Genomic DNA, 127,180 nt, shown 5'->3' with positions numbered 1-127,180 from the left:
CATGCAGCAGGGGAATCAGTGATTTTGTTGTGCCCTCTCTAGGAGACTGAAGATATTTTTCAGGGTGGGGAAGATTAAAATTAGTTTTCATAAAGAAATAAAAATATAAAAAAAGTTAAATGACTCAGAGCTTGTATGTGTCAAATACTGCACATTTCATAGAATCATCAATATTATGCAATTGTGCAACCTGTCAAAGCTGCAAGACTAGACAAAATCAGACAATATTACACAGACATAACATGTTAGGATTGGGGCAACAATTACAACAAAAAGATATTTTTTTCAGGATAATTTCAGACAAAATGGTTCAGCTTGTTCCAAAAAGAAGGCTAAGGAAAAGTATGTTCTGCCCCTGTTAAATTGTTGGTGACATTTTCTTTGAAGAGCTCTAGTGCCTCTACACATCCATGCTTTGGAGGTGGGACTTGAAATTAGCAGTGGATGGCCTTTGCATCAAAGATGTATCTTTGCTATCCCCATTTGGACAAGTTATTAGCCCCTTGGAAAAAAAATCAGTTTGCACATGCTCAGTAGAGATTTTACCAGCTAAATTCTATAAATATTTCATCCACAGTGGGTATGTGCCAGTCCAGGGGTAGGTAGATTCTCTTTAATTGCAACTCTGGGCTGCTGCAGCTGTGATGGGTCCAGACACCTGTACTGAGAGCAGGGAGCTTGTCTCTCCTGTGCTTCCAATGACTGCCCCCTGCTGGGCCCAGGCAGTGTAGAGGAAGAAGCTCTAATGGGGTCTGAGCTGGACCCTGGACGGGTGCTGGCAGAGGGGGAGGAGAAGATTGGAAAAGGGCCTGCGGGTGGAAACTGGGACTGGAGACTGGCAGGGAGAGTGAAAGGAAAACTGTGACTGAGTTGGGATGAAGGAGAGACAGGGACACTGACATTGGATGAGGTGACCAGCGCAGGAGATTGGAACTAGGAATCTGAGGGGATGAGGAATGTGGAAAGGAAGAAGAAGTGACTGGAGGCCTAGGTGGGGGAAAAGAGACAGATCATCTGAGGTGTAAAGCAGGGAGGGGGACTGGCATTGGCCAGGAAAGGAGACTAGGGACAAGGAGCTGGGGAGGCGATTGGGGAAGAAAGTCCAGCTGATTGACCCTGGGATGTGCTGGGCAAGGAAACTGGGACTGATAATGAAAAGCCTCAGGAGTAGAGACTGGGAAGGGTTGGTGAGAAGTATAGGACTGGGATGAGGAGCAGACAGAACTGGGACAGACTGGAGGAGATGGGGCAGAAGGAGTCACACATGGTGGGTACAGGCTCTCTGCCCACTCCCCTAGAGCATTCTCCTCTCCAGAGCATGGAATGGAATCCAAGATTCCCGAGTCTCACCATTCCTCCTCTGCTATCAGCAACTATCTGTGAAACCTGTTGGCAAAGTGTCCTAACCCCCTCCAGTGCAGGTCTAGATAGACGATGACAACCTACTACTGCTATCAGTTACTCCAATTGCTCAAGTGCAAGAAGACCGTGTGGTTGATGAAAAGGTTTGAACACTGGTGATGATCCATGTGGGTGTTGATATAATGCCACCTGATGAAATCTTTTTTCAGTTTGCTTTTTTAAGCAAGACGACATCCCCACCTACAATCATAAGAAAAAATAATCCAAATGGACACCCCCCAGCAAACAAAACCACAAACTGGATCATTACATCAATTGCTTTGGAAAAAAAAAAAGAAGAGATTACTTCCATCACAATCTCTCTACCATTGAGAGGATAGTCCTTGAAATCTAACCACCAGATAGTGATCAAATCTGCAAACAAAGGGGGCACTATTGTAGTCCTTAATTATGATGACCATGTTAATAAGGCCAATGGACAACTCTGACACCGTCATACAGAATCTAAAGACGACCCCATACCACAAATTCACACAGGCATTAGGGATACCATCAAATCCTCCCTATATAACCCCAAGAAACATACTACAAACTCATGCCCCATGAACCCTTTCAAAGGACTGTCTATATTCCCCCCACCCCCCAAGATACAAAAAAACAAGGGAACTTAGGCCTACCCATCGTATATGGGCACAGCACTCGTACTGATGAAATATCAGGACTCATAGAAACAATTCACTATAAGAGGGCCAGTTTCCTCCAAGCACTTTGGGACAGGGACATTAAACAACTTCCACCAGAACACCATCCTTGCCACCATGGGTCTCACCTCCCTACACAGCAACAACCCCTACCATGATGGCATCACTGCCTACTCAAATACCTACAAGATAATGTACAATACTCAGAAATCCATCCTAAACATATTGCCAAACTTATCTGTGTCATCCTCACCCACAGCAACTTCACATTTAGCAACAAACACTTTATCCAAACCATGGGAACAGCCAAGGGTTTTAGGATGGCTCCACAAAATGCCAACCTCTTCATGGGCCACCTTGAGAAAAATTTATGAAAAATGCACCATGAAACTAATGCTATACCAGACATACTTCAATGATATTTTCATCCTCTGGACAGATGACCTAAATTCCCTCAAATTTCCACCACAGCTTCAACCACCACCATCCATCTCTCAGATTCTCTCTCTAACACTCCCACACCAGCATCAACTTCCTGGACATCAGGATCAGCTTCAATAAGGGAACTCTACAAATGACTATCTCCACAGTTATTCCCACAGATCCAGCAACCACCCCAGATAGACCCCAAAATATGGTATCTACAGCCTGGCACTCAAATACCACAGAATTTGCTCTGAAGAGAAAGGCCAGGATACATACCTAAACACACTTAAAACTGCCTTCACTAAAAAAGGCATTCCCCAGAGAATTAGGGCACATCATGGAAAGTGCCACACCAATACCTAGGGAGAACATGCTTCAATACAGAAAAAACCCACTGACTGCACACTCCTATTTTTCAACTACCACTCCACCCAAACAGTTCCACTCATATTTGTTGGAAACCTCATCCTGAAAGAACTCTCTCGAATCCCTTCTTCTGACCTTCAAATAACCCTGCAGCCTCACCCAGCTCATCATCAGAAACAAGCTCCCAACAGACCAAGAGATACCAACTCAAAGTGGCACCAGAGCAACAGATGCAAAACCTGTACACATATCTCCTCTGCTATGATGATCAATACCCTCCACAACACACCTTTCAAGATTCCTGGGACATACACGTGCCTATCAAATATATGGTGTTCCACATCCATTGCATCAAGTGCCCCAACAGCAACTATAAAAGCAGCAAAGAGTCCTGTGGCATCTTATAGGCTAATGGACATATTGGAGCATGAGCTTTCATGGGATGCAGTTGACCCATGGGATTTACCCACGAAAGCTCATGCTCCCAATACGCCCGTTAGCCTATAAGATGCCACAGGACACTTTGCTGCCTTTACAGATCCAGACTAACACAGCTACCCCTCTGAAACTTAACAACAACTATGTTGGTGAAACTAGACAGTCACTACACTCTCAAATGAACTCACACAGAAAGATGATAAAAGACAAAAACACCCTACCACCTGTGGGTGAACACTTTTCACAAAGTGATCATGCCATATGTGACTTCTCATTCCTTGTCCTTAAAGGAAACCTGCACAACAAGGTCAAAAGGCAAGCCTGGGAGCTTACATTCATAACTCTGCTGGACACTAAAAGCCATGGACTCAACAAAAACACTGGTTTTATGGCTCATTAGAACAGTTTGTAATATACCCTGCTGCCTGCTAACCCTTAACTGCCCACTCATTTTTAGTGGTCTCCCACAACATGTGCAAACCCCTTAACTATCTGTCTCAACTTGTATTTAGCTTAGACAGTCTTGTTACCTCCCCCAGACCTGAAGAAGAGGTGTGTAAAAGTTCAAAAGCTTGTATTTTCCACCAACAGAATTTGATCCAGTAAGAGACATCACCTCATCTTCCTTGTCTCTGTCATATCCTGGGACCAACATGGCTACAACACTGCAAACATAGGAAATTACACACTCTAGACACATGAACTCACCGCTGCAATGCCTCCTGCTGGTTGTCCTCAGGAATTAGCTCACTGCCAGCCCTCTGCAGACCAATGATCCACCTGTTCTCTTGGCCCCTGTGTCCCTTCCTGGACCTTGGTGCCCTTTCAACTGGGGTGCTGCCCCCTGGCAGCCCCCCACCAATCTGGGTCTCCCCTCCCTGGGGAACCCCCAACCCACTGTCCCCACTTCGCCTCAGTTTTGGCTACTACCCAGTCTCCATCTAGCCCCCATTCACTGGGGCAGACTGCAGGATCAGTCACTCATCATAGGCAAAGGGGTTTGGACCTGCTGCCTTTGCTTACCCATGGGCTGCCCCTGCAACCCCTAGTACCTCTGGGCCTTATGCTAGGCCACAGTCTGGGGCTTTCCAGGCAGAAGCTCCCCAGTTCCTCTACCTTTCCCCAGCACTGCTCCACTCAGGTACACTGGGTTTAGCTTCCTATAGCCAGACCCTTCTCCTTCTACAAGCAGAAGAAGACTGTCTGAGCCCCTGGCTCACTGCCTCTTACAGGGCCCAGCTGGGCCTGATTGGGACCTGGCCACAGCTGAGCCTACTTTCTCCTAATCAGCCCAGGCTTCTTGCCACAGCCACAGCCCTCTCCTGGGCTGTTTTAAGCCCCGAAGGGCAGGAGCAGGCATACACATACACATACACACACACACTCTCTCTCTCTCTCTCAAAGAACATTATTAGATTCAAAGTCAAGCACTCAAAAGTTATGAAATGCCAGAATTAAGATCTCCTGTGTAAACTTAATTTGGCCTCCTTGTTCATCTGCATTATGAAACAGTTTTTAATTACATGATCATGTTGTTTTCCACAGGATCCCTGCCTCATTCAGTGCACAGAATGGACCACGCTCTAAGAAAAGAATCAGGGTTGTATAGTGAAGACGACTTGTCTGTAGGATCCTTGCCTCATTTGTTGCAGTAGTGGGAAGGTGTATAATGAATGAGGCAGCAGATTGCAGGAAGAGAAAGGATGGTCTCATGGTTAAGGCCCTGGGGTGCTTCCCTGGAGAATAGGATTTGAGCCCTGCCTCTGCCACAGAATTCCCATGTGATTCTGGGCAAGTCACTCAACCCACACTTTGCACAGATGGTCACTAATTGCACGCTCCTCATTTTCTGCATGCCAGACTTGAGATGTGCTGCAGATGTTCTGAGCATTCACAGCTGAACTGAAGTCAGTGGGAGCTGTGCTTTGGACATATAAAGTACTATATAATGGCAAGTACTCTGAAAAAAGAAGGCCCTAAGCATATTAAATTGGGCACTCAAAATTAGTGGATATCTTTGATTTTAATCTCTCTGTGCTGGTTCCCCATCTTAAAATGGGGATAATAATACCCCTCACTTCACAGGAGAGTTGTGAAAATAAATTGATTCATTTTTATGAAGCACTCACATACTCTAGTAATGAGCGCAATAGAAAAGCCCACTAAGAAATTACTAATTCTCTCTTCAGAGCAGGGTTTGAGCAGTGTGCAGTAAATAAGGCCTGTGGCCACACATTGAACAATGAGGAGAAAATAAAATATTGAATAGCTGCTCATTAAGTGAGCATCTCTATTCTGTACACTGACTAAAGCAGGGATCCTTTGGAAAAAATAGTAAGTGATCATGTAATTAAAGACTGTATTATGATGCATAAGCACATAAGGGCCAAATTAGATTGCACAACAACCTTAGTCCTGGCATTTCCCAACATTGGAGTGATTGACTTTGCAACTTAATATTTTTTTAGTATAGTTTTTTTGTGTGTAATAGATGTATAGATTAGTTCTAGGATTGAACTGCAAGGGCCTGATTTGTGGGAGCAATCGGGGAGTTAGATACCAGTTACTAACAGCTATAATGTGGCCCAGAAATTCACCATGCCTGAGAAAAACTGCTCCTGCAATTATCTGTGGACAGGAAATGGAAGGCTGGTTTTAAAAACACAGCCCTAAGAATTATGCATGTATCCAACTTATAACAATACTGAGAAGAAATGTGCTGAGGCACTTAAGGCAAATTTAATTTGCTGACTGGCTGAATCTCCGTTGGCACCATAACAGTGAGCCAATGAGATAGTGAGTGCTATATTCCTCAGGATATCAAGGAGGGGATGTTTTTATGCACAGTAGACCAAATTCTCCTCTGTGTTATACTGTATATATACTGACTTCATTAGTATCACCAGATTTCCATTGGTGTAATTAAGAGCAGAATTTCCCCCAGTGAGTATAATGGAGTGTGTTTTCTTTTTGTCAAGGGGCAGAGTTTTGGAACGAAACCCTCTCCTATAGTTTTGTCTAAAGTAAAACTGATAAGTTTGTGCTGGCAGATTATTAAGGGAAAACAATTTGTTTTAACTGGAAATCCTGTACAATGAAAAGGGCTGAAACAAAAAGGAGAGAAAGCCTAAGTTCAGGAATACTCCTCCATCAAATAAGTTGTGACTGAGAGTTTGCTTTTAATTAAACTAGTAAGAGCCCTGTAAAAAGCAGTTCACAAAGGGGTTAAGGCTCTGCCAGATGGAAAAGGAAAGGGAAAAGTTTGAGTTAAATATATTGGTCCAGCTTGTGTTTATTAATTTATAGACAGGGAAGGTGGACTGACTTAGGCCACTGCCATGAGTCCATTATACCCACTAAGGGGAGGCAATGTGGTCTAGTGGCTAAAGAACCAGACTCAGCCTCTGCAGATCTGGGCACGTTGCCCAGCTCTGCTTCTGGGCAAGTCATTTGCCTCTCTGTGTGTTTCTATCCCCCCACCCACCATTTAGATTGCAAGCTCTTTGGGACAGAGACTACACAGTGCCTAACACCACAGGATCTCAATCATGTTTGGGGCCTTAAGGTACTACTGAAATATGAATAATAATTACCTGAGGACCAAGCACCCTCTTTCTGCTCCCACTGAAGTCAACTCGCTGGAAGAGGCTCCAACAACAGGAACAGGAGACCTTTAAAGAATCCAGAGATCTAACAGGGTGAGTGAAGACGAGTAGCTACTAGCAATCTTAGCAAAAGTGCGGCACATAGTCCCACATAGTTTACTTTCACGATCCGGAGCTGAGATCTAATCCATGCTGGGTTTTTATTTGCACAAAGCTAAAGGCTCTCAGTTTATGAGGCAGCTCAGACACTGTAACTTTTATGAAGTTTGGTATGAAGCTTTAACGTAATTTAGAAGTGCAGGTGGTGGTGCTCTGTATGCGCTGCTAACTCAGAAGGAGAGAATAAGCAAAAGAAACAAAAACTGAATATTAATAGATAGGGCTATTTATTTTAAAATAGATTATTTGTTAAATGATAACTAAATATAACGTTCGCTCAGGTTGGTTAGGTAGTTTTGGGAAGTCTCCAGGCAAATAAATCAGTGCAGCTGTGAAATGTGGAGGGAGGTTATGTAGCCATTCTCCTGCCCCACACATAGGAGCAAATCTAGCCCTCCAGTTCAGTCCTTACTCATCCCCTCTCCATCTGTGATGAGCTCCTTGGAAGTGAAACCGCTTCCAGTTCCAGTTTGGGGGAGTGCAGGATGCGTGCATCCCTAGCACACTGGAGAACTCTGCTCTGTACAAATTCACTGTATGGCCACATGCAGTACATGAATGAATCTTATCTCACCCCCACAGTGGGTAAGGCTCATTGGCTCAAGAGTGGCAATGAATGGGGGTAAGATGGTTATTTTCCCAGCGCATTTCGTCAGCTCCTGTAGTAACCTACATTATGTAATTTGGACTTAGGTGCACATGTTGCAGGAGGGAAGAGTCTGAAGGAGTCACTTATAAGTTAGTCTGTGTGTACATGGCTTGAATGCTAGAAGCAGTTGCAGCATCTCTGTAAATAGTTCTCTTAATAAACAACTAATTTGATTTTACAAGCATGGAGTCCTTTCATGTTATTCTCCAACACCTGGTACATGAATCAGCACCCACTCTAGCTATTCAAACTCTGGATTTGGGCCCAGTTTACCTCATACTACTGGCATCTGTGCAGTTAACATTGGGAGAAGAGTGCTTCTCACCCTATCAAAGTTCATCTTTTAAGACAGTTGCCTTTATTATTTATGCCTAATGCCAACCCCATCTCTGCTGGGAACTAACCGGAAAGTAGCATACAACTTTTACCTTTTTATAATAGGGCTCATTTTTAAAGTTGGAAGTCAGGAGAAATAGAACTGGCCTTGCACTAAAATTTCTTAGAAGTAATTTTCATAGGCTATTCTCTAATTATATTATGTTTGGAGGGATCTTCATATTTCATTTGGGTCAGATGTTTTGGCTGATGTGTTCTGCTGTGGAAAGATTTAACATCCATTGGCTTAGCTGCAGATCAACAGTGCCATCTGGTGGTCGTTCAGATTTGTCTCTTTTTGTTTTCCTCAAAGATTTCCATATTTTTTTTTCCTCAAACCACTAACTGCTATAGCTAAAGTGACATTAAAAAAAATGGAATGCATTATTGTAAATACATGAGTTCAGAATTGCCTGAAATTTACACTAAGTGACAATAAAAACGCAATGAATTACTTTTTCTTGAAACAATACTGTACTATTAAGTGTGGCAGATCCTTGAAAAATCTTTTAATTTCACTAATGGAGCATTCACAGAGTGATAAATACTGTGTGCAAGAATAATGTCTGTGGTGAATTATTCTAAGCCACACTTTTTCTTTTATTGGATTCCACTCAGTTGAAGCAATTTCATAGTAAAAATGGGATTAGACATACGATTGTCCATGTTTAACGGGCCCAATGAAGCCTCACCATGATGGTAGAAGGTTCCATATTCATACTTTTTGTACTCTTGACTCTTAGTGATCCTCAAGTGCTTTATGAACTATATGTGCATTAGAGTTGGAAGAGCACTAGAAAAAAAAGCCTTTAAATAATTAGCTCAATAACGTCATTATTCAACAAGTAACATTCAGATAGCTTGCAACAGAGTTCAGGGCCACTACGAGGTCCTTAGGACATGAGGAGTTATTAATTTTTCCATTACCTAGGTGTTCGGTGAAGGTCTATAGAAAGGTACTAAAGGAATACCTATTGGAAAGCAGTTACTAAAGTAATACCTACCAACTGAGTGAACCACAAACTGGGGAATCTTTATATCATGTTTGTTTTGCTTATGGTAATGTGGTTTTGATTTGTGGTGATAAAGATTTGCCCCCCTACTTGGTAAGGCAACTCCCATCTTTTTATGTACTGTGTATTTATACCTGCCTACTGTATTTTCCACTCCATGCATCTGATGAAGTGGGTTCTAGCCCACGAAAGCTTATGCCCAAATAAATGTGTTTTTTCTATGGTGCCACAAGTACTCCTCCTCTTTTTCAGTTTCCCTTTAATTCCCTTTAAAATGATGAAGTAAGTTACCCATCTTCAGCCTTTTGCCTCTGTGCACTGGATTGCAACCATAAAGTCAGTTTGGAAAATGTATCCTATTAAAAATTCTTGTCCACCCAGCAGAGGAGCAGTTAGTGGGGGGCATGTTGTAGTTAAGACAGTTGACCAGAACTGGGTTCAGTTCCCATCTCCATCACAGACTTCCTGTGTGACTGGGAAAGTCAATCTGTGCCTCAGTTTCCCATCTGTAAAATGAAGATAAAAATCCCTCTGTCTATTTAGACTGCAAGCTCTTGGGGGCTGAGATAATGGGGCACCTGTTTTAGGTGAGGCCCTCTGGCCTGTAATGGAGCAATACCTCATTAAGAGTGAGGTTTGGGGTAGTGCAACGTTTTCCAAACTGTGGATTGCTACCGTAAGTGGAGTCGCTTCATCAACAGATAGGGTTGCAGTAATCTCGTGTGTGTGTGTAGGATGCCAAAATGGCATCCTCCACACAGCATGACCTCACACACTGTACATGTGAGATCATGCTGCATGGAGGATGCTATTTTGCTCTACAAAATGACTCCTATGTGGCATGACCTTGCACACACCGTATGTGTGTGAGGTCATGCCAGTGCAGAGGACTACATTTTTAAAGCAAAATGGCATCCTTCATGGAGTCTGACCTTGCATGTACAGTGTGCATGAAGTCACGCCACAGGGAGCAGGCCATTTTTAAATGGCATCCTTTAGATTGTCTGGGGGTGCGGAAAGCAATACAGCTGAAAATGGGGTCATGCAGGGAAAATGTTTGGGAACTGCTGCGAAGAGAAAGCTGAAGGATTCTTTAGCACAGCAAATTCCATTTTTCAAGATCATCAGGTTGTGAAGGAGTTTTCCATAGTGATGGATGAGCTGCAAAAAATGGCAGAATCTATAGGACTTAAGATCAATAGTGATAAACCCAAAGTTATACATGATTCCTATAAAATGGAAATGAATGACCTGCTGATGCTGCATGTAGATGGAAATGACATTGAATGGTTGAATAGTTTTATCTATCTGGGTAGTTGGCTGTTAGCAGAAGGTTCTATTTCTGAAGAAGTCACACATTGGATCGGTCTTGTGTCAATGACATTTCAACATTGTCAAATGTCTCTGTTTGGGCAGTGGGCTGTCTGTGTGACACTTAAGATATGAGTGTTCAGCATGGCAATGATGACAACCCGGTTATACGGAGCACAAATATGGCTGTTAAAAACCGCTGAGGAGAGGAAACTAAATAGTTTTCAGTGTCAAAAGTTACAGCGTATTCTTAACATCCATTGGTTTTATATTGTCACAAAAGAGGAGATACTTAGACAACCTTGGCAATTTGAGAACAAATGGACTGTAGCATGGGTCATGTCCAGAGTGCAGAAGAAAGTGTGCAAATATTGCCTCCCTTCCCCCAAGTGTGCTTTCACAGAAGGCTGATAGATCTGAGGTTGAAGGAAGTTGGAAAGAGGTTGGAAGATGCAGTTTTGACAAATTTAAGAAGCCTAAATCCTCCCATACTGGCTCTTGCCAAAGGAAGAAGACTTGCAAGGGACCCGTTCAAGATGGAAGTGCATCTACATGCCACCACAGCTACAACATGGGTCTGTGAATATGCTGCTATTGCTGCTTCCCTGATTGATGCTGCAGTTTGCTGCTAATGACATTTTCCCCAGACAATGAAGACAGGGCTGTGCAAGCCTTCAGTGAGGCACCAGCAGGTGCCTGTATGGTTACAGGACCATGTATTAGTACGTGCCCCTAATACGTGTAGAAATAGCTCCAAAGAACAGTTGCCCCTTCACACTTCCGTAGGAGGACACTTTCAAGAACATTTTAACATGTCATAGACCATGGAATAAGATGTCCTTAAGCCTATAGTATCCTGCTACAGCAACCCCACCTCTGTTGACTTTCTATCCTCTCCTGCCTGCTCAGTTCTGAGTTTTGCTGTCCCTGTCTCCTAATGCTCCTGCTTGCAACCACATAAACCCAGTACTTTTGTATATTTATGGAGGGAGTGGCAGCACTTTTGGAGCCAATTCCCATAATGGTGTGCAAATACATGTAATCACGAAAAGACACAGGAATACTCATTTGCCTGACTAAAATCCTTCTTCCCAAACTAGAGCTGAGCAAGCAGTAGAAAATTGTTCTATGACAATTTGTATTTGACCATGTTCATTACCTTCTCCTTTCTGCTTGCTATGAAACAGTTGAGCTTTATTAACACAAATCCTTCCAAAAAGAGATTTCATCTCCCATTCTTGATAATTCAAAAATAAATTTTACATTTTGAAAAAGGAATTTTGCATATTTAACTGTAATATTCAAAAGCTAACATTCCAGCTGTATTGACTAATGATCCAATAAAGGAATAGAAACAATATCATGTGACTTCTATTACTAATCAACATGCCACAAACTTAAAGGGTGAATATTTACAATTAATTTTATGACAGATTTTCATACAGGAGAAAACACTTTGCAAAGGTTTGGAGAGAATTTTAAACAATGAATATACCTGAGAATTTCACAGCATGCTACACACATTGAGAGATGATAGCCATGTGATAAATTGCATATCCGCATAATAAATCCCGTTTATTATGCACTTCTCACAACTTGCTCTCTGCTCAGTAATCTATTCTGCATTTTGGAGCAGCTTCCAAAGGTTGCCATTAAAAAAGATAATATCAAACTGCCAGCAAAGCATTTTCTCCCCCCCCCCCCACCCAACAGAATTTCTTCCTAGAATTACCCTGGCCTGAGGCCCATGATGATTCACAATCCTGGACTAGTGACAAGTTTAAGATCTCATGAGCCAACAGGATTTTATACCACTGAAAGGTGTGATTCCCAGCTTTCCATGGGGGGATACAACACTTGATTCTACCTCTGGAAGATCATGAGATGTTGGATCCTCACAATGGACTATTGGACTTTAACAATGGGAAAGCTATTTTGGATAATTTTTAGAGGTTTCTAAAATGCAGTAATTGTAATCTATTTATAATATTATGTTATTATATTATATATTTTATGGTTTTAATTTTTAACATCTGGCCCAGAGCTCTACAAATGGACTCCTGGGGCCTGCTCCTGCCCCATTGAAGTCTATGGGAAATTTGTCATTGAATTCAGCAGATGGTGATGAAAGCTCTTAGTTTGTAGGAAGAGACAGATGACACTAATACTTTGTAAAACTCTAAAATATTTGTGTTTAATATAGTTTATGTAGCATGCACAGGACACATGATGGTGAGGGATAAAGTTTTTTTAATCAGTCATCCGAATCTAATGCTGATAAAGCCTTCACACAACACCATTGACATCATATAGTTTTTGAATACAAATCGAGCCCTTGGAAGAAGAGATTAAGAGGTGGGAGAATGCAAGGGAATGGTTCAGAGTGCATAGAGGAGGAGATCCTGAGCAGCTAAGAAACCAAAGGAAGAGGCAATGTAACAAATGGGGGTAGATGGGCAATATTTGCATTGTGGTAGAACAGTAAAATTGACTTAGAAAACCTTTAGTTATGGAGTACTGTTGTCGATTTAATCCAGTGTGATTTATTGGTCTATATCTTCATGTATAATTGTGATGATCTCTAGGTAGTTAACTGCACTACCTTACGACTGATTTAGCCAATCACAGCCATTTTATAATGCTAATTAACTGCCTAAACAGAGAAGTTCCAAGCTGTGACTAATCAGCATGGTTCACAACTCAGAACCTATAAAACTCAGGGAGGTGAACTATACTGCTTAGAGTCATGGCTTGGAATTACCATTACTCATCCGAATCTCTCAGATGCTCAGCTCATTTGCTTTAGACATATGCATATCGTATGGCATCCACGTTAATGCTTAGGGGCCAGATGCACCCAGGCTGCAGCAGGGAAATGTAGCTTACATCTTCCTGCACCCCTTTCAGTCAGAGTGAATGTCACGCCACCGAATAAAGCCTGAGTGTTCAGGCTCTACATGGGTGAAGTACATAGAGGTAGGGGCAGTCAAGCCCATCTCCCAATTCAGGGCCAGAGTGCAGGCCTCCTCTCTCACCAGGATCTGCTACGCCAATCTACGGACTGGAATGGAGGCCACAGCACCTCCATGCTAGTGGAGAACTGCAATCTCTGGATGTGCGTAAACATAGATCTTCAGCTCCTTCCCGTAGCCTGCTCCTTTACCATCTCTAGCCCATCCCAAGGTGGCCTTCTGTGTTGCCCTGGCATACACGTGCGTGGAGATCATTTCCATGGCACATGAGATATGTTGACACCACTCCTTATATACCCAGTCAGCTAGCCAATCTCCCACACAGCCCCTACATTGGAGCTTGAATGGTGTAAAGGGCTTTTTATTGGCCCTCTGCACCAAGGATGAATCTCATCTAAAGTGTACAGGCCGGACAGAGGGCAGTGCATACAGTAGGAATGTGCTCACTGAACAGCAAGGACAAGAGTCACTCATTAAAATAGGTAACACCAAAAAAAGATTATTTTGATTGCTTTCAAATATTTAGTTTGATTTAGTTTCCATAGAGAAATTAGGTTTGGCTGACAGTAGCTGTTTCAGTGTGTGCCCCCACACTTCTGTTCCAATAAGTTATTGTGCAATGTGTACAAGGGGGCAAAGTTAAACTGCACACATAATCTTCATGTTGACATTTCCTGACTTTCTGATTGCTCTATTTTGCAACCTGAATGCACTTTTAATATATGTTGGGATTTTAAAAGGGGCCAAAAAGAGTTAGGCAGTCGCATAGTTTTACAAACTCTTTTTTCTTAGTGTGCAAGCACTTTTTGGTCTTTGAAAAAAATGCTGTACTGCTGTTTTTGTGATGGCCATTCTTTTCTGGGAGAGCTCTTGCAAGTAGACTGCCTCACTTTGCCACAAGAATTGACTCTAGTTAGAGGGAGTTGCTTTCTTAGAACCAGGCGTTGGTGTTTTGGTTGATTTCAAAAAGAAGATTTTCCTGCATGTTGTTTGACCACTCCTGTTTGAGGACTAATGTATATGCAGCTAACCTGAGTTCTCTAGCCCCCCAAGCTTCTGCCTCTAGGCATGCACACTGCTGCCTCATCCTAGGTGCCTATCTCCCACCTAAGCCCCAGCGTGACCTACGAACAAGGGGAACATAGGTGTGTTCAGTCTAACAAATCCCATTCAAAATGCACCCATCTTCCTGCTGTCTTGGCCCAGGGGCTCTGCTCCACCAGGTTAGGACTGCAGCCTCTCCTGCAACTTGTGCCTGGGTGTCTTTGCCCTCGATCACACAAGGAGGTCAGAACTGCCCTAACCCAACCCCCCCGCATTAATTTCCCACAACTATAGGCTAGGGTTAGGACAGTGCTGACCCTTTGTCTGGTGGAGAAGAGACCCCCGGCCAGGGACACAAGGAGGAGGATGAGCTACTGGCCACTGAAGAGGTTTCCCCTACTGCTTAATATCTCATGCTTGGGGATGGCCCCTGGCTGGTGAGTGAGTGTGTGGGACCATGCCACAGGGGTTGCAGAGGCCTTCTGAAGAGCCGTGGGGCCAGCGACACTGAATCTCTGCAGGTGCCAGGTGCAGTGGAGGAGTTACACTTGCTGACTGTTATCAAGGGATATTTTTCGTCAATCTGTGTGTTCAGTGAAATGAAGTTAAATCTAATCCTGCCAAGCCTCTGTATGGTGGACCATGCTGCCTCCACTAATGTGAATATTTCCTGGGTCAAACAGCATTTGATCCATAAACTGGGTCTTTATTCTTTTGTTCTTGTTTGCTTTAACTTTGCACACTATAGACCTTTAGACACACAGAAAACAATCTTTATTTCCATATAGTGTCACTGTTTCTTTGCTTTAACGCCTAGGAATGTACCTGTTGGACAATCAAAACTAAACATCTTGGGTAACATTTTAGACTTCTAGGTCCCATTTTCAAAAGTGACTTAGGTTCCTAAGTGCCAAAGAGCCAGATTTGCAAAGGTATTTAGTAGGGATGTCAATTCATCGCAGTTAACTCACACAATTAAACTAAAAAAAATAAATCACACTTATAACAATAGAATACCAGTTGAAATTTATTAAATATTTTTGGATGTTTTCCTACATTTTCAATATTAATTTCAATTAACACACCGAATACAAAGTGCACAGTGCTCACTTTATATTATTATTTTTTATTACAAATATATGCACTGTAAACAAAAGAAATAGTATTTTTCAATTCACCTCATACAAGTAGTGAAGTGCAATCTCTTTATCATGAAAGTGTACTTAAAAATGCAGATTTTTTTGGTTACATAACTGCATTCAAAACCAAAACAGTGTAAAACTCTAGAGCCTACAAGTCCATTCAGTCCTACTTCTTATTCTGCCAATCGCTAAGACAAACAAGTTGGTTTACATTGATGGGAGATACTGCTGCCTGCTTCCTGTTTACAATGTCACCTGAAAGTGAGTACAGGCATTCGCATGGCACTTTTGTAGCTGGCATTGCAGGGTATTTACATGCCAGAAATGCTAAACATTTGTATGCCCCTTCTATGCTTCAGCCACCAATCCAGAGGACATGCTTCCATGCTGATGATGCTCATTAAAAAAATAATGCGTCAATTAAATTTGTGACTGAACATTTTGGGGGAGAATTGTATGTCTCCTGCTCTGTTTTACCTGCATTCTGCATATATTTCATGTTATTGCAGTCTTGGATAATGACCCAGCATATCTTCATTTTAAGAACTCTTTCACAGCAGCTTTGACAAAACGCAAAGAAAGTACTGCTGTGAGACTTCTAGAAATAGCTACAGCTCTCGACCCAAAGTATAAGAACCTAAAGTGCTGTCCAAAATTTGAGAGGGATGAGGTGTGGCACATGCTTTTAGAAGTCTTAAAAGAGCAATACCAGGCCAAGTTTAAAAACATACACCAGCTGAGAATCAGGACTTGTACATCAGTGTAGCTTTGACTTCAGTATTACCTAGCAGTTAGCCCACTGGACTCAAGACGCAAAAGATTTGGGTTCTAACCCTGGTTCTACCATTGGCCTGTTGTGTGTGATGGCCCCTCTCTGTGCCTCATTTTTCCCCATGTGCAAAATGGGGGGCTAATGATGCTGTCATCCTTCATAAATACCTTGAGTTCTATGGGTGACAAGTACTAAATAAGATCTAGGTTTTAGTATTATTGTTTATTACACAGTTCCTGTTATTGTGGACAAACTTTTTGAAAAAGTTTGGGGTTTGCACTGGGCTCTGAAAGTATGACAGCAGAGCATATTCTTACCTCTTCTGCAAGGTGTTCCACCACCATCGTCCCAAGGTACTAACAATGTCTTTCCTTCAGTGGGTGTGGCAGATGCTCAGCCCCTCACAGGAGGTGCTCAGGATCTTGTACCTCAATACTTCTAATACTACTTTTCCAAACACAGCAGCCATAAGGTATATAATGTGAAGACCTCTGATTGCCAGTGTTGTAGAAAGAAAGGCCACTGGATAGCTGTTAGTGCCACCTAACCCTACCAGCGAAACTATTTCTGGCCTTCAAACAACTCCCCAAGCTCATCATCAGAAGCAAGCTCCCCACAGATCAGGGCACATTAACTCAAAGCAGCACCAGACCCTGCCAGAATGACAGATGTAAAACCAGTAGACAGATCTACAATGATCAATACCCTCCATAACATACAAGATTCATTGTTGTACCAATTATATTAGACCAGTAAAAACCAGCAGGATCTTATTAAAGGGGACAAGGCAAAGATGCCACATTTATTATGATAACAATTTATGACTAATAACTAATATCTTAATTCTTATACACACACATTATACCTATTATCTATACACACACACACACACACACACACACACACATTCACATTATACCTAATACCTATATACACACACATTCACACACACACATCCACATTCATCAGGTGTTCTGCAGCTGCTGCATAGTTACCAGTCCTGAAGATAGCTTAAGTTCATGGCTTGATTTTGCAGCTTGGGTTCGTAGCTTGTGGCAGCTAACTGGCCAGGAAAGCTGGGCACAAGGCTGAGCTGGATCTCTGTTGGGCAGGCACCGATGTTCTTCCATGTTGGCAGCAGAATGTTACCCAGAGTTTCTCATCTCACCCTTCTTTTTTATAGGCTTTTAGTTTGGATTCAAAGTCTATAGGTTTTGCTGTGTCACGCTGCCTCTAGGTTTAGATTGATCACCCATCAATTGCAGGCGTGACTTTCAGTCTTGGACCTGGCTTTGATCTTCCTTCTGTTGTCCTTTTCTTTTTAGGGTGGATGCTTCTTACTTTGTTTAGGGCTGTTGTCTAGGTCTTCAGCCGTTGGTATTTGAACTTTATCTCATCAGGACAGGCTGGGGCTGGAGGTTGATTCCATCATTCATACATACCTCATTCACACATCTAAACTAAACTAATAAGATTACAGCAGGGTTTGCAAAGATGAAGGTTGGAGGAAGCTTTTACAAAATGGAGTGAGTGTTTTAAAATGGGGTTTGAATTACAATATGGAACAGAAGTTACAGTATAGGCAAGTGTAGTGAATGGTGAACAGAAGTTACATTAATTAAGTGAACAATTGAAAACAATTTCATTTATCAGTCCTACATCATGGGCCCTACATATGTCTATCACAATGTGTGGTGTATCTCATCCTGTGCATCAAGTGCCCCAATAACCACTTTGTGGGTAAAACCAGACAATCATGACACTCTCAAATAAACTCACACAGACAAGTGATAAAAGACAAAAACACTCTATCACCTATGGGCAAACAATTTTCACAAAGCAATCACTCCATATTTGACATCTCAGTCCATGTCATCATAGGAAACCTGCACAACACTATCAAAAGTTGAGCCTGGGAAGATAAATTCATAGCTCTGCTAGACACTAAAAACCATGGGCTCAACAGAAACACCATTTTTTGGGCACATTACCACAATTTGTAACACACTCCACTGCCTCCTAGACCTTAACTGCCCACTTCATTTTACTAGTCTCCTACAGCATGTGTAACCCCTTATGCTTAACGGTCTAGACTTGAATTGTCTACTTCATTTTAAGTGGTCCCACACAACGTATTAAACCCTTATGCTTAAGAGTGTATTTCAACTTGTATTTAGCTCAGACACTCTGGTTTCCTTCCCCAGAAGTGCAAAAGCTTGTACCTTCCACCAACAGAAGTTTGTCCAATAAAAGATTGTCTCTCTCATACCATGGGACCAATATGGCTATAAGAACACTAAAAACAACTTAGCAGCTTTGAGAAATGCTGCTCATTCTGATGGTTTTGAAAGGACAAAAAAGGAGCCCTGTCAAAATTTAGCAGCTGATAACTTATTGACTAACATGAAGTATGAAACATTCTAAACACTTACCAAAGTCAGCAGAGCTTTTACAAGGCCTGTCTGTGCAACTCACAGATGGACATTTGTATCAAAACAGAGGCTGTGATCAGATAGAGTGGCCAATTTGCTTTGGGCTAGGGATTTAAGATGAGACTTGGTCTTTGTTGAAAACACTCTTCAAGCTTCAGCTCTGCTAGAAGCATTTGCAAGTGATGTTAAAATTCCAGTTAGGCCTAAGTGGAACCAAATGAACTGATGATTTCCCAACTTCAAACAGTTAGTTAGTTCCTTGAGGGAAAAACTGGGAGGAGACAGGAACAGAGGCCAAAAAAGGTCACAGTTGAACCGCTGTCAGTAAGAGAAAATAAGGGCTTCTTGATATGGAGAGAATGTCTCCATTTATACGCCTCAGACCAGTCCTGTTAAAAGAGAATCCTAGTATAAAGCATGTCTTTGAACCAAAAGCATGTCTCAGTACAACAAAGTGTAATAGTAATTGATACCTAATCTTGTAACGGCTCCTTAGATTACATGCCCATTAACTACAGGGTATTTCACTGGCTATCAGATTCCTGCTTGTGCTTTGGTCAAGCTCCAATGCACAAGCCTTATATGTCCAGGCAATGCCAAACTCACTTATTTTATGACACCGTGTCAGACTTGGCTGCTTCTCTGAAATGTTCAGTCAGTTTAATACCCTGCAGGGTCAATTAAATATATATTTGGCAATATCATTAGCTAAAAAAAAACAAAAACAAAAAACCACAACTTAAAAACCGTTAGGGCACAAATGCATGAAAGTGCAGAGCTATAATTGCTGATATAAAAGGCTGCTGGATGTTTTCCAGAAGACTTAGTGAAATGAAAATGTTTGATCTTCTGCTAACATGGAACGCTCTTTTATACTTTTAACAGCTTTTCTTTTGTTTGTTGAATTCTATTTTCCTGCTCTGAGCAACTGCTATAGCGAAATCTAGGACGTTGGAGAGAGCTCTTTGGGTTATTTCAGAGACTATTTCAGCAGCAAACAGAGTTCAGTGTCAAGTCTCAATACATTCTTCCTTCGTCTCTTGTTGGTCTGAAAGACCAGCTCTGTCCAGACTTTGGCCTTATTACAGCAGCAGATTCTGCACTTCAGCTTTGCCATAGGTACCAAGGGTCCATCTACATAGCTCTCTTTCTTCTTCTTTAGAGCTTGTGAAAGGGGCCAAATAACAATGGTAGCAGGTGAAGTTCTATTATATATCCAAAGACCAGGACAATGGGAATGCAAGTTCCCCACTCTGCCCTACTATTGTGCCTCTGCACTGACCTGGTGGGATCATCTCTAGGGCTGAAGGCAGTTCACTCTCCATCAATGTTCCCTCTAATTTTTTATGTCCATGTGCAGAATTAACTTTGTTATGTGCACCAATATGGAGGTGATGTGTAGCAAGGGTGGAGCCGAGAGGTTCAGAGTCTGGGAGGGGGCTCAGGGCTGGGGCAGAGGGTTGGGGGGGGATGAGAGGGATGAGGGCTCTGGTTGGGGGTGTAGGCTCTGGGGTGGGACCAGGGATGAGGGGTTTGGGCTGCAGTGGGGAGAGAGGACTCTCCCCAGCCCTCTCCCACTGAAGCAGCCTGGGGCTGGGCACCTTTTCCGGGCCATGGCAGCTCTGCGGCCAGGGCCGGGGGAGAGGCTCCTCTCCTCGCTTGCATGGCCCTTGATAACCTGCTGCATGGCCGCACAGCTTACAGGGAACTTAGCTCTCCAAGCCTGTCTTCATTTTCTCTTATGATGGTGGTTTTCTAATGTGGACAACTGTTCACATTAGAAACCTAGGAAATGGGCTGGGACCACCAAATCATTTGACATAGCCCCATGAATAGCCATCATGCAGGCGTTACAACAGTGAGAATGCACTTATAAAGGTAGAGGCTTGTGTAGTTAGAAGATGAATACATTGTTGCTCTTTGTCAGGAGGTTGCAGATGTCAGAGCTTTGCAGATTGATTTCCTGTTGGAGGGAAAATCAGTGATGCGAAGTCTGGGTATTTTCTTAGTCTATCGTCTTAGTGTAACTTGTTTTGTAAATCTGCGGTTAGGCACTTAAATCCCTTTGTGAATCTGGCCCATTACTAACACCAGTGGCAAATACACCTATTGTTTCGGACCCAAGCACTCTACAAGGAGCATGGAAAGTCACCTCCACCTCCTGGAAGACACTTTAATTGGAGCACTTTAATGCAGGGCGGAGCTTGCACATTGCAGGCATACTGTAAATCTCAGCTTCCTGCAGCAGTGGGTATTGAGATGCTCTTCATTGAAAATGCATATACCAACATAAACAAGCTTGGCAGCTGCTTTCTGCCTCATATCTGGGGTCTCTGAAGAGCTTTTTAGCCTTATTGGAATCCAGTGACAGGCCAAACTGGTGCTTTTCAGAGCTCTGCCCCCAGTTCATTGCTGTGGAATTTTCCTCAGGAGGCTGCTCCCATTACAACAGGATGTTTGCCTAATTGAAGAGTGCAGGTTGTAGCAGTCATCATAAGCCACCTTACACATTTAACTTAAATTGTGTTGATTAAAAACAACATCATGGAGTGGGAGCAATGTCTGCATCAATCATGTTGCAAATGCCCAGACAATTCAAGAAAAGTTAAACATTGAAAAATTCATCTTAAAATCAGAGAGGAAAGCCAACTTGATATTCACTGTGTGTTATTGGCTTGGTGCAAAGACAGGCTGATTACTACCAGGAACTTTAGGAATCAGTTCAAAAGCAAAAAAGCTCCTCTTCAAAAAAGGTGAGTAAATTAGAATGAAAGAAACCTCTCTTAAAAAATCCCCTTCCACTTATTTGTGGTCCAAATGGAGAAGGATCTACAAAAGGGCAGTATAACAGTTATTGTGACTAGACTCAAATGAAAATTAGGCTATTAAGAGCAAGATTCAGCTTGGAAGTTGGCCTTTCTGTTTGTGCACAGTCAGGGGGAAGAGAGAGTTAAGAGCCATCAGATGCTTCCTTTCAGAAGAATTCTGGGGGGAGGGGGAAAGTTATGTCAGCATGTAGAGCATGATATGGGATTATATTCTATCCTTCAAAGACTGGGCGTGGCTAATAATGGAGGGCATAGACCTATGAAAAGCCTGGGGATGCAACTGTTCCCTTTGTCCCATAGCAAATGATGCGCTTGATAGGGGCTCCCACGCACATACAGAGTAGGCAAGCGCTGGCCAAAACCGCTTTCCTTGTGCTCAGGGAATCATAGGTTCATTCTCTAATTACTTCCTTGGGGAACTCATAGGGGAAGATGTTCAAAGGCATTTGTGCATCTAAAGTTCCAGGTAGCAACTAGTGGGATTTTCCAAAGCACTTAAGTACTAGTCAAAGTTAGGCACTTAACCTACTTACATTGGATTGGGAGTTTGGCATCTAACCAATTTCGGCACTTTTGAAAATCCTGGTAGGGCCCAGATCCTCCAAGGTACCTAACGTAATACTTTGAGTCTCTGGGCCTAGATGCCTATCTATCTGCATAGTTAGGCACCTAAATACCTTTGAGAATTTGACCCTGGACTCCTTAAATGGCTGAGAATAGATGAAAACATGGCTCTGCTTCCCTCCCCTGCACTGTTCCCACCTACTGGCCAGCAGATTTGTGGGCTGACTCTTGTAAAGAAGGGTAGTAATTGGTGTCCTCCCTTGCACGCCTCTTAGAGGCAGAATGGGGCAGTGCAGGTCCACACCATCTCCTACACCTGGCACAATCTAGCACTAGACACTGATAGTGTTATTTGTATCAGACCAACTCTTGAAGTGTTCTCTCAAGGGCCAGCTCTGCCAACCACACTCCCATTGTGCAGTAAATTCCTCTACAGCAACGCCTTTGAAATTCATGGCACTACTTGAGGAGTGAGCATGTACTTCATGTAAGAAAGGGGGGGTAGACTTGGGCCCCGGTTTTGTTCAGTCCTTAGGCCAAACTTTCATTGAAAAATTGATGGAAATCTGGTTGAAGGAGGAGTGAGTAAGCATTTCAGGTTTCAGTCTATTTTAGGGTTACCATATGTGTGGGTTTTCCTGGACATTTCCTCTTTTTTGATCGTCTGCCCTCTGTCCGGGTGGATTTTTCAAATAAGAGGACATGTTTGGGATTTTTGCAGAGCACAAAGTTGCAGCTCAGAAAGAGCCATCTCTGTGCCCCGAATGGTTGCTTCCCTGCATCTGCTGGATCCTGCCCACCAAGGCCCCTGCTCCTGCTCCTGGGGAGTGGGAGAGGCAGAGAGACACTGATGGATGGGTTGGTGCTGTGTCCTGGGCCTGCACCAGCCACCATGACAGGGAGCGACTGTCATAACTGTCCTACTCAGATCTGAACCTTAGAGTTCAGAACATGAGAAGCTAGCATGAAACCTCCAAACTTAATTACCAGCTTGGGTATGATATCGCTGCCACCAGCCAGAATTCCAGTGTCTGGCTCACTCTGGTCTCCCCAAAACCTTCCCTGGGGAACCCCCAAGACTCAGATGCTCTGAGTCTCACCACAAAGGGAAATAACCCATTTCCCTTCTCCCTCTTCCCCTCCAGGTGTTCCCTCCCTGGGTTCCTGGAGAGATATACAGATTCAAGCTCCTTGAATCTAAACAAAGGGATTCCACCCTCTTTACCTCCTCCCAGATTTCCCCGCCCTGGGTACTCTTGGAGATTCCCTGCTTCAAGTCCTTGAAACACACGTACCGAGAGATCTAATCTCTCTCCCCCCTCACCCAGATGGTATGCAAAGTCAGGCTTAGTAAATCTAACACAAAGAGATTTTTCCCCTCCCTTTGTTTCTTAGCCTTAACCAGTGAAAAACACTCAAACAGGTCTTAAAAAGAAAGCTTTATATAAAAAGAAAGAAAAAGGACATAAAATGGTCTCTGTATCAAGGTGACAATATACAGGGTCAATTGCTTAAAGGAAAAAAATGAATAAACAGCCTTATCCAAAAAGAATACAATTTAACACATTCCAGCAACTACACACATGTAAATACCAAAAAAAACAATATAAACCTATTGTCTTACTATCCTTGTACTTACAACTTGGAAACAGAAGATTAGAAAATCTGGAGACAGAAAGATCACTCTCAGAGCCGAGAGGGTCCGAACCAAGACAAAGAACAAAAAACTCACACCCAAAACTTCCCTCCACCCAGATTTGAAAAAGTCTTGTTTCCTGATTGGTCCTCTGGTCAGGTGTTTGGTTCCCTTTGTTAACCCTTTACAGGTAAAAGAACATTAACCCTTAGCTATCTGTTTTTGACAGTGACACTGCCTCCCACCTCGAGAGTGAGACTGGAGAGTATCTCCTCCAGCACCCCCCAAATACTCCTCCCAGTACAGACACTCCTCCAGCACCCCATAAATACCCCACCGCACAAATACTCCTTCCCCTCCCTTCCTGGCAGTGTCCTCTTTTGGGAACCTGAAAGATGGTAACCCTATGATTAATCCTGTTCTTGATCATTCTGGCTCAAATAATACTTCACACAATAGCTGGTAGAAAAACACTGTAGTTTAGTCTATTGTATACTATTTCTCTCTCTCTCTATGTGTATATATATATATATATATCTGGAAAGCACTCAGATCCCACAATGATGAATGGCAGTATAAACCCCTAACAGCCATATAGTCACCTATATTTTACTCATTTTTCCATCAAGCTCTTTTTTCCAATTGCATGGATAGCCCATAACTTAGCATACCATTCTGGGCTAACTGGGCATTTCTAGTGAATAGCTACTGTGTTTGTTGCTGGGACTGTGAAGCATCCTTATGCTGTTGGCCAATCACAGTTTGTAATTAACAGGCTAAAATTTCCAGGTGAAGGATCCATGTACGCTTTACAGTGCACATCCCAGGAAAAGTCTTGGAAGTACCTGCTGGAGCAGGATTTCATTAACTTATCAGGTAACCATAGGAGAGGGCTCATAGGCATTTCCATAAGTAGTTAATGAGCACATGTGCAGTTAAGGTGAGTTACAATGCCTCAGTTACAATTTTGAGATACTGCTAAACTAACCTCTGTGTGTGTGTGTGTGTGTGTGTGTGTGTGTGCGCGCGTGTGCGCACGTGCACACACTTGGGGTGAAATCCTGGCCCCACTGAAGTCAAAAGGAAGTTTTGTCATTGACTTCATTGGGCCAGGATTTCACCAAGGCAGTAGATCTGCTGGTGCCACATCTACACAGTCAATTTCCACTGTAGAAATGCAATTTAAATATGCATATTTAGCATATAGTATGTGAAGGTAGGCAAATGAATTACATATGATTCACATTGTTTGGGTCTGATATTAAGTGATTTGAAATTCAGGAATTTTTAAATTTTATTCTGTGAATTTTAAGAACTCTAAAACATGAATGAATAAATTATTGGATCAGCACCCACCTCCTGTTAAACAAATAGCTCAGAAATGTCCCAGCTGAACTGCACACTGCCAACAGGCATGGCAGATGGTGAATCATCTGTTCCCATATGAATATTTTTCAATGGCTACTTGACACTTGATAGGCGCCTTCTCTTTGTGCTAGAGCTAAATTTCTGTTTGTAATGGCCTCCTCATTCCCTACTTTGATGCCATTTCCCTCTCACAATCTGGAAAACTCAAAAGAGCAAAATGACAAGCTAGAAAAGAATTAAAAAGGACTGTTAGTTTTAAGAGAGACAAGGTAGGTGAGGTAATATCTTTAATTGGACCAACTTCTCTTGGTAAAAGAGACAAGTTTTTGAGTCACACAGAGCTCTTCTTCAGGTCTGGGCATCACCATCTATTATTTTTAACACTGTTTTGGGCACAGATTGTTTTAGAACAGCACCTGCTATTATAGGGTCCTGGTGTACTACTTGGGCTTCTAGGTCCACCACAACACAAATAACTACTACTACTAAAAGTACTGATGACCCTGTAGTCGTTTTCAGATTTACTTGAACTAAAGCTGTCACTTCATCATATGCACCAGTAGGTGACAGGATAATGCTGTCAATGCAGCTGCTGCAGCTATGACTGGTAGGTATCTATCCTATGCCGTTTAAGGACCAGATTTTCAAAGTTCTCCCAGGAATTACTGTAGCATGTTCAGAAGACATGCGCCTATGGCAGGCATTCATGAGAAAAATAAATTGAAAGAGCATATAAGGCACCATCACTCTTGACTAGAGATTGACCTGTACCAAATTCTCCAATTGCAAATACCCTTAAGCATTGGAAAAGTTCATATTCAGGTCATGATTTTCAGCTCAGGCTACATCTATTCTCCTGACTGTGCAGTTGCTAGCTCCTTAAGAAGCTAGGACATTCTTGTGCAGTCCCCATACACCATGCTAACCTACCTACCACCTGACCCTTGTTTTATCAACGCTGCTGTGCCAAAGAAGGTTGTTAGGATCCCTTTGTTAAAATTCTGCCACTGAATTTCAGAGAAGAGTGGGAAAAATGTGTGTCCTTTTGGACAAAATCATCTCTAGTGGAGAAAACAAATCCTCCTAGCTCAAAATATTTTGAAGTACAAATGTTTTGCCTTTGGAATGCACCAGATTGCATCATATAGGAAGTATTTAAAAAAAGATCCCAGAAAAGGATACTACAGATTCTCAAGATCTACACCTCCTGCCTCCCCCTACATGGTAGTGAGACAAGCTGAATACTGTTAGGGTATGTCTTCACTACCTGCCGTATAGGCGGGTAGCAATCGATTGCTCGGGGATCGATATATGGTGTCTCATCTAGACTTGATATATTGATCCCTGAACGCACTTATATCGATTCCATAACTCCACCAACCCGAACGGAGTTGCGGAATCAACAGGGGGAGCCGCGGACATCGATCCCACGCCGTGAGGATGGTGAGTAATTCGATCTTAGATACTTTGACTTCAGCTACGTAATTCACATAGCTGAAGTTGCGTATCTAAGATCGATTTTCCCTCTTAGTGTAGACCAGCCCTTAGACTATCAACAGTCTTAGTTTTCAGAAACAAAGCATAAACATTTCCCACTGAGAGCAGTTTAATATATGTTTGCCACATGGTGTTGTTTCTCTCCTTAGTTATGGTTACCAGAGAACATACTTTGTTTAAATGGAGAAACAATTAGATGGTTTTCCTATTCCCTAACCCCCTTTTCTCCTTTAGTCACTCTTGTTATATGAGGCTCATCACGTTACCGGGATTCCTTTCCTGACCCCAGAAAGCCCTTGTTAAAATATTGGCAGAACATCATTGTTGAGCAATGTCTAGTATATGTAGTTATTTTCCATCTTCTATTAAAGTTCTTCATAAAATCAATTCAGTCACAGAACTCTTACATTGTCTTGTTTTCCATCCCACCATCTGAGGTAAATCCTTTCCAGGTGAATATAGAAAGTTCTGGTTCTATTCTTTCTTTCTTTAAAAATATGGTTTGATTGTCTTTACAGTTTATGAAAGGGAAAAATGTGACTCACTGTTTGGCACGAGGCACAGTGTGGCAGGCACTCTGTGAGCCCCCTCCTCACAGGTAAATCATGACACTACATACGGACCCACAACACCTTCTGATACTTCAGATTTCTTCAGCACAGACTGCCAGTCCTTTTGAACTTTGCCAGATCTTTGGGTCTGTGGACAAACAGCACTAGAATTCATAGATTCCAAGTCCAGAAGGGACCATTGTGATAATCTAATCTGACCTCCTGACTAACACTGGCCATAGAACTTCCCCAAAATAATTCCTAGGCATATCTTTTAGAAAAACATCCAGTCCTGAGACTAATATAATTCTGCAGTTTATAAAGAGGCGTGTTGCATGCAAGACATGGGGGCTACTTGTCGCACTGTACTCCAGCCCTCAGCTGGAGTATTGTGTCCAATTCTGGGCATCACCACACTTTAGGAAAGGTGTGGACAAACTGGAGAGTCCAAAGGAGAGTAACAAAAATGGTATAAGTTTTTAAGAACCTGAACTATGAAGAAAGGTTAAAAAATGGGTATGTATGTGTGTGTGGGGGGCTTTTTTTTAAACTCAGTAACAATCTTCAGATATATTAATGTGATAAAGAAAATGGTCATCAATTGTTCTTAATGTCCAGTGAAGGTAGGACAAGTAGTAATGGGCTTAATCTGCAATATGGGAGATTTAGATTAGATGTTCTAACTATAGGGATAGGTTGGAATAGGCTTCCAGGGGAGGTTGTGGCATCCTCTCATTGGAAGTTTTTAAGAACAGGTTGGACAAGCATCTGTCAGAGATGGCTAAGGTTTATTTGTCTTGCCTCAGCACAGGGGGCTGGACTTGATAATCTCTAAAGGTCTCTTCCAGTCTTACATTTCTATGGTTCTGTGATTGATTTAAAAATTGCTGGTGATGGAGACTCCACCATGACACCAGTAAATTGTTCCTATGGTTAGTTACTCTCTTGGATAAAATTTGTATCTTATTTCCAGTCTGAATCTGTATAGGTTCAACTTCCAGTCATTGGATTGCATTATGCCTGTCTCTGCTAGATTCAAGAGCCCATTAGCAAATATTCGTTTCCCATGTAGGTACTTACAGAGTCACTGTAATCAGTTCATCCCTTACACTACTCTTTGTTAGACTTGAGGAGCTCAATATATTTAGTTTATCACTGTAAGGCTGGTTTTCTAATCTTTTAATCATTCTCATGGCTTTTCTCTGACCCCTGTCCAGTTTATCAGTATCCAACATGAACCGTGGACACCAGAACTGCACACAGCATTCCAGCAGCAGTCACACTAGTCTCAAGCTCCTACTTGAGATTCTCCTGTTTATGCATCCCAGGATAGCATTAGCCCTTTTGGGGTCATTTTTCAGCTGATTATCCACCACGATCCCCAATGACACCCATCAAATTCACTTCTACCTATGATTCAAGTAAGGCTATGGTAACCTCAAGTCTCTGGAAGTCAAAGGGAAATGCAGTAGCCCACTACTCCCCAGTACTGCTTCTTTTTATTTGCTGCAAAATTTCCTGTTCAGTTAGCATAGACTTGCAAGCTGAAATGTTTCATCTGAGTGTTATGGATTTTTGTGCTTATCTGAGAAACATTCTGGATGTGCAACACTTCCTATTTTATCTGCTGAAACCCACATCTCAAGAGGGTTTGGTCTTCGGTGAATAGGCTGTCCAGTGTCCCACTCGGGGGAAGAAGGGTTAATTCACCTACTTTTTAAACGGGCTCTTGTAGAGCAGGCCTTTTCTAATTGCAGATGCAGCGGGATGTCTTGCTTTCTCTCTTATGCTCCAGATGTTCAAACCTCTTAGTCTTCTTTGGCTCTTTTTGTTTTTTAAATGGCTCTAGAGCTCATGAAAAGACTGACAGGGCAGGGATAACACAAGCATCTTCCCATCATTCCACTGATCTGCTTTAGAAATGATCTTTGGAGGCATAAGGATAAGACTGAAAAGTATAATGTAGACAAGGATGTACCCACTGGCTGGGCATTTACTGGGTTATGTACAAAACAGCAGATGATCCCTCTCAAGCAGAAAGGATGGTCTGTGGGTTAGGATATTAGCCTGGGCCACCAAAGACCTAGGTTTAAATCTTTTATTGGTGTAAGAGGAGGAGGTGCTGACTCAGGGGCACTGCTCCCCCTTCACACTATGGAAGGCCCTCCCTGGGACTCCATTGGATTTAGTGGATAAGGAGGTGGAGACTGAACTCCATGGCATTCTTCCTTGCAAAGCCCCTTGATTTCTATGCAGAAATCCATATCGGAGCTAGTGCAACTTCACTGAACCATCCATCTTTCTTTGGGTCCTCTCTGTGGCTGCTAATGGGGCACCTGGACGGGGACCCAGCCAGTGACAGGATGATTTGATTGGAGGGGCGGGGCGAGAAGAAGAGGACCATGTTGACAGGGGCTTTTATAGCAGATCAAGGAGCTCCTTCCCTGACCCAGTATCTGTGGAGTTGGGGGACTTCCCATTAGAAATTCTCCTTTTTGCAAGGAGATTTTACAGGAAATCCAGTGCAGGGAGGCTGATGGAGTTTCCCTGCTGGTCCACAGTTTTATCTGGATGTAAAGCAGCTATTTGGATGACCTTATGTTGCCAGGACAATAACAATGATTATATGACAAAGAAGGATTTATTGTCTAAGGCACTTGCTGGTATTACAGTACACACTCTGATACTTGCAAGAGTTATGCTAAGACACAAGCTGTACATTTAGTTCCCAAGCACTGCACATGTTTATAGCTGCCACTTTATATTACCCTCCTGCCAGAGAGTCAGCACACAAAACTGCTCCTAAGCTCAGCATTCAGGCACGGATGATTATATTCAACTGAGTGGAGAGCACAGCTAAACTGCTCTGCTGAAGGACAGGCACCAATAAAAGGTAATAGAGTCGCCAGCCTGTCAACTTGCTTTAAATAGCTCAATTTACCAAATAGCCATAGTCTGGCAGTAACAAAGGTAACCCCAAGGTGAGGAATACAGAGATTGGGACATGGGTAGAAACGGTATTTCCTGTCCCCAAATAAAAGATCTCTGAAAAGACGCTCACATAAAATGGTTCTTCGGTTACACAAGTCAGCTGAAGTTAAATTGCCAGTAGTTATTGGAAAGACTTGTTCGGTCCCTTAATTGCTGGGACCCAGTGGTATTTACACTGTACTAGGGACCCCAACTTAACTGTATTCCTATTTTGCTCTTGCACACAGACAGATTCAGGAAAAGGGAGAGGCTGTAAGAGTCAATTAGGAGGGCTCCTTCTGCCAGTACATAATGAAGGAGGCTGTATTCCACACAGGCCCTGGAAATTAGTTCATTAGCATGATCTCTGAGTGTTGCCTCAGCAGCAGTGTCTTTTGTTCCACTGCAGTTCTCTTTTGGTAAGCTTGCTCTTACTTCATTCAGAGGAATAGCAGTGTGTGCCTCTAAAAAGCGTGCAACGTTATTTGAGAGTAATTGCCCAAAGCATGCTAGCATACAAGTGATATTGCTCTGTTTTGGGCAATGAGTGGATTGAATACTAGAATTTGTTTCAAAAGATAAACTTGGGGAATTTCAGGAAAACTGTCAGTTGGGGAGCCAGCTCACAAAGGTCATAAAAATTTGACTTACTGGCAGGGCCAGCTCCAGGCACTAGCGCAGCAAGCGGGTGCTTGGGGCGGCCAACGGAAAGGGGTGGCACGTCCAGCTCTTAGGCAGCAATTCAGCAGCAGGTCCCTCAGTCCCTCTCGGAGGGAAGGACCTGCCGCTGAATTGCTGCCGAAGAGTGAAGCGGCGGCGGCAGAGCTGCTGCTGATTGCAGCTTTTAAAAAATTTTTTTGGTGGCTGTGGGTGCTTGAGGCGGTAAAAATGCTGGAGCCAGCCCTGCTTCCTGGTCATTTTTAAAGTACCAGAAAGTCAAGTCAGTCAGTGGGTAGGAGAAGGAACCACTTAAATGTGGGGTTTTGAATAGATCAAAGTAACTAACCCAAGAATTGCACCTCTCATTAACATTCACCCATATCTTATGGCTAGATTCAGTACTGCCAACCGCAAGCATTCAGAAATCCATGATTCTAACATCCAAAATCCTGAGACTGACTTAAAAAACACAAGATTCTTTTCAATTAAAAATAACTTTTTGGGTATTTTTATTTGGTGTCATAGCCTTTAGAAGTTACATTTTCAAGCTTTTCTCTGCAACAGTGAGGGCTAGAAATCTGCATTCTTATGTAATCACATGAATCCTGGGATTGTGAGCTTTAAGAAAAGTACAATATATCACAAACGACGGAAAAACTGTGTATTAGAATACAGAGGAACTCATTACTAGGGCCTATGCCTAATCCACTAGATGTAAACAGTCCCACCCAAGGCAGGTAATTTTTTCTTTCAGCCTGTTTTCCCAGCTGTAAACAGGGACAATAATATTTACCACTGGTAAATTCTTGAATGGACACAGTATTTAGCTACCTAATAATGACAGAAGATCAATGTGGCTGCCATGAAAAACCCCAGCAAACAAGCAAAGTTTGTAGACACATTGGAGACCAAATTACCTGACATCCTAGAAAACTCCAGATATTGAGGCAACCTGGCAGAAGTTCAGAGATGTGACATATAACACAGCATCCAAAGTTTGTGACTTTATAAGGTGGAAACACCAAGATGGTTTAGATGAGAATGATCCTGAGACAGACCAGCTATAGGAGACCATACACGCCGCACAAGTTCTACTCCTTGGACAAGAAATCAGCAATGAAGGAGGCCAGGTACCATTGGCCAAACATACACTACAAATCTTATTAAGGCTAATGAAGAATCAATGGTGGGAGCAGAAGGCTGCAGGAAGCCATTGACAAGTATGACATGAAAGCCTTCTACGAATGTCTCCGTGCTGCTTATGACCCCAAGTCAAGTGGTACAGCCTCTGTCCTCACAGCAGATGGTAACCAGCTGCTCACAGACAAAAGTGCTATTCTCTTTCGCTGGGTGGAGCACTTTGAAAGTCTCTTGGACTGTCAGTCCACTATATATGACGAAGCCATGAATGCATTATCCTATCCTAGAGGAGTTGTCCATCCTTCTTTAGATGAGGTTATTAAGGCCATCAAGCCCCTGTCCACGGACATGTCTCCAGGCCCTGATGGCATTCCATCTGAAGTGTACAATGTGGAGGTATCCATGTGGTCAGGAAACTCACCAGCCTTTTCAAGACTATATGGGAACATGATATCAAGCCCCAGGAGTATAAGGATGCCTTCCTAATCCTGCTATACAAAAGGAAGGGAAGCATATCTAGCTGTTACAACCATTGCAGAATCTCACTGCTGCCTATAGCGGGGAAGATACATGCATGGGTTGTCCTCCAGAGGCTTGTCTCTCACCTAGTGGACTTGGTGTATCCAGAGTCACAGTATGGCTTTCATGCTGGCCATGGCACCACGCACATGATTATTGCAGCCTGACAAATACAACAGAAGGCTCGTAAGCAGAACAAGGATCTGTACATGGTATTTGTTGACCTGTCCAAGGCCTTCGACATGATGAATCACAAGGGCCTATGGAAACTCCATAAATTAGGTTGCCCAGAGATGACAATTGCTGTCATTCCCTCATTTCACAATAGCATGATGGAGTGTGGTGACTCATCAGAAATCTTCCCTGTCACCAACAGTGCCAAACTAGAATAGGTAATGGCTATGGTCCTCTTTGCCGTTGTCTGTCTTTTCAGCCATGCTCTTGTTCTCATTCTAAGATTTTGATCGAGGTACACCCATCCAATTTAGATTAGATGGGGGCCTATTCAATCTACAGCAACTCAGGGCCCATATCAAGGTAAATGAACAGCTATTAAGAGAACTTCTGTTTACTGAGGACTGTGCCCTCATTGTGCACACACACTCAAGGACATTCAGCTTTCATGGACTGCTTTACCTATGCCTCACAATGCTTTATTTTCACAATCAGCCTGGAAAATATGGAGATCATGTAGCAGCCAGTAACAGAGCACCACCATAACTAGCATCATGATCCCATTGTGACAATTGACAATACACCTCTCAACTCAATCATGAAATTTTGCTACTCAGGTAGCATACTTTCCAGCAACACCATATTGGATGGTGAGATCATTCTGTGCCTGGCAAAGGCCAATTTAGCATTTGGCAGGCTCACCACAGGCTCTGGAGGGAGCATGGAATTTGCCTCAGAACCAAGATAAAAATCTACCATATTGTTGTTCTCACCTTACTCCTCTATGCCTGTGAGATACGGATGCTCTACCAATGTCACATCAAACAGCTGGAGAACTTCCACCTTTGTTGCCTAAGATCCATCTACATCATCAAGTGGCAGGACAAGATTCCCAATACTGAAGTCCTTGAGGGGTGCCAAATTCCTGGTATTGAAAGCATGATGATCAGGACTCAACTTCACTGATCCTTCACTGGGTCAGACAAAGTCTGCATGGAGGCTTCACATATACCAAAAGTGGTGCTTTACAGCCAGCTGAGCATGGGAAGCTGCACTAAAGGCTGACAAATCCTCATATACAAAGATACCCTGAAGGTCAAGCTCAAAGCATGCATGATATTTGTTAAAACCTGGGAACTCATTTTACTGGACAGACCCAGATAGAGAGGAATGTGCCATGAGGCTGTGTCCGCTTTTGAGAAGTGGCATGTGAGGTCTTTGCAGGAGAAGAGAGCACACTGTAAGGCCAACACCTTAAACCCACCCCTCAACAATGACTACACTTGCAAGACATGCAACTGCATTTGCAAATCCAGGGTTGGACTCGCTTCCCAGGTGAGAAACCATAAAAACAAATAAACCAACAACTTAAGTCAATACTATCTGAACACCCATCCATCAAAGTGATGGGAGAATCCATCATCTTCAATGCCAGCCTCAAGTGTCCACTTCTTTGACAAGCACTTTCACACTGTCTCCCGGGCCACCCATTATAATTGGGGGGGAAAAAAATCCCAGTTCAAGTCCACCAAGACACCAAACTTATACTCCTTCAAGTCCTTCTGCAAAAATGCATACGATAAACTACAACTTGATAACAGCTAGGCAGATGGCAAATTGTGATTATTGCTCTTGATTGGCTAAGAATTGTACACGGTTTATTATTTGTTACTCTGTCTGTCCATTGTGCCCCAACCCCTTCTTCATCTCATCCACTTGTTATGGCTAGTCTTTTAGACGGTACAATATATAGGGCTTGGAGTGTAACATAAGAACATAGCAATTGTCAGACCGGATCAAACCCAAGGTCCATCTACCCAGTAGCCTGTCTCTGACAGTGGACAGTACTAGGTGTATTAGAGGAAGATTTTCATAGATTCCAAGGCTAGAAAGGACCATGGCGATCATCTAGTCTGACTTCCTGTATAACACAGGCCATAGAACTTCCCCCAATAATTTCTAGAGCAAATCTTTTAGAAACACGTCCAATCTTATTTTAAAAATTGCCTATGATGGAGAATACATTATGACTGTGGGTAAATTGTTCCAATGGTTAATTACCCTCACCATGAAAAATTTAATCCTTATTTCTGGTCTGAATTTGTCAGCTTCAGCTGCCAGCCATTGGCTCTTGTTCTACTTTCCTCTGCCAGATTGAAGAGCCTATTATCAAATATTTGTCCCCCATGTAGGCACTTATAGACTCTAATCAAGCCAATATATTAACATTCTTTTTGAATCAGTGACACCAGAACTGAAACACAGATTTCAGCAGCGGTTGCACCAGTGCCAGATGAAATAATCTATATATGCCTATGCCAGATTCCTTGGATTTGTAATCCAAGGATCTCATTAGCTCTCTTGGCCACAGCGTCACACTGGGAACTTATTACCACTTGATTATCCACCACAACCTCCAAATTTTTTTCAGAGTCACTGCTTCCGAGGATAGACTCCCCCTTTCACTAGAAACACACCTGCCCAGTGATGATTCCCCATTTCAATTATATGTTGAGACCTATCAGTTAGTCAGTTTTTAATCCACTTAATGTGTGCTACGTTATTTTTATACTGCTCTAGATTTTTTAAAAATCAAAACGTCACATGGTTGCAAGTCAAATACCTTACAGAAGTCTAAGTGTATTACATCAACACTCTTATCTTTATCAACCAAACTTGTAATCTCACACGCGCAAAATCCCATATCAAGAAACCCTACTGCAGGCAGATGTGGTTTAATCTGTCCCCCTGTGAAGGTCTCTTCCTAATTTCTAATTGCTAGAGATTGGTTTAAAGCCTGAAGCAGGAGGTTTTAGATTCCTTCCAAAATTTGTGACTGTGTTGGAAGCCTTGTGGAGAGGTGTGTGTGTGTGGTTTTTGTTTGTTTGTTTGTTTTTGTTTTTAAGGCACATAACAGCTATTGCATAAGCATTGGGCTTTTCCTCACACAGCTTTTCTTTAGAGGTGGTCACACCTGATACTGCTAACAAGCAGTTTAGTTAGTTCCATTTGTAAGGGTAGTTTTTTGCAGTGTGTATACCTGTGCCTCGTAGTCCAGTTTCCAATGGAATCATCTAATTTCACACAAGATATCAAACAATGTAAGATTAGATGATTTTTGGTTTCTACTGATCTGTGCTGGATGTGAACAGGATACGCAGAAATAAAATACTATTCTCTTACTGACTTCAACACATTCTGTAATAATTTCAACTGTTTTGTTCACTGAAACTGTAATGCATGTCCATGCAGTAAGTTTTTCTAGGCTGTTGATCGGTTATTGCTGAAAATGCTTTGCATGAAGATCTCCATTCTACTCCCATATCAAGGCTTCTGCTGCCTGTGTAACTTTTATTGGCCACCCAGCTGCTCTCAAAATATGTAACATTCTGCTGGGTATAAAAGGCAAGCTTAGCAGATGTGAAAGAATGTTATAAGCCATATTCACTGAAGCCTTTACAAAGGTTCTCCCCCTTCACACACTATTTTTTTCATTTCTGTTTACAAACGACCAGGGCCGTCCTTAGGATTTATGGTGCCCTATGCGGGATTATTAAACTGGTGCCCCTGTGCCTGTCTTGCTCTTAGCAACACAAACATAAACTTACAGAATTGGAAAACTTGCCACATGCATGTTATTAAAACCAGTTTAATTTAATTAAGCACACTGTAGTGCTGATGGACTAGCACTAAAGAAGTAGCACTATAGAAAAAAATTCTGATTTGACAGAATGATGCAAATAATATATTTTTTAAATTTGTCAACAACATTTTATTGGAAATTTATATGAAGAGGTATTGAAACAAGGATTAGTTTTTAATTAAAAGCAATCTTTCTGGCTTTTTTGGCTGCAAAATCAGTAATAATGTCATCGTATGACAAAGACAAAGTGATGTCTTGTTTGATTGCAAGAATAGCAAGACCAGTCAAGTGTTCCTGACTCCTTGTAGAGCGGAGATAGTTTTTAATGAGCTTTAGTTTTGAGTAACTCTGTTCTCCTGATGCTACTGTTACAGGAATTGTCAGTAGAATACAAGTGGCAATGTACACATTAGGATATCTGTCAACAAGTTTGCTGGTATGAGTAAACTGTACAATGTCCATCATCGATTTTGCATGTGGCAACATTGATGACAGTGTACTCAATTCTTCATATAGTTCAAGTCCATTTAAATCACAACGATCGCCATGCTTCAGGAGGCTCTCTAGGTCAGGGGTCCACAACACAGTGCTTGCAGGTGCCATGGCACGTGCAGGGGCCTCTCAGTGCACCTGCGTACTGGCTGACGGACAAGCAGCTGCTGAAATACCACCAAAATTCGGTGGCATTTTGGTGGTGACGCCTCTGGATGACGCTGCTTGCCGCCGATAAGTAGTGTCATCCAGAGAAGTCGCTGCTGAAACGCCGCTGAATTTCAGCAGCATTTTGGTGGATGCTTGTCCACTACCATGGTCCTTTGTCTGGCACTCACCAAACAAAAAAGGTTGGGGACACTGTTCTTGTACTTTGTCATTAGTTGCTCTTGTTTTCCTATTTCGTTGAATTTAGTCCTGCTCAGCCCGCTACCAGCTGAGTGAATGGAACTCGAGGCCGACAGCGGGTTGAGTGGCTCAGCCAGGGTATCAGCCGCTAGCCTGCTCAGCCCGCTGCCAGCCTGGGGTTCCTTGGGGGTCCCCAGGCCAGCAGTGGGTGCTGAGTGGGGTCAGCAGCCGAGACCCCGGGTGGCAATGGGGCAGCAGCTGGAACCCCAGAGCAGCGGCTGGCTGAGACGCTCAGCCCACTGCTCCGTGCCATCGAAAATCAGCTCGCGTGCCACCTTTGGCACGTGTGCTGTAGGTTGCTGACCCCTGCTCTATACATTAGTAAGGAGATGAGCATATTACAGTTGTTGGAGGACTCTATTTAGCAGTAACAGGGCTATAAGAAAGTCAGTCAACATTTTTTGTTTCTCTGATGAAAACTGGCCCACTCCCTTCCCCATACCAAACTTGTCACAAATAATTGTCAACAACTTAATTTTCTGTTTTTGGCTAAGATATTGATTTTTTTTTTTTAAAATATTGAAATTGAATTCAGGATTGTTAGCAAGCTCTTTTGGCAAACAAAGTTGTCAAATGACAATCTAAATGGCAACACAGTACTGCTTTCACGCTTGGCTCACCCCCCAGCCTGCTGGTCCAACAGCTGCAGTAGAGGAGGAGATAGGTGGAAAACTGCAGGACCCCAAAATCCACCTCTTGGGGTGCAGAGTGGCAACAGCAGCAGTAAACCCTCAGGTCTGATCACACACTGGGCACCACCGCCAGCCCAACGGACCATGGTGAAGTTAGCACAGCATCTGATCTCAGGAACGGGGCACCCATGGAGCCACAGCAGCTCATCCTGCCCTGTGCAGCTCCCCCCGGATGAGATAGATCACTGCCAGCCTGCGGGAGAGACGCGCTCCCCAGTTAGGGTGACTGGATCCAGATATCCTAATTTTATAGGGCCAGTCCCAAAATTTGGGGCTTTGTCTTATATAGGTACCAATTACCCCGACCTAGGGTGACCAGACAGCAAATGTGAAAAATCGGGATGGGGTGAATAGGAGTCTATATAAGAAAAAGACCCAAAAATCAGGACTGTCCGTATAAAATCAGGACATTTGGTCACCCTACAGGTGAGTTCCTTCCCCCACCCCTTCCCAGAGACCCCAGTAGCCCATCTCCTCCCTCAAACTGTGCTGCATTCAGCTCTCTCTAGGACCCAGAAGCCCTGCTCTTACATGCTTCACTGCTTCCCATCTGTCCAGGCTCACAGCAGAGCGGTGCCCCCAGACCTAGTGGTGCCCTAGGCGGCTGCCTGTTCTGCCTATGGCTAAGGATGGCCTTGCAACCGACTCATCTTCCTTAGAATCATTTAACAAAATGTTAGCATTGTGTTAAACTCATCAGTGCCAACTACCAGATTTTAAAAGCTGCTCCCTCTAAATCTTTTCCCCCTCTATCTGAAAAGAGTCAGTTCAACAGTGCAAAATCCCCTGCCTTCCCAAGAAGCTTAGAAATCAATACAAACACAGAGATGCCAATAGTGCAGCCCACACGCAGAGTGTATCCTGCAGGGTTCCAAAATTTGGACTGCAGTTGTCCTTTACAAGTGACTGAAGACAAATCTGATGAAACTCAGGGCCGGCGCTACCATTTAGGCAGCCTAGACAATCGCCTAGGGTGCCAGGATTATTGAGGAGGTGGCATTTTTGCTGGGCGGGGGGGGGGGCGGTAGGCGGCTCCGGTTGACCTGCCTCAGGCATGCCTGTGGAGGGTCCGGTGGTCCACGGCTCTGGTGGAGCTGCCGCAGGCATGCCTGCGGATGGCCAGCTGCTCCCACGGCTCCAGTGGACCTCCCGCAGGCATGCCTGCGGCAGCTGCACCAGAGCCGCGGACCAACGGACCCTCCGCAGGAATGCCTGCGGCAGCTCCACCGGAGTTGCGGGATCAGTGCGGGGGGCGGCAAAATGGCTGTGCACCTAGGGCACGAGAAACCCTGGCACTGGTCCTGATGAAACTGCATATTTTATTACTAGGGAATTCAAACAAGAACATCTCTTCATTTTGTAGATGAAGATAGAAATACCAAGAAAATATGGCTGCCTATATTTAATTTTGATTAAAAATGTTAAAGTTAGATACAAAGTTGTTTCAGCGCTTGGGTACCTGGCAAATTGGTTGCTCCACATATATTACAGTAGAGTGGGAAAAGCACCATAGGTAAGGTTGCAACAGACTCAATTTTTTTCATCCAAAATACTCATTTTCAGTGATGTCTCCCTCCTTATTTTTTCAATAAAAAGCCTTTCCTATTGTTTTAATTTAATCAGATTTCCTTAAGAATGCGATTTAGAAATGATATTTTGGTTTGTTGTGTTGCCAGCTGCAAGCAGTTAGAAATCATGAGTCAGGCCTCAAAAACCATAAGACTTTAAAAGATAATAAAATGTGGGTTCTTTTTATTTGCCTTCTGGTTTTTGAGCCATTAGGTGATGAGTATGGCATAAAAACCTATATAGAATAAATATTCAGGTTACATTTTCAAGTTTTTCTCCATAAGCAGGTGGGCACAAAATATAGTTTAAAAGAAAATGAAAGCTAGTATCTTCAACTGATCACCCAGCTCCAGGAGCAGGGGCTTTAAGAAAAAACATCTAGTTTCATGAACTGGCAACACTGCGTTGTTTGATATTATTAGCTATCTTGCCACCTCGCCAACAGGTACAATTTCATAAGGTCCTTGACATTTAGTCTTTTTAGAGGATGTTTCCAAATGTTGGGGTTTCCCTGATGAGTCAAGGCTATAAGGCTCCAAACTTGCAAATATATACATACATTTGTACACCTCTGTGCTGTCTGACCAGGATCAATGCCAACCCAGAGTCTATTTCAGGCCTTTGCCTCAGGGAACAATTTATTCAACAGAAACTTGGGCAAAATACCAACAAGGGCAACAGTTCCCAGAGGCTTCCCCCTCACTGCTCTTAGTCAGTGTCCTGACCCATGGATTCCTACTAATTCTCACTCCCTGGGAGCCTCACAACAGAACACACACATCTAGCCCTCTCTTCCAGGCTTCTATAAGGACAGGTGCTCTTCAGGATTTTATCTGACCCCTAAGCCAACAGCCTCAGCTCGGAGGCAGATGATCATGGGTGGTGGTAATGGAGGTTTGGGGAGCTAATGTTCTCTGCCATGGCCTTGGGGCCAGGCTGTAGTGGGGCTTAGGCCTTCGCTGGGGCTCAAGGCAGTGCAGATGGGTGGGCCAGGGCTCGGGGTGACTCAGGTGGGTAGGCTGGGGGCAGCTCATGTAAGTGGGCTGGGGCTCTGGGCAGCTTGGCCAGGCCAGCTGGGGCTCCTCTGTCCATGGTGAGGGGGCTCAGGGCTCCTCTGGCCCTGGTGGGTGGGTGGGTAGGTAGGGGAGAGGAGGGCAGAAGGGCAGGAGTGAGGGCAGAGCCTTGGGTGAAAGGGGCGAGGAAGGTAGCTAGACTCCCTGAATGGGGGTTCACGTGCCGCCCATGTAGCAGATAACTCACAAGGTGAAATGAGCCCTGTCATGGTATATTTCCCCAATCTGAACCTTGGAGTCTAAAAGTTGGGGTACCAGCATCAATTCCTCTAAGCTTAATTACCAGCTTAGATCTGATAAGCTGCCACCAATCAGGACTTGGAGTGCCTGATACACTCTGGTCCCCCCAAAACCTTCCCTGGGGACCCCCAAGACCCAAATTCCTTGAGTCTTACAACAAAGGGGAATAAACCATTTCCCCCCCCCCTTCTCCTTTCTTCCTCCCAGATCTTTCCCGCCCTGGGTACACTAGGAGATCACTGTGATTCAAGCTCCTTGAATCACAACACAGAGAAATTAGGTTTTCCCCCCACTTCTCTCTCCCTCCCTGGGCTATCCTGGAGAGATAGACAGATTCAAGCTCCGTGAATCTAAAACAAAGGGATTCCACCCTTCCCCCTTCCCTTCTTTCACCAATTCCCTGGTAAGTACAGACTCAATTCCCTTGAGCCTCAACAAGGGGAAAAAAAATCAACCAGGTCTTAAAAAGCAAAACTTTTAATAAAAAGAAAGAAAAAAGTAAAAGTTGTCTCTGTAATTGAGATGGTAAAAGTTACAGGGTTTTTCAGCTTATAGACACTAGAGAGAAGCCCCTCCCCCAGCAAAATACAATTTAAAATACTTCCAGCAAACTACACATTTGCAAATACAGAAAACAATCAAAAGACTATAACCGTCTTTCTACTTAATACTCACTATTCTGAATATATAAGAGATTGTAGCAGGGAGATTGGCAAGAAACCTGGTTGCGCATCTAGTCCCTTTCAGGACCCAGCGAGAACAAAGCAAAACCCAAAAACACAAACAAAGGCTTCCCTCCACCGAGATTTTAAAGTATCTTGTTTCCTGATTGGTCCTCTGGTCAGGTGTTTTTGGTTCCCTGTTTGTTAACCCTTTACAGGTAAGAGAGACATTAACCCTTAACTATCTGTTTATGACAAGCCCATTTCCCTTTAAAGGGGCCAGTCACTCTGTGAACAGCACTTAACGTTGAAACAAGAGTTGCCCCAATGAAGCCAATGGGGCTATTCAGTCACATGCAAAATTAAGCACATGTGTAAATATTTGCAGGGCCTAAGAATACTGAGGGTGTGCACAAGTATATTCCATCCCACTATAGGGAACATGACAGACCAGATTTAAAAAATAAGTTATAGCTCATTTAATAAGGTTGGGACTTCCAGTTGCTCTCAGGGTTTTAGTTGCCATGTGGACACTGAAGTCCAGTGAGTTTGATGCCTAATCCCCTAAAGTGTCTTTGAAAATCCCACCAAAAAAATTTACTGAAAGACACAAACACACAGAAAAAAAAGTGGAGAGGAAGGGGGCAAATCACCCAGAACACTGAGCAACAGCCAAATGTATTTTCATTGTCATTCTTTATGCTTAACTTGTTGTTGCAGTTTGATACAAGTTCTTGTTCATTTCACACAATCCTACAGTCTTTGATCCCACTCTCACCCCAAACTCCCACTGACTAGTGTAGGAGTTTTGGATGCATAAGGACTATGATTAGGCCTATTGTAGCAATTGTTTGATGATTCTTTTAATGAAAGGATCATTGTTTCTCATTACTATTATATGGGCCTCAATTCAGAAAAACACCCCCATTCATGGAAGTACTTAAGCACAAGCACAAGATTATCAAAAGCATCTAAGTGATTTAGGAACACATATCTGTGTGCTCCTAAATCACTTATGTGCTTTTGAAAATCATACACGTGCTTAAAATGAAGCATATGCTGAAGTCCCTTTGAAGTCAATACGAATTAAGTGCTTTCCTGAACTAGGGCTGTGCTATCTTACTTAATATTACTATCATGTGTCTATTACCTCGAGTTAACACGATCAAGTTTACTTTGCAAGCCTTACACGGTGTTTGAATTACTTAGTTATTGTACATTAGAACAACTGTTCATATCTTTTATAATTTGCATATTGAAACTGTCTTTTCTGGGAGAAGATTCAAATCAAATAACTGGTGGTGACTGAGAAAATTGGGATAAATAGTCCAACCCATTGTTGGCAAAGATAATTTCTGCAAATGAAAGAGTGTATTAAATGTATTACAAAAAGCAAAAACAACAAATGTGGAACATTAAACTAAACATCACATGTTTTATGGCCTGAAAGGTACTCCTCATCACTAAGTGATGCCTAGGGCTCTGTTTGCACTTGAAGTTACACATTTAATTGTGCGGTTCTACACCTGGATAACCCATTTGGCTGAAAGTTGGCAGCATCAAATGCTTGTTCCTGCCCATTTAGTTCTACTGAGACCCAAAGGGATGGGAGCATGACTAATCCAGAATGCTTTAACCAGTCTCTTCACCATGAGAGTCTTAAAGCTGGATCCCTTTGTTGCTTGTTGGTTTTTGTGTTGATTTTAAGAAGTTAACCTAGCCTAGAGCACATCCTTCTTAAACAAAGAAAAGTCCGGTTTATATACCAGGGTTCTCAACATCCTTTTCTTGGAGGTTAACAGCAGGTGGTTCGAAGGAGGGTTTATCACCTGAAGCAGTTATTTATTAATGAGAACCTGAAGACAATCAGTTGCAAAAGCACAAATCTTATAAACAGAGCTAGGTGGGAAACAGTTTCCCATCCTGCAAAAATGTAGGGTTTTTGTTGTTGTTTCACAGCTGGATAAAATGAAGACCTTTTGCAGTTCTTCACAAAAACCTAGAGCGGGGACCTGACCCCCATGCAGAACATCCCAGGGGCTAGAGCACTCATTTGGAGTGTGGGAGAACTAGATTACACTCCCTGCTCTGCCTGATTCAGAGCAGGAGCTTGAAGCTGGGTCTCCCACATCTCAGATGAGTGCTCTTACCACCAGGTGGGTATTGTCTCTCTCTTCGGCTTTGACCAATAATTTCCTCCTGCACATTAAAAACCTTCCCAATGAAAGTTGTTTAGAAATTGATACGTTTCCGCAAAAAAAAAAATTAATTTAGATGAAAAACCATTTGGTTGGAAAATTCCCAGCCAGCTCTGGTCATAAACAGTTTTAAATACTTTCAGTTGAGGCTATTTGAATATATTAACAGTGGTTAGCTCTGGTGTCAAGAACCACCTTCTCTTCTGGAGATTAAATTAAAGAATCTGAGGACTAGTATCGGTCACATTAAAGAAAATAAAGAGATTCAAATACTCTTGTGAATAAAAGCACCAAATCCAATTAATTAGGATTCTAATAATCAAGTTAATTCATTTTTGAGTATTCAGCCAAGTGCTGAATAGTTGTGAAAATGTTTGTGAATCCCAAACATTCACGGATTTTAGCAGGAACAATTATTCTTCTGATTGTTTGTGCTGAGAGTGCATTATTAAGCAAGCCACCCATTGAAGGCTCTGATCACTTGTATTAGGGAAATCTGTTACCAGTGTAACATCTGGTACCTGACTCAATTTAAGTCAATTGTGTTTCTTGTAATAGTTTTAAGTAGGTGACCAGACTCATAAACTTTATAGAGAGCACTCATATCTCCCCTCAGCCTTCTTTTGGTTAAGCTAAACCAGTCAACCTCTTTGAGTCTCCTCTCAGAAGGTAGGTTTTCCATTCTTAGGATCATCCTAGTAGCCATTCTCTGCACCTTTTCCAGTTTGAATTGATCTTTCTTAAACATGGGAGACCAGAACTGCACACAGTATTCCAGATGAGGTCTCACTCATACCTTGTATAATGATACTAACACTTCCTTGTCTCCACTGGAAATAGCTTGCCTGATGCATTATAGGACTGCATTAGCCTTTTTAACAGCCCCATCACATTGAAGGCTCATAGTTGTCTTGTGACCAACCAATACACCCAGGTCTTTCTCCTCCTCTGTCCCTTCCAACTGATAAATCCCCAGCTTATATTAACATTTTTTGTTGTTAGTCCCTAAATGCATGAGCTTCCACTTTGCACTGTTAAATTTCATCCCATTTCTATTACTCCAGTTTACAAGGTCATCCAGATTTTCTTGTAGGATATTCCGGTTCTCCTCTGTATTGGTAATACCTCCCAACTCTGTGCCATCCTCTGCAAATTTTATTAGGGCACTGTGACAATGCGGTTCTGGCGGGACCCAACTGAGAGTGCCAATTCAGGATCAATTGCTTAAACAGGGCAGTCACAGCCCAAGGCTGGGGTTTTTCCACTCCTAAGGCAAACCAAACCAGCTAGACAAAGAGGACTTTGGTCTCACCCCACTGGCTAATCACAAGTCACACAAGCAATTCCCTTAGACACTCCAGTTTCCCAGTATCACCACCAGTCCCACTTGTCCTGGGGATGAATGGTTATGAAAACCAATATCCCAGTAAAAGAAAAAGGTTCTCTCAATCTCAAAGAATCAAGCCCCAGACCCAGGTCAATATACAAATCAGATCTTACCCACAAATCACGCTGTTGCCATTCCTTTAGAATCTAAAGGTTTATTCATAAAAGGAAAAAGATAGAGATGAGAGCTAGAATTGGTTCAATGGAATCAATTACATACAGTAATTGCAAAGTTCTTGGTTCAGACTTGTAGCAGTGACAGAATAACTGCAGATTCAAATCAAGTCTCTGGAGTACATCCACAGCTGGGATGGGTCATTCAGTCCTTTGTCCAGAGCTTCAGTTTGTAGCAAAGTCCCTCCAGAGGTATGAAGCAGGATTGAAGACAAGATGAAGATGAGGAATCAGCCTTTTATAGTCTTTTCCAGGTGTAAGAACACCTCTTTGTTCTTACTGTGGAAAATTACAGCAAAACGGAGTCTGGAGTCACATGGACAAGTTCCTGCATACTTTGCTGAGTCACAAGGCGTATCTGCCTTCTCTCAATGGGTCAATTGTATAGCTGATGGTCCTTAATGGGCCATTAAACAGGTTAGGCAGAGCTAACACCAACTTGCTTGGGATGTCACCCAAAAGCATAGCATTAATCTGAAGTACAGACAGTATAGAGCCAATATTCGTAACTTCAACTAAAAAATGACATATGCATACAGACAGCATAATCATAACCAGCAACCCATAACGTGGTCTTAGATACCTTATATGACTCCCTTTACATAAGATTTTGTGCCACTACAGAACTTTGGTTGCAACCATGTTCTATATGGTCCCAGATTATATCAATAACGTCACAGGCACACTCACTTTTTGTGCCAAGGTCAGTAGTGAAAATGTTAAATAAGATTGGTCCCAAGACCGATCCCAGAGGAACTCCACTAGTAACCTCCCTCCAGCCTGACAGTTCACCTATTAGTATGACCTGTTGTAGTCTCTTCTTTAACCAGTTCTCTACCTACCTTTTAATTCTCATATTAACCCCCATCTTCTCCAATTAACTAATAATTTCCCATGTGGAACTGTATCAAATGCCTTACTGAAATCCAGGTAGATTAGATCTGCTGTATTTCCTTTGTTTAAAAAAATCAGTTATCTTCTGAAAGAAGGCGATCAGGTTGGTCTGGCATGATCTATCTTTTGTAAAACCATGTTGTATTTTATCCCAATTACCATTTACCACTCTGTCCTTAACTACTTTCTTTTTCAAAATTTGTTCCAACACCTTGTAAGCAAGTGAAATCAAACTAACAGGCCTGTAGCTGCCTGGATCACTTCCCCACCCTTTCTTAAAAATAGAAAGTATATTAGCAAATCTTTAGTCATATGGTATGACTTCTGAGTTTAAAGATTCATTAAAAATCCCTGCCATTGTGCTTCCAATTTCATGTGCCAGTTCTTTTAATATTCTTGGATGGATATTTTTCTAGGCCCCTAATATAGTCCCATTAAGATGTTTGAGTTTGACTTCCACCCTGGATGTGTCAACTTCAACTTTTCATATGTTCATGCAATTAGCCACCCTGCCAGTACCCTTAGTCTCATTAAAAAGAGAGGCAAAGTATTTGTTTAGGTGTTGGGCCATGCCTAGATAATCTTTAATCTCAACCCCATTTTCAGTGCTCAGCAGTCCTACTTCTTTCCTTCTTATTTGTATGGCTATAGAACCTTTTACTGTTAGTTTTAATTCCCTTTGCAAGGTCCAACTCTGCTTGGCTGTTGGCAGTTCTCACTTTATACCTACATTTTCTGACCTCCATGAGGTAGCTTTCCTCACTGAGCCATCCCTTCTTCCATTCTATGTAGGCTTTCTGCTTTCTGTTAATCACCTGTTTAAGATGCTTGCTCATTCAGTTTGATCTGCATAACTTCCCTACAGTTTTTCCCCTTGCTTGGGACGCAGGCTCCAGATGGCTTCTGCAACCCTTACATAACAGTAACTCCAAGCCTCCTCCAAGTTCAGATCCTTGAATTCTTTGGTCTAGTCCACTTCCCAAATGAATTCCCTTAATTTATTAAAGTTATCTTTTTTAAAATCAAGGACCTTTATCATAGATCTATTTTTGTTTATCCTTCCATTTAGTTTAAATCGAATTAGCTCACGATCACTTGAATTAAGATTGTCCTCTACGACCAGTTCTTCTGTGAGGTCCTCGCTATTCACCAATACCAAATCTAAAATGGCATCACCTCTCGTTGGTTCAGAGACTATTTGGCAAATAAACCGGTGAGTTGTCATATCCAGGAAAATCTTGGCCCTACTGTTATTAGTAGCACTTGTCTTTCAATGTATATCTGGGAAGTTAAAGTCTCCCATAATCACACAATTCCCAGTAGTATTTATTTCAGTAAAAACATTAAAGAGATCTATATCCATATCCAAATCAGATCCCGGTGATCTGTAACACAACCCAAGCAGTATTCCTGAGCAATCTTTCGCAGCTTTCTGCCCCAAAGTGATTTTGGCCCAAATAGACTCTGTCTTATCTATTCAATCACTTCTAATTTCTTTGTGGTCTACCTCCATCATTAATACACAATGCTACTCCACCACGTTTGGCTTTATTTCGATCTTTCATAAAGAGCACATACCCTTCAATACCTGTACTCCAGTCACGAATACTATTCCAATCACTTTTCTGTTACCCCTATAATATATGTTTTCACTTCCTGAACCAGTAGTTCTAATTCCTCCATTTTGTTACCCAGGCTCCTTGCATAGGTGTACAAACATCTGAACTATTCCTTTTGTCTTCACCCACATTCCTCACCTGACTGGGTACAGTCAGTCATTCTCCTGGCAGAGCTGAAGATCTGATAGTGCCGATACCAGTGAAGCTAATCATCTTTTCTCTTAATGTCCATTCTCCTACTCACTGCTGTTCCATTCTCCCAGTGGTCGGACATCCCAAAGCCCTGCTTATAGCAAGACTGCCTGAGCCATCTGTTGATTATCATCATCTTGTCTCACCTTCGTTCTCCTTTTCCAAGGACAGGTAGAATCCCACTGAAGATCACCCGAGCCTCCATTTCCTTAAGCTTTTTCCCTAGCCTGTCAAGTCTTCTTTGATGTGTTCCAGCGAGAATCTAGCTGTGTCATTTGTTCCCATGTGGATGACAATCAGTGGATTCTATCCTGCTGCCATTAGGATCCTCTTCAGCCTCAGGTTCACATCCCATAACTTAGCTCCTGGAAGACAACACACCCTTCTGTTCTCCAGATCAGCTCTGGTAACAGGCCTGTCTGTTCTTCTTAGTAGGGAGTCTCCAGTCATGTAGACCTGCCTTTTCCTGGTGGCTCTATGGCCTTCCACCTGTTCTTTCTGGCTGTGAGTCCTCTTGTCTTTTATTCTCTCTTGGAATCTTCTGTGAGTCATCCTGTGTCCTCCTGGGGCTCTGAACTTTGGGGGTGGTGGGTTCCCCCCAGCAGTGCCACCTGGAACTGGGGTACCACTGAGCTCTTTAACCCACCAGCCTTGGCTACATTTCACACTGTACTGCTGTGACAAGCTGCAAAGCCCTCCAGCCTGCACTTCCACCGGCATTCATACAGGTAGGGACACATCCAGCTGCAGTTATATGCAGGCTTTCTGATCAGCTCCTGCAATGAACCAACAATGGAAAGGCTGCAGCTAGGGCAACTCCCAACTCCCCAGGCATGCACCCCTTCTGGAGTATAAACCCAAAATAATACCATCTTGCACTGCACAGGGAGCTATACAGTGTAAGCTCATAAAATTCGCCCCCTCCCTCAATGTGGAGAGGAGTATGCAACAGCCTTTTGCCTCTGAGCTAAGATTCCCATACACTTCAAACCAACTCTCTGGTTTAGATAAAGCAAATACAAGTTTATTGACTACAAAAGAGGTGTTACAAGCAGGCTGCAGATTCTTAAGGGGCAAGCTGCACTTGATTTACATCTTGGGATCCCCAACCCCAGGTGTTTCATTCACAGGCTAGAAATCCCTTTAGTCTGGGTCAAGCATTTCCCCCAGTTCAGTCTTTGTTCCTCAGGTGTTTCCAGAAGTCCTCTTGGGTGGGGAGTGAAGAACCCTGGATGATGTCATTCCCTGCTTATATAGCTTTTGCATAGGGCGGGAACTCTTTGATCCCAAAGCTTGGTTCTCAGACCAGTCTGTGGAAAAATACTGACATCACAAGAGAGAGTCCAGAGACATATGGTCTCATCACATGTCCTTGTAGATTCATAACAGCCATTACTTGGAGGCAGTCTGTAGAGTTTTCAGGAGGGCTCTGCTGGTGGGAGATAAGCTTCTCCTAAGACTTACTGTTTTTCCCTAATGGCCCATTACCCTGAACAGGCATCCCCCCTCAAACTATCTATATTGAAAGTATTTTGTCTAGTGGGTGTTACTGAGGTGTAACTACATTTGAAATATAGATACATAGACAATATTCATAGTTCCAGATACAAAAATGATACATGCATACAAATAGGATAATCATATTCAGCAAATCATAACTTTTTCAATGCTACCTTACATGATTTATCTTGCATAAAATATATTATAATTATGTCATAATCACATCAAAATAATGTCACTGGGAAGAATATGGGGTGCAGTGTCACACTGGGTATCTCCATTAGGTCTTCCCTTCTTCTTATAGAAGATGCTCTTCTCTTCTTCTGTGCTCTTCCACCTTCAGTTATGGTCCGCTGTGCCCCCTCTTCTTCATTTTCCAGCTCAGCAAATCTATACCTGAGTTGCATTTCTCATTCACTAGTCTGTCTTTTCCTCAGCCTGCTTCTCATAGACACATGCTTCCATGGATCACTTTCCTGCCCAAGCACACTCCCCATCCCAAGTCCAGCTTGCATCTGTGAGTCTTGACTTCTCCCTTGCTCCTCCTCTTGCCTTTCCTACATTAACTGCTCAAACCCACTTTGAAACTGAGCCATAGTTTCTACCTGCATCTCTGAACCTCAGATCTTCTCTTCTATTGTAGGCTGAAAGCCTAATGGGAAGGAATTGTCTCGGGTAAAGTATACTCCATTTTGCTTATTTTGTGAGCCTTCAGTGAGTAAGAAGAAAATGTTTTGGTTTTATTCTTTGCTCTGTGTGTTAATTATTGCTTTTAGAAGGATAAAAGAGTCCTGGAAGCAATTCCTGCTTTGGAAATCATTTACTGTTTTGCGTGGGAGTGCAGAATGTATGGCATGCTAACAGACACCAGCACAGATGGGCTGGATGGTTGAGAGGGGAGTGGAGAAACTGAGAGGCACTGATCTTATTACAAGAATCACCCAGATATGAGGTTCATGACCCTAAAGAAAAGGTATACGCACGAAGGACAAAGGAAAGAGTGGAGCCAGAAGGGTGAGATAAGAAACAGCTGCAGGTACTCCCAGGAACAACCCACAGTAATGCTGATTGGGAGCAATCCAGACTAACAGCTCTGGTGTACCACAGCAAGGGCCATACACTTGTATGAGAACTTAATACACCCTCCTTCCGCAGTGATGTCATGGGCCATTGGGTTTGCTCTGCATCACCATTAGAGCTTCTTATAAGCGTAACGGCCAGAGTTCTTTGGGGGGGTGCTGCACACAAACAAACCTGCTCTACGACCATATACTTGAGCTGCTTCCACATCTGGCCATCTACGCTGCTTGGTTGCCATCACTGCTGCCTGTATGGTGGCCAGGGCCCTTGCAACCATGCTCCTGGCATGGCCTGTCCTCGGTGCATGTAGGCCTCCGTTCTCTGTGCTCTCCTTCCAAACTCCCATTCAAACTCCCCTGTTTACAGCTCTGTTTGCTGGATCCTGTGCCGCTGCATCTGTGCCGCTGCCTGAACAAGTTGCTGTTTAAATAGGCCCCCTCATCAGGGAAGCTCAAGCCTTCAAAAACAGTCCTGTTCCACTCACAGCACAATAAAACAGGCACGAACAACTAGAAAGTGTGAAAGGTAGGGGAACTTGTAGCGCTGCAAACTTCACTGCTTGTATAATAAAAAGCCTATACAGAGATAAATGGACTCTGACAGTTGTATGAAAGATCATTCAGTATATGAAGGACCCAATAAAACTCCCATTGAAATCAGCTGATGATGAGCCAAGCACACCAAAAGAGCCGGGGCCCCCGGCAAGAGAGGCGCTGCATTGGCCGTGAATCGAACACGGGCCTCCCGCGTGGCGGGCGAGAATTCTACCACTGAACCACCAATGCCTTGCTGCCTTGCATCTGCCTGCGGAGCCAGTGCTTTTCGCCAAGGGCGTCGGGCAACGCCAGCCTGGCTCCGTCCGCCTCTTGCTGGGGCCGGAGGCGGCCTTCGGGCCAGCCAAAGGGGGTCGCTCCGGCCTCCTTACCCAGTGCTGGCCGGCTCTCGGTTTCTGTAGTGTAGTGGTTATCACGTTCGCCTCACACGCGAAAGGTCCCTGCTTCGAAACCAGGCAGAAACAGCCTTTGCCTCCGCTTTTGCTCCCAACAAAGCGGAGAAAAACAGGCTTTCACAAGGTGCGCGGGCGGGTGCTCGGCACTCAGACGTGGCGTTGCGTCCCCTCCGTTGGTGGTCTGTGCCCGCCGCTGCCTTTCCTCTTGCATTCGCTCCTGCGCTGGTGGGAGAGGAAAGCGGGGCTGAGACAGAGAGGGTCTTCCCTCCCGCTACCGTTCCGCCTCAGTCCGGCAGCCCGGCCACGCCAGGCAAAAAAGCCATGCCCCGGGGGCCAGTGGCGCAACGGATAACGCGCCTGACTACGGATCAGGAGATTGCAGGTTCGACTCCTGCCTGGCTTGTGGCGTGGTGGCCCTGCTTTTGCGCCTCCCTTTGACCTCTTCCAAAGCAAAAGCAAAAGCAAAAGCAAGCTCCAAGGGGGGATGAGCCAGGGCCTGGCCCTGGCCCTTTCAGGAGGGATGCACACCAAGACAAAGAAAGGCCCGACAGTCACCTGCCTGACCCCGATGTGATTTGAACACACAACCTTCTGATCTGGAGTCAGATGCGCTACCGTTGCGCCACGAGGCCAGCTGGCAGCAAGGCGAGCTTCTGGGGGCTGGGAGCGTGGGGGGTGGAAGGGTAGAATGCCTGTCCTCCGTGCTGCGTGGGCCAGGACTTACCAGGCCCACCATCCAAGCAAGCCGCCGGGAGGGGACCCGCACCCACAGGCCTGAGAAGTGACCCGTCGGGCCCTTCCCTCACAGGGAAGCAGGCTCCTGAGCCGTATGCGGCTTGACCTGGTGGCCGGAGTTCTCCCAGCCCACGCGTGCGCACATGCTGCAGCCCCTGGCTGAAGAGCGGGACAGGGCTGAATACTCTACCCGAAACTGCAGGCTTCTCAGCAAGCTGCTCTTGGCCCCATGGCAGGACTCCTCGAAAAGAAAGGAAAGGGCAAAGAGCAGCAGCGCCCCTGCCAAGAGGCCCCTTGGAGAACCTCAGCACATAAAGCGCACCTTGACGCTCAGAGGCTTCGGGCGGGGAGCCGCTGGCAAGCCAAGCACACCAAAAGAGCCGGGGCCCCCGGCAAGAGAGGCGCTGCATTGGCCGTGAATCGAACACGGGCCTCCCGCGTGGCGGGCGAGAATTCTACCACTGAACCACCAATGCCTTGCTGCCTTGCATCTGCCTGCGGAGCCAGTGCTTTTCGCCAAGGGCGTCGGGCAACGCCAGCCTGGCTCCGTCCGCCTCTTGCTGGGGCCGGAGGCGGCCTTCGGGCCAGCCAAAGGGGGTCGCTCCGGCCTCCTTACCCAGTGCTGGCCGGCTCTCGGTTTCTGTAGTGTAGTGGTTATCACGTTCGCCTCACACGCGAAAGGTCCCTGGTTCGAAACCAGGCAGAAACAGCCTTTGCCTCCGCTTTTGCTCCCAACAAAGCGGAGAAAAACAGGCTTTCACAAGGTGCGCGGGCGGGTGCTCGGCACTCAGACGTGGCGTTGCGTCCCCTCCGTTGGTGGTCTGTGCCCGCCGCTGCCTTTCCTCTTGCATTCGCTCCTGCGCTGGTGGGAGAGGAAAGCGGGGCTGAGACAGAGAGGGTCTTCCCTCCCGCTACCGTTCCGCCTCAGTCCGGCAGCCCGGCCACGCCAGGCAAAAAAGCCATGCCCCGGGGGCCAGTGGCGCAACGGATAACGCGCCTGACTACGGATCAGGAGATTGCAGGTTCGACTCCTGCCTGGCTTGTGGCGTGGTGGCCCTGCTTTTGCGCCTCCCTTTGACCTCTTCCAAAGCAAAAGCAAAAGCAAAAGCAAAAGCAAGCTCCAAGGGGGGATGAGCCAGGGCCTGGCCCTGGCCCTTTCAGGAGGGATGCACACCAAGACAAAGAAAGGCCCGACAGTCACCTGCCTGACCCCGATGTGATTTGAACACACAACCTTCTGATCTGGAGTCAGATGCGCTACCGTTGCGCCACGAGGCCAGCTGGCAGCAAGGCGAGCTTCTGGGGGCTGGGAGCGTGGGGGGTGGAAGGGTAGAATGCCTGTCCTCCGTGCTGCGTGGGCCAGGACTTACCAGGCCCACCATCCAAGCAAGCCGCCGGGAGGGGACCCGCACCCACAGGCCTGAGAAGTGACCCGTCGGGCCCTTCCCTCACAGGGAAGCAGGCTCCTGAGCCGTATGCGGCTTGACCTGGTGGCCGGAGTTCTCCCAGCCCACGCGTGCGCACATGCTGCAGCCCCTGGCTGAAGAGCGGGACAGGGCTGAATACTCTACCCGAAACTGCAGGCTTCTCAGCAAGCTGCTCTTGGCCCCATGGCAGGACTCCTCGAAAAGAAAGGAAAGGGCAAAGAGCAGCAGCGCCCCTGCCAAGAGGCCCCTTGGAGAACCTCAGCACATAAAGCGCACCTTGACGCTCAGAGGCTTCGGGCGGGGAGCCGCTGGCAAGCCAAGCACACCAAAAGAGCCGGGGCCCCCGGCAAGAGAGGCGCTGCATTGGCCGTGAATCGAACACGGGCCTCCCGCGTGGCGGGCGAGAATTCTACCACTGAACCACCAATGCCTTGCTGCCTTGCATCTGCCTGCGGAGCCAGTGCTTTTCGCCAAGGGCGTCGGGCAACGCCAGCCTGGCTCCGTCCGCCTCTTGCTGGGGCCGGAGGCGGCCTTCGGGCCAGCCAAAGGGGGTCGCTCCGGCCTCCTTACCCAGTGCTGGCCGGCTCTCGGTTTCTGTAGTGTAGTGGTTATCACGTTCGCCTCACACGCGAAAGGTCCCTGGTTCGAAACCAGGCAGAAACAGCCTTTGCCTCCGCTTTTGCTCCCAACAAAGCGGAGAAAAACAGGCTTTCACAAGGTGCGCGGGCGGGTGCTCGGCACTCAGACGTGGCGTTGCGTCCCCTCCGTTGGTGGTCTGTGCCCGCCGCTGCCTTTCCTCTTGCATTCGCTCCTGCGCTGGTGGGAGAGGAAAGCGGGGCTGAGACAGAGAGGGTCTTCCCTCCCGCTACCGTTCCGCCTCAGTCCGGCAGCCCGGCCACGCCAGGCAAAAAAGCCATGCCCCGGGGGCCAGTGGCGCAACGGATAACGCGCCTGACTACGGATCAGGAGATTGCAGGTTCGACTCCTGCCTGGCTTGTGGCGTGGTGGCCCTGCTTTTGCGCCTCCCTTTGACCTCTTCCAAAGCAAAAGCAAAAGCAAAGCAAAGCAAGCTCCAAGGGGGGATGAGCCAGGGCCTGGCCCTGGCCCTTTCAGGAGGGATGCACACCAAGACAAAGAAAGGCCCGACAGTCACCTGCCTGACCCCGATGTGATTTGAACACACAACCTTCTGATCTGGAGTCAGATGTGCTACCGTTGCGCCACGAGGCCAGCTGGCAGCAAGGCGAGCTTCTGGGGGCTGGGAGCGTGGGGGGTGGAAGGGTAGAATGCCTGTCCTCCGTGCTGCGTGGGCCAGGACTTACCAGGCCCACCATCCAAGCAAGCCGCCGGGAGGGGACCCGCACCCACAGGCCTGAGAAGTGACCCGTCGGGCCCTTCCCTCACAGGGAAGCAGGCTCCTGAGCCGTATGCGGCTTGACCTGGTGGCCGGAGTTCTCCCAGCCCACGCGTGCGCACATGCTGCAGCCCCTGGCTGAAGAGCGGGACAGGGCTGAATACTCTACCCGAAACTGCAGGCTTCTCAGCAAGCTGCTCTTGGCCCCATGGCAGGACTCCTCGAAAAGAAAGGAAAGGGCAAAGAGCAGCAGCGCCCCTGCCAAGAGGCCCCTTGGAGAACCTCAGCACATAAAGCGCACCTTGACGCTCAGAGGCTTCGGGCGGGGAGCCGCTGGCAAGCCAAGCACACCAAAAGAGCCGGGGCCCCCGGCAAGAGAGGCGCCTGCATTGGCCGTGAATCGAACACGGGCCTCCCAGCGTGGCAGGGCGAGAATTCTACCACTGAACCACCAATGCCTTGCTGCCTTGCATCTGCCTGCGGAGCCAGTGCTTTTCGCCAAGGGCGTCGGGCAACGCCAGCCTGGCTCCGTCCGCCTCTTGCTGGGGCCGGAGGCGGCCTTCGGGCCAGCCAAAGGGGGTCGCTCCGGCCTCCTTACCCAGTGCTGGCCGGCTCTCGGTTTCTGTAGTGTAGTGGTTATCACGTTCGCCTCACACGCGAAAGGTCCCTGGCTTCGAAACCAGGCAGAAACAGCCTTTGCCTCCGCTTTTGCTCCCAACAAAGCGGAGAAAAACAGGCTTTCACAAGGTGCGCGGGCGGGTGCTCGGCACTCAGACGTGGCGTTGCGTCCCCTCCGTTGGTGGTCTGTGCCCGCCGCTGCCTTTCCTCTTGCATTCGCTCCTGCGCTGGTGGGAGAGGAAAGCGGGGCTGAGACAGAGAGGGTCTTCCCTCCCGCTACCGTTCCGCCTCAGTCCGGCAGCCCGGCCACGCCAGGCAAAAAAGCCATGCCCCGGGGGCCAGTGGCGCAACGGATAACGCGCCTGACTACGGATCAGGAGATTGCAGGTTCGACTCCTGCCTGGCTTGTGGCGTGGTGGCCCTGCTTTTGCACCTCCCTTTGACCTCTTCCAAAGCAAAAGCAAAGCAAAAGCAAGCTCCAAGGGGGGATGAGCCAGGGCCTGGCCCTGGCCCTTTCAGGAGGGATGCACACCAAGACAAAGAAAGGCCCGACAGTCACCTGCCTGACCCCGATGTGATTTGAACACACAACCTTCTGATCTGGAGTCAGATGCGCTACCGTTGCGCCACGAGGCCAGCTGGCAGCAAGGCGAGCTTCTGGGGGCTGGGAGCGTGGGGGGTGGAAGGGTAGAATGCCTGTCCTCCGTGCTGCGTGGGCCAGGACTTACCAGGCCCACCATCCAAGCAAGCCGCCGGGAGGGGACCCGCACCCACAGGCCTGAGAAGTGACCCGTCGGGCCCTTCCCTCACAGGGAAGCAGGCTCCTGAGCCGTATGCGGCTTGACCTGGTGGCCGGAGTTCTCCCAGCCCACGCGTGCGCACATGCTGCAGCCCCTGGCTGAAGAGCGGGACAGGGCTGAATACTCTACCCGAAACTGCAGGCTTCTCAGCAAGCTGCTCTTGGCCCCATGGCAGGACTCCTCGAAAAGAAAGGAAAGGGCAAAGAGCAGCAGCGCCCCTGCCAAGAGGCCCCTTGGAGAACCTCAGCACATAAAGCGCACCTTGACGCTCAGAGGCTTCGGGCGGGGAGCCGCTGGCAAGCCAAGCACACCAAAAGAGCCGGGGCCCCCGGCAAGAGAGGCGCTGCATTGGCCGTGAATCGAACACGGGCCTCCCGCGTGGCGGGCGAGAATTCTACCACTGAACCACCAATGCCTTGCTAGCCTTGCATCTGCCTGCGGAGCCAGTGCTTTTCGCCAAGGGCGTCGGGCAACGCCAGCCTGGCTCCGTCCGCCTCTTGCTGGGGCCGGAGGCGGCCTTCGGGCCAGCCAAAGGGGGTCGCTCCGGCCTCCTTACCCAGTGCTGGCCGGCTCTCGGTTTCTGTAGTGTAGTGGTTATCACGTTCGCCTCACACGCGAAAGGTCCCTGGTTCGAAACCAGGCAGAAACAGCCTTTGCCTCCGCTTTTGCTCCCAACAAAGCGGAGAAAAACAGGCTTTCACAAGGTGCGCGGGCGGGTGCTCGGCACTCAGACGTGGCGTTGCGTCCCCTCCGTTGGTGGTCTGTGCCCGCCGCTGCCTTTCCTCTTGCATTCGCTCCTGCGCTGGTGGGAGAGGAAAGCGGGGCTGAGACAGAGAGGGTCTTCCCTCCCGCTACCGTTCCGCCTCAGTCCGGCAGCCCGGCCACGCCAGGCAAAAAAGCCATGCCCCGGGGGCCAGTGGCGCAACGGATAACGCGCCTGACTACGGATCAGGAGATTGCAGGTTCGACTCCTGCCTGGCTTGTGGCGTGGTGGCCCTGCTTTTGCGCCTCCCTTTGACCTCTTCCAAAGCAAAGCAAAAGCAAAAGCAAGCTCCAAGGGGGGATGAGCCAGGGCCTGGCCCTGGCCCTTTCAGGAGGGATGCACACCAAGACAAAGAAAGGCCCGACAGTCACCTGCCTGACCCCGATGTGATTTGAACACACAACCTTCTGATCTGGAGTCAGATGCGCTACCGTTGCGCCACGAGGCCAGCTGGCAGCAAGGCGAGCTTCTGGGGGCTGGGAGCGTGGGGGGTGGAAGGGTAGAATGCCTGTCCTCCGTGCGGCGTGGGCCAGGACTTACCAGGCCCACCATCCAAGCAAGCCGCCGGGAGGGGACCCGCACCCACAGGCCTGAGAAGTGACCCGTCGGGCCCTTCCCTCACAGGGAAGCAGGCTCCTGAGCCGTATGCGGCTTGACCTGGTGGCCGGAGTTCTCCCAGCCCACGCGTGCGCACATGCTGCAGCCCCTGGCTGAAGAGCGGGACAGGGCTGAATACTCTACCCGAAACTGCAGGCTTCTCAGCAAGCTGCTCTTGGCCCCATGGCAGGACTCCTCGAAAAGAAAGGAAAGGGCAAAGAGCAGCAGCGCCCCTGCCAAGAGGCCCCTTGGAGAACCTCAGCACATAAAGCGCACCTTGACGCTCAGAGGCTTCGGGCGGGGAGCCGCTGGCAAGCCAAGCACACCAAAAGAGCCGGGGCCCCCGGCAAGAGAGGCGCTGCATTGGCCGTGAATCGAACACGGGCCTCCCACGTGGCAGGCGAGAATTCTACCACTGAACCACCAATGCCTTGCTGCCTTGCATCTGCCTGCGGAGCCAGTGCTTTTCGCCAAGGGCGTCGGGCAACGCCAGCCTGGCTCCGTCCGCCTCTTGCTGGGGCCGGAGGCGGCCTTCGGGCCAGCCAAAGGGGGTCGCTCCGGCCTCCTTACCCAGTGCTGGCCGGCTCTCGGTTTCTGTAGTGTAGTGGTTATCACGTTCGCCTCACACGCGAAAGGTCCCTGGCTTCGAAACCAGGCAGAAACAGCCTTTGCCTCCGCTTTTGCTCCCAACAAAGCGGAGAAAAACAGGCTTTCACAAGGTGCGCGGGCGGGTGCTCGGCACTCAGACGTGGCGTTGCGTCCCCTCCGTTGGTGGTCTGTGCCCGCCGCTGCCTTTCCTCTTGCATTCGCTCCTGCGCTGGTGGGAGAGGAAAGCGGGGCTGAGACAGAGAGGGTCTTCCCTCCCGCTACCGTTCCGCCTCAGTCCGGCAGCCCGGCCACGCCAGGCAAAAAAGCCATGCCCCGGGGGCCAGTGGCGCAACGGATAACGCGCCTGACTACGGATCAGGAGATTGCAGGTTCGACTCCTGCCTGGCTTGTGGCAGTGGTGGCCCTGCTTTTGCGCCTCCCTTTGACCTCTTCCAAAGCAAAAGCAAAAGCAAAAGCAAGCTCCAAGGGGGGATGAGCCAGGGCCTGGCCCTGGCCCTTTCAGGAGGGATGCACACCAAGACAAAGAAAGGCCCGACAGTCACCTGCCTGACCCCGATGTGATTTGAACACACAACCTTCTGATCTGGAGTCAGATGTGCTACCGTTGCGCCACGAGGCCAGCTGGCAGCAAGGCGAGCTTCTGGGGGCTGGGAGCGTGGGGGGTGGAAGGGTAGAATGCCTGTCCTCCGTGCTGCGTGGGCCAGGACTTACCAGGCCCACCATCCAAGCAAGCCGCCGGGAGGGGACCCGCACCCACAGGCCTGAGAAGTGACCCGTCGGGCCCTTCCCTCACAGGGAAGCAGGCTCCTGAGCCGTATGCGGCTTGACCTGGTGGCCGGAGTTCTCCCAGCCCACGCGTGCGCACATGCTGCAGCCCCTGGCTGAAGAGCGGGACAGGGCTGAATACTCTACCCGAAACTGCAGGCTTCTCAGCAAGCTGCTCTTGGCCCCATGGCAGGACTCCTCGAAAAGAAAGGAAAGGGCAAAGAGCAGCAGCGCCCCTGCCAAGAGGCCCCTTGGAGAACCTCAGCACATAAAGCGCACCTTGACGCTCAGAGGCTTCGGGCGGGGAGCCGCTGGCAAGCCAAGCACACCAAAAGAGCCGGGGCCCCCGGCAAGAGAGGCGCTGCATTGGCCGTGAATCGAACACGGGCCTCCCGCGTGGCGGGCGAGAATTCTACCACTGAACCACCAATGCCTTGCTGCCTTGCATCTGCCTGCGGAGCCAGTGCTTTTCGCCAAGGGCGTCGGGCAACGCCAGCCTGGCTCCGTCCGCCTCTTGCTGGGGCCGGAGGCGGCCTTCGGGCCAGCCAAAGGGGGTCGCTCCGGCCTCCTTACCCAGTGCTGGCCGGCTCTCGGTTTCTGTAGTGTAGTGGTTATCACGTTCGCCTCACACGCGAAAGGTCCCTGGTTCGAAACCAGGCAGAAACAGCCTTTGCCTCCGCTTTTGCTCCCAACAAAGCGGAGAAAAACAGGCTTTCACAAGGTGCGCGGGCGGGTGCTCGGCACTCAGACGTGGCGTTGCGTCCCCTCCGTTGGTGGTCTGTGCCCGCCGCTGCCTTTCCTCTTGCATTCGCTCCTGCGCTGGTGGGAGAGGAAAGCGGGGCTGAGACAGAGAGGGTCTTCCCTCCCGCTACCGTTCCGCCTCAGTCCGGCAGCCCGGCCACGCCAGGCAAAAAAGCCATGCCCCGGGGGCCAGTGGCGCAACGGATAACGCGCCTGACTACGGATCAGGAGATTGCAGGTTCGACTCCTGCCTGGCTTGTGGCGTGGTGGCCCTGCTTTTGCGCCTCCCTTTGACCTCTTCCAAAGCAAAAGCAAAAGCAAAAGCAAGCTCCAAGGGGGGATGAGCCAGGGCCTGGCCCTGGCCCTTTCAGGAGGGATGCACACCAAGACAAAGAAAGGCCCGACAGTCACCTGCCTGACCCCGATGTGATTTGAACACACAACCTTCTGATCTGGAGTCAGATGCGCTACCGTTGCGCCACGAGGCCAGCTGGCAGCAAGGCGAGCTTCTGGGGGCTGGGAGCGTGGGGGGTGGAAGGGTAGAATGCCTGTCCTCCGTGCGGCGTGGGCCAGGACTTACCAGGCCCACCATCCAAGCAAGCCGCCGGGAGGGGACCCGCACCCACAGGCCTGAGAAGTGACCCGTCGGGCCCTTCCCTCACAGGGAAGCAGGCTCCTGAGCCGTATGCGGCTTGACCTGGTGGCCGGAGTTCTCCCAGCCCACGCGTGCGCACATGCTGCAGCCCCTGGCTGAAGAGCGGGACAGGGCTGAATACTCTACCCGAAACTGCAGGCTTCTCAGCAAGCTGCTCTTGGCCCCATGGCAGGACTCCTCGAAAAGAAAGGAAAGGGCAAAGAGCAGCAGCGCCCCTGCCAAGAGGCCCCTTGGAGAACCTCAGCACATAAAGCGCACCTTGACGCTCAGAGGCTTCGGGCGGGGAGCCGCTGGCAAGCCAAGCACACCAAAAGAGCCGGGGCCCCCGGCAAGAGAGGCGCCGCATTGGCCGTGAATCGAACACGGGCCTCCCACGTGGCAGGCGAGAATTCTACCACTGAACCACCAATGCCTTGCTGCCTTGCATCTGCCTGCGGAGCCAGTGCTTTTCGCCAAGGGCGTCGGGCAACGCCAGCCTGGCTCCGTCCGCCTCTTGCTGGGGCCGGAGGCGGCCTTCGGGCCAGCCAAAGGGGGTCGCTCCGGCCTCCTTACCCAGTGCTGGCCGGCTCTCGGTTTCTGTAGTGTAGTGGTTATCACGTTCGCCTCACACGCGAAAGGTCCCTGGTTCGAAACCAGGCAGAAACAGCCTTTGCCTCCGCTTTTGCTCCCAACAAAGCGGAGAAAAACAGGCTTTCACAAGGTGCGCGGGCGGGTGCTCGGCACTCAGACGTGGCGTTGCGTCCCCTCCGTTGGTGGTCTGTGCCCGCCGCTGCCTTTCCTCTTGCATTCGCTCCTGCGCTGGTGGGAGAGGAAAGCGGGGCTGAGACAGAGAGGGTCTTCCCTCCGCTACCGTTCCGCCTCAGTCCGGCAGCCCGGCCACGCCAGGCAAAAAAGCCATGCCCCGGGGGCCAGTGGCGCAACGGATAACGCGCCTGACTACGGATCAGGAGATTGCAGGTTCGACTCCTGCCTGGCTTGTGGCGTGGTGGCCCTGCTTTTGCGCCTCCCTTTGACCTCTTCCAAAGCAAAAGCAAAAGCAAAGCAAAGCAAGCTCCAAGGGGGGATGAGCCAGGGCCTGGCCCTGGCCCTTTCAGGAGGGATGCACACCAAGACAAAGAAAGGCCCGACAGTCACCTGCCTGACCCCGATGTGATTTGAACACACAACCTTCTGATCTGGAGTCAGATGTGCTACCGTTGCGCCACGAGGCCAGCTGGCAGCAAGGCGAGCTTCTGGGGGCTGGGAGCGTGGGGGGTGGAAGGGTAGAATGCCTGTCCTCCGTGCTGCGTGGGCCAGGACTTACCAGGCCCACCATCCAAGCAAGCCGCCGGGAGGGGACCCGCACCCACAGGCCTGAGAAGTGACCCGTCGGGCCCTTCCCTCACAGGGAAGCAGGCTCCTGAGCCGTATGCGGCTTGACCTGGTGGCCGGAGTTCTCCCAGCCCACGCGTGCGCACATGCTGCAGCCCCTGGCTGAAGAGCGGGACAGGGCTGAATACTCTACCCGAAACTGCAGGCTTCTCAGCAAGCTGCTCTTGGCCCCATGGCAGGACTCCTCGAAAAGAAAGGAAAGGGTAAAGAGCAGCAGCGCCCCTGCCAAGAGGCCCCTTGGAGAACCTCAGCACATAAAGCGCACCTTGACGCTCAGAGGCTTCGGGCGGGGAGCCGCTGGCAAGCCAAGCACACCAAAAGAGCCGGGGCCCCCGGCAAGAGAGGCGCTGCATTGGCCGTGAATCGAACACGGGCCTCCCGCGTGGCGGGCGAGAATTCTACCACTGAACCACCAATGCCTTGCTGCCTTGCATCTGCCTGCGGAGCCAGTGCTTTTCGCCAAGGGCGTCGGGCAACGCCAGCCTGGCTCCGTCCGCCTCTTGCTGGGGCCGGAGGCGTCCTTCGGGCCAGCCAAAGGGGGTCGCTCCGGCCTCCTTGCCCAGTGCTGGCCGGCTCTCGGTTTCTGTAGTGTAGTGGTTATCACGTTCGCCTCACACGCGAAAGGTCCCTGGTTCGAAACCAGGCAGAAACAGCCTTTGCCTCCGCTTTTGCTCCCAACAAAGCGGAGAAAAACAGGCTTTCACAAGGTGCGCGGGCGGGTGCTCGGCACTCAGACGTGGCGTTGCGTCCCCTCCGTTGGTGGTCTGTGCCCGCCGCTGCCTTTCCTCTTGCATTCGCTCCTGCGCTGGTGGGAGAGGAAAGCGGGGCTGAGACAGAGAGGGTCTTCCGTTCCGCCTCAGTCCGGCAGCCCGGCCACGCCAGGCAAAAAAGCCATGCCCCGGGGGCCAGTGGCGCAACGGATAACGCGCCTGACTACGGATCAGGAGATTGCAGGTTCGACTCCTGCCTGGCTTGTGGCGTGGTGGCCCTGCTTTTGCGCCTCCCTTTGACCTCTTCCAAAGCAAAAGCAAAAGCAAAAGCAAGCTCCAAGGGGGGATGAGCCAGGGCCTGGCCCTGGCCCTTTCAGGAGGGATGCACACCAAGACAAAGAAAGGCCCGACAGTCACCTGCCTGACCCCGATGTGATTTGAACACACAACCTTCTGATCTGGAGTCAGATGCGCTACCGTTGCGCCACGAGGCCAGCTGGCAGCAAGGCGAGCTTCTGGGGGCTGGGAGCGTGGGGGGTGGAAGGGTAGAATGCCTGTCCTCCGTGCTGCGTGGGCCAGGACTTACCAGGCCCACCATCCAAGCAAGCCGCCGGGAGGGGACCCGCACCCACAGGCCTGAGAAGTGACCCGTCGGGCCCTTCCCTCACAGGGAAGCAGGCTCCTGAGCCGTATGCGGCTTGACCTGGTGGCCGGAGTTCTCCCAGCCCACGCGTGCGCACATGCTGCAGCCCCTGGCTGAAGAGCGGGACAGGGCTGAATACTCTACCCGAAACTGCAGGCTTCTCAGCAAGCTGCTCTTGGCCCCATGGCAGGACTCCTCGAAAAGAAAGGAAAGGGCAAAGAGCAGCAGCGCCCCTGCCAAGAGGCCCCTTGGAGAACCTCAGCACATAAAGCGCACCTTGACGCTCAGAGGCTTCGGGCGGGGAGCCGCTGGCAAGCCAAGCACACCAAAAGAGCCGGGGCCCCCGGCAAGAGAGGCGCTGCATTGGCCGTGAATCAAACACGGGCCTCCCGCGTGGCAGGGCGAGAATTCTACCACTGAACCACCAATGCCTTGCTGCCTTGCATCTGCCTGCGGAGCCAGTGCTTTTCGCCAAGGGCGTCGGGCAACGCCAGCCTGGCTCCGTCCGCCTCTTGCTGGGGCCGGAGGCGGCCTTCGGGCCAGCCAAAGGGGGTCGCTCCGGCCTCCTTACCCAGTGCTGGCCGGCTCTCGGTTTCTGTAGTGTAGTGGTTATCACGTTCGCCTCACACGCGAAAGGTCCCTGGTTCGAAACCAGGCAGAAACAGCCTTTGCCTCCGCTTTTGCTCCCAACAAAGCGGAGAAAAACAGGCTTTCACAAGGTGCGCGGGCGGGTGCTCGGCACTCAGACGTGGCGTTGCGTCCCCTCCGTTGGTGGTCTGTGCCCGCCGCTGCCTTTCCTCTTGCATTCGCTCCTGCGCTGGTGGGAGAGGAAAGCGGGGCTGAGACAGAGAGGGTCTTCCGTTCCGCCTCAGTCCGGCAGCCCGGCCACGCCAGGCAAAAAAGCCATGCCCCGGGGGCCAGTGGCGCAACGGATAACGCGCCTGACTACGGATCAGGAGATTGCAGGTTCGACTCCTGCCTGGCTTGTGGCGTGGTGGCCCTGCTTTTGCGCCTCCCTTTGACCTCTTCCAAAGCAAAAGCAAAAGCAAAAGCAAAAGCAAGCTCCAAGGGGGGATGAGCCAGGGCCTGGCCCTGGCCCTTTCAGGAGGGATGCACACCAAGACAAAGAAAGGCCCGACAGTCACCTGCCTGACCCCGATGTGATTTGAACACACAACCTTCTGATCTGGAGTCAGATGCGCTACCGTTGCGCCACGAGGCCAGCTGGCAGCAAGGCGAGCTTCTGGGGGCTGGGAGCGTGGGGGGTGGAAGGGTAGAATGCCTGTCCTCCGTGCTGCGTGGGCCAGGACTTACCAGGCCCACCATCCAAGCAAGCCGCCGGGAGGGGACCCGCACCCACAGGCCTGAGAAGTGACCCGTCGGGCCCTTCCCTCACAGGGAAGCAGGCTCCTGAGCCGTATGCGGCTTGACCTGGTGGCCGGAGTTCTCCCAGCCCACGCGTGCGCACATGCTGCAGCCCCTGGCTGAAGAGCGGGACAGGGCTGAATACTCTACCCGAAACTGCAGGCTTCTCAGCAAGCTGCTCTTGGCCCCATGGCAGGACTCCTCGAAAAGAAAGGAAAGGGCAAAGAGCAGCAGCGCCCCTGCCAAGAGGCCCCTTGGAGAACCTCAGCACATAAAGCGCACCTTGACGCTCAGAGGCTTCGGGCGGGGAGCCGCTGGCAAGCCAAGCACACCAAAAGAGCCGGGGCCCCCGGCAAGAGAGGCACTGCATTGGCCGTGAATCGAACACGGGCCTCCCGCGTGGCGGGCGAGAATTCTACCACTGAACCACCAATGCCTTGCTGCCTTGCATCTGCCTGCGGAGCCAGTGCTTTTCGCCAAGGGCGTCGGGCAACGCCAGCCTGGCTCCGTCCGCCTCTTGCTGGGGCCGGAGGCGGCCTTCGGGCCAGCCAAAGGGGGTCGCTCCGGCCTCCTTACCCAGTGCTGGCCGGCTCTCGGTTTCTGTAGTGTAGTGGTTATCACGTTCGCCTCACACGCGAAAGGTCCCTGCTTCGAAACCAGGCAGAAACAGCCTTTGCCTCCGCTTTTGCTCCCAACAAAGCGGAGAAAAACAGGCTTTCACAAGGTGCGCGGGCGGGTGCTCGGCACTCAGACGTGGCGTTGCGTCCCCTCCGTTGGTGGTCTGTGCCCGCCGCTGCCTTTCCTCTTGCATTCGCTCCTGCGCTGGTGGGAGAGGAAAGCGGGGCTGAGACAGAGAGGGTCTTCCGTTCCGCCTCAGTCCGGCAGCCCGGCCACGCCAGGCAAAAAAGCCATGCCCCGGGGGCCAGTGGCGCAACGGATAACGCGCCTGACTACGGATCAGGAGATTGCAGGTTCGACTCCTGCCTGGCTTGTGGCGTGGTGGCCCTGCTTTTGCGCCTCCCTTTGACCTCTTCCAAAGCAAAAGCAAAAGCAAAAGCAAGCTCCAAGGGGGGATGAGCCAGGGCCTGGCCCTGGCCCTTTCAGGAGGGATGCACACCAAGACAAAGAAAGGCCCGACAGTCACCTGCCTGACCCCGATGTGATTTGAACACACAACCTTCTGATCTGGAGTCAGATGCGCTACCGTTGCGCCACAAGGCCAGCTGGCAGCAAGGCGAGCTTCTGGGGGCTGGGAGCGTGGGGGGTGGAAGGGTAGAATGCCTGTCCTCCGTGCTGCGTGGGCCAGGACTTACCAGGCCCACCATCCAAGCAAGCCGCCGGGAGGGGACCCGCACCCACAGGCCTGAGAAGTGACCCGTCGGGCCCTTCCCTCACAGGGAAGCAGGCTCCTGAGCCGTATGCGGCTTGACCTGGTGGCCGGAGTTCTCCCAGCCCACGCGTGCGCACATGCTGCAGCCCCTGGCTGAAGAGCGGGACAGGGCTGAATACTCTACCCGAAACTGCAGGCTTCTCAGCAAGCTGCTCTTGGCCCCATGGCAGGACTCCTCGAAAAGAAAGGAAAGGGCAAAGAGCAGCAGCGCCCCTGCCAAGAGGCCCCTTGGAGAACCTCAGCACATAAAGCGCACCTTGACGCTCAGAGGCTTCGGGCGGGGAGCCGCTGGCAAGCCAAGCACACCAAAAGAGCCGGGGCCCCCGGCAAGAGAGGCGCTGCATTGGCCGTGAATCGAACACGGGCCTCCCGCGTGGCGGGCGAGAATTCTACCACTGAACCACCAATGCCTTGCTGCCTTGCATCTGCCTGCGGAGCCAGTGCTTTTCGCCAAGGGCGTCGGGCAACGCCAGCCTGGCTCCGTCCGCCTCTTGCTGGGGCCGGAGGCGGCCTTCGGGCCAGCCAAAGGGGGTCGCTCCGGCCTCCTTACCCAGTGCTGGCCGGCTCTCGGTTTCTGTAGTGTAGTGGTTATCACGTTCGCCTCACACGCGAAAGGTCCCTGGTTCGAAACCAGGCAGAAACAGCCTTTGCCTCCGCTTTTGCTCCCAACAAAGCGGAGAAAAACAGGCTTTCACAAGGTGCGCGGGCGGGTGCTCGGCACTCAGACGTGGCGTTGCGTCCCCTCCGTTGGTGGTCTGTGCCCGCCGCTGCCTTTCCTCTTGCATTCGCTCCTGCGCTGGTGGGAGAGGAAAGCGGGGCTGAGACAGAGAGGGTCTTCCGTTCCGCCTCAGTCCGGCAGCCCGGCCACGCCAGGCAAAAAAGCCATGCCCCGGGGGCCAGTGGCGCAACGGATAACGCGCCTGACTACGGATCAGGAGATTGCAGGTTCGACTCCTGCCTGGCTTGTGGCGTGGTGGCCCTGCTTTTGCGCCTCCCTTTGACCTCTTCCAAAGCAAAAGCAAAAGCAAAAGCAAAAGCAAGCTCCAAGGGGGGATGAGCCAGGGCCTGGCCCTGGCCCTTTCAGGAGGGATGCACACCAAGACAAAGAAAGGCCCGACAGTCACCTGCCTGACCCCGATGTGATTTGAACACACAACCTTCTGATCTGGAGTCAGATGCACTACCGTTGCGCCACGAGGCCAGCTGGCAGCAAGGCGAGCTTCTGGGGGCTGGGAGCGTGGGGGGTGGAAGGGTAGAATGCCTGTCCTCCGTGCTGCGTGGGCCAGGACTTACCAGGCCCACCATCCAAGCAAGCCGCCGGGAGGGGACCCGCACCCACAGGCCTGAGAAGTGACCCGTCGGGCCCTTCCCTCACAGGGAAGCAGGCTCCTGAGCCGTATGCGGCTTGACCTGGTGGCCGGAGTTCTCCCAGCCCACGCGTGCGCACATGCTGCAGCCCCTGGCTGAAGAGCGGGACAGGGCTGAATACTCTACCCGAAACTGCAGGCTTCTCAGCAAGCTGCTCTTGGCCCCATGGCAGGACTCCTCGAAAAGAAAGGAAAGGGCAAAGAGCAGCAGCGCCCCTGCCAAGAGGCCCCTTGGAGAACCTCAGCACATAAAGCGCACCTTGACGCTCAGAGGCTTCGGGCGGGGAGCCGCTGGCAAGCCAAGCACACCAAAAGAGCCGGGGCCCCCGGCAAGAGAGGCGCTGCATTGGCCGTGAATCAAACACGGGCCTCCCGCGTGGCGGGCGAGAATTCTACCACTGAACCACCAATGCCTTGCTGCCTTGCATCTGCCTGCGGAGCCAGTGCTTTTCGCCAAGGGCGTCGGGCAACGCCAGCCTGGCTCCGTCCGCCTCTTGCTGGGGCCGGAGGCGGCCTTCGGGCCAGCCAAAGGGGGTCGCTCCGGCCTCCTTACCCAGTGCTGGCCGGCTCTCGGTTTCTGTAGTGTAGTGGTTATCACGTTCGCCTCACACGCGAAAGGTCCCTGGTTCGAAACCAGGCAGAAACAGCCTTTGCCTCCGCTTTTGCTCCCAACAAAGCGGAGAAAAACAGGCTTTCACAAGGTGCGCGGGCGGGTGCTCGGCACTCAGACGTGGCGTTGCGTCCCCTCCGTTGGTGGTCTGTGCCCGCCGCTGCCTTTCCTCTTGCATTCGCTCCTGCGCTGGTGGGAGAGGAAAGCGGGGCTGAGACAGAGAGGGTCTTCCGTTCCGCCTCAGTCCGGCAGCCCGGCCACGCCAGGCAAAAAAGCCATGCCCCGGGGGCCAGTGGCGCAACGGATAACGCGCCTGACTACGGATCAGGAGATTGCAGGTTCGACTCCTGCCTGGCTTGTGGCGTGGTGGCCCTGCTTTTGCGCCTCCCTTTGACCTCTTCCAAAGCAAAAGCAAAAGCAAAAGCAAAAGCAAGCTCCAAGGGGGGATGAGCCAGGGCCTGGCCCTGGCCCTTTCAGGAGGGATGCACACCAAGACAAAGAAAGGCCCGACAGTCACCTGCCTGACCCCGATGTGATTTGAACACACAACCTTCTGATCTGGAGTCAGATGCGCTACCGTTGCGCCACGAGGCCAGCTGGCAGCAAGGCGAGCTTCTGGGGGCTGGGAGCGTGGGGGGTGGAAGGGTAGAATGCCTGTCCTCCGTGCTGCGTGGGCCAGGACTTACCAGGCCCACCATCCAAGCAAGCCGCCGGGAGGGGACCCGCACCCACAGGCCTGAGAAGTGACCCGTCGGGCCCTTCCCTCACAGGGAAGCAGGCTCCTGAGCCGTATGCGGCTTGACCTGGTGGCCGGAGTTCTCCCAGCCCACGCGTGCGCACATGCTGCAGCCCCTGGCTGAAGAGCGGGACAGGGCTGAATACTCTACCCGAAACTGCAGGCTTCTCAGCAAGCTGCTCTTGGCCCCATGGCAGGACTCCTCGAAAAGAAAGGAAAGGGCAAAGAGCAGCAGCGCCCCTGCCAAGAGGCCCCTTGGAGAACCTCAGCACATAAAGCGCACCTTGACGCTCAGAGGCTTCGGGCGGGGAGCCGCTGGCAAGCCAAGCACACCAAAAGAGCCGGGGCCCCCGGCAAGAGAGGCACTGCATTGGCCGTGAATCGAACACGGGCCTCCCGCGTGGCGGGCGAGAATTCTACCACTGAACCACCAATGCCTTGCTGCCTTGCATCTGCCTGCGGAGCCAGTGCTTTTCGCCAAGGGCGTCGGGCAACGCCAGCCTGGCTCCGTCCGCCTCTTGCTGGGGCCGGAGGCGGCCTTCGGGCCAGCCAAAGGGGGTCGCTCCGGCCTCCTTACCCAGTGCTGGCCGGCTCTCGGTTTCTGTAGTGTAGTGGTTATCACGTTCGCCTCACACGCGAAAGGTCCCTGGTTCGAAACCAGGCAGAAACAGCCTTTGCCTCCGCTTTTGCTCCCAACAAAGCGGAGAAAAACAGGCTTTCACAAGGTGCGCGGGCGGGTGCTCGGCACTCAGACGTGGCGTTGCGTCCCCTCCGTTGGTGGTCTGTGCCCGCCGCTGCCTTTCCTCTTGCATTCGCTCCTGCGCTGGTGGGAGAGGAAAGCGGGGCTGAGACAGAGAGGGTCTTCCGTTCCGCCTCAGTCCGGCAGCCCGGCCACGCCAGGCAAAAAAGCCATGCCCCGGGGGCCAGTGGCGCAACGGATAACGCGCCTGACTACGGATCAGGAGATTGCAGGTTCGACTCCTGCCTGGCTTGTGGCGTGGTGGCCCTGCTTTTGCGCCTCCCTTTGACCTCTTCCAAAGCAAAAGCAAAAGCAAAAGCAAGCTCCAAGGGGGGATGAGCCAGGGCCTGGCCCTGGCCCTTTCAGGAGGGATGCACACCAAGACAAAGAAAGGCCCGACAGTCACCTGCCTGACCCCGATGTGATTTGAACACACAACCTTCTGATCTGGAGTCAGATGCGCTACCGTTGCGCCACAAGGCCAGCTGGCAGCAAGGCGAGCTTCTGGGGGCTGGGAGCGTGGGGGGTGGAAGGGTAGAATGCCTGTCCTCCGTGCTGCGTGGGCCAGGACTTACCAGGCCCACCATCCAAGCAAGCCGCCGGGAGGGGACCCGCACCCACAGGCCTGAGAAGTGACCCGTCGGGCCCTTCCCTCACAGGGAAGCAGGCTCCTGAGCCGTATGCGGCTTGACCTGGTGGCCGGAGTTCTCCCAGCCCACGCGTGCGCACATGCTGCAGCCCCTGGCTGAAGAGCGGGACAGGGCTGAATACTCTACCCGAAACTGCAGGCTTCTCAGCAAGCTGCTCTTGGCCCCATGGCAGGACTCCTCGAAAAGAAAGGAAAGGGCAAAGAGCAGCAGCGCCCCTGCCAAGAGGCCCCTTGGAGAACCTCAGCACATAAAGCGCACCTTGACGCTCAGAGGCTTCGGGCGGGGAGCCGCTGGCAAGCCAAGCACACCAAAAGAGCCGGGGCCCCCGGCAAGAGAGGCGCTGCATTGGCCGTGAATCGAACACGGGCCTCCCGCGTGGCGGGCGAGAATTCTACCACTGAACCACCAATGCCTTGCTGCCTTGCATCTGCCTGCGGAGCCAGTGCTTTTCGCCAAGGGCGTCGGGCAACGCCAGCCTGGCTCCGTCCGCCTCTTGCTGGGGCCGGAGGCGGCCTTCGGGCCAGCCAAAGGGGGTCGCTCCGGCCTCCTTACCCAGTGCTGGCCGGCTCTCGGTTTCTGTAGTGTAGTGGTTATCACGTTCGCCTCACACGCGAAAGGTCCCTGGTTCGAAACCAGGCAGAAACAGCCTTTGCCTCCGCTTTTGCTCCCAACAAAGCGGAGAAAAACAGGCTTTCACAAGGTGCGCGGGCGGGTGCTCGGCACTCAGACGTGGCGTTGCGTCCCCTCCGTTGGTGGTCTGTGCCCGCCGCTGCCTTTCCTCTTGCATTCGCTCCTGCGCTGGTGGGAGAGGAAAGCGGGGCTGAGACAGAGAGGGTCTTCCGTTCCGCCTCAGTCCGGCAGCCCGGCCACGCCAGGCAAAAAAGCCATGCCCCGGGGGCCAGTGGCGCAACGGATAACGCGCCTGACTACGGATCAGGAGATTGCAGGTTCGACTCCTGCCTGGCTTGTGGCGTGGTGGCCCTGCTTTTGCGCCTCCCTTTGACCTCTTCCAAAGCAAAAGCAAAAGCAAAAGCAAAAGCAAGCTCCAAGGGGGGATGAGCCAGGGCCTGGCCCTGGCCCTTTCAGGAGGGATGCACACCAAGACAAAGAAAGGCCCGACAGTCACCTGCCTGACCCCGATGTGATTTGAACACACAACCTTCTGATCTGGAGTCAGATGCGCTACCGTTGCGCCACGAGGCCAGCTGGCAGCAAGGCGAGCTTCTGGGGGCTGGGAGCGTGGGGGGTGGAAGGGTAGAATGCCTGTCCTCCGTGCTGCGTGGGCCAGGACTTACCAGGCCCACCATCCAAGCAAGCCGCCGGGAGGGGACCCGCACCCACAGGCCTGAGAAGTGACCCGTCGGGCCCTTCCCTCACAGGGAAGCAGGCTCCTGAGCCGTATGCGGCTTGACCTGGTGGCCGGAGTTCTCCCAGCCCACGCGTGCGCACATGCTGCAGCCCCTGGCTGAAGAGCGGGACAGGGCTGAATACTCTACCCGAAACTGCAGGCTTCTCAGCAAGCTGCTCTTGGCCCCATGGCAGGACTCCTCGAAAAGAAAGGAAAGGGCAAAGAGCAGCAGCGCCCCTGCCAAGAGGCCCCTTGGAGAACCTCAGCACATAAAGCGCACCTTGACGCTCAGAGGCTTCGGGCGGGGAGCCGCTGGCAAGCCAAGCACACCAAAAGAGCCGGGGCCCCCGGCAAGAGAGGCGCTGCATTGGCCGTGAATCGAACACGGGCCTCCCGCGTGGCGGGCGAGAATTCTACCACTGAACCACCAATGCCTTGCTGCCTTGCATCTGCCTGCGGAGCCAGTGCTTTTCGCCAAGGGCGTCGGGCAACGCCAGCCTGGCTCCGTCCGCCTCTTGCTGGGGCCGGAGGCGGCCTTCGGGCCAGCCAAAGGGGGTCGCTCCGGCCTCCTTACCCAGTGCTGGCCGGCTCTCGGTTTCTGTAGTGTAGTGGTTATCACGTTCGCCTCACACGCGAAAGGTCCCTGGTTCGAAACCAGGCAGAAACAGCCTTTGCCTCCGCTTTTGCTCCCAACAAAGCGGAGAAAAACAGGCTTTCACAAGGTGCGCGGGCGGGTGCTCGGCACTCAGACGTGGCGTTGCGTCCCCTCCGTTGGTGGTCTGTGCCCGCCGCTGCCTTTCCTCTTGCATTCGCTCCTGCGCTGGTGGGAGAGGAAAGCGGGGCTGAGACAGAGAGGGTCTTCCGTTCCGCCTCAGTCCGGCAGCCCGGCCACGCCAGGCAAAAAAGCCATGCCCCGGGGGCCAGTGGCGCAACGGATAACGCGCCTGACTACGGATCAGGAGATTGCAGGTTCGACTCCTGCCTGGCTTGTGGCGTGGTGGCCCTGCTTTTGCGCCTCCCTTTGACCTCTTCCAAAGCAAAAGCAAAAGCAAAAGCAAGCTCCAAGGGGGGATGAGCCAGGGCCTGGCCCTGGCCCTTTCAGGAGGGATGCACACCAAGACAAAGAAAGGCCCGACAGTCACCTGCCTGACCCCGATGTGATTTGAACACACAACCTTCTGATCTGGAGTCAGATGCGCTACCGTTGCGCCACGAGGCCAGCTGGCAGCAAGGCGAGCTTCTGGGGGCTGGGAGCGTGGGGGGTGGAAGGGTAGAATGCCTGTCCTCCGTGCTGCGTGGGCCAGGACTTACCAGGCCCACCATCCAAGCAAGCCGCCGGGAGGGGACCCGCACCCACAGGCCTGAGAAGTGACCCGTCGGGCCCTTCCCTCACAGGGAAGCAGGCTCCTGAGCCGTATGCGGCTTGACCTGGTGGCCGGAGTTCTCCCAGCCCACGCGTGCGCACATGCTGCAGCCCCTGGCTGAAGAGCGGGACAGGGCTGAATACTCTACCCGAAACTGCAGGCTTCTCAGCAAGCTGCTCTTGGCCCCATGGCAGGACTCCTCGAAAAGAAAGGAAAGGGCAAAGAGCAGCAGCGCCCCTGCCAAGAGGCCCCTTGGAGAACCTCAGCACATAAAGCGCACCTTGACGCTCAGAGGCTTCGGGCGGGGAGCCGCTGGCAAGCCAAGCACACCAAAAGAGCCGGGGCCCCCGGCAAGAGAGGCGCTGCATTGGCCGTGAATCGAACACGGGCCTCCCGCGTGGCGGGCGAGAATTCTACCACTGAACCACCAATGCCTTGCTGCCTTGCATCTGCCTGCGGAGCCAGTGCTTTTCGCCAAGGGCGTCGGGCAACGCCAGCCTGGCTCCGTCCGCCTCTTGCTGGGGCCGGAGGCGGCCTTCGGGCCAGCCAAAGGGGGTCGCTCCGGCCTCCTTACCCAGTGCTGGCCGGCTCTCGGTTTCTGTAGTGTAGTGGTTATCACGTTCGCCTCACACGCGAAAGGTCCCTGGTTCGAAACCAGGCAGAAACAGCCTTTGCCTCCGCTTTTGCTCCCAACAAAGCGGAGAAAAACAGGCTTTCACAAGGTGCGCGGGCGGGTGCTCGGCACTCAGACGTGGCGTTGCGTCCCCTCCGTTGGTGGTCTGTGCCCGCCGCTGCCTTTCCTCTTGCATTCGCTCCTGCGCTGGTGGGAGAGGAAAGCGGGGCTGAGACAGAGAGGGTCTTCCGTTCCGCCTCAGTCCGGCAGCCCGGCCACGCCAGGCAAAAAAGCCATGCCCCGGGGGCCAGTGGCGCAACGGATAACGCGCCTGACTACGGATCAGGAGATTGCAGGTTCGACTCCTGCCTGGCTTGTGGCGTGGTGGCCCTGCTTTTGCGCCTCCCTTTGACCTCTTCCAAAGCAAAAGCAAAAGCAAAAGCAAGCTCCAAGGGGGGATGAGCCAGGGCCTGGCCCTGGCCCTTTCAGGAGGGATGCACACCAAGACAAAGAAAGGCCCGACAGTCACCTGCCTGACCCCGATGTGATTTGAACACACAACCTTCTGATCTGGAGTCAGATGCGCTACCGTTGCGCCACGAGGCCAGCTGGCAGCAAGGCGAGCTTCTGGGGGCTGGGAGCGTGGGGGGTGGAAGGGTAGAATGCCTGTCCTCCGTGCTGCGTGGGCCAGGACTTACCAGGCCCACCATCCAAGCAAGCCCCCGGGAGGGGACCCGCACCCACAGGCCTGAGAAGTGACCCGTTGGGCCCTTCCCTCACAGGGAAGCAGGCTCCTGAGCCGTATGCGGCTTGACCTGGTGGCCGGAGTTCTCCCAGCCCACGCGTGCGCACATGCTGCAGCCCCTGGCTGAAGAGCGGGACAGGGCTGAATACTCTACCCGAAACTGCAGGCTTCTCAGCAAGCTGCTCTTGGCCCCATGGCAGGACTCCTCGAAAAGAAAGGAAAGGGCAAAGAGCAGCAGCGCCCCTGCCAAGAGGCCCCTTGGAGAACCTCAGCACATAAAGCGCACCTTGACGCTCAGAGGCTTCGGGCGGGGAGCCGCTGGCAAGCCAAGCACACCAAAAGAGCCGGGGCCCCCGGCAAGAGAGGCGCTGCATTGGCCGTGAATCGAACACGGGCCTCCCGCATGGCGGGCGAGAATTCTACCACTGAACCACCAATGCCTTGCTGCCTTGCATCTGCCTGCGGAGCCAGTGCTTTTCGCCAAGGGCGTCGGGCAACGCCAGCCTGGCTCCGTCCGCCTCTTGCTGGGGCCGGAGGCGGCCTTCGGGCCAGCCAAAGGGGGTCGCTCCGGCCTCCTTACCCAGTGCTGGCCGGCTCTCGGTTTCTGTAGTGTAGTGGTTATCACGTTCGCCTCACACGCGAAAGGTCCCTGGTTCGAAACCAGGCAGAAACAGCCTTTGCCTCCGCTTTTGCTCCCAACAAAGCGGAGAAAAACAGGCTTTCACAAGGTGCGCGGGCGGGTGCTCGGCACTCAGACGTGGCGTTGCGTCCCCTCCGTTGGTGGTCTGTGCCCGCCGCTGCCTTTCCTCTTGCATTCGCTCCTGCGCTGGTGGGAGAGGAAAGCGGGGCTGAGACAGAGAGGGTCTTCCGTTCCGCCTCAGTCCGGCAGCCCGGCCACGCCAGGCAAAAAAGCCATGCCCCGGGGGCCAGTGGCGCAACGGATAACGCGCCTGACTACGGATCAGGAGATTGCAGGTTCGACTCCTGCCTGGCTTGTGGCGTGGTGGCCCTGCTTTTGCGCCTCCCTTTGACCTCTTCCAAAGCAAAAGCAAAAGCAAAAGCAAGCTCCAAGGGGGGATGAGCCAGGGCCTGGCCCTGGCCCTTTCAGGAGGGATGCACACCAAGACAAAGAAAGGCCCGACAGTCACCTGCCTGACCCCGATGTGATTTGAACACACAACCTTCTGATCTGGAGTCAGATGCGCTACCGTTGCGCCACGAGGCCAGCTGGCAGCAAGGCGAGCTTCTGGGGGCTGGGAGCGTGGGGGGTGGAAGGGTAGAATGCCTGTCCTCCGTGCTGCGTGGGCCAGGACTTACCAGGCCCACCATCCAAGCAAGCCGCCGGGAGGGGACCCGCACCCACAGGCCTGAGAAGTGACCCGTCGGGCCCTTCCCTCACAGGGAAGCAGGCTCCTGAGCCGTATGCGGCTTGACCTGGTGGCCGGAGTTCTCCCAGCCCACGCCGTGCGCACATGCTGCAGCCCCTGGCTGAAGAGCGGGACAGGGCTGAATACTCTACCCGAAACTGCAGGCTTCTCAGCAAGCTGCTCTTGGCCCCATGGCAGGACTCCTCGAAAAGAAAGGAAAGGGCAAAGAGCAGCAGCGCCCCTGCCAAGAGGCCCCTTGGAGAACCTCAGCACATAAAGCGCACCTTGACGCTCAGAGGCTTCGGGCGGGGAGCCGCTGGCAAGCCAAGCACACCAAAAGAGCCGGGGCCCCCGGCAAGAGAGGCGCTGCATTGGCCGTGAATCGAACACGGGCCTCCCGCGTGGCGGGCGAGAATTCTACCACTGAACCACCAATGCCTTGCTGCCTTGCATCTGCCTGCGGAGCCAGTGCTTTTCGCCAAGGGCGTCGGGCAACGCCAGCCTGGCTCCGTCCGCCTCTTGCTGGGGCCGGAGGCGGCCTTCGGGCCAGCCAAAGGGGGTCGCTCCGGCCTCCTTACCCAGTGCTGGCCGGCTCTCGGTTTCTGTAGTGTAGTGGTTATCACGTTCGCCTCACACGCGAAAGGTCCCTGGTTCGAAACCAGGCAGAAACAGCCTTTGCCTCCGCTTTTGCTCCCAACAAAGCGGAGAAAAACAGGCTTTCACAAGGTGCGCGGGCGGGTGCTCGGCACTCAGACGTGGCGTTGCGTCCCCTCCGTTGGTGGTCTGTGCCCGCCGCTGCCTTTCCTCTTGCATTCGCTCCTGCGCTGGTGGGAGAGGAAAGCGGGGCTGAGACAGAGAGGGTCTTCCGTTCCGCCTCAGTCCGGCAGCCCGGCCACGCCAGGCAAAAAAGCCATGCCCCGGGGGCCAGTGGCGCAACGGATAACGCGCCTGACTACGGATCAGGAGATTGCAGGTTCGACTCCTGCCTGGCTTGTGGCGTGGTGGCCCTGCTTTTGCGCCTCCCTTTGACCTCTTCCAAAGCAAAAGCAAAAGCAAAAGCAAAAGCAAGCTCCAAGGGGGGATGAGCCAGGGCCTGGCCCTGGCCCTTTCAGGAGGGATGCACACCAAGACAAAGAAAGGCCCGACAGTCACCTGCCTGACCCCGATGTGATTTGAACACACAACCTTCTGATCTGGAGTCAGATGCGCTACCATTGCGCCACGAGGCCAGCTGGCAGCAAGGCGAGCTTCTGGGGGCTGGGAGCGTGGGGGGTGGAAGGGTAGAATGCCTGTCCTCCGTGCTGCGTGGGCCAGGACTTACCAGGCCCACCATCCAAGCAAGCCGCCGGGAGGGGACCCGCACCCACAGGCCTGAGAAGTGACCCGTCGGGCCCTTCCCTCACAGGGAAGCAGGCTCCTGAGCCGTATGCGGCTTGACCTGGTGGCCGGAGTTCTCCCAGCCCACGCGTGCGCACATGCTGCAGCCCCTGGCTGAAGAGCGGGACAGGGCTGAATACTCTACCCGAAACTGCAGGCTTCTCAGCAAGCTGCTCTTGGCCCCATGGCAGGACTCCTCGAAAAGAAAGGAAAGGGCAAAGAGCAGCAGCGCCCCTGCCAAGAGGCCCCTTGGAGAACCTCAGCACATAAAGCGCACCTTGACGCTCAGAGGCTTCGGGCGGGGAGCCGCTGGCAAGCCAAGCACACCAAAAGAGCCGGGGCCCCCGGCAAGAGAGGCGCTGCATTGGCCGTGAATCGAACACGGGCCTCCCGCGTGGCGGGCGAGAATTCTACCACTGAACCACCAATGCCTTGCTGCCTTGCATCTGCCTGCGGAGCCAGTGCTTTTCGCCAAGGGCGTCGGGCAACGCCAGCCTGGCTCCGTCCGCCTCTTGCTGGGGCCGGAGGCGGCCTTCGGGCCAGCCAAAGGGGGTCGCTCCGGCCTCCTTACCCAGTGCTGGCCGGCTCTCGGTTTCTGTAGTGTAGTGGTTATCACGTTCGCCTCACACGCGAAAGGTCCCTGGTTCGAAACCAGGCAGAAACAGCCTTTGCCTCCGCTTTTGCTCCCAACAAAGCGGAGAAAAACAGGCTTTCACAAGGTGCGCGGGCGGGTGCTCGGCACTCAGACGTGGCGTTGCGTCCCCTCCGTTGGTGGTCTGTGCCCGCCGCTGCCTTTCCTCTTGCATTCGCTCCTGCGCTGGTGGGAGAGGAAAGCGGGGCTGAGACAGAGAGGGTCTTCCGTTCCGCCTCAGTCCGGCAGCCCGGCCACGCCAGGCAAAAAAGCCATGCCCCGGGGGCCAGTGGCGCAACGGATAACGCGCCTGACTACGGATCAGGAGATTGCAGGTTCGACTCCTGCCTGGCTTGTGGCGTGGTGGCCCTGCTTTTGCGCCTCCCTTTGACCTCTTCCAAAGCAAAAGCAAAAGCAAAAGCAAAAGCAAGCTCCAAGGGGGGATGAGCCAGGGCCTGGCCCTGGCCCTTTCAGGAGGGATGCACACCAAGACAAAGAAAGGCCCGACAGTCACCTGCCTGACCCCGATGTGATTTGAACACACAACCTTCCGATCTGGAGTCAGATGCGCTACCGTTGCGCCACGAGGCCAGCTGGCAGCAAGGCGAGCTTCTGGGGGCTGGGAGCGTGGGGGGTGGAAGGGTAGAATGCCTGTCCTCCGTGCTGCGTGGGCCAGGACTTACCAGGCCCACCATCCAAGCAAGCCGCCGGGAGGGGACCCGCACCCACAGGCCTGAGAAGTGACCCGTCGGGCCCTTCCCTCACAGGGAAGCAGGCTCCTGAGCCGTATGCGGCTTGACCTGGTGGCCGGAGTTCTCCCAGCCCACGCGTGCGCACATGCTGCAGCCCCTGGCTGAAGAGCGGGACAGGGCTGAATACTCTACCCGAAACTGCAGGCTTCTCAGCAAGCTGCTCTTGGCCCCATGGCAGGACTCCTCGAAAAGAAAGGAAAGGGCAAAGAGCAGCAGCGCCCCTGCCAAGAGGCCCCTTGGAGAACCTCAGCACATAAAGCGCACCTTGACGCTCAGAGGCTTCGGGCGGGGAGCCGCTGGCAAGCCAAGCACACCAAAAGAGCCGGGGCCCCCGGCAAGAGAGGCGCTGCATTGGCCGTGAATCGAACACGGGCCTCCCGCGTGGCGGGCGAGAATTCTACCACTGAACCACCAATGCCTTGCTGCCTTGCATCTGCCTGCGGAGCCAGTGCTTTTCGCCAAGGGCGTCGGGGCAACGCCAGCCTGGCTCCGTCCGCCTCTTGCTGGGGCCGGAGGCGGCCTTCGGGCCAGCCAAAGGGGGTCGCTCCGGCCTCCTTACCCAGTGCTGGCCGGCTCTCGGTTTCTGTAGTGTAGTGGTTATCACGTTCGCCTCACACGCGAAAGGTCCCTGGTTCGAAACCAGGCAGAAACAGCCTTTGCCTCCGCTTTTGCTCCCAACAAAGCGGAGAAAAACAGGCTTTCACAAGGTGCGCGGGCGGGTGCTCGGCACTCAGACGTGGCGTTGCGTCCCCTCCGTTGGTGGTCTGTGCCCGCCGCTGCCTTTCCTCTTGCATTCGCTCCTGCGCTGGTGGGAGAGGAAAGCGGGGCTGAGACAGAGAGGGTCTTCCGTTCCGCCTCAGTCCGGCAGCCCGGCCACGCCAGGCAAAAAAGCCATGCCCCGGGGGCCAGTGGCGCAACGGATAACGCGCCTGACTACGGATCAGGAGATTGCAGGTTCGACTCCTGCCTGGCTTGTGGCGTGGTGGCCCTGCTTTTGCGCCTCCCTTTGACCTCTTCCAAAGCAAAAGCAAAAGCAAAAGCAAAAGCAAGCTCCAAGGGGGGATGAGCCAGGGCCTGGCCCTGGCCCTTTCAGGAGGGATGCACACCAAGACAAAGAAAGGCCCGACAGTCACCTGCCTGACCCCGATGTGATTTGAACACACAACCTTCTGATCTGGAGTCAGATGCGCTACCGTTGCGCCACGAGGCCAGCTGGCAGCAAGGCGAGCTTCTGGGGGCTGGGAGCGTGGGGGGTGGAAGGGTAGAATGCCTGTCCTCCGTGCTGCGTGGGCCAGGACTTACCAGGCCCACCATCCAAGCAAGCCGCCGGGAGGGGACCCGCACCCACAGGCCTGAGAAGTGACCCGTCGGGCCCTTCCCTCACAGGGAAGCAGGCTCCTGAGCCGTATGCGGCTTGACCTGGTGGCCGGAGTTCTCCCAGCCCACGCGTGCGCACATGCTGCAGCCCCTGGCTGAAGAGCGGGACAGGGCTGAATACTCTACCCGAAACTGCAGGCTTCTCAGCAAGCTGCTCTTGGCCCCATGGCAGGACTCCTCGAAAAGAAAGGAAAGGGCAAAGAGCAGCAGCGCCCCTGCCAAGAGGCCCCTTGGAGAACCTCAGCACATAAAGCGCACCTTGACGCTCAGAGGCTTCGGGCGGGGAGCCGCTGGCAAGCCAAGCACACCAAAAGAGCCGGGGCCCCCGGCAAGAGAGGCGCTGCATTGGCCGTGAATCGAACACGGGCCTCCCGCGTGGCGGGCGAGAATTCTACCACTGAACCACCAATGCCTTGCTGCCTTGCATCTGCCTGCGGAGCCAGTGCTTTTCGCCAAGGGCGTCGGGCAACGCCAGCCTGGCTCCGTCCGCCTCTTGCTGGGGCCGGAGGCGGCCTTCGGGCCAGCCAAAGGGGGTCGCTCCGGCCTCCTTACCCAGTGCTGGCCGGCTCTCGGTTTCTGTAGTGTAGTGGTTATCACGTTCGCCTCACACGCGAAAGGTCCCTGGTTCGAAACCAGGCAGAAAACAGCCTTTTGCCTCCGCTTTTGCTCCCAACAAAGCGGAGAAAAACAGGCTTTCACAAGGTGCGCGGGCGGGTGCTCGGCACTCAGACGTGGCGTTGCGTCCCCTCCGTTGGTGGTCTGTGCCCGCCGCTGCCTTTCCTCTTGCATTCGCTCCTGCGCTGGTGGGAGAGGAAAGCGGGGCTGAGACAGAGAGGGTCTTCCGTTCCGCCTCAGTCCGGCAGCCCGGCCACGCCAGGCAAAAAAGCCATGCCCCGGGGGCCAGTGGCGCAACGGATAACGCGCCTGACTACGGATCAGGAGATTGCAGGTTCGACTCCTGCCTGGCTTGTGGCGTGGTGGCCCTGCTTTTGCGCCTCCCTTTGACCTCTTCCAAAGCAAAAGCAAAAGCAAAAGCAAAAGCAAGCTCCAAGGGGGGATGAGCCAGGGCCTGGCCCTGGCCCTTTCAGGAGGGATGCACACCAAGACAAAGAAAGGCCCGACAGTCACCTGCCTGACCCCGATGTGATTTGAACACACAACCTTCTGATCTGGAGTCAGATGCGCTACCGTTGCGCCACGAGGCCAGCTGGCAGCAAGGCGAGCTTCTGGGGGCTGGGAGCGTGGGGGGTGGAAGGGTAGAATGCCTGTCCTCCGTGCTGCGTGGGCCAGGACTTACCAGGCCCACCATCCAAGCAAGCCGCCGGGAGGGGACCCGCACCCACAGGCCTGAGAAGTGACCCGTCGGGCCCTTCCCTCACAGGGAAGCAGGCTCCTGAGCCGTATGCGGCTTGACCTGGTGGCCGGAGTTCTCCCAGCCCACGCGTGCGCACATGCTGCAGCCCCTGGCTGAAGAGCGGGACAGGGCTGAATACTCTACCCGAAACTGCAGGCTTCTCAGCAAGCTGCTCTTGGCCCCATGGCAGGACTCCTCGAAAGAAAGGAAAGGGCAAAGAGCAGCAGCGCCCCTGCCAAGAGGCCCCTTGGAGAACCTCAGCACATAAAGCGCACCTTGACGCTCAGAGGCTTCGGGCGGGGAGCCGCTGGCAAGCCAAGCACACCAAAAGAGCCGGGGCCCCCGGCAAGAGAGGCGCTGCATTGGCCGTGAATCGAACACAGGCCTCCCGCGTGGCGGGCGAGAATTCTACCACTGAACCACCAATGCCTTGCTGCCTTGCATCTGCCTGCGGAGCCAGTGCTTTTCGCCAAGGGCGTCGGGCAACGCCAGCCTGGCTCCGTCCGCCTCTTGCTGGGGCCGGAGGCGGCCTTCGGGCCAGCCAAAGGGGGTCGCTCCGGCCTCCTTACCCAGTGCTGGCCGGCTCTCGGTTTCTGTAGTGTAGTGGTTATCACGTTCGCCTCACACGCGAAAGGTCCCTGGTTCGAAACCAGGCAGAAACAGCCTTTGCCTCCGCTTTTGCTCCCAACAAAGCGGAGAAAAACAGGCTTTCACAAGGTGCGCGGGCGGGTGCTCGGCACTCAGACGTGGCGTTGCGTCCCCTCCGTTGGTGGTCTGTGCCCGCCGCTGCCTTTCCTCTTGCATTCGCTCCTGCGCTGGTGGGAGAGGAAAGCGGGGCTGAGACAGAGAGGGTCTTCCGTTCCGCCTCAGTCCGGCAGCCCGGCCACGCCAGGCAAAAAAGCCATGCCCCGGGGGCCAGTGGCGCAACGGATAACGCGCCTGACTACGGATCAGGAGATTGCAGGTTCGACTCCTGCCTGGCTTGTGGCGTGGTGGCCCTGCTTTTGCGCCTCCCTTTGACCTCTTCCAAAGCAAAAGCAAAAGCAAAAGCAAAAGCAAGCTCCAAGGGGGATGAGCCAGGGCCTGGCCCTGGCCCTTTCAGGAGGGATGCACACCAAGACAAAGAAAGGCCCGACAGTCACCTGCCTGACCCCGATGTGATTTGAACACACAACCTTCTGATCTGGAGTCAGATGCGCTACCGTTGCGCCACGAGGCCAGCTGGCAGCAAGGCGAGCTTCTGGGGGCTGGGAGCGTGGGGGGTGGAAGGGTAGAATGCCTGTCCTCCGTGCTGCGTGGGCCAGGACTTACCAGGCCCACCATCCAAGCAAGCCGCCGGGAGGGGACCCGCACCCACAGGCCTGAGAAGTGACCCGTCGGGCCCTTCCCTCACAGGGAAGCAGGCTCCTGAGCCGTATGCGGCTTGACCTGGTGGCCGGAGTTCTCCCAGCCCACGCGTGCGCACATGCTGCAGCCCCTGGCTGAAGAGCGGGACAGGGCTGAATACTCTACCCGAAACTGCAGGCTTCTCAGCAAGCTGCTCTTGGCCCCATGGCAGGACTCCTCGAAAAGAAAGGAAAGGGCAAAGAGCAGCAGCGCCCCTGCCAAGAGGCCCCTTGGAGAACCTCAGCACATAAAGCGCACCTTGACGCTCAGAGGCTTCGGGCGGGGAGCCGCTGGCAAGCCAAGCACACCAAAAGAGCCGGGGCCCCCGGCAAGAGAGGCGCTGCATTGGCCGTGAATCGAACACGGGCCTCCCGCGTGGCGGGCGAGAATTCTACCACTGAACCACCAATGCCTTGCTGCCTTGCATCTGCCTGCGGAGCCAGTGCTTTTCGCCAAGGGCGTCGGGCAACGCCAGCCTGGCTCCGTCCGCCTCTTGCTGGGGCCGGAGGCGGCCTTCGGGCCAGCCAAAGGGGGTCGCTCCGGCCTCCTTACCCAGTGCTGGCCGGCTCTCGGTTTCTGTAGTGTAGTGGTTATCACGTTCGCCTCACACGCGAAAGGTCCCTGGTTCGAAACCAGGCAGAAACAGCCTTTGCCTCCGCTTTTGCTCCCAACAAAGCGGAGAAAAACAGGCTTTCACAAGGTGCGCGGGCGGGTGCTCGGCACTCAGACGTGGCGTTGCGTCCCCTCCGTTGGTGGTCTGTGCCCGCCGCTGCCTTTCCTCTTGCATTCGCTCCTGCGCTGGTGGGAGAGGAAAGCGGGGCTGAGACAGAGAGGGTCTTCCCTCCCGCTACCGTTCCGCCTCAGTCCGGCAGCCCGGCCACGCCAGGCAAAAAAGCCATGCCCCGGGGGCCAGTGGCGCAACGGATAACGCGCCTGACTACGGATCAGGAGATTGCAGGTTCGACTCCTGCCTGGCTTGTGGCGTGGTGGCCCTGCTTTTGCGCCTCCCTTTGACCTCTTCCAAAGCAAAAGCAAGCTCCAAGGGGGGATGAGCCAGGGCCTGGCCCTGGCCCTTTCAGGAGGGATGCACACCAAGACAAAGAAAGGCCCGACAGTCACCTGCCTGACCCCGATGTGATTTGAACACACAACCTTCTGATCTGGAGTCAGATGCGCTACCGTTGCGCCACGAGGCCAGCTGGCAGCAAGGCGAGCTTCTGGGGGCTGGGAGCGTGGGGGGTGGAAGGGTAGAATGCCTGTCCTCCGTGCTGCGTGGGCCAGGACTTACCAGGCCCACCATCCAAGCAAGCCGCCGGGAGGGGACCCGCACCCACAGGCCTGAGAAGTGACCCGTCGGGCCCTTCCCTCACAGGGAAGCAGGCTCCTGAGCCGTATGCGGCTTGACCTGGTGGCCGGAGTTCTCCCAGCCCACGCGTGCGCACATGCTGCAGCCCCTGGCTGAAGAGCGGGACAGGGCTGAATACTCTACCCGAAACTGCAGGCTTCTCAGCAAGCTGCTCTTGGCCCCATGGCAGGACTCCTCGAAAAGAAAGGAAAGGGCAAAGAGCAGCAGCGCCCCTGCCAAGAGGCCCCTTGGAGAACCTCAGCACATAAAGCGCACCTTGACGCTCAGAGGCTTCGGGCGGGGAGCCGCTGGCAAGCCAAGCACACCAAAAGAGCCGGGGCCCCCGGCAAGAGAGGCGCTGCATTGGCCGTGAATCGAACACGGGCCTCCCGCGTGGCGGGCAAGAATTCTACCACTGAACCACCAATGCCTTGCTGCCTTGCATCTGCCTGCGGAGCCAGTGCTTTTCGCCAAGGGCGTCGGGCAACGCCAGCCTGGCTCCGTCCGCCTCTTGCTGGGGCCGGAGGCGGCCTTCGGGCCAGCCAAAGGGGGTCGCTCCGGCCTCCTTACCCAGTGCTGGCCGGCTCTCGGTTTCTGTAGTGTAGTGGTTATCACGTTCGCCTCACACGCGAAAGGTCCCTGGTTCGAAACCAGGCAGAAACAGCCTTTGCCTCCGCTTTTGCTCCCAACAAAGCGGAGAAAAACAGGCTTTCACAAGGTGCGCGGGCGGGTGCTCGGCACTCAGACGTGGCGTTGCGTCCCCTCCGTTGGTGGTCTGTGCCCGCCGCTGCCTTTCCTCTTGCATTCGCTCCTGCGCTGGTGGGAGAGGAAAGCGGGGCTGAGACAGAGAGGGTCTTCCGTTCCGCCTCAGTCCGGCAGCCCGGCCACGCCAGGCAAAAAAGCCATGCCCCGGGGGCCAGTGGCGCAACGGATAACGCGCCTGACTACGGATCAGGAGATTGCAGGTTCGACTCCTGCCTGGCTTGTGGCGTGGTGGCCCTGCTTTTGCGCCTCCCTTTGACCTCTTCCAAAGCAAAAGCAAAAGCAAAAGCAAAAGCAAGCTCCAAGGGGGGATGAGCCAGGGCCTGGCCCTGGCCCTTTCAGGAGGGATGCACACCAAGACAAAGAAAGGCCCGACAGTCACCTGCCTGACCCCGATGTGATTTGAACACACAACCTTCTGATCTGGAGTCAGATGCGCTACCGTTGCGCCACGAGGCCAGCTGGCAGCAAGGCGAGCTTCTGGGGGCTGGGAGCGTGGGGGGTGGAAGGGTAGAATGCCTGTCCTCCGTGCTGCGTGGGCCAGGACTTACCAGGCCCACCATCCAAGCAAGCCGCCGGGAGGGGACCCGCACCCACAGGCCTGAGAAGTGACCCGTCGGGCCCTTCCCTCACAGGGAAGCAGGCTCCTGAGCCGTATGCGGCTTGACCTGGTGGCCGGAGTTCTCCCAGCCCACGCCTGTGCGCACATGCTGCAGCCCCTGGCTGAAGAGCGGGACAGGGCTGAATACTCTACCCGAAACTGCAGGCTTCTCAGCAAGCTGCTCTTGGCCCCATGGCAGGACTCCTCGAAAAGAAAGGAAAGGGCAAAGAGCAGCAGCGCCCCTGCCAAGAGGCCCCTTGGAGAACCTCAGCACATAAAGCGCACCTTGACGCTCAGAGGCTTCGGGCGGGGAGCCGCTGGCAAGCCAAGCACACCAAAAGAGCCGGGGCCCCCGGCAAGAGAGGCGCTGCATTGGCCGTGAATCGAACACGGGCCTCCCGCGTGGCGGGCGAGAATTCTACCACTGAACCACCAATGCCTTGCTGCCTTGCATCTGCCTGCGGAGCCAGTGCTTTTCGCCAAGGGCGTCGGGCAACGCCAGCCTGGCTCCGTCCGCCTCTTGCTGGGGCCGGAGGCGGCCTTCGGGCCAGCCAAAGGGGGTCGCTCCGGCCTCCTTACCCAGTGCTGGCCGGCTCTCGGTTTCTGTAGTGTAGTGGTTATCACGTTCGCCTCACACGCGAAAGGTCCCTGGTTCGAAACCAGGCAAAAACAGCCTTTGCCTCCGCTTTTGCTCCCAACAAAGCGGAGAAAAACAGGCTTTCACAAGGTGCGCGGGCGGGTGCTCGGCACTCAGACGTGGCGTTGCGTCCCCTCCGTTGGTGGTCTGTGCCCGCCGCTGCCTTTCCTCTTGCATTCGCTCCTGCGCTGGTGGGAGAGGAAAGCGGGGCTGAGACAGAGAGGGTCTTCCCTCCCGCTACCGTTCCGCCTCAGTCCGGCAGCCCGGCCACGCCAGGCAAAAAAGCCATGCCCCGGGGGCCAGTGGCGCAACGGATAACGCGCCTGACTACGGATCAGGAGATTGCAGGTTCGACCTCCTGCCTGGCTTGTGGCGTGGTGGCCCTGCTTTTGCGCCTCCCTTTGACCTCTTCCAAAGCAAAAGCAAGCTCCAAGGGGGGATGAGCCAGGGCCTGGCCCTGGCCCTTTCAGGAGGGATGCACACCAAGACAAAGAAAGGCCCGACAGTCACCTGCCTGACCCCGATGTGATTTGAACACACAACCTTCTGATCTGGAGTCAGATGCGCTACCGTTGCGCCACGAGGCCAGCTGGCAGCAAGGCGAGCTTCTGGGGGCTGGGAGCGTGGGGGGTGGAAGGGTAGAATGCCTGTCCTCCGTGCTGCGTGGGCCAGGACTTACCAGGCCCACCATCCAAGCAAGCCGCCGGGAGGGGACCCGCACCCACAGGCCTGAGAAGGACCCGTCGGGCCCTTCCCTCACAGGGAAGCAGGCTCCTGAGCCGTATGCGGCTTGACCTGGTGGCCGGAGTTCTCCCAGCCCACGCGTGCGCACATGCTGCAGCCCCTGGCTGAAGAGCGGGACAGGGCTGAATACTCTACCCGAAACTGCAGGCTTCTCAGCAAGCTGCTCTTGGCCCCATGGCAGGACTCCTCGAAAAGAAAAGGAAAGGGCAAAGAGCAGCAGCGCCCCTGCCAAGAGGCCCCTTGGAGAACCTCAGCACATAAAGCGCACCTTGACGCTCAGAGGCTTCGGGCGGGGAGCCGCTGGCAAGCCAAGCACACCAAAAGAGCCGGGGCCCCCCGGCAAGAGAGGCGCTGCATTGGCCGTGAATCGAACACGGGCCTCCCGCGTGGCGGGCGAGAATTCTACCACTGAACCACCAATGCCTTGCTGCCTTGCATCTGCCTGCGGAGCCAGTGCTTTTCGCCAAGGGCGTAGGGCAACGCCCAGCCTGGCTCCGTCCGCCTCTTGCTGGGGCCGGAGGCGGCCTTCGGGCCAGCCAAAGGGGGTCGCTCCGGCCTCCTTACCCAGTGCTGGCCGGCTCTCGGTTTCTGTAGTGTAGTGGTTATCACGTTCGCCTCACACGCGAAAGGTCCCTGGTTCGAAACCAGGCAGAAACAGCCTTTGCCTCCGCTTTTGCTCCCAACAAAGCGGAGAAAAACAGGCTTTCACAAGGTGCGCGGGCGGGTGCTCGGCACTCAGACGTGGCGTTGCGTCCCCTCCGTTGGTGGTCTGTGCCCGCCGCTGCCTTTTCCTCTTGCATTCGCTCCTGCGCTGGTGGGAGAGGAAAGCGGGGCTGAGACAGAGAGGGTCTTCCGTTCCGCCTCAGTCCGGCAGCCCGGCCACGCCAGGCAAAAAGCCATGCCCCGGGGGCCAGTGGCGCAACGGATAACGCGCCTGACTACGGATCAGGAGATTGCAGGTTCGACTCCTGCCTGGCTTGTGGCGTGGTGGCCCTGCTTTTGCGCCTCCCTTTGACCTCTTCCAAAGCAAAAGCAAAAGCAAGCTCCAAGGGGGGATGAGCCAGGGCCTGGCCCTTTCAGGAGGGATGCACACCAAGACAAAGAAAGGCCCGACAGTCACCTGCCTGACCCCGATGTGATTTGAACACACAACCTTCTGATCTGGAGTCAGATGCGCTACCGTTGCGCCACGAGGCCAGCTGGCAGCAAGGCGAGCTTCTGGGGGCTGGGAGCGTGGGGGGTGGAAGGGTAGAATGCCTGTCCTCCGTGCTGCGTGGGCCAGGACTTACCAGGCCCACCATCCAAGCAAGCCGCCGGGAGGGGACCCGCACCCACAGGCCTGAGAAGTGACCCGTCGGGCCCTTCCCTCACAGGGAAGCAGGCTCCTGAGCCGTATGCGGCTTGACCTGGTGGCCGGAGTTCTCCCAGCCCACGCTCGTGCGCACATGCTGCAGCCCCTGGCTGAAGAGCGGGACAGGGCTGAATACTCTACCCGAAACTGCAGGCTTCTCAGCAAGCTGCTCTTGGCCCCATGGCAGGACTCCTCGAAAAGAAAGGAAAGGGCAAAGAGCAGCAGCGCCCCCTGCCAAGAGGCCCCTTGGAGAACCTCAGCACATAAAGCGCACCTTGACGCTCAGAGGCTTCGGGGCGGGGAGCGCTGGCAAGCCAAGCACACCAAAAGAGCCGGGGCCCCCGGCAAGAGAGGCACTGCATTGGCCGTGAATCGAACACGGGCCTCCCGCGTGGCGGGCGAGAATTCTACCACTGAACCACCAATGCCTTGCTGCCTTGCATCTGCCTGCGGAGCCAGTGCTTTTCGCCAAGGGCGTCGGGCAACGCCAGCCTGGCTCCGTCGCCTCTTGCTGGGCCGGAGGCGGCCTTCGGGCCAGCCAAAGGGGGTCGCTCCGGCCTCCTTACCCAGTGCTGGCCGGCTCTCGGTTTCTGTAGTGTAGTGGTTATCACGTTCGCCTCACACGCGAAAGGTCCCTGGTTCGAAACCAGGCAGAAGAAACAGCCTTTGCCTCCGCTTTTGCTCCCAACAAAGCGGAGGAAAAACAGGCTTTCACAAGGTGCCGCGGTGCGGGTGCTCGGCACTCAGACGTGGCGTTGCGTCCCCCTCCGTTGGTGGTCTGTGCCCGCCGCTGCCTTTCCTCTTGCATTCGCTCCTGCGCTGGTGGGAGAGGAAAGCGGGGGCTGAGACAGAGAGGGTCTTCTTCCCCCGTTCCGCCTCAGTCCGGCAGCAGCCGGCCACGCCAGGCAAAAAAGCCATGCCCCAGGGGGCCAGTGGCGCAACGGATAACGCGCCTGACTACGGATCAGGAGATTGCAGGTTCGACTCCTGCCTGGCTTGTGGCGTGGTGGCCCTGCTTTTGCGCACTCCCTTTGACCTCTTCCAAAGCAAAAGCAAAAGCAAAAGCAAGCTCCAAGGGGGGATGAGCCCAGGGCCTGGCCCTGCTTTCAGGAGGATGCACACCAAGACAAAGAAAGGCCCAACAGTCAACCTGCCTGACCCCGATGTGATTTGAACACACAACCTTCTGATCTGGAGTCAGATGCGCTACCGTTGCGCCACGAGGCCAGCTGGCCAGCAAGGCGAGCTTCTGGGGGCTGGGGAGCGTGGGGGGTGGAAGGGTAGAATGCCTGTCCTCCGTGCTGCGTGGGCCAGGACTTACAGGGCCCACCATCCAAGCAAGCCGCCGGGAGGGGACCCGCACCCACAGGCCTGAGAAGTGACCCGTCGGGCCCTTCCCTCACAGGGAAGCAGGCTCCTGAGCCGTATGCGGCTTGACCTGGTGGCCGGAGTTCTCCCAGCCCACGCGTGCGCACATGCTGCAGCCCCTGGCTGAAGAGCGGGACAGGGCTGAATACTCTACCCGAAACTGCAGGCTTCTCAGCAAGCTGCTCTTGGCCCCATGGCAGGACTCCTCGAAAAGAAAGGAAAGGGCAAAGAGCAGCAGCGCCCTGCCAAGAGGCCCCTTGGAGAACCTCAGCACATAAAGCGCACCTTGACGCTCAGAGGCTTCGGGCGGGGAGCGCTGGCAAGCCAAGCACACCAAAAGAGCCGGGGCCCCGGCAAGAGAGGCGCTGCATTGGCCGTGAATCGAACACGGGCCTCCCGCGTGGCGGGCGCGGAATTCTACCACTGAACCACCAATGCCTTGCTGCCTTGCATCTGCCTGCGGAGCCAGTGCTTTTCGCCAAGGGCGTCGGGCAACGCCAGCCTGGCTCCGTCCGTCTTGCTGCGGACTGCGGCCGGGCCAGCCACCAAAGGGGGTCGCTCGGCCTCCTTACCCAGGTGCCTGCTCTCGTTCCTGGTAGTGTAGCTCGTTTTCTCCTACGTGCTGTGTGTGTATATGCGAACAGGCCTCACACTCCCTGGTTCCGAGTATAGGAAACACAGCAGAAAGCCTTTGCCTCCGCTTTGCTCCCAACAAAGCGGAGAAAAACAGGCTTTCACAAGGTGCGCGGGCGGGTGCTCGGCACTCAGACGTGGCGTTGCGTCCCCTCCGTTGTGGTCTGTGCCCGCCGCTGCCTTTCCTCTTGCATTCGCTCCTGCGCATGGTGGGAGAGGAAAAGCGGGGGCTGAGACAGAGAGGGTCTTCCCTCCCGCTACCGTTCCGCCTCAGTCCGGCAGCCCGGCCACGCCAGGCAAAAAAAGCCATGCCCCGGGGGGCCAGTGGCGCAACGGATACGCGCCTGACTACGGATCAGGAGATTGCAGGTTCGACTCCTGCCTGGCTTGTGGCGTGGTGGCCCTGCTTTTGCGCCTCCCTTTGACCTCTTCAAAGCAAAAGCAAAAGCAAAAGCAAAAGCAAGCTCCAAGGGGGATGAGCAGGGCCTGGCCCTGGCCCTTTCAGGAGGGATGCACACCAAGACAAAGAAAGGCCCGACAGTCACCTGCCTGACCCCGATGTGATTTGAAACACACAACCTTCTGATCTGGAGTCAGATGCGCTACCGTTGCGCCACGAGGCCAGCTGGCAGCAAGGCGAGCTTCTGGGGGCTGGGAGCGTGGGGGGTGGAAGGGTAGAATGCCTGTCCTCCGTGCTGCGTGGGCCAGGACTTACCAGGCCCACCATCCAAGCAAGCCGCGGGAGGGGACCCGCACCCACAGGCCTGAGAAGTGAACCCGTCGGGCCCTTCCCTCACAGGGAAGCAGGCTCCTGAGCCGTATGCGGCCTGGACCTGGTGGCCGGAGTTCTCCCAGCCCACGCGGTGCGCACATGCTGCAGCCCTGGCTGAAGAGCGGGACAGGGCTGAATACTCTACCCGAAACTGCAGGCTTCTCAGCAAGCTGCTCTCTGGCCCCATGGCAGGACTCCTCGAAAAGAAAGGAAAGGGCAAAGAGCAGCAGCGCCCCTGCCAAGAGGCCCCTTGGAGAACCTCAGCACATAAAGCGCACCTTGACGCTCAGAGGCTTCGGGCGGGGAGCCGCTGGCAAGCCAAGCACACCAAAGAGCCGGGGCCCCCGGCAAGAGAGGCGCTGCATTGGCCGTGAATCGAACACGGGCCTCCCGCGTGGCGGGCGAGAATTCTACCACTGAACCAACAATGCTTGCTGCCTTGCATCTGCCTGCGGAGCCAGTGCTTTTCGCCACAGGGCGTCGGGCAACGCCAGCCTGGCTCCGTCCGCCTCTTGCTGGGGCCGGAGGCGGCCTTCGGGCCAGCCAAAGGGGGTCGCTCCCGGCCTCCTTACCCAGTGCTGGCCGGCTCTTCGGTTTCTGTAGTGTAGTGGTTATCACGTTCGCCTCACACGCGAAAGGTCCCCTAACACCCTGGTTTCGAAACCAGGCAGAAACAGCCCTTTGCCTCCGCTTTTGCTCCCAACAAAGCGGAGAAAAACAGGCTTTCACAAGGTGCGGCGCGGCGGGTGCTCGGCACTCAGACGGTGGCGTGGCGTCCCCTCCGTTGGTGGTCTGTGCCCGCCGCTGCCTTTCCTCTTGCATTCGCTCCTGCGATGGTGGGAGAGGAAAGCGGGGCACTGAAGACAGAGAGGGTGTCTTCCCTCCCGATACCGTTCCGCCTCAGTCCGGCAGCCGGCCACGCCAGGCACAAAAAAGCCATGCCCGGGGGCAGTGGCGCAAGGAGAAAGCGCCTGACTAGGATCAGGAGATTGCAGGTTCTATCCTGCCTGGCTTGTGGCGTGGTGTGGCCCTGCTTTTGCGCCTCCCCTTGACCTCTTCCAAAGAAAAGCAAAAGCAAAGCAAAAAGCAAGCTCCAAGGGGGGATGAGCCTCGGCCCTGGCCTGGCCCTTTCAGGACGGGATGCACACCAAGACAAAGAAAGGCCCGACAGTCACCTGGCTGACCCCGATGTGATTTGAACACACAACTTCTGATCTGGAGTCAGATGCGCTACCGTCTGCGCACGAGGCCAGCTGCGGCAGCAAGGCGAGCTTCTGGGGGCTGGGAGCGTGGGGTAGGGTGGAAGGGTAGAATGCCTGTCCTCCGTGCTGCGTGGGCCAGGACTTACCAGGCCCACCATCCAAGCAAGCTGCCGGGAGGGGACCGCACCACAGCCTGAGAAGTGACCCGTCGGGCCCTTCCCTCACAGGGAAGCAGGCTCCTGAGCCGTATGCGGCTTGACCTGGTGGCGGAGTTCTCCAGCCCACGCGTGAGCACATGCTGCAGCCCCTGGCTGAAGAGCGGGACAGGGCTGAATACTCTACCCGAAACTGCAGGCTCTCAGCAAGCTGCTCTTGGCCCCATGCAGGACTCCCTCGAAAAGAAAGGAAAGGGCAAAGAGCAGCAGCGCCCCTGCCAAGAGGCCCCTTGGAGAACCTCAGCACATAAAGCGCACTTGACGCTCAGAGGCTTCGGGCGGGGAGCCGCTGGCAAGCCAAGCACACCAAAAAGAGCCGGGGCCCCGGCAAGAGAAGCGCTGCATGGCCGTGAATCGAACACGGGCCCCCGCGTGGCGGGAAGAGAATTCTACCACTGAACACACCAATGCCTTGCGCCTGCTGACACTTGTGCCTGCGGAGCCAGTGCTTTTCGCCAAGGGCGTCGGGCCACACGCCAGCCGCGGCTCCTGCTCCGCCTCCTTGCTGGGCCGGAGGCGGCACTTCGGCCAGCCAAAAGGGGTCGCTACGGCCTCCTTACCCAGTGCTGGCCGCTCTCGGTTCTGTAGTGTAGTGGTTATCACGTTCGCCTCACACGCGAAAGGTCCCTGGTTCGAAACACAGGCAGAAAACAGCCTTTCCTCCGCTTTTGCTCCCAACAAAGCGGAGAAAAACAGGCTTCACAAGGTCGCGGGCGGGTGCTCGGCACTCAGACGTGGCGTTGCGTCCCCTCCGTTGGTGGTCTGTGCCCGCCGCTGCCTTTCCTCTTGCATTCGCTCCTGCGCTGGTGGAGAGGAAAGCGGGGCTGAGACAGAGAGGGTCTCCCGCTACCGTTCCGCCTCAGTCCGGCAGCCCGGCCACGCCAGGCAAAAAAGCCATGCCCCGGGGCCAGTGGCGCAACGGATAAACGCGCCGACTACGGATCAGGAGATTGCAGGTTCGACTTCCTGCCTGGCTTTTGTGGCGTGGTGTGCCCTGCTTTTGCGCCCCTTTGACCTCTTCCAAGCAAAAGCAAAAAGCAAAGCAAGCTCCAAGGGGGGATGAGCCAGGGCCTGGCCCGGGCCCTTTCAGGAGGGATGCACACCAAGACAAAAGAAAGGCCCGACAGTCCCTGCTGACCCCGATGTGATTTGAACACACAACCTTCTGATCTGGCAGTCAGATGCGCTACCGTTGCGCCACGAGGCCAGCTGGCAGCAAGGCGAGCTTCTGGGGCTGGGAGCGTGGGGGGTGTTGAAGGGTTAGAATGCCTGTCCTCCGGCTGCGTGGGCCAGGACTTACCAGGCCCACCATCCAAGCAAGCCGCCGGGAGGGGACCCGCACCCCACAAGGCCTGAGAAGTGACCCGTCGGGCCCTTCCCTCACAGGAAGCAGGCTCCTGAGCCGTATGCGGCTTGGACCTGGGGCCGGAGTTCTCCCAGCCCACGCGTGCGCACATGCTGCAGCCCCTGGCTGAAGAGCGGGACGGATCAGGGAGTAATTCTTACCGATAACTGCAGGCTTCTCAGCAAGCTGCTCTTGGACCCCATGGAGGACTCCTCGAAAAGAAGGAAAGGGCAAAGAGCAGCAGCGCCCTGCCAAGAGGGCCCCTTGGAGAACCTCAGCACTAAAGCGCACCTTGAACGTCAGAGGCTTCGGGCGGGGAGCCGCTGGCAAGCCAAGCACACCCAAAAGAGCGGGGCCCCCGGCAGAGAGGCGCTGCATTGGCCGTGAAATCAAAGCACTCCAGCACTTATATTCATGCAAATACCAAAGAAAAGAAACCATATAACTTACTATCTGATCTCTTTGTCCTTACACTTAGAAACAGAAGATTAGAAAACAGAACTACTTCTCCAAAGCTCAGAGAAAGCAGGCAGGCAGACAAAAGACAAAAGACTCAGACACAAACTTCCCTCCACCCAAAGTTGAAAAAATCCGGTTTCCTGATTGGTCCTCTGGTCAGGTGCTTCAGGTGAAAGAGACATTAACTCTTAGCTATCTGTTTATGACAACTACGGATCAGGAGATTGCAGGTTCGACTCCTGCCTGGCTTGTGGCGTGGTGGCCCTGCTTTTGCGCCTCCCTTTGACCTGTTGCAAAGCAAAAGCAAAAGCAAGATCCAAGGGGGGGATGACCCAGGGCCTGGCCCTTTCAGGAGGGATGCACACCAAGACAAAGAAAGGCCCGACAGTCACCTGCCTGACCCCCATGTGATTTGAACACACAACCTTCTGATCTGGAGTCAGATGCGCTACCGTTGCGCCACGAGGCCAGCTGGCAGCAAGGCGAGCTTCTGGTGGCTGGGAGCGTGGGGGGTGGAAGGGTAGAATGCCTGTCCTCCGTGCTGCATGGGCCAGGACTTACCAGGCCCACCATCCAAGCAAGCCGCCGGGAGGGGACCCGCACCCACAGGCCTGAGAAGTGACCCGTCGGGCCCTTCCCTCACAGGGAAGCAAGCTCCTGAGCCGAACGCAGCTTGACCTGGTGGCCGGAGTTCTCCCAGCCCACGCGTACGCACATGCTGCAGCCCCTGGCTGAAGAGCGGGACAGGGCTGAATACTCTACCCGAAACTGCAGGCTTCTCAGCAAGCTGCTCTTGGCCCCATGGCAGGACTCCTCGAAAAGAAAGGAAAGGGCAAAGAGCAGCAGCACCCCTGCCAAGAGGCCCCTTGGAGAACCTCAGCACATAAAGCGCACCTTGATGCTCAGAGGCTTCGGGCGGGGAGCCGCTGGCAAGCCAAGCACACCAAAAGAGCCGGGGCCCCCGGCAAGAGAGGCGCTGCATTAGCCGTGAATCGAACACGGGCCTCCCGCGTGGCGGGCGAGAATTCTACCACTGAACCACCAATGCCTTGCTGCCTTGCATCTGCCTGCGGAGCCAGTGCTTTTCGCCAAGGGCGTCGGGCAACGCCAGCCAGGCTCCGTCTGCCTCTTGCTGGGGCCGGAGGCGGCCTTCGGGCCAGCCAAAGGGGGTCGCTCCGGCCTCCTTACCCAGTGCTGGCCGGCTCTCGGTTTCTGTAGTGTAGTGGTTATCACGTTCGCCTCACACGCAAAAGGTCCGTGGTTCGAAACCAGGCAGAAACAGCCTTTGCCTCCGCTTTTGCTCCCAACAAAGCGGAGAAAAACAGGCTTTCACAAGGTGCGCGGGCGGGTGCTCGGCACTCAGACGTGGCGTTGCGTCCCCTCCGTTGGTGGTCTGTGCCCGCCGCTGCCTTTCCTCTTGCATTCGCTCCTGCGCTGGTGGGAGAGGAAAGCGGGGCTGAGACAGAGAGGGTCTTCCCTCCCGCTACCGTTCCGCCTCAGTCCGGCAGCCCGGCCACGCCAGGCAAAAAAGCCATGCCCCGGGGGCCAGTGGTGCAACGGATAACGCGCCTGACTACGGATCAGGAGATTGCAGTTTCGACTCCTGCCTGGCTTGTGGCGTGGTGGCCCTGCTTTTGCGCCTCCCTTTGACCTCTTCCAAAGCAAAAGCAAAAGCAAAAGCAAAAGCAAGCTCCAAGGGGGGACGACCCAGGGCCTGGCCCTTTCAGGAGGGATGCACACCAAGACAAAGAAAGGCCCGACAGTCACCTGCTTGACCCCGATGTGATTTGAACACACAACCTTCTGATCTGGAGTCAGATGCGCTACCGTTGTGCCACGAGGCCAGCTGGCAGCAAGGCGAGCTTCTGGTGGCTGGGAGCGTGGGGGGTGGAAGGGTAGAATGCCTGTCCTCCGTGCTGCGTGGGCCAGGACTTACCAGGCCCAACATCCAAGCAAGCCGCCGGGAGGGGACCCGCACCCACAGGCCTGAGAAGTGACCCGTCGGGCCCTTCCCTCACAGGGAAGCAGGCTCCTGAGCCGTATGCGGCTTGACCTGGTGGCCGGAGTTCTCCCAGCCCACGAGTGCGCACATGCTGCAGCCCCTGGCTGAAGAGCGGGACAGGGCTGAATACTCTACCCGAAACTGCAGGCTTCTCAGCAAGCTGCTCTTGGCCCCATGGCAGGACTCCTCGAAAAGAAAAGAAAGAGCAGCAGCACCCCTGCCAAGAGGCCCCTTCCAGAACCTCAGCACATAAAGTGCACCTTGACGCTCAGAGGCTTCGGGCGGGGAGCCGCTGGCAAGCCAAGCACACCAAAAGAGCCGGGGCCCCCGGCAAGAGAGGCGCTGCATTGGCCGTGAATCGAACACGGGCCTCCCGCGTGGCGGGTGAGAATTCTATCACTGAACCACCAATGCCTTGCTGCCTTGCATCTGCCTGCGGAGCCAGTGCTTTTCGCCAAGGGCGTCGGGCAACGCCAGCCAGGCTCCGTCTGCCTCTTGCTGGGGCCGGAGGCGGCCTTCGGGCCAGTCAAAGGGGGTCGCTCCGGCCGCCTTACGCAGTGCTGGCCGGCTCTCGGTTTCTGTAGTGTAGTGGTTATCACGTTCGCCTCACACGCGAAAGGTCCCTGGTTCGAAACTAGGCAGAAACAGCCTTTGCCTCCGCTTTTGCTCCCAACAAAGCGGAGAAAAACAGGCTTTCACAAGGTGCGCGGGCGGGTGCTCGGCACTCAGACGTGGCGTTGCGTCCCCTCCGTTGGTGGTCTGTGCCCGCCGCTGCCTTTCCTCTTGCATTCGCTCCTGCGCTGGTGGGAGAGGAAAGCGGGGCTGAGACAGAGAGGGTCTTCCCTCCCGCTACCGTTCCGCCTCAGTCCGGCAGCCCGGCCACGCCAGGCAAAAAAGCCATGCCCCGGGGGCCAGTGGCGCAACAGATAGCGCGCCTGACTACGGATCAGGAGATTGCAGGTTCGACTCCTGCCTGGCTTGTGGCGTGGTGGCCCTGCTTTTGCGCCTCCCTTTGACCTCTTCCAAAGCAAAAGCAAGCTCCAAGCGGGGACGACCTGCGGAGCCAGTGCTTTTCGCCAAGGGCGTCGGGCAACACCAGCCAGGCTCCGTCTGCCTCTTGCTGGGGCCGGAGGCTGTCTTCGGGCCAGCCAAAGGGGGTCGCTCCGTTGGAGGGAAGCGGGGCTGAGACAGAGAGGGTCTTCCGTCCTCAGTCCGGCAGCCCAGCCACAGCATGCAAAAAAGCCAAACCCCAGTGGCGCATTGGATAACATGCCTAATTACAGATCAGGATATTGCAGGTTTTACGTCTGCCTGGCTTGTGGCATGTGCCATTTACTCCTGTTGTCTACCTGTGAGTTGTGATGCCCCTTTTTTCTGCACCTCCGTTTGACCTCGTTCAATGAAATGCAAGCTCATTGGGCCCTGCACAAGGCTGCTCCACAGCAACCAGGAATTGTTTTATTCTCTTGCTTGCAACAGGTCTGCTTCCATGACATTGAAATCTTCGAGATGGCAGTTTCTGTCTTGGCTCTGGATATACTGGAGGATAAGGCACGATGTGATTGCAATGCTCAGATTAAGAGCACCCAGCTGAGCAGCGTCAGTGCTTTTCAGGGTATGGCTTATGCGCAGCTAAGCCAGGCCTTCTAATAAAATTGTGAAAAAACATGGGTTGTTTTCTATTGATATCAGGGGAGGGATGGTGCAAACTGCATTATTGGGGGTTGAAGCCATGTTCCCATTTCCCCGTGCGACAATGTTTTGGGGTCAAGAGGCATTGCAAGCCAAACCCCAAACTCCCTGCAACTACTTGCATTGTGGGATAGCTACCCAAAGTGCACTGCACTGCTCTACCAACAGAATGAGTGTGATGTGGACACGCCCACCTGACTTAATTACTGCAGTGGCTGGATGTCAGCTTCAATCAAGTTGATTTATCTTTGTAGTATAGACATGTCTTTTGTTAAAGATGTTATTTCCCTTTGTGACTCAGTTCTAACGATGATTTAGTTTATCACAGCTCTAGAGGTTTTGTACTACTCTTCTGTGATTAATCTTCCCAGTATTTTCCTGAGTGCTGCAGTTTAGCTTTGTCAGCTTTCTATTTCCTGGATCTGCCCTCAATTCCATTGTGAATAAAGGTGTTATATTCGCTCTTATTTTCAGCTCTTTGGGATCTTTCTTCTTTCTAAAGGCATTTGATATGGAGGAATCTATATTGTTAAAAAGGAGCAGAGTGGTTTTGTAGTAGTTTTTTCTTCATCGTATCCGGACATGCACCAAGTTTTTCTAACAGTCTCTGCAATTTTAGATGAGTTGGAGGTCTGGTATTCCTTTCTATGGTCTCTCCTTCCCTGCTTTCCAGAGTGATTTGGCATGTAAGCAGCAGAAGTTTACAGCAACTGCCAACACTCCCACAGATTGTGCTCAGAAAGACTATAAAAGCTTTTAAGAAGGCCTATGAAAAGCTGGAGTGTTTTTTTTTAAAGCAGGTGATAACATGTATCAAGGATCATTTGCACACTGCTCATTGTATTTAAATGGCAGCAAAGTGCACCCTTCATAAAAGTGAGCTTCTTGCACTGCAGTCTTAAATTTCCAAATCTAGAAAAGGCAATGCCTGTGCCAGATTGAGAAAATCTTGCACTGCACCAGTGATGTGCTGCCAACATTTTAACAAGGGACTTAAAAAAAAACCCAAATATTTTTCTTACCCTGTGAAAAACCACATGCACCAGGAGTTAGTGCGTTTGCACAGAGAACTGATGAAGAACTGGGGAATCTATTCATTTTATTTCCCATATGAACAAAAATGCCTTGTTTTAAACCGTAACAGAGAAGGGACAGCACCACAAGACAAGCACATCTAGCTTATTGGCAGCAATGTAGTGTTCAACTTGTGTAACCTGAAGAGGTTATATGTGTGTATACAAAGACCTTTCATGAGGGTTATAATTAATTTTGGTGAACTTACTTAGGTATAATCACTAAGAAGTAAGTACTCATAAGAAAGTGATTCTCATTCAAGAGAGAGATTCAGTCAGAATGTGCTTTACTGATGATATATACTCACCTCCTAACATAAATTGTAAAGCAGGCATTTCTCCAAGAGCTAATTCAAACAGAAAATACTTACCGGTAATATATTTCAATTGTCTTCAGTGGGCTTGGCTACACTGGAGAGTTGCAGCGCTGGTGGTGGGTTTACAGTGCTGCAACTTACTCACTGTCCAAACTTGCAAGCGCTCCATCTCCCTGGCTGCAGCGCTGGCTGTACTCGTGCTCTGCCTGGGGTATAACGATTGCAGCGCTGGTGATGCAGCGCTGCTCCACCAGTGCGGCCACCAAAAGCACTGTAATTGGCCTCCAGAGGTATGCAGAGGTATCCCAGAATGCCTGTTCAGCCACTCTCAATAGCGCTGCAAATGCTGCAAATGTGGCCACACTGCAGCACTGGTAGCTGTCAGTGTGGTCACACTGCAGCGCTTTCCCTACAGAGCTGTACGAAGACAGCTGTAACTCCCAGCGCTGTACAGATGCAAGTGTACCATATTCAGTGTAATGCAGTAACTGGAAACAAAGAGGAGAACCAACATCATGTAGTCAGCCAGCTCTCTGAGTACCATCATATGTGATCCACAGCATTTAAAACTTAGGCCATGGCTACACTGGCGCTTTACAGCACTGCAACTTTCGTGCTCAGGGGTGTGAAAAAAACACCCCCGAGCGCTGCAAGATACAGCGCTGTAAAGCCTCAGTGTAAACAGTGCCGGGAGCGCAGCTCCCAGCGCTGCAAGCTAGACCTGTAGAGGATGTGGAGTACGCAGCACTTTGCCCGAGGTCTCCCCTTGGCTGGCCCCAGTTGCTCACCGCACCTGGCTCCAGACTGCTCCAGCTCCAGCCCCAGCTCCACTCTTCTAGCTTCAGCTCCACTCTGGCCAGCACTGATGCTGCTGCTCTGCCTCCAGCCCCCTGGGATGCTTCTCTGGCCCCTATGGCTGCAGCCCTGCTCCCAACACAGGATCTGCTCTCCCTAGGCTGTGTCTCTGGCTCTATGGCTGCAGCCCTGCTCCCAGCATAGGATCTGCTCCCTGGGCTGCTTTTCTGGCCCCTATAAATCTGGCACAGCTCAGCTTGGGCCCCTGTTTTCTCCTTATCTTGGCCCCACTCTGACTGGCCCAGGCAATTCCAGCTCACACGGAGGACGGGACCGCCCTGGCCTCCAGACTTTCTGATTAGCCTGCTCGCCCCTGTCACTCAGGCTGACCTAGAGCATTGGCCTCTCCCCATTGTTTCTGGGGACAGTCAGTCTTAGGGTCCTGATTTCCCATCAACTCTTCCCCTTTCTTTTGGTACTGGGAGCTAGCCAACCAAAACACCCCCACTGAGTTTTAGTAAGGGGACAATTGTCCTCTTACACATAGGTAGAAGAAAGGGAGTGGGCAACTGAACAAAAGACCCAATGGGCTGTCTAGAATTTTTTTAAATTGGGGAAAAAACTTCCCTTTGCCTGGGTTTTGTGGTTCTCCAGAGAGGGGACAGAGCAGAGACAGGGCTGGGACTATTCTGTAAAATGCTTTTTGTCTGGTATGGAAATCATCAGATCATACCTAAATCCTATTCATAAATCAGAAAATATCTAGAAAGACGTGATTAGGTTTATTTCTTACTGGCTTGTGGACTCCTCTGTGCTAACCTCAAATGCTTTTTGTTGTGCTTGTAACCTTTAAGCTGGACCTCTATAAGGTTATTCTTGATGTTTAATTTTTGTAAGTGGGTTTTTTAAATCTAGCAAAAGCCTAAGTCCCAGATGTATTTTCTTTCTTTTTGTTTTTAATAAAATTTACTTTTTTTAAGAACAGGATTGAATTTTTGGTGTCCTAAGGGGTTTGTGCATGTTGTTTAATTAGCTGGGAGCAACAGCTAATTTCCTTTATTCTCTTTCTCAGCTCTTCCCCGAGGGGCTGGGGGGGCGTGAAAGGGCTTGAGGGTACCCCACAGGAAGGAATTCCCAAGTGCTTCTTCCTGGGTTCCAAGGGGTTTTGCATTTGGGTAGTGGCAGCATCTACCTATCCAAGGTCAGAGAGAAGCTGTAATCTTGGGAATTTAATACAAGCCTGGAATGGCCAGTATTAAATTTATAATCCTTGCAGGCCCCACCTTCTGCACTCAAAGTGCCAGAGTGGGGAATTAGCCTTGACAGGGTCAGACACAGGAGTTTGCTCCAGTACTTTGACTTCCACGTATCTTCCCCCTGGGCTTCCTCCTCACCCTGAAGATGACTTCTTGTTCTCCACTGGTCTCTCTACTACCAAGAGTGATGGCAGATTTCTTCCCTTTCTCCCTGCAGCCTCTCAAACTTTAGTTCAAAGACCCCTTACGTTTTACTGTCACTGCCTCTGGGGTTTCACTCCTCCTGGCTCAGGACAGTCCATCTCCAGCCCCAGGCTTCACTGTCCATGGCTGCCCAGGCTTCCTCAAGGCTCAAGACCCACTGCTCCAGGCTTCCTCTCTGCCATTAGTCCAACGGAAGAAACTTCCAGCTTTCTCTCTCTCTCAACTTTGTCTAGTCCCTGGCCTTTTCCCCAGTGTCCTGTGCACCTTCCTTTATGAAGACTGTAATAAGGCTGGTTTTGGTGGGACACAACTAAGGATATGTCTACACTACAAAATTAGGTTGAATTTATAGCAGTTGGTTTTTTAGAAATTGTTTCTATACAGTCATTGTACGTGTCCCCACACAAAATGCTCTAAGTGCATTAAGTCGGCAGACTGCATCCACAGTACCGAGGCTAGCATCGACTTCCAGAGCCTTGCACTGTGGGTAGCTATCCCACAGTTCCCGCAGTCTCCGCCGCCCATTGGAATTCTGGATTGAGATCCCAATGCCTGATGGGGCAAAAACAGTGTTGCGGGTGGTTCTGGGTACATGTCGTCAGGCCCCCCTCTCCCTCCCTCCCTCTGTGAAAGCCACGGCAGACAATGATTTTGCGCCTTTTTTCCTGGGTTACCTGAGCAGACACCATACCACGGCAAGCATGTAGCCTGCTCAGCTCACCATCACCATACGTCTCCTGGGTGCTGGCAGACGTGGGACTGCATTGCTACACAGCAGCAGCGCATTGCCTTTTGGCAGCAGACGGTACATTACGATTGGTAGCCATCGTCGTAGTACTCCTGGGTGCTCTTTTAGCCAACCTCGGTGAGGTCAGTTAGGGGGATCTGGGTAGACATGGGAGTGACTCAGCCAGATCATTCCCAGGAGATGACGATGGCTAGCAGTCATACTGCACCGTCTTCTGGCAAGCAGCCAGATGACAATGGCTAGCAGTCGTACTGCACCATCTGCTGCCAGCCCAAGATGTAAAAGATAGATGGAGTGGATCAAAACAAGAAATTGACCTGATTTGTTTTGTGAAATCAATGGCCTGCTAAACCCAGGGTCTTGAGTTCAATCCTTGAGAGGGCCATTCCGTGTGACAGTTGTTTGTGTTTCTTCTTGATGCAAAGCCACCCCGTTTGTTGATTTTAATTCCCTGTAAACCATGTCGTCAGTCACCCCTCTCTCCGTCAGAGCAACGGCAGACAATTGTTTCACACCTTTTTTTCAGCACAGAACCAGAAGCTGCAACAGCAAAACCAGGCGAGGAGGCGACGGCAGCACGGTGATGAGAGTGATGAGGACATAGAGATGGACATAGACTTCTCACGAAGTACAGGCCGGGCAATATGCCCTGGCAATGTGCACATCATGCTGATGACCTCTGCATGAGCTCTGCATGGTCACCTGTGCTCATCAGCTCGCCACGCTGGCCAAACAGGAAATGAAGTTCAAAAGTTTGTGGGCCTTTTCCTGTCTATCTGGCCAGTGCATCTGAGTTGAGAGCGCTGTCCAGAGTGGTCACAATGGAGCACTATGGGATTGCTCCCAGAGGCCAATACCGTCGAATTGCATCCACACTACCCCAAATTTGACCTGGCAAGGCCGATTTCAGTGCTAATCCCCTCGTCGGAGGTGGAGTAAAGAAATTGATTTAAAGAGTCCTTTAAGTCGGAAAAAAGGGCTTAGTTGTATAGACGGGTTTAGGCTTAAATTGAGGTAATGCTGCTAAATTCGACCTAAAATCATAGTGTAGACCAGGCCTGAAAGTATCAATTCAGGACAAATTGCTTAGAGCAGGGCAGTTACAGCCCAAGGCTGGAGTTCCTTTACCATTAAGGCACACCGAACCAGCCAAACAGAGAGGACTTTGGTTTTACCCCACTGGCTAACGATAAGTCATACAAGCAATTCCCTTATACACTCCAGTTTCCCAGTATCACCACCAGTGCCGCTCGCTATGGGGACAAATGGTTATGAACACCAATATCCCAGTAAAAAAAAAAAAAGGTTCTTCCAATTCCAAGGGACCAAGCCCCTGATCCAGGTCAATATACAAGTCAGATCTTACCCACAAATCATGCTGTTGCCAGTCCTTCAGAATCTAAAATCTAAAGATTTATTAATAAAAAAAAAGAAATATAGAAGAGAGCTGAAATTGGTTTAATGGAATCAATTACATACAGTAATGGCAAAGTTCTTGGCTCAGGCTTGTAGCAGTGATGGAGTAAACTGCAGGTTCAAATCAAGTCTCTGGAGTACATCCCCCGCTGGGATGGGTCAGTCAGTCCTTTGTTCAAAGCTTTGGTTTGTAGCAAAGTTCCTCCAGAGGTAAGAAGCAGGATTGAAGACAAGATGAAGATGAGGCATCAGCCTTTTATAGGCTCTTCCAGGTGTAAGAACACTTCTTTGTTCTTACTGTGGAAAATTACAGCAAAATGGAGTCTGGAGTCACATGGGAAAGTCCCTGCATACTTTGCTGAGTTACAAGGCATATCTGCCTTCTCTCAATGGGTCAATTGTGTAGTTGATGGTCCTTAATGGGCCATCAAGCAGGTTAGGCAGAGCTAACACCAACTTGTCTGGGATGTCTCCCAGAAGCACAGCACAAATTTGAAATACAGACAGTATAGAGCCAATACTTATAACTTCAACTACAAAATGACACATACATATAGACACCATAATCATAACCAATAACCCATAACCTGGTCTTAGACACCTTATATGACCCCCCTTACATAAGATTTGGTGCCACTACAGGACCTTGCTTGCAACCATGTTCTATATGGTCCCAGTTTATATCAATAACGTCACAAGAGTTTATACATCCTATCACACCAGGCAACCTCATGGTTGCATGAGTATAACACAAACTAGAGTTTGGCCCAAAGGCTACACAATTATCATAGATTTTAAGGCCTGAAGGATCACTAGTCCTTATCAGCATGAATTGCTTACTACACATATCTGTTAACAGTAACCAAACATAATGCAGTCTTATTTATCCTCTGGAAAGCTGTCGTTAAGTGATCTCTGCCAAAGTGGCAAAGTTCTTTTGTGAAGGGACCAGAGATTCCTAGGTCCCCAACATCATTTCAGTTGGAAAAATTGTTGGCAGAACCTGTGTAATTTTCCTTTTCCATTCAGAAAAAACATTTTGGGAGAAACTGTACTCTCCCTTACAAGCATCGTCATGGAATGAATTATTTCTTGTGATCTTCTGGAGTTCTGTTTGGGGTTTCAGGTTAGGGTTTTGAATGAGGGATTGTCATCTGAGTTGCTGCATTCCTACTCCTGAAGCACCATACACTTCTAGTGTAGAATCGGACATTGCTATCGATCTGCCTTTGCCTGGATTATTCATTAATGCTATATTACACAAATGGAGGAGCAGTCTGCCCTTCCAGTACTAGGCAACACACTAAATATGTCTCAGACATGCATTTATTTTAATGATAGGTTCTACCCCTTTGCATAGGGCATAGAGGCAACAAGGGTTTAATACATTAATACAGGCATTAATACATACTCTGGGTTAATTAATAAGTAAAAAGTGATATTATTAAATACAAAAAGTAGGATTTAAATAGTTCCAAGTAATAAGAGACAGAACAAAGTGAATTACCAAGCAAAATAAAATAAAACATGCAAGTCTAAGTCTGATACAGTAAGAAAGTGATTATAGATAAAATCTCACCCTCAGATGTTTCAATAAGCTTCTATCACAGACTGAACACCTTCCTAGTCTGGGCACAATCCTTTCTCCTGGTACAGCCCTTGTTCCAGCTCAGGTGGTAGCTAGGAGATTTCTCATGACTGCAGCCCCCTTTGTTCTGTTCCAGCCCCTTACATATCTTTTGCATAAGACGGAAATCCTTTGTCCCTTTCCAGGTTCGCACCGGTCCTTCTAAATGGAAAAGCACCAGGTTAAAGATGGATTCCAGTTCAGGTGACATGATCACATGTCACTGTAAGACTTCAAGCCCTCATTCCTCCCAGCCTGGCTCACAGGAAGGCCTGAAAGTAAACAGAGCCATCCACAGTCAATTGTCCTGGTTGATGGGAGCCATGAAGATTCCAAACCACCATTAATGGCCACACTTTGCATAACTACAATAGGACCTCAGACTTATATTTCATATTTTTAGTTTTAGATACAAGAGTGATACATTTATACAAATAGGATGACCACACTCAGTAGATTATAAGCTTTGTAATGATACCTTACAAGAGACCTTTTGCATGGAAGCATATTCCAGTCACATTATATTCACACTCATTAGCATATTTTCATAAAATCATATAGAGTGCAACGTCACAATGATACCAAAGGTAATTCTAATGAAAGTATCTGTTGTTCTTCGTATATGGAAAATATATAATGACAAAGAGTGGCATTAGTAACACAACTGCTATAGGAAACAAGAAGTGCATGGCAGCATGTAAATAAAAGGATGGACGAAGAATAAAAAACATACAACAAATCACTTAAGAAACAAACTCCATAGGAAATTTCAAGCAGACTCATGGCGCATATGGAAGCTGCCTGCCAACACCCATGATTTTAAGTGAGAATTACTTGTGTCACATTTTCCACTGTCTCTCTAAGCATCCTCATCTTTACCACCATCAAATTTCTGAAAGCGCCACCAATGTCTACACCGATTACACTGGTAAGGCAGGTGTAACTCAGACAATGTGTTAGGTTAAGAAATATGTAGTAATTAGGCTTTGGCTGAAGTTAGGCTCAGTATAGGGGAGCCTGGGAAATTGAGTTGGTTAGCGTGAGCAAAAGTTAGAGATAAGTTGGAGACAGGACAATGGGAAAACAGAAGAAGTTAGCAAAGACATGACCCAAGGTTATGTTGTGGGGAGGTTTTGGTTACAACTGATTTTAGCAGGGGTTCTAATGAGTGTTTTGAGAATTTGGAATGTTTTATTAAAATGCTATCAATATTGACAGTATGGGAAGGATACTGGTGCAGATGTTAATTTAAATACTGTACTGTAAAGAGCCAATAAACAGGTGGCAGAAATATGACTATGGTAATAACTAAGTTTAATGTTAATTCATATTTTAATGGGGGTATAAAAGGAGTACCCTTGGTAAATTGGAGGAGTCCAGTTAACAACTTAAGGATAACTTCATTTGGTTGCACCATTCCATCTTTTAATGTGAGTATAATTGTAGTACCTGTGTAAATGTTTATTGTATTCCTGTTTGCATAACTAATCATTCTTTTAAATAAAGTTTGGTTTTATCGTTTAAAGTGTCATCCAAGGTCCTCTACTAAATTAAATTGTCTGTAACCAACCTAGAGGCTTGACCCTGAGCAGCTAAGTTTGATTTATTGCCTCCTTAGATATAACAATTTAAACAATTAAATTTTAAAGTTACCCATTGGGCTGGCAAGCTGGTATCCTCTGATTCCATTAGGGTTAGTTGTATTTATAGCTTTATATGGGGGCTCAATAAAAAGCCAAAAAGAAATGCCATTGCAGGTACTTTATAGTAAGGTAATTTATCTTACAGAAGACAGGACAGTTATTGTTTCAACAACTCTATGAAAGCAAGAGCAAAATATCCCACAGCAGGATGTTCATTTCAGCTGGCAAACAGTATTCTCCTTGCTTCCAACTGAAATTGCATGGAAACAAGTTGCAGCAAACTAAAGACCTTTTGTGTTAACTTTAACTCTGAGAGATTTAATCTCTAACGGCACTCAGAGGTATTGGGTTCTCATATTCCTAGATTATGACTTGACTGTTGTGGTTTTGAAATATTCTTCCCCCCTCCCCATCTTTTTCCCTGAGTGAATTTTTAGTGCTGATGAGATTGTCACATTCATTGCCCTAGGGCCTGAAGACATCTATTATCCACAGAACAGGTACAGAACAGACAGCAGTAGCTCATCCATCCCCACCCTGTTCTACAAATATGCCTCAACCTTGACCTGGAAGGAACACCTCTAGAGTGTGAGAAGGCATAATTCAATCTCTAAATCCCTTCACACACTGGCTTCTCTACTAAAACTGCTAATAAGCAGTACAGGTTAGTGCCAGTTGTGACTGTGGATTTTGTGTGGATATTTGTCCACTAGGAACTGTCAAATCACCAATGCATTTGATAAAGGCCACCAAAGAGCCTTTGGATTATAATGACCTTCAGTCACACCCCATCAGAACTAGAAGTGAAAGGCTTCAGCGTTTGTCTCCCTGCAATGTAAGCTCAGGGTTAGTAGAACTTGAGTTAGCAGACCTTGGGTTTGTTAACCTAGGGCTTGAGTGTCACACTCATTTGTAGCCCCAGCTTAGGAACTGCTGAAGCCTGGTTTACATTGCATTATGTGGACCTGAGTCCAACCACCCACATCCCAGACTTTCTACTTCCCTCCCAGAATGTGGCTATCCTTGCCCTTTGTTTGTGATGTAGTGTGGGAAAACTTGACTCTTCATCTAACTCGATTATCAAGAGGACAGAGGAAGTCAGCCTGTGGGACTGTGGAATACTTTTGGTAAGCTCCCAGAGCATGAGTCCAGTGGGGCCACGTCTATATTGCAAAGCAATAGGGCTTGAACCCTGGGTCCCGGCTTGACTCAGGCTCAGAACTTGCACTCCATAGGGTCCCAGAACCCTGGATCCAAGCTCTAGGTTAGGGCAATTTATGTGTAACAGAAGTGGGATTAGGCCTGAGCCTGAGTTTGATCCCTGTGCTTACATTGCAGTGTAGAAACATCCTGAGTGTATGTAAGCTTGTGCTTGAGCCTGTACTCAAAGCTATTCCCTTTTGTGTCTACACTGCAATTGCATTAACCCAGGGCTTGGACCCATGTTTCCCAAGACCCTGCAAGGCTGGAGGATCCAAGCTTGAGTCAAGCTGGGACCCAGGGTCTGAGCCCTATTGGTTTGCAGTGTAGCCACAGCCCTACTTGACTCAAGTCCCAGGACTCATCTGGAAGTATCCCTCAGTTCCTTGGGACAACTTCCTTAGTCCTCTCTGTCCCAACAATCTGCAATCCACTGTACTTAAAACAGAAGCGCCCCTCTCCCCTACCCCCGACACCACCACTGATACCCCTGCCCTAGCAAGCAGCAGCAGCAGCTCAGGTCAGTCTTAACCCATTATTTTCTGATCATCGATCTCCAAGCACACTATCAGAAAGCTCTCTCAGTTTGCAGTGGAGAGAGAACTGATCAAGCCTTTTGCAAAGCAAGCTGCTTCTAGGTAATGTGCAGGGTAGGCAGTACAGTTTTCCCATAGTGCATCAGGATCCTAGGGATAGAGTGGCCACATTTCAGGCAGAAGTGGAGTCTTTGACTTGGGTCTTGCACACTGCAGTATGGACACCAGAGCCTTAGATTCGAGCCTGGGTCAGAAAATTCTTAAGGTAGGGTTAAAATGCAGTGTCAGCGCTCAAGCCCAGGGTTCCCTAACATGGGTCACTGGGGTACTTACAATGTCAACTCTGGGTTGACATTACAGTGTAGACATATCCTTAGAGACCAATTAGCAACCTGGTGAGCTATCCAGCGCCTTCCCTCTAACTTTTGGACTTTTGAGTGATCATGACCTTGTGATCCAATCAGATGAAAATTCAGCCAATGACTCCTTTAAAAAAAAAAATCAGGAAAAAAATGTGTCAGATTCCTTGACTTTCAGGTGATCATTAGAATACTTTCCTCTGCATTCAATGCAAACACGCTGTGACTGACTCAAACAGGCCTTTCTTTATGAGAAGTTATTTTTGAATTTTAACATTTTAGAAAATGAATGCAACTCAATGGTAGAGTTTAAAAATTACTTACTATTTTTCAGAAATCACAAACTAAAGACAAACAGAGAGAACTTTGGAGAGACATCTCTGACTTTCTGAGTAGTAAATAGAACCTAAAGTAACTTCACAACAAGCTCACCTTTTTATTGGCAGGAAGCATCCCTCCTTATTTCTTTTGATGACAGAGGCCTCAAATCGCAGAAACTGTAGACAGGACAACAGTTAACCCTCTTTGTTTGTTTAAATATTCTCTGAGGCAAAACTCCTGGCCAAACTAATCAAAAGCCAGTTTATTCTCTTGAAATCAATGGGAATTCTGCAGCTGACTTCTATGGTTGTTGGACCTGCTCCCTGGTTTTATTTGTGAGTTTTCTGTATAAAAACAATCTCAGGAACTGTCTAGGTTGTTATACAGATGCCCATTCTCATAGTATCTGAACATCTCTCTGATGTGAGAACATGAATGATATATCTCTCCTTCTTCTCTGATGACAAGAGGCAGACTTAGTTTTCTGTTTCTCTGCTTGTTTTTAAATTAGTATGGAATGGGTGATGGTGGTTTGGGGTGAGTAGAGGTACTGTTACAGGAAAGCTTGGGCACAAAGGTGGGTGTTGCATCCAGTTCTGAATGTTGTACGGTTTACGATCATTCTTGGGGTCCTAGTCAAATCTGAAGAGGTCATTTTTCTTCAAAACTGCATTGGTGATGGCATAACTTCTTCATTACAATGTGAGGCCAGGTATTTGGATGCTCCTGGCTAAAGTCCTAGCCTCAGCTATCAGGTGTGATGTAGACTCATGGTCTCTTGAGTGCCTGTTATCTTTAGTCTATCTGTGAGAATGACATGATTTCCCTAGATCTGAATTAAGAGAGGAGGGCGTAGGTAGCCTGCAAATTATTCCAAGAACCATCCTGGCAGCAGGAAGTCCTTTCTTCCCAGTCCTGGTATCATGCATCTTCTTAAGCTCTTTCAACACCTGCACAAATAGCAAAGTTCATCAGTGAGTCATGCAGTAGTGTAGAGTAGTCATTGGGTGCGAGTTATTAGATAATGGATGTAAAGTTGGCAAAGTTAAGGTAATTTGCATGGATTTGGCATTCCATGAATACACTCCATTTATAGGAATGTGGCAAGTGGGGTAACTATCAGAAAAAAAGGAGAAGTGATTGGAAAAACAGCCCTGGCTCAAGGCGGAAGTTCCACCAAGCCTAAACTGCAATGGCGTAAACAATCCAAAAATGAATAATAGAAAGCCACAAAATAAAGCAGCCACACAGCATTATGATCCACCAGTGCCACTGGAGACATTCCCAATCTCCCCAGCAGCACGCATGGTGACTCTAGACGATGTGTATAATTCTCTATGGGATGTCTTTGAGAATGTGATCTTCTGTGGGGTTGCTTTGTTCAAGCAGCTGCAAATGATACTTTTTTCTTTCCACATTAGTTCTTGGCTCATCACCAGCCTCTCTGAAATGTGATGCATCTGAGAACAGCATTCCCAATGGACTCTGCAAGCCAGGCAGTGCCACAAACCTGGCCAATAAATCACATTACTGAGCTGCATCCTGGATCCACAATCCAGACCACATCTGTCTCATTTTGTACACTCTGCATCACAAATTCTGACTCACATTTAATTTTTGATCACAATTTACTTACAGAGCTGGGATTAATTTACACCTTACTCCCAAAGGACTAAAGTCTTCATGCAGTCATAACCACAAAAATAAATGAGGCCAAATTTATCTGTGGTATGCAGTGGACTTATAAGAAGGATAACTTTGGATACAACTGCTTGTCTGTACCTAATCGGGATCTACTACAAAAAGGTATGTAGGAGAAATATTTCTATCAAAAGACAAGGGAGAGTTAGTAAGGACCAGGAAATTGCAGAAGAAGGCTCTTGTGGGCAAGGGGCTGCTTCTGCATTTTTTCAATATACTGCAAGAATTTACCAAGCAAACACATTCTCCACGTTTTAATTTCTTCAGCTTTAGTTGGTAAAAAGCAGACATGTTTACTGTTGTAACAGGAACATCCAACAACAACTGGGGGTCTAAAGTTGTCCCTAAGTTATGAACCCTAATAACTAATGACAGACACACTCAATCAAAGGGACCAATATTAGCTCCACCAACTCCGCTGTCTGCTTCTCCTAAACCAGCGTTATCACCTCAATAGCTTCATTCACTTGCCCTCATCCATGCCCCTGTATTCATTAGACATTGGCTAAGGTGCTAAACTGCATCATCCGATTTGGATGAGATAGAGATGTACAGTTGGGTACCATCAGCATATTGAAGACACTGCACTCCAGGCCTCCTTACTAACCCTGCCAATGACCACATATATAAACTGAACAGGAAGAGTGACAGAGTGGCATCCTTTGTCATCCCACGCTTCTCTTCTTTTTTTACCATCTCCATGCCTTCTCTCATTTTCCACTCCTTATCTGCCTTTGAACAACACTACGTCTGACCCTTCTCTCTCTCTTCATGTAGCTGTCATCCCCAGCTACTCCTCAACCTCCTTCCCCAACAGCTTTGACTCTTGGCTCTCCCACTTCATTTCTTCACAACCAACTACTTTCATCCTCATCCCATGCTGGCATCTCATCCAATCTTTTTGTTACCCATCTCCTCAACCTCACCTCCTCATTTGCCATGGAACAATCCCAGGAGAGTGTTCCAAGCAGAAAGGGTGGCCCAGAGGCAAGCAAGAAGATGTGCACTGGGGAGCAAAGAAACATGTAGTTGAGGTTGTTAGTATTGGTAGAGCAGAGGGGGCCCAGGGAGCAAAGTCATAAGAGACAAAAGTGCTAATAGGAGTAGAAGTATTGAGTACTTCTTTTAGCTAGTAAAGCCGGCAGATAGGACACTGAATACACACAGAGAACAGATCCTGCTGAATAAAAAGGCATGACCTTTCAGTGTAGAGCCCCCCTTTAAACCATCAGAGTTCTGTTTGCTAATATTAGGAGGAGAGTGTCAGCACTGCAAAAATAAGGCCTTGACCCGGCAACCCTCACTTATGTCAGAGAGCCAGGCTCATGAACAATATGACTGACTTCAGTGTGACTGTGTCTGAAGTAAGGTTGTAGAACTGGGCTCCGAGCAATTACAATAAAGATCACAATCAACTGAAGTGAATGATTTACGATTCCCAATTTTAGTATAAAGTATTTGGAATGATGCCAAGATGCTAATTGGTTTGATTAAAAAAACAAAAAAACCAAAACAAAACCAAACAAATCCCAGACCCAACACAGACGGCTTCTTTGTCTCAATTATTTTTCATTTTGTTGCATGCTTCCCTGTGTCACCACTTAATTAGTGACTAGACCTTTGCAGGAGAGCTTGTTATTTATTTATTTATTTATTTTAAAGGTGATTAGTTACACATGCAATAGTAAAACTGAAGCCCTGCTCCTTCAGTGAGCACTACACACACTGTGCTTATACAGGTTCAGTGGGTAGGGCACTAGCCTGAGACTTAGGAGACCAGGGCTCAGTTCCCTGCTGCTGCTGCCCTGTCCCTGTGAGACCTTGGGTAAATCATGTAGTCTCTCTGTGCCTCAGCTCATCATGTGTACAATTGGGATAATAGTATTACTCTAAGGCACAAAGGTGTTCTGAGGATAAATACATTACAAATTGTGTGGTGCTCAGATACTACAGTGATGGGGGCTCTGTAAGTACCTAAATCAATAGCGCCTTGCATGAATAGCAAGTTATATCCACAGAGCTCATTGCAGGATTGGGGCCCAAACTGAACTTACTTCAGTCTCAGACTAGGACCATGAACACGAATTGCTCAAATAAATTCACCCTCCAATCCATTTTCCAGTTTGTTTCATTTCGTGGGTCAAATTCTCCTCTGATACACCTGTGTAATCCCCCAAACTGAAATCTACAGGAACGGTCTTTAGTAGCAGACAGCAGAATGTCGTCCAGTCAAACTAATTTATACTAGTCAAAATGAGTAGTTTTAGGAGCTAATGCAGGTGGTGAGCTTGTTGCTCCCTTGAGGATTATGGGGTTTAAAGGGTCAGAACTTCCTCTAGCGCCTAGTACTCAGTTGATGACATTAGCAGATTAATGTTTGTTTGCATTTCCCCAACAAAATGGGTGTGAGATCAGAAACTGAACCTTTACCTTGGCTTCTGAACCAATTAGTCAGTATTACAAGTCACTTGACAGATTAAGATGCCTGTAGAAGTGTCTGTGTGTCTGGGGATTTACACAGTTCTTAAAACTATCCAGTGTCCCTCTTAACATGCCTGGGTTTAATCAACAGTGAACTATTCTATTTCCAGCACCATTTAATAGAATAATAATATGTGAAATTGTTTATCTGTGTAATAAACTATGGGCCAGGTCCTCATCTGGTATAAATAGGCTTGGCTGATTTATACTAGCTGAGGATCTGTCCCTACCTCTCTAGTTCTGACTGAATTTAGTGAGTGGCGTTTCTTTTGAAGCACATTTTTCTGTTGTTACACATACCTAAATACATGTTTTGCTATCTAATATGTGGTCTCGTTTTCAAAGCTGCTAAGCAACTGCAGATCCATAGACTTTCATTTAGGTGCCTTACGCAGAGCTAAGGCCAAGATTTTCAAAGCTGAATAGTGATTTTAGGTGCCTCGGTGTTTGGACTTTTGGTTTAATTTCACCCAGAGTGCCCTGTGGAGAAAAGGGGGTTCAAGAACAGGAAAGAAAGGGAGAGATTTCCAAGATGGGCAGCTAAAATTTTGGCAGGTCTCAATAGAAATTAAAAGCACATTCCCATGCAATGCACCTAATTATCGATTAAACGATAGTATAAAAAATACCCAGTCGGTTATATTTACATCAAACAATTAAATTCTATTCTTTTTACTGAATGTCCTATAGTTACAAATAGTAATTTATGGCCATTTAGCAGCCAGACTGAATATTTACAGCATAATTAACCCAAAACGGTCTTGAATAATGTTTTGTTTACAACTGAAGTAATAAACTGAATGCACCAGGGCACTGAAGGAGCTAATTAAAAGGAACAAATAGAGAAACAACTCAGCGTTGGATATCTGAGTGCATGCTGTTATTAGACTATATTCCTTTACGGGGAGATTTATACCAGAGGTGATTCAACCACAGTTCTGTTTGGACTCAATGAATGCAATTCTCATGAACACTAAGGCCCCTTTGCACCAAAAGGCTTTAAAGGGGATATCTGCTGCCAGAGGCATATAAAGGGTTGTTAGTGTAGATGAGAATCAGGCCAAATAAGAATAGGACTGAACAAAAATGCTAAAAGTAATAGCTTACCTTGTCTAAAATGCTCCATATTTTAAAAGGGGCTTATAATCACTACTATCTGATCAATCCAAATTAATATCATCCAGATGCTTCATGTCTACCTAACAGCTGCTAAACTCCAAGCCTAGGTCAAACTCCCCCTGAGATCTGTGTCTTGCTGCGGCAGTCTGTCAGTGATCTGCACTATTGCCAACCTCAAGCTTTCAACAAATGGGAATGAGGCTCCCAAGAATCAGAAGATTGGCTTAAAAATCAAGAGATTTTAAAAATAATAAAACTGGGGTTCTTTTTATTTGCCTTCTGGTTCTTGAGTCTCTAGTTGAGAGTCTTCATGTTTTCAAGCTTTTCACTGCAGCCAGGAGGGCTGGAACTAATTTTTAAAAGATGAAACCTGAGAAGATCTGGTAGTTACATGATTCCAAAAGCTGAGGCTTTCTACACTGGATATTGTGAGAAAATTGCAAGAGTTGGCAACACTGGCTATGAGACAAGTAGTTTTTTCTCAGTTTTCCTTGTAGCTGAAGATCACAATTCTGTTCCCATTGCAATTTTGAGAGTTTCGCCACTGACTTCAGGTCTGCTCCTGCTTCTGTTGAAGTGACATCAAGGTCATGTCTGCACTGGGAAAATATACCGGGCTACAGAACATATTAACCAACATGATAAACACAAACTACCCACTAGTGGCCCAGTGTTCATGACAAAAACGTGCTTTTTAAAATAGTTCCACATGATTGTGAAGTCCCCTTAACAGTCAGCTAGACTGAATTTAACTCCTTTGCAATCATTTTAGCTGGCCATGTTGTAACATGATTCTTAGGCGTTAAAATGTGTCTACAGAGCATGAAGGGGGTTTTCTAACTATGTCAAACTAACTTCCCTGAAAAAAGGTATGTTTTTAACTACAGGTTAGCAAACTTATGTGAACTAACTTGGGTTGTAATAGCAGTGAAGATATGGCAACTCAGCTTTTAACATAAGTTAGCAGCTGAAGATAAAGCCTGGGAGTGAACTCAAACAACTAACCTGAGTTAAAAGCCAAGCTCCCATGTCTTCACTGCTATTGTAACCCAAGTTAGCTAACCTGAATTAAAGACACACAGCCCTTTCTGAAAGCACTCTTCTTCATTGTCTAGACATAGCCAGCGTGAACAAAGTCCCTCAGGATTATCCATGACCGTCTAACACATTTTTAAACATGACTCTCCCTTGTTTACACTAGGTTTTGTTTTGTGTCACATTCAACCTCACGTTAGTTAAAATGTGTCATGTTACAAATACTTTAATTAACACATGATACATTTTCCCAGTGTCAACATGGCCTAAGAGACAGGTTGCACCAACCCCACTTCAGACCAGTTCATTTTCACACCAGACTCAAATTATAGTGGGGCCCATTCATTTCTGGCATAACTTTGCTTAAGCTGACAAAGTCACACACATCAAGAGTAAGATATTACTATAGGAGCTGTTGTCTTCCTAGACATAAGGGTTGTGGACAAACCTGACTTACAACCAACAAGAGTTTATGAAACACAGATCATGCCAATATAACTTGCTAGTCTTTTTCAGTGCAGTAATGGAGTGGGTGGATAATGAGAATGTGATGGACATACTTTGTCTTTATTTCAGCAAGACCTTTCAGACAGCACCATTCTGGAAGCTCCAAGAAGCTAGAGATGTATTTTCTGAATTATAATACAATAAAAGTAGACAAACAGTTGACAGCTAGGAAATAACTACCTGTTATCGATGGTGTGACTGCTCTGTACATCACAATAAGCTGGTAGGTGAGGGAGTTGGGTTGGTTGGGCAGGCATATGAAAGAAACCTGTTCTGCAATGAATATTATTCAACATATTCACTAGAGACCCAGTGTAAATTCAACGTTTGCTGATGATATAAAGCTGGGAGATCCAGCAAGTATAGAAGACAGCAGAACACAAATACACATTTAACTAGGCAACTGGGAGATCTTGTTGGACTAGTGTGAGATGAGATATAGTGTGCAGAAGCATAAGATGATACACATGGGGAGAATGTTACCTAAAAAACAACCATGTCTAAAGAGACATATGGGTAATTCTCAATAACAAACTGACTATACATTCTTAGTGCCATTCTGCTGCAAAAGGCCAATTCACTCCTGAGATATGTATATATTGCAGAGAGATTTCATAAAGGACAAGAAAGGTTATATTATGTCTTTTTTACTTGAACAGTAAGAATCCTGAGTGTAGTTTTGGTCGGTATACTTCAAAAAAAGATGTGGAAAAGACAGGGGAAGTTAAAAGTTAATCAGAATAAACTAGGAGATCTATCATGTAATTTGACTTCTGAGGAAGTCATAAAATCTGGATTCTGATCTAGATTTCAGCAGTATTTGGATCTGTGTATTTTAATTGTAAAGTCAGGATCAGATTCCGAACACCTCAACACTGCAGAACTGGGGTTTTGATTCAGGACCACTTACTAGTAGGAACAGCTTGTTAGAAGGTATTTCCATCACAGGTGTCTATCAATCAGTAGGAGCTTTGTTTGTTCACAGTGTTGAGGTGATAAAAAGGTCAGTTAGAGCAGGATTTTATGGGAAATGTCACTCACAGAGATTGGCAAATTGCATTCGTTTAGGCTGTGCTAAAATCCTTTTTTTTTTCTTTCTGTAAAAGTAGCTATGCTTTAGGGAGCAGAGCTATGAAAAATCACCAGACACTTAATGCTTTTAAACTCATTTAAGTTTGGAGGAATCCATAAGAACTGATGGTGCGAAAAGCCCATAGCACCAGGTTTAAATGTGTTTGGCACAACTTCACAGCCAGCAGCCTCTGCTAAGGGCTTCATTATACAAATTAAGTGAGGGATTTATCACAGACAACATGAATTTATATATTATCTATGACAGGGAGAGAGATGGGAAGAGATCAGTTTTTATAATGTTGTTTACATTGTATCTTATCTTATCAAGTGTGTTACATTGCTTTATATTTCCATACCACAGATAGACAAAGGGAAAGAGTAGAGGATGGAGCAGATGTACCTGTTTTAGTACTTGAATGCAACACTTGCATCTTCATTTTTTGTAGACATTCATTTTGTCTATTTTTGGAACTTCAGGATGGAATTTTCAGAAGCACCTTGATACCACATGTTTCAAGGCTCCTTCCAAATCAATATCGGCAAGTTGACTAAGCAGTATTTGTATCTGCTCTCAAGACTTACTGGTGTATGGTGTTACTGCACAGTAAGTGCTGGTCCACACTAGGGGGGGAAATCGATCTTAGATACGCAACTTCAGCTACGTGAATAACGTAGCTGAAGTTGAATTTCTAAGATCGGATTACTCACCCGTCCAGACGGCGCGGGATCGATGTTCGCGGCTCTCCGTGTCAATTCCGGAACTCCGTTGGGGTTGATGGAGTTCCGGAATCGATATAAGTGCGCTCGGGGATCGATATATCGCGTCTAGATTAGACGCGATATATCGATCCCCGAGCAATCGATTTTAACCCGCCGATACGGCGAGTAGTCTGGACGTACCCTAACAGTACTACATAGCTTTGAGTACAACGAGGCACTGGATGGCTCAGATTGTAAGTAATCCATTGCAGAGCTTTTTACCTCAAAGTCATTGGTGAGAATCCATCAAGCAATCTTGGGTAACAGAGAAAGATTCGGACTTTTTAGCCCTGAATTTTCATGGAGTACTTAGTTTCTATATTAGATTTTCTATATGCAGTGATACCCTAGGCCAGGAACTGAATCCAAGACCTCTGCATCTAAAAGTGTAAATGTTTTCTGGTTGAGCTGAAGGACCAGCTCTATTAGCTCAAACAAAGGAACAGTCTCATAAATTTCTACACAGTGAGATATACAGTCTAGCCACTAGAGGGGGATAAAGAATCACATGGTGTGAATGTTGGTTAGCCTTACACTCTGATTCACGTGCTCATCCTCCTGCCAGGGGCCTGTTTTGGCCCTGCAGAGCAAAACTTCCTCATTGCCCTGTGTCTTGTGTGCAATCCACTGTAATTAACCTCCCCTCCAAATTCAGTGACATTAGAAGCAGAGTTCTGTTTGTCACTCATCATCTGTGCCCCAATGCTAATAATAAAGATAAAAGGTGTAGTAGAACGGTCTCCTTCTGGAGCTACTAGCATCTTCTTTGCAGTACTCCAAATAAGAAGAGTTAAGCAGAGATTCAGACTCAGTCATGGTTATGTGCTGCATTCTCTCCTACCAGCTGGCTCCAGTGCTTATTCCTATTCTTCCTATGCTTTTACTTTAACTGTAAGGGCTTTAGGAAAGCACCTATGCTTTCTCCAGGTTTTTATACCATGCCCAATCACATGGTATGTGAATACCCAGGGGTGATAAGATATCCGTTGTGTCATTCATCAAGACACTATAATAAATGGTTCTTAATTAGCTTGGGCTATAGTTTCCATAGGGGCTCACGGGAGTTAGATGGCCCAACTCCCATGGACTTTCAATGGGAGCTGAGTATCAAACTTCCTTAAGCCCCCTTTCAAAATTCCAGCCTTAGAGAACAACAACTTTCAGGAAACACTTATCATGAAGAAGAAACCAAGATGCATCTAAATTAATAAGCAGTGAATTTGATTATCCTCATGGTACCATTGCTCATGAGACACTTCTGAATAGAATTTCTCTGTGGCGCACAAGGACTGTTATGCACCGAACGCCCTACTAACAGCAGGAGTTGTATGCCCATAATCCTTCAGGTGCTACAATGAAAGCTTGGCCCTTACAATGGAATTCCTATGAAATGATATAGAGCACCTTCATTAACACCCAAGAAGGAGCTTATGATTCATGTTAGTGCGGTGACTAACAAGAAAGTTAATAATTAAGACAATGAGAGGATGCACATGGGGCGTGGAGCTTTGTCTAATGCTGCCAGTTCCAAGTGGTTGCAATGATGTACTAAACCAGGACCAGACATGCTTTAATTGATTCCATCTTTATTATATAGCAAACAAACTCTCAAGTTAGGGCAGGAAAAGCCATACAAATGTGTAATCCCTGTGGTCTGAAGCTCTAGAGCAGGGGTGGGCAAACTACGGCCTGCAAGCTGGATCTGACCCACCAGCTGTTTTAATCCAGCCCTCGAGCTCCTGATGGCTGCTTTTCCACGCAGCTCCTGGAAAGCAGTGGCTCCAGCCGGGGAGCAGGGTCGAGAGCTGCTCCACACGGCTCCCAGAAACAGTGGCATGTCCCCCCTCCGGCTCTTATGTCTAGGGACAGCCAGGGGGCTCCGCTCTGCACGCTGCTCCCACCCAAGCGCCGCCCCCGAAGCTCCCATGGCCAGAAACCACAGCCAGTAGAAACTGCAGGGGTGACATGTGCGCATAGGGCAGCATGCAGAACCGCCTGGCTGCGTCTCTGTGTAGGAGCCAGAGAAGGGATATGCCGCTGCTTTTAGGAGTCGCTTGAGGTAAGCGGTGCCTGGAATCTGCACTCCTGAGCCTGCCTCCGAGCCACAAGCTCCTGCCTCAGCCCTGATCCACCTCCCACCCTCCAAACTCCTCAATCCCAGCCTGAAGCACACTCCCACACCCCAAACTCCTCATCACTAGCCCCACCCCAGAGCCCCCACTCCCCTGCCCCAGCCCAGAGAGCCCAGAGCTCCTTCCTCCACTGTGAACTCCTCATTTCTGGCCCCACTCCGGAGCTGCACCCTCAACCAGAGCTTTCACCCCACCACACCCTGACCCCAATTTTGTGAGCATTCATGGCCCACCATACAATTTCTATTCCCAGATGTGGCCCTCAGACCAAATTGTTTGCCCACTCCTGCTCTAGAGGGTAAGGCACTCGCTGCTCCCATCTGTTGGTGAACAGGTAAGGAATGGCCACAGAGCTCAGTCCTCTGCATAAGTGATTTACCCAGAACTCCAGATAGATGGAAGCTCCAGACTGAAAGGAGCTCTCTGCCCCCATTGATTAATCAAAAGTGAGAAGTATGGCTAAAGAGAGAGCTTCATTTGCATAAACCTTCTACCCAGAATTCCTCCAGTGACATCCTGGAAGTCACCATTATGGTACACAAACTCAGAATTGGTTGTTTAGTGGAACTGAACTGAGAATACTGAGGAAGAGTCCTTACTTTATGGCAAGGACTCTGCTCAAGGGCTGTATATGCTACTGGTTCTCTTCCACTGAGGATCCTGCACTGTTGGGAGGTGGCTCTTTGGCAGGGTGCAATGCAGAGAGGGCTCTTTGCTGAAGATGCAGAAGACAGCAGCAGGGCTGAGTGAACTCCAGTGAGGCCCCCCTACACCCCGCCACTAAATAAAGCTGAAATTGCTATAGCTGGTTTAGGTGATGGAACCTCAGGACAGAATCTGGTAGCACTTCCATTGGGGACTGGAGACAGGCCTACCTTAACCACTGACTCCAAACCATGAGTGGGGTTTAGCTGATGTGGCAGAGGAAAGTGACGTGGTAAAAAGACATGTGCCTGTTGGATGGGAACAGTTAAAGGACTACTGCCAAAGCTACCCTGTGGGAGTGTTTTATTGATCACTCACATAGGTATACTGGTACTGTGTTTTCCCAAGCTGATGCTGTGTTCCCTTTTCTCCTAATAAAGTTTTCCTTGTTTCATACACAGACTAAGGGTACTTGTGAATGGTGACGTTTTGCCAATTAAGGACATCTAGGGAAGGTATTTAGGGATACCAGAAATTCTAGGTGGGATCTTGAACCAGTGGTGTGTATCAGTTTTAAGAGGGACCCCTGGCTATTTGAATCTGGCCCTTGCTGAGGCTGACAATGAAGAGTTACAAGCTCTTATGGATGGTGGTTTGTGACAGTAAGGTCTCAAATGCTTTACCCATATGACACTCTAGATCAATCTACTTATTTCAGTTGGAGCAGAGGGGTAGGGATCTATTGGCTTAGAACCAGTATAGCACTGCTAATATTTGAGATCAGTTCTCACATAGACTGGTAACATGTTACTGGTGCTCCCTGGTAGGCTAACTCTGCTAAACTTGCATTGCTGCCTGCACAAATAGAAGAAATGAGAACCAGGGCATTAACATTTCCTAGTAGGGTTGGCTTTTCAGTCAATAAGGAGAGGACTATGATGCTCAGAATGTTTACTATTTTAAAATACAATTTAGACCTCACTAACCTCCACTTAGGTAAACCAAAAATCTGCATTAACAATTGGGTTTGCAGGTCACTGAAGCACAGATTCTGCTGCTATGTTGAGGGCAGGCTAACGTGCTTGACATTATCAGGGCCGCCCAGAGGATTCAGGGGGCCTGGGGCAAAGCAATTTCGGGGGCCTCTTCCATAAAAAAAAGTTGCAATACTATAGAATACTATGTTCTTGTGGGGGCCCCTGCAGGACCCGGGGCCTGGGGCAAATTGCCCCACTTTCCCCCCACTCTGGGCGGCTCTGGACATTATGCTCACCACCAGGCATTAGGGGAACAAAATTTCACTTTCCAATCTCTCCCCTAGTAATACCCTGAAACAGGACTAAGGCATTTAAAATTACCTGGTGTTAAGAATACTCTTCCGCAACCTTGGCACTCATAGGTCAGAAACCTCAACAGTGTGCACTGGGCCTCCCCTATTCTCTTCAGTGCAGTGCAAATTAACAAGGTACTACAGTGTATTTGTTTGATGCAGTATTACTGTTTATTAATGGAGTTTTTATGTATACCCGCTGAACTGCAAAATCTGGTAAGCTCCAATGCCACTGGTGTACATAGTATTTCACAGATGTTTCCAAAGGCAAAGGTGAAGATTTTCAAAAGTGACTAGTGATTTTGGGTGCCTCAACTAGAGACACCTTGAAGGGGCCTGATTTTCAGAACGTGCTAAGGATCCACACACTGAAAATCAAGACCTTTTAAGATGTCTCAAGTTGACCACCCAAAAATTAAGGCACCTAAAATCACTAGCTGCTCTTCAAAATCTTGGCCAATTACCTGTTCCTAAGATTTTACAATCTGGCCTAAACAAATGACAGACAAGATGGGAGAACAGGGATGTAACATTAAAGAACTGTCATTTATTATTATTTATTACAGAGAAACCCCGCTATAATGCGCCCCGCAATAACGCGAATTCAGATATAACATTTTAAAAACTATAAAGTGGCCAGAGCGCTGCCAAAGCGCAAAAAAGAAGAGAGAAAAAAAAAAAGGTTGGAGCGCCATCAAAGAAAAAAAAATGGAATGTGCCTTTCCCACTGCCTCTTCTCCCCTACCCCTGCTTCTTCTTTTGGCGAGAAGAGCCATTCTCCTCCCCTGCTGCTCCTCGCTCTTCCACTGCCCCTTGCACGTCTCCCCTGCTCTCCCCAAGTGTTTCCCTCTCTCGCTGCATGGCTGAGAGCCCCCGCGGCTGGAGCTGCACCCTTTCAGTTACTGTTATGGGCAGTTCGCAAACGCAAATCCTTTTCTGCCCAAGAGAAATTGATTGGCTTGAAACTGACTGGCTTGAAATAGTAAACCTCACTATACTGTGACCCCGCATTTATCGCAATCGAATTTTTTGGACCCCAATCATCATGTTATAGTGGGGTTTCACTGTACTTGGCAAAGTGATTTAATGCACTAAAGTAATATTACATAAACAAGCTCAACATGAAAGCAGAGTGAGGAGCACCTTGAGGTAATAGAGATTTATGGATTCTTGAATTTAACTGCAGGGATCTAGGCCAATATGGATAACAAACTTTTTAAAATGAGGATCACATATAAAGTAAGCTAACCCCAACTGGGAGAAGGTAGATGCTAGGAACTGTCGGGGGGCTCTTGCTCACAGCTCTGATTTTAATAATCAGAATAATTATTTTGCTGAAAAAGCCAGATGTTGCCCGATTTAATTTGTTTCTTTCACAACATTGGGGGTGGTTGTGAAAGGAACACAGACTAACAAGGATAACTCCGAAGAGTCTAGACTGGCTTTGCATTGAAGATGTAACTGCAAGCTCACAAATGCAATTAACACATTACTAAGGAAGGAAAATTGTGGCTCAGGCTGACATCATACTAGTATATATTTTTTTGAAAAATTGTTTTAGAGACTCACAGTTAGGGAAGAAAAAATAAAAGGATGTAAAATGTTAAGAATATAATAATTGAAAATAGGCAATCACACAACAATGGACAGACTACTGCAAATATACTGCACAGTTACAACGGACAGAATACATTTCAGTATAACAAAATGGGTCAATAAAGTCCAAATAATGAGGTAGTTTGGCTCCTGCATGCCTGAGTCAGCATGGTGAGTAAAAGTTGCCAGTGAGCAAAATTAAATGCACAGAAAACCTTTTATTTAGCATCCTCCATGTCAACCTCAACTGTGTTAGAGTCTAGCTGCACACACGTGTGTATGGTAACAAATCATTTCAGTTTATTCAATGTTATCAGTTTATACCAGGCAATTCCTCAAGGTTGAAAATTTACTCCTATGCAAAGGCCATCACAAATCTTTTGCTTCATTTAAAATCCATTTAATTCCTAAAAATAGAGCTGAAGTCAGACTTAAGTGGTTTGTAGGCCTGAACTTTACTCTTAGAGAATTATCTGGTATTGTTTCGACTTCTTATTATTGGAATAAACTTAATGGATTTGCAGTTGTATGAACACAGGTGTTCACAGGTGTGTGCACACACTCACTTTTGAGTTGGTAAAAATTATTTGAAATGTTCATGTATAGCTTGAGATTTCACAATTTCATCCATTTTAAATTTCTTGCAGCCATCTTTGGCAAATTCCTTTGAGAGAAGGAACAGGGCACCATAGACAATCAGAATGTAAGCTCTTTGAAGAAAGGACTGATTCTTAAGAGCCTGACACCAATGATTCTCAAGCTTTATCATAAAAAAATGACCTTCTGTATGTACCATGATGCCTCCCTTCCAATCATGAACACATAACATCCCTGGGACAACCACAGCAATGGTTTCCATAGATAACTAATATTAGAAAAACATTAAATCTATTTTGAGCTCTTTTAAACTAAAGTTAGCACTTGGAAATAAGGAGGAGAACCAACACCATGTGACCAGCCAGGTCTTCTGAAACCACCAGTAATAAGTGCTTCATGGACCACTAGTGTCTTCTCTTTAATTAACTTTCAAGGGGAGCAGTACCCCAGCATTAACATTGCCAAATTTCACTCACAAACAAAAGACTCACTACATACATACACTACATACACATCTAATGATGTAAGGAACTTCAAATGTTTCAAAGTCTGGATGTTTAGCTGAACTTATGGAGGAATCTACCAAGGCATGCAACACTCTCCCACATATAGTTCCCTGGCTACCCTACCTGATGTTATCTTCTTGTGGGAGGAAGCTCTAGTGTTCTGCTACCCCATCTCAGGTATTTTTGGTGGATGGATTATTCTCTCCTCCAATGTCTCCTGCACATAAGTTCCACTCTTGAGGCTGACAGCTCTTTGTTCCAGTGTAACATAACTGTTGAATGAGGTCATGATCATGCAGTAAGGAGATTCTGCTGGTAGCTTGGACCAGTCCTTAAAACTTTGATTTGGTGGCCCATGTGGATAAGCAGATAGGGTCCTGTGTTCTGGAATAGTTGTAGAAATGGCAGTTTCATTTCTAGATACAGAAAATAACAATAATGAAGCCTGCAGGTCATGAGGATTTTAACAAGACATGGCAATTTTCTGCATATCTTTGGGAGACCTTATTGAATTAAGTTTAAAATATGTTTGGGCTCCATTTTATTAAATAAATGATTTATGTATTACTGTCAGCTGGGATTGTACATAAGCTCTGTAGGGAGGGAAATGTGACAGATGTGAGATATGGGAGTTCAAAAGGCTATATTGAAAATATGCCAGACAAATATGAACTTAAGTGGATTTCCTCGGGAACTGCTAGGGAGAAGTTAATGCAAATACCCTAACTCCAGTCATGCAAAATCCCAGCCTTCTGAAGCTACACCCCGAGAAGAGGATCTTTGTCTGCTGATTACCTGTTCCTGGAGACTGGAGATCAAGGGCCTAAGCTGTATAAAGAAATGGTTGAAGTACCCAGCTTGATGTTCTGGTACTGAATGTGAGATATGCATTAAACTGCAGGAAAAAAACACATTTTTGGGCATTGAAGGACTGACACCTACCAGAGCCCCTGGTTGGATTTGTGGGTGATGTCTTATGCAGATTCTTTTGTTGTTTTAAAGTATGTTCTCTCTGTAATGTTTTCACCTGCAGAATAAACGTACTTGCTTAGAAAAAGCTGTCTGATAGCCTGTGACTGCTGGAAATACATTGGTCATAGCCTCCGGAGAGAAAGCAAAGCACATATTCTGGGCTTTTAAGCAGTCTGGCTTGCAGGGGATACCACAGTGTAGGCAGGGAGCTATGCAGCTTGGAAATAACTCAGTCAGCAGGGAATGAGATGTGGGCCTCTGCCCAAGGCAATATCTTGGGGCCAGATAAGTGGATGCCCATAGTGGACCATGGAGCAGAGAAAAAGATGCTGTTTCCCTGAAAAAAGAACAAGAGTACTTGTGGCACCTTAGAGACTAACAAATTTATTTCAGCATAAGCTTTCGTGAGCTACAGCTCACTTCTTTGGATGCATAGAATGGAACACACAGACAGGAGATATTTATACATACAGAGAACATGAAAAGGTGGAAATATGCATACCAACAGGAAGAGTCTAATCAATTGAGATAAGCTATCATCAGCAGGAGAAAAAAAGCTTTTGACGTGATTATTGAGATGACCCATAGAAGGTGTGAGGAGAACTTAACATAGGGAAATAGATTCAATTAGTGTAATGACCCAACTATTCCCAGTCTTTGTTTAAACCTAAGTTAATTGTATCAAATTTGCATATTAATTCAAGTTCAGCAGTCTCTCTTTGGAGTCTGTTTTTGAAGATTTTTGTTGCAAAATTGCCACCTTCAAGTCTGTCACTGAGTGGTTAGAGAGTTTGAAGTGTTCTCCCACTGGTTTTTGAATGTTATGATTCCTGATGTCAGATTTGTGTCCATTTATTCTTTTGCGTAGAGACTGTCTGGTTTGGCCAATGTACATGGCAGAGGGGCACTGCTGGCACATGATGGCATATATCACGTTGGTAGATGTGCAGGTGAACGAGCCCCTGATGGCGTGGCTGATGTGATTAGGTCCTATGATGGTGTCACTTGCATAGATATGTGGACAGAGCTGGCATCGGGCTTTGTTGCAAGGATAGGTTCCTGGGTTAATGTTTATGTTGTATGGTGTGTGGTTGCTGGTGAGTATTTGCTTCAGGTTGGTAGGCTGTCTGTAAGCGAGGACTGGCCTGTCTCCCAAGATCTGTGAGAGTGAGGAAGCATCTTTCAGGACAGGTTGTAGATCTTTGATGATGCGCTGGAGAGGTTTTAGTTGGGGGCTGTAGGAGATGGCTAGTGGCGTTTTGTTATTTTCTTTGTTGGGCCTGTCTTGTAGTAGGTGGCTTCTGGGTACTCTTCTGGCATTGTCAATCTGTTTTTTCACTTCAGCAGGTGGGTATTGTAGTTTTAAGAATGCTTGATAGAGATCTTGTAGGTGTTTATCTCTGTCTGAGGGATTGGAGCAAATACGGTTGTATCTTAGAGCTTGGCTGTAGACAATGGATCGTGTGGTGTGTCCTGGATGGAAGCTGGAGGCATGTAGGTAAGTATAGCGATCAATGGGTTTCCGGTATAGGGTGGTGTTTATCTGACTATTGCTTATTAGCACAGTAGTGTCTAGGAAATGGACCGCTTGTGTGGATTGGTCTAGGCTGAGGTTGATGGTGGGATGGAAATTGTTAAAATCACGGTGGAATTCCTCAAGGGCTTCTTTTCCATGGGTCCAGATGATGAAGATGTCATC

The 127,180-nt window shown here is 50.1% G+C and overlaps 125 non-coding genes across 125 annotated transcripts; 61 read left to right on the top strand and 64 right to left on the bottom strand.

Annotated features, from left to right (window-relative positions):
- Positions 1-51,210: 51,210 nt before the first annotated feature.
- Positions 51,211-51,281, bottom strand: TRNAG-GCC (transfer RNA glycine (anticodon GCC)). Its single transcript has one exon. It is a non-coding gene; the product is annotated as a tRNA-Gly (tRNA).
- Positions 51,282-51,441: 160 nt separating this feature from the next.
- TRNAV-CAC (transfer RNA valine (anticodon CAC)) lies at positions 51,442-51,514 on the top strand. The gene has a single exon. It is a non-coding gene; the product is annotated as a tRNA-Val (tRNA).
- A 261-nt stretch (positions 51,515-51,775) lies between these two features.
- TRNAR-ACG (transfer RNA arginine (anticodon ACG)) lies at positions 51,776-51,848 on the top strand. The gene has a single exon. It is a non-coding gene; the product is annotated as a tRNA-Arg (tRNA).
- A 157-nt stretch (positions 51,849-52,005) lies between these two features.
- On the bottom strand, positions 52,006-52,077 carry TRNAW-CCA (transfer RNA tryptophan (anticodon CCA)). The gene has a single exon. It is a non-coding gene; the product is annotated as a tRNA-Trp (tRNA).
- A 508-nt stretch (positions 52,078-52,585) lies between these two features.
- TRNAG-GCC (transfer RNA glycine (anticodon GCC)) lies at positions 52,586-52,656 on the bottom strand. The gene has a single exon. It is a non-coding gene; the product is annotated as a tRNA-Gly (tRNA).
- A 160-nt stretch (positions 52,657-52,816) lies between these two features.
- Positions 52,817-52,889, top strand: TRNAV-CAC (transfer RNA valine (anticodon CAC)). Its single transcript has one exon. It is a non-coding gene; the product is annotated as a tRNA-Val (tRNA).
- A 261-nt stretch (positions 52,890-53,150) lies between these two features.
- On the top strand, positions 53,151-53,223 carry TRNAR-ACG (transfer RNA arginine (anticodon ACG)). The gene has a single exon. It is a non-coding gene; the product is annotated as a tRNA-Arg (tRNA).
- A 163-nt stretch (positions 53,224-53,386) lies between these two features.
- Positions 53,387-53,458, bottom strand: TRNAW-CCA (transfer RNA tryptophan (anticodon CCA)). Its single transcript has one exon. It is a non-coding gene; the product is annotated as a tRNA-Trp (tRNA).
- Positions 53,459-53,966: 508 nt separating this feature from the next.
- Positions 53,967-54,037, bottom strand: TRNAG-GCC (transfer RNA glycine (anticodon GCC)). The gene has a single exon. It is a non-coding gene; the product is annotated as a tRNA-Gly (tRNA).
- A 160-nt stretch (positions 54,038-54,197) lies between these two features.
- On the top strand, positions 54,198-54,270 carry TRNAV-CAC (transfer RNA valine (anticodon CAC)). Its single transcript has one exon. It is a non-coding gene; the product is annotated as a tRNA-Val (tRNA).
- A 261-nt stretch (positions 54,271-54,531) lies between these two features.
- TRNAR-ACG (transfer RNA arginine (anticodon ACG)) lies at positions 54,532-54,604 on the top strand. Its single transcript has one exon. It is a non-coding gene; the product is annotated as a tRNA-Arg (tRNA).
- A 161-nt stretch (positions 54,605-54,765) lies between these two features.
- TRNAW-CCA (transfer RNA tryptophan (anticodon CCA)) lies at positions 54,766-54,837 on the bottom strand. The gene has a single exon. It is a non-coding gene; the product is annotated as a tRNA-Trp (tRNA).
- A 509-nt stretch (positions 54,838-55,346) lies between these two features.
- On the bottom strand, positions 55,347-55,419 carry TRNAG-GCC (transfer RNA glycine (anticodon GCC)). The gene has a single exon. It is a non-coding gene; the product is annotated as a tRNA-Gly (tRNA).
- A 160-nt stretch (positions 55,420-55,579) lies between these two features.
- Positions 55,580-55,653, top strand: TRNAV-CAC (transfer RNA valine (anticodon CAC)). The gene has a single exon. It is a non-coding gene; the product is annotated as a tRNA-Val (tRNA).
- A 261-nt stretch (positions 55,654-55,914) lies between these two features.
- On the top strand, positions 55,915-55,987 carry TRNAR-ACG (transfer RNA arginine (anticodon ACG)). Its single transcript has one exon. It is a non-coding gene; the product is annotated as a tRNA-Arg (tRNA).
- A 156-nt stretch (positions 55,988-56,143) lies between these two features.
- On the bottom strand, positions 56,144-56,215 carry TRNAW-CCA (transfer RNA tryptophan (anticodon CCA)). The gene has a single exon. It is a non-coding gene; the product is annotated as a tRNA-Trp (tRNA).
- Positions 56,216-56,723: 508 nt separating this feature from the next.
- On the bottom strand, positions 56,724-56,794 carry TRNAG-GCC (transfer RNA glycine (anticodon GCC)). The gene has a single exon. It is a non-coding gene; the product is annotated as a tRNA-Gly (tRNA).
- Positions 56,795-56,955: 161 nt separating this feature from the next.
- Positions 56,956-57,028, top strand: TRNAV-CAC (transfer RNA valine (anticodon CAC)). Its single transcript has one exon. It is a non-coding gene; the product is annotated as a tRNA-Val (tRNA).
- A 261-nt stretch (positions 57,029-57,289) lies between these two features.
- TRNAR-ACG (transfer RNA arginine (anticodon ACG)) lies at positions 57,290-57,362 on the top strand. The gene has a single exon. It is a non-coding gene; the product is annotated as a tRNA-Arg (tRNA).
- Positions 57,363-57,518: 156 nt separating this feature from the next.
- Positions 57,519-57,590, bottom strand: TRNAW-CCA (transfer RNA tryptophan (anticodon CCA)). Its single transcript has one exon. It is a non-coding gene; the product is annotated as a tRNA-Trp (tRNA).
- Positions 57,591-58,098: 508 nt separating this feature from the next.
- TRNAG-GCC (transfer RNA glycine (anticodon GCC)) lies at positions 58,099-58,169 on the bottom strand. The gene has a single exon. It is a non-coding gene; the product is annotated as a tRNA-Gly (tRNA).
- A 160-nt stretch (positions 58,170-58,329) lies between these two features.
- Positions 58,330-58,403, top strand: TRNAV-CAC (transfer RNA valine (anticodon CAC)). The gene has a single exon. It is a non-coding gene; the product is annotated as a tRNA-Val (tRNA).
- A 261-nt stretch (positions 58,404-58,664) lies between these two features.
- Positions 58,665-58,737, top strand: TRNAR-ACG (transfer RNA arginine (anticodon ACG)). The gene has a single exon. It is a non-coding gene; the product is annotated as a tRNA-Arg (tRNA).
- A 158-nt stretch (positions 58,738-58,895) lies between these two features.
- Positions 58,896-58,967, bottom strand: TRNAW-CCA (transfer RNA tryptophan (anticodon CCA)). The gene has a single exon. It is a non-coding gene; the product is annotated as a tRNA-Trp (tRNA).
- A 508-nt stretch (positions 58,968-59,475) lies between these two features.
- TRNAG-GCC (transfer RNA glycine (anticodon GCC)) lies at positions 59,476-59,546 on the bottom strand. The gene has a single exon. It is a non-coding gene; the product is annotated as a tRNA-Gly (tRNA).
- A 160-nt stretch (positions 59,547-59,706) lies between these two features.
- Positions 59,707-59,779, top strand: TRNAV-CAC (transfer RNA valine (anticodon CAC)). Its single transcript has one exon. It is a non-coding gene; the product is annotated as a tRNA-Val (tRNA).
- A 261-nt stretch (positions 59,780-60,040) lies between these two features.
- On the top strand, positions 60,041-60,113 carry TRNAR-ACG (transfer RNA arginine (anticodon ACG)). Its single transcript has one exon. It is a non-coding gene; the product is annotated as a tRNA-Arg (tRNA).
- A 157-nt stretch (positions 60,114-60,270) lies between these two features.
- Positions 60,271-60,342, bottom strand: TRNAW-CCA (transfer RNA tryptophan (anticodon CCA)). Its single transcript has one exon. It is a non-coding gene; the product is annotated as a tRNA-Trp (tRNA).
- A 508-nt stretch (positions 60,343-60,850) lies between these two features.
- TRNAG-GCC (transfer RNA glycine (anticodon GCC)) lies at positions 60,851-60,921 on the bottom strand. The gene has a single exon. It is a non-coding gene; the product is annotated as a tRNA-Gly (tRNA).
- A 160-nt stretch (positions 60,922-61,081) lies between these two features.
- On the top strand, positions 61,082-61,154 carry TRNAV-CAC (transfer RNA valine (anticodon CAC)). The gene has a single exon. It is a non-coding gene; the product is annotated as a tRNA-Val (tRNA).
- A 260-nt stretch (positions 61,155-61,414) lies between these two features.
- TRNAR-ACG (transfer RNA arginine (anticodon ACG)) lies at positions 61,415-61,487 on the top strand. Its single transcript has one exon. It is a non-coding gene; the product is annotated as a tRNA-Arg (tRNA).
- A 161-nt stretch (positions 61,488-61,648) lies between these two features.
- TRNAW-CCA (transfer RNA tryptophan (anticodon CCA)) lies at positions 61,649-61,720 on the bottom strand. The gene has a single exon. It is a non-coding gene; the product is annotated as a tRNA-Trp (tRNA).
- A 508-nt stretch (positions 61,721-62,228) lies between these two features.
- Positions 62,229-62,299, bottom strand: TRNAG-GCC (transfer RNA glycine (anticodon GCC)). Its single transcript has one exon. It is a non-coding gene; the product is annotated as a tRNA-Gly (tRNA).
- Positions 62,300-62,459: 160 nt separating this feature from the next.
- Positions 62,460-62,532, top strand: TRNAV-CAC (transfer RNA valine (anticodon CAC)). Its single transcript has one exon. It is a non-coding gene; the product is annotated as a tRNA-Val (tRNA).
- Positions 62,533-62,782: 250 nt separating this feature from the next.
- On the top strand, positions 62,783-62,855 carry TRNAR-ACG (transfer RNA arginine (anticodon ACG)). The gene has a single exon. It is a non-coding gene; the product is annotated as a tRNA-Arg (tRNA).
- Positions 62,856-63,012: 157 nt separating this feature from the next.
- On the bottom strand, positions 63,013-63,084 carry TRNAW-CCA (transfer RNA tryptophan (anticodon CCA)). Its single transcript has one exon. It is a non-coding gene; the product is annotated as a tRNA-Trp (tRNA).
- Positions 63,085-63,592: 508 nt separating this feature from the next.
- On the bottom strand, positions 63,593-63,664 carry TRNAG-GCC (transfer RNA glycine (anticodon GCC)). Its single transcript has one exon. It is a non-coding gene; the product is annotated as a tRNA-Gly (tRNA).
- Positions 63,665-63,824: 160 nt separating this feature from the next.
- TRNAV-CAC (transfer RNA valine (anticodon CAC)) lies at positions 63,825-63,897 on the top strand. The gene has a single exon. It is a non-coding gene; the product is annotated as a tRNA-Val (tRNA).
- A 250-nt stretch (positions 63,898-64,147) lies between these two features.
- Positions 64,148-64,220, top strand: TRNAR-ACG (transfer RNA arginine (anticodon ACG)). The gene has a single exon. It is a non-coding gene; the product is annotated as a tRNA-Arg (tRNA).
- A 163-nt stretch (positions 64,221-64,383) lies between these two features.
- Positions 64,384-64,455, bottom strand: TRNAW-CCA (transfer RNA tryptophan (anticodon CCA)). The gene has a single exon. It is a non-coding gene; the product is annotated as a tRNA-Trp (tRNA).
- Positions 64,456-64,963: 508 nt separating this feature from the next.
- On the bottom strand, positions 64,964-65,034 carry TRNAG-GCC (transfer RNA glycine (anticodon GCC)). The gene has a single exon. It is a non-coding gene; the product is annotated as a tRNA-Gly (tRNA).
- Positions 65,035-65,194: 160 nt separating this feature from the next.
- On the top strand, positions 65,195-65,267 carry TRNAV-CAC (transfer RNA valine (anticodon CAC)). Its single transcript has one exon. It is a non-coding gene; the product is annotated as a tRNA-Val (tRNA).
- Positions 65,268-65,517: 250 nt separating this feature from the next.
- TRNAR-ACG (transfer RNA arginine (anticodon ACG)) lies at positions 65,518-65,590 on the top strand. The gene has a single exon. It is a non-coding gene; the product is annotated as a tRNA-Arg (tRNA).
- Positions 65,591-65,747: 157 nt separating this feature from the next.
- On the bottom strand, positions 65,748-65,819 carry TRNAW-CCA (transfer RNA tryptophan (anticodon CCA)). The gene has a single exon. It is a non-coding gene; the product is annotated as a tRNA-Trp (tRNA).
- Positions 65,820-66,327: 508 nt separating this feature from the next.
- TRNAG-GCC (transfer RNA glycine (anticodon GCC)) lies at positions 66,328-66,398 on the bottom strand. Its single transcript has one exon. It is a non-coding gene; the product is annotated as a tRNA-Gly (tRNA).
- A 160-nt stretch (positions 66,399-66,558) lies between these two features.
- On the top strand, positions 66,559-66,631 carry TRNAV-CAC (transfer RNA valine (anticodon CAC)). Its single transcript has one exon. It is a non-coding gene; the product is annotated as a tRNA-Val (tRNA).
- Positions 66,632-66,881: 250 nt separating this feature from the next.
- On the top strand, positions 66,882-66,954 carry TRNAR-ACG (transfer RNA arginine (anticodon ACG)). Its single transcript has one exon. It is a non-coding gene; the product is annotated as a tRNA-Arg (tRNA).
- A 163-nt stretch (positions 66,955-67,117) lies between these two features.
- On the bottom strand, positions 67,118-67,189 carry TRNAW-CCA (transfer RNA tryptophan (anticodon CCA)). The gene has a single exon. It is a non-coding gene; the product is annotated as a tRNA-Trp (tRNA).
- A 508-nt stretch (positions 67,190-67,697) lies between these two features.
- On the bottom strand, positions 67,698-67,768 carry TRNAG-GCC (transfer RNA glycine (anticodon GCC)). Its single transcript has one exon. It is a non-coding gene; the product is annotated as a tRNA-Gly (tRNA).
- A 160-nt stretch (positions 67,769-67,928) lies between these two features.
- TRNAV-CAC (transfer RNA valine (anticodon CAC)) lies at positions 67,929-68,001 on the top strand. Its single transcript has one exon. It is a non-coding gene; the product is annotated as a tRNA-Val (tRNA).
- A 250-nt stretch (positions 68,002-68,251) lies between these two features.
- TRNAR-ACG (transfer RNA arginine (anticodon ACG)) lies at positions 68,252-68,324 on the top strand. Its single transcript has one exon. It is a non-coding gene; the product is annotated as a tRNA-Arg (tRNA).
- A 163-nt stretch (positions 68,325-68,487) lies between these two features.
- Positions 68,488-68,559, bottom strand: TRNAW-CCA (transfer RNA tryptophan (anticodon CCA)). Its single transcript has one exon. It is a non-coding gene; the product is annotated as a tRNA-Trp (tRNA).
- A 508-nt stretch (positions 68,560-69,067) lies between these two features.
- On the bottom strand, positions 69,068-69,138 carry TRNAG-GCC (transfer RNA glycine (anticodon GCC)). Its single transcript has one exon. It is a non-coding gene; the product is annotated as a tRNA-Gly (tRNA).
- Positions 69,139-69,298: 160 nt separating this feature from the next.
- On the top strand, positions 69,299-69,371 carry TRNAV-CAC (transfer RNA valine (anticodon CAC)). The gene has a single exon. It is a non-coding gene; the product is annotated as a tRNA-Val (tRNA).
- Positions 69,372-69,621: 250 nt separating this feature from the next.
- On the top strand, positions 69,622-69,694 carry TRNAR-ACG (transfer RNA arginine (anticodon ACG)). The gene has a single exon. It is a non-coding gene; the product is annotated as a tRNA-Arg (tRNA).
- A 157-nt stretch (positions 69,695-69,851) lies between these two features.
- TRNAW-CCA (transfer RNA tryptophan (anticodon CCA)) lies at positions 69,852-69,923 on the bottom strand. Its single transcript has one exon. It is a non-coding gene; the product is annotated as a tRNA-Trp (tRNA).
- Positions 69,924-70,431: 508 nt separating this feature from the next.
- Positions 70,432-70,502, bottom strand: TRNAG-GCC (transfer RNA glycine (anticodon GCC)). Its single transcript has one exon. It is a non-coding gene; the product is annotated as a tRNA-Gly (tRNA).
- A 160-nt stretch (positions 70,503-70,662) lies between these two features.
- On the top strand, positions 70,663-70,735 carry TRNAV-CAC (transfer RNA valine (anticodon CAC)). Its single transcript has one exon. It is a non-coding gene; the product is annotated as a tRNA-Val (tRNA).
- A 250-nt stretch (positions 70,736-70,985) lies between these two features.
- Positions 70,986-71,058, top strand: TRNAR-ACG (transfer RNA arginine (anticodon ACG)). The gene has a single exon. It is a non-coding gene; the product is annotated as a tRNA-Arg (tRNA).
- A 163-nt stretch (positions 71,059-71,221) lies between these two features.
- TRNAW-CCA (transfer RNA tryptophan (anticodon CCA)) lies at positions 71,222-71,293 on the bottom strand. Its single transcript has one exon. It is a non-coding gene; the product is annotated as a tRNA-Trp (tRNA).
- A 508-nt stretch (positions 71,294-71,801) lies between these two features.
- TRNAG-GCC (transfer RNA glycine (anticodon GCC)) lies at positions 71,802-71,872 on the bottom strand. The gene has a single exon. It is a non-coding gene; the product is annotated as a tRNA-Gly (tRNA).
- A 160-nt stretch (positions 71,873-72,032) lies between these two features.
- Positions 72,033-72,105, top strand: TRNAV-CAC (transfer RNA valine (anticodon CAC)). The gene has a single exon. It is a non-coding gene; the product is annotated as a tRNA-Val (tRNA).
- A 250-nt stretch (positions 72,106-72,355) lies between these two features.
- Positions 72,356-72,428, top strand: TRNAR-ACG (transfer RNA arginine (anticodon ACG)). The gene has a single exon. It is a non-coding gene; the product is annotated as a tRNA-Arg (tRNA).
- A 157-nt stretch (positions 72,429-72,585) lies between these two features.
- On the bottom strand, positions 72,586-72,657 carry TRNAW-CCA (transfer RNA tryptophan (anticodon CCA)). Its single transcript has one exon. It is a non-coding gene; the product is annotated as a tRNA-Trp (tRNA).
- A 508-nt stretch (positions 72,658-73,165) lies between these two features.
- Positions 73,166-73,236, bottom strand: TRNAG-GCC (transfer RNA glycine (anticodon GCC)). The gene has a single exon. It is a non-coding gene; the product is annotated as a tRNA-Gly (tRNA).
- Positions 73,237-73,396: 160 nt separating this feature from the next.
- On the top strand, positions 73,397-73,469 carry TRNAV-CAC (transfer RNA valine (anticodon CAC)). Its single transcript has one exon. It is a non-coding gene; the product is annotated as a tRNA-Val (tRNA).
- A 250-nt stretch (positions 73,470-73,719) lies between these two features.
- TRNAR-ACG (transfer RNA arginine (anticodon ACG)) lies at positions 73,720-73,792 on the top strand. The gene has a single exon. It is a non-coding gene; the product is annotated as a tRNA-Arg (tRNA).
- Positions 73,793-73,949: 157 nt separating this feature from the next.
- Positions 73,950-74,021, bottom strand: TRNAW-CCA (transfer RNA tryptophan (anticodon CCA)). Its single transcript has one exon. It is a non-coding gene; the product is annotated as a tRNA-Trp (tRNA).
- Positions 74,022-74,529: 508 nt separating this feature from the next.
- On the bottom strand, positions 74,530-74,600 carry TRNAG-GCC (transfer RNA glycine (anticodon GCC)). The gene has a single exon. It is a non-coding gene; the product is annotated as a tRNA-Gly (tRNA).
- A 160-nt stretch (positions 74,601-74,760) lies between these two features.
- TRNAV-CAC (transfer RNA valine (anticodon CAC)) lies at positions 74,761-74,833 on the top strand. Its single transcript has one exon. It is a non-coding gene; the product is annotated as a tRNA-Val (tRNA).
- Positions 74,834-75,083: 250 nt separating this feature from the next.
- Positions 75,084-75,156, top strand: TRNAR-ACG (transfer RNA arginine (anticodon ACG)). The gene has a single exon. It is a non-coding gene; the product is annotated as a tRNA-Arg (tRNA).
- A 157-nt stretch (positions 75,157-75,313) lies between these two features.
- TRNAW-CCA (transfer RNA tryptophan (anticodon CCA)) lies at positions 75,314-75,385 on the bottom strand. Its single transcript has one exon. It is a non-coding gene; the product is annotated as a tRNA-Trp (tRNA).
- A 509-nt stretch (positions 75,386-75,894) lies between these two features.
- On the bottom strand, positions 75,895-75,965 carry TRNAG-GCC (transfer RNA glycine (anticodon GCC)). Its single transcript has one exon. It is a non-coding gene; the product is annotated as a tRNA-Gly (tRNA).
- A 160-nt stretch (positions 75,966-76,125) lies between these two features.
- On the top strand, positions 76,126-76,198 carry TRNAV-CAC (transfer RNA valine (anticodon CAC)). The gene has a single exon. It is a non-coding gene; the product is annotated as a tRNA-Val (tRNA).
- A 250-nt stretch (positions 76,199-76,448) lies between these two features.
- On the top strand, positions 76,449-76,521 carry TRNAR-ACG (transfer RNA arginine (anticodon ACG)). Its single transcript has one exon. It is a non-coding gene; the product is annotated as a tRNA-Arg (tRNA).
- A 163-nt stretch (positions 76,522-76,684) lies between these two features.
- Positions 76,685-76,756, bottom strand: TRNAW-CCA (transfer RNA tryptophan (anticodon CCA)). Its single transcript has one exon. It is a non-coding gene; the product is annotated as a tRNA-Trp (tRNA).
- A 508-nt stretch (positions 76,757-77,264) lies between these two features.
- TRNAG-GCC (transfer RNA glycine (anticodon GCC)) lies at positions 77,265-77,335 on the bottom strand. Its single transcript has one exon. It is a non-coding gene; the product is annotated as a tRNA-Gly (tRNA).
- Positions 77,336-77,495: 160 nt separating this feature from the next.
- TRNAV-CAC (transfer RNA valine (anticodon CAC)) lies at positions 77,496-77,568 on the top strand. The gene has a single exon. It is a non-coding gene; the product is annotated as a tRNA-Val (tRNA).
- A 250-nt stretch (positions 77,569-77,818) lies between these two features.
- TRNAR-ACG (transfer RNA arginine (anticodon ACG)) lies at positions 77,819-77,891 on the top strand. The gene has a single exon. It is a non-coding gene; the product is annotated as a tRNA-Arg (tRNA).
- A 163-nt stretch (positions 77,892-78,054) lies between these two features.
- On the bottom strand, positions 78,055-78,126 carry TRNAW-CCA (transfer RNA tryptophan (anticodon CCA)). The gene has a single exon. It is a non-coding gene; the product is annotated as a tRNA-Trp (tRNA).
- Positions 78,127-78,634: 508 nt separating this feature from the next.
- On the bottom strand, positions 78,635-78,705 carry TRNAG-GCC (transfer RNA glycine (anticodon GCC)). The gene has a single exon. It is a non-coding gene; the product is annotated as a tRNA-Gly (tRNA).
- A 161-nt stretch (positions 78,706-78,866) lies between these two features.
- TRNAV-CAC (transfer RNA valine (anticodon CAC)) lies at positions 78,867-78,939 on the top strand. The gene has a single exon. It is a non-coding gene; the product is annotated as a tRNA-Val (tRNA).
- A 250-nt stretch (positions 78,940-79,189) lies between these two features.
- On the top strand, positions 79,190-79,262 carry TRNAR-ACG (transfer RNA arginine (anticodon ACG)). The gene has a single exon. It is a non-coding gene; the product is annotated as a tRNA-Arg (tRNA).
- A 163-nt stretch (positions 79,263-79,425) lies between these two features.
- Positions 79,426-79,497, bottom strand: TRNAW-CCA (transfer RNA tryptophan (anticodon CCA)). The gene has a single exon. It is a non-coding gene; the product is annotated as a tRNA-Trp (tRNA).
- Positions 79,498-80,005: 508 nt separating this feature from the next.
- Positions 80,006-80,076, bottom strand: TRNAG-GCC (transfer RNA glycine (anticodon GCC)). The gene has a single exon. It is a non-coding gene; the product is annotated as a tRNA-Gly (tRNA).
- Positions 80,077-80,236: 160 nt separating this feature from the next.
- Positions 80,237-80,310, top strand: TRNAV-CAC (transfer RNA valine (anticodon CAC)). The gene has a single exon. It is a non-coding gene; the product is annotated as a tRNA-Val (tRNA).
- Positions 80,311-80,561: 251 nt separating this feature from the next.
- Positions 80,562-80,634, top strand: TRNAR-ACG (transfer RNA arginine (anticodon ACG)). Its single transcript has one exon. It is a non-coding gene; the product is annotated as a tRNA-Arg (tRNA).
- A 163-nt stretch (positions 80,635-80,797) lies between these two features.
- TRNAW-CCA (transfer RNA tryptophan (anticodon CCA)) lies at positions 80,798-80,869 on the bottom strand. Its single transcript has one exon. It is a non-coding gene; the product is annotated as a tRNA-Trp (tRNA).
- Positions 80,870-81,376: 507 nt separating this feature from the next.
- TRNAG-GCC (transfer RNA glycine (anticodon GCC)) lies at positions 81,377-81,447 on the bottom strand. The gene has a single exon. It is a non-coding gene; the product is annotated as a tRNA-Gly (tRNA).
- A 160-nt stretch (positions 81,448-81,607) lies between these two features.
- Positions 81,608-81,680, top strand: TRNAV-CAC (transfer RNA valine (anticodon CAC)). Its single transcript has one exon. It is a non-coding gene; the product is annotated as a tRNA-Val (tRNA).
- Positions 81,681-81,930: 250 nt separating this feature from the next.
- Positions 81,931-82,003, top strand: TRNAR-ACG (transfer RNA arginine (anticodon ACG)). Its single transcript has one exon. It is a non-coding gene; the product is annotated as a tRNA-Arg (tRNA).
- Positions 82,004-82,165: 162 nt separating this feature from the next.
- Positions 82,166-82,237, bottom strand: TRNAW-CCA (transfer RNA tryptophan (anticodon CCA)). The gene has a single exon. It is a non-coding gene; the product is annotated as a tRNA-Trp (tRNA).
- A 508-nt stretch (positions 82,238-82,745) lies between these two features.
- Positions 82,746-82,816, bottom strand: TRNAG-GCC (transfer RNA glycine (anticodon GCC)). The gene has a single exon. It is a non-coding gene; the product is annotated as a tRNA-Gly (tRNA).
- A 160-nt stretch (positions 82,817-82,976) lies between these two features.
- On the top strand, positions 82,977-83,049 carry TRNAV-CAC (transfer RNA valine (anticodon CAC)). Its single transcript has one exon. It is a non-coding gene; the product is annotated as a tRNA-Val (tRNA).
- A 261-nt stretch (positions 83,050-83,310) lies between these two features.
- On the top strand, positions 83,311-83,383 carry TRNAR-ACG (transfer RNA arginine (anticodon ACG)). The gene has a single exon. It is a non-coding gene; the product is annotated as a tRNA-Arg (tRNA).
- A 145-nt stretch (positions 83,384-83,528) lies between these two features.
- Positions 83,529-83,600, bottom strand: TRNAW-CCA (transfer RNA tryptophan (anticodon CCA)). Its single transcript has one exon. It is a non-coding gene; the product is annotated as a tRNA-Trp (tRNA).
- Positions 83,601-84,108: 508 nt separating this feature from the next.
- TRNAG-GCC (transfer RNA glycine (anticodon GCC)) lies at positions 84,109-84,179 on the bottom strand. Its single transcript has one exon. It is a non-coding gene; the product is annotated as a tRNA-Gly (tRNA).
- A 160-nt stretch (positions 84,180-84,339) lies between these two features.
- On the top strand, positions 84,340-84,412 carry TRNAV-CAC (transfer RNA valine (anticodon CAC)). The gene has a single exon. It is a non-coding gene; the product is annotated as a tRNA-Val (tRNA).
- Positions 84,413-84,662: 250 nt separating this feature from the next.
- Positions 84,663-84,735, top strand: TRNAR-ACG (transfer RNA arginine (anticodon ACG)). Its single transcript has one exon. It is a non-coding gene; the product is annotated as a tRNA-Arg (tRNA).
- Positions 84,736-84,898: 163 nt separating this feature from the next.
- On the bottom strand, positions 84,899-84,970 carry TRNAW-CCA (transfer RNA tryptophan (anticodon CCA)). Its single transcript has one exon. It is a non-coding gene; the product is annotated as a tRNA-Trp (tRNA).
- Positions 84,971-85,480: 510 nt separating this feature from the next.
- TRNAG-GCC (transfer RNA glycine (anticodon GCC)) lies at positions 85,481-85,551 on the bottom strand. Its single transcript has one exon. It is a non-coding gene; the product is annotated as a tRNA-Gly (tRNA).
- Positions 85,552-85,711: 160 nt separating this feature from the next.
- TRNAV-CAC (transfer RNA valine (anticodon CAC)) lies at positions 85,712-85,784 on the top strand. The gene has a single exon. It is a non-coding gene; the product is annotated as a tRNA-Val (tRNA).
- Positions 85,785-86,264: 480 nt separating this feature from the next.
- On the bottom strand, positions 86,265-86,336 carry TRNAW-CCA (transfer RNA tryptophan (anticodon CCA)). The gene has a single exon. It is a non-coding gene; the product is annotated as a tRNA-Trp (tRNA).
- A 509-nt stretch (positions 86,337-86,845) lies between these two features.
- On the bottom strand, positions 86,846-86,916 carry TRNAG-GCC (transfer RNA glycine (anticodon GCC)). Its single transcript has one exon. It is a non-coding gene; the product is annotated as a tRNA-Gly (tRNA).
- A 161-nt stretch (positions 86,917-87,077) lies between these two features.
- TRNAV-CAC (transfer RNA valine (anticodon CAC)) lies at positions 87,078-87,150 on the top strand. Its single transcript has one exon. It is a non-coding gene; the product is annotated as a tRNA-Val (tRNA).
- A 250-nt stretch (positions 87,151-87,400) lies between these two features.
- TRNAR-ACG (transfer RNA arginine (anticodon ACG)) lies at positions 87,401-87,473 on the top strand. The gene has a single exon. It is a non-coding gene; the product is annotated as a tRNA-Arg (tRNA).
- A 145-nt stretch (positions 87,474-87,618) lies between these two features.
- On the bottom strand, positions 87,619-87,690 carry TRNAW-CCA (transfer RNA tryptophan (anticodon CCA)). The gene has a single exon. It is a non-coding gene; the product is annotated as a tRNA-Trp (tRNA).
- A 511-nt stretch (positions 87,691-88,201) lies between these two features.
- Positions 88,202-88,272, bottom strand: TRNAG-GCC (transfer RNA glycine (anticodon GCC)). The gene has a single exon. It is a non-coding gene; the product is annotated as a tRNA-Gly (tRNA).
- Positions 88,273-88,430: 158 nt separating this feature from the next.
- Positions 88,431-88,506, top strand: TRNAV-CAC (transfer RNA valine (anticodon CAC)). Its single transcript has one exon. It is a non-coding gene; the product is annotated as a tRNA-Val (tRNA).
- Positions 88,507-88,770: 264 nt separating this feature from the next.
- Positions 88,771-88,843, top strand: TRNAR-ACG (transfer RNA arginine (anticodon ACG)). The gene has a single exon. It is a non-coding gene; the product is annotated as a tRNA-Arg (tRNA).
- A 156-nt stretch (positions 88,844-88,999) lies between these two features.
- TRNAW-CCA (transfer RNA tryptophan (anticodon CCA)) lies at positions 89,000-89,071 on the bottom strand. Its single transcript has one exon. It is a non-coding gene; the product is annotated as a tRNA-Trp (tRNA).
- A 507-nt stretch (positions 89,072-89,578) lies between these two features.
- On the bottom strand, positions 89,579-89,650 carry TRNAG-GCC (transfer RNA glycine (anticodon GCC)). The gene has a single exon. It is a non-coding gene; the product is annotated as a tRNA-Gly (tRNA).
- A 513-nt stretch (positions 89,651-90,163) lies between these two features.
- On the top strand, positions 90,164-90,235 carry TRNAR-ACG (transfer RNA arginine (anticodon ACG)). Its single transcript has one exon. It is a non-coding gene; the product is annotated as a tRNA-Arg (tRNA).
- A 160-nt stretch (positions 90,236-90,395) lies between these two features.
- TRNAW-CCA (transfer RNA tryptophan (anticodon CCA)) lies at positions 90,396-90,468 on the bottom strand. The gene has a single exon. It is a non-coding gene; the product is annotated as a tRNA-Trp (tRNA).
- A 509-nt stretch (positions 90,469-90,977) lies between these two features.
- Positions 90,978-91,048, bottom strand: TRNAG-GCC (transfer RNA glycine (anticodon GCC)). Its single transcript has one exon. It is a non-coding gene; the product is annotated as a tRNA-Gly (tRNA).
- Positions 91,049-91,210: 162 nt separating this feature from the next.
- On the top strand, positions 91,211-91,293 carry TRNAV-CAC (transfer RNA valine (anticodon CAC)). Its single transcript has one exon. It is a non-coding gene; the product is annotated as a tRNA-Val (tRNA).
- A 1,319-nt stretch (positions 91,294-92,612) lies between these two features.
- Positions 92,613-92,691, top strand: TRNAV-CAC (transfer RNA valine (anticodon CAC)). Its single transcript has one exon. It is a non-coding gene; the product is annotated as a tRNA-Val (tRNA).
- Positions 92,692-93,168: 477 nt separating this feature from the next.
- On the bottom strand, positions 93,169-93,241 carry TRNAG-GCC (transfer RNA glycine (anticodon GCC)). The gene has a single exon. It is a non-coding gene; the product is annotated as a tRNA-Gly (tRNA).
- Positions 93,242-94,235: 994 nt separating this feature from the next.
- TRNAW-CCA (transfer RNA tryptophan (anticodon CCA)) lies at positions 94,236-94,307 on the bottom strand. Its single transcript has one exon. It is a non-coding gene; the product is annotated as a tRNA-Trp (tRNA).
- A 508-nt stretch (positions 94,308-94,815) lies between these two features.
- TRNAG-GCC (transfer RNA glycine (anticodon GCC)) lies at positions 94,816-94,886 on the bottom strand. The gene has a single exon. It is a non-coding gene; the product is annotated as a tRNA-Gly (tRNA).
- A 160-nt stretch (positions 94,887-95,046) lies between these two features.
- Positions 95,047-95,119, top strand: TRNAV-CAC (transfer RNA valine (anticodon CAC)). Its single transcript has one exon. It is a non-coding gene; the product is annotated as a tRNA-Val (tRNA).
- A 491-nt stretch (positions 95,120-95,610) lies between these two features.
- TRNAW-CCA (transfer RNA tryptophan (anticodon CCA)) lies at positions 95,611-95,682 on the bottom strand. Its single transcript has one exon. It is a non-coding gene; the product is annotated as a tRNA-Trp (tRNA).
- A 501-nt stretch (positions 95,683-96,183) lies between these two features.
- Positions 96,184-96,254, bottom strand: TRNAG-GCC (transfer RNA glycine (anticodon GCC)). Its single transcript has one exon. It is a non-coding gene; the product is annotated as a tRNA-Gly (tRNA).
- Positions 96,255-96,414: 160 nt separating this feature from the next.
- On the top strand, positions 96,415-96,487 carry TRNAV-CAC (transfer RNA valine (anticodon CAC)). Its single transcript has one exon. It is a non-coding gene; the product is annotated as a tRNA-Val (tRNA).
- A 261-nt stretch (positions 96,488-96,748) lies between these two features.
- On the top strand, positions 96,749-96,821 carry TRNAR-ACG (transfer RNA arginine (anticodon ACG)). Its single transcript has one exon. It is a non-coding gene; the product is annotated as a tRNA-Arg (tRNA).
- Positions 96,822-127,180: the final 30,359 nt, after the last annotated feature.

This window comes from Gopherus flavomarginatus, chromosome 4, assembly GCF_025201925.1.
Source record: "Gopherus flavomarginatus isolate rGopFla2 chromosome 4, rGopFla2.mat.asm, whole genome shotgun sequence".
Lineage (NCBI taxonomy): Eukaryota > Metazoa > Chordata > Testudines > Testudinidae > Gopherus > Gopherus flavomarginatus.
The sequence above is the reverse complement of the archived record's forward strand: the minus strand, read 5'-3'. Positions and strand labels throughout refer to the sequence as shown.